At 50.5% G+C, this 131,234-nt stretch overlaps 7 protein-coding genes across 12 annotated transcripts in view; 4 read left to right on the forward strand and 3 right to left on the reverse strand.

The window, feature by feature from the left end:
* Window positions 1–1,311: 1,311 nt before the first annotated feature.
* On the forward strand, window positions 1,312–21,290 carry CPD (carboxypeptidase D; the record flags this gene model as incomplete). Its single annotated transcript, XM_079545166.1, has 21 exons — window positions 1,312–1,976; window positions 2,701–2,948; window positions 8,780–8,922; window positions 9,539–9,708; window positions 10,297–10,664; window positions 11,070–11,261; window positions 12,107–12,274; window positions 13,423–13,532; window positions 13,690–13,792; window positions 14,219–14,361; window positions 14,920–15,089; window positions 15,633–15,944; window positions 17,127–17,322; window positions 17,604–17,739; window positions 18,525–18,671; window positions 19,030–19,125; window positions 19,219–19,283; window positions 19,420–19,551; window positions 19,818–20,003; window positions 20,319–20,418; window positions 21,064–21,290. The coding sequence occupies 21 exons, from the start codon at window positions 1,312–1,314 to the stop codon at window positions 21,288–21,290; spliced, it is 4,077 nt and encodes a 1,358-aa protein (XP_079401292.1).
* Window positions 21,291–23,747: 2,457 nt separating this feature from the next.
* GOSR1 (golgi SNAP receptor complex member 1) lies at window positions 23,748–45,181 on the forward strand (the record flags this gene model as incomplete). Of its 2 annotated transcripts, none has more annotated exons than XM_079545349.1 (9): window positions 23,748–23,778; window positions 24,092–24,197; window positions 25,681–25,768; window positions 25,991–26,098; window positions 26,487–26,578; window positions 26,966–27,040; window positions 38,315–38,344; window positions 44,081–44,163; window positions 45,057–45,181. In XM_079545349.1, the coding sequence occupies 9 exons, from the start codon at window positions 23,748–23,750 to the stop codon at window positions 45,179–45,181; spliced, it is 738 nt and encodes a 245-aa protein (XP_079401475.1). The 2 variants fall into 2 exon arrangements, with proteins under 2 accessions (XP_079401475.1, XP_079401476.1); XM_079545350.1 differs by having other exon boundaries at window positions 24,092–24,191.
* A 9,516-nt stretch (window positions 45,182–54,697) lies between these two features.
* Window positions 54,698–59,210, reverse strand: TRARG1 (trafficking regulator of GLUT4 (SLC2A4) 1; the record flags this gene model as incomplete). Its single annotated transcript, XM_079545308.1, has 4 exons — window positions 54,698–54,772; window positions 54,823–54,944; window positions 55,558–55,690; window positions 58,821–59,210. The coding sequence occupies 4 exons, from the start codon at window positions 59,208–59,210 to the stop codon at window positions 54,698–54,700; spliced, it is 720 nt and encodes a 239-aa protein (XP_079401434.1).
* A 1,626-nt stretch (window positions 59,211–60,836) lies between these two features.
* Window positions 60,837–61,478, reverse strand: BHLHA9 (basic helix-loop-helix family member a9; the record flags this gene model as incomplete). Its single annotated transcript, XM_079545323.1, has 1 exon — window positions 60,837–61,478. The coding sequence occupies one exon, from the start codon at window positions 61,476–61,478 to the stop codon at window positions 60,837–60,839; it is 642 nt and encodes a 213-aa protein (XP_079401449.1).
* Window positions 61,479–70,144: 8,666 nt separating this feature from the next.
* ABR (ABR activator of RhoGEF and GTPase) lies at window positions 70,145–92,509 on the forward strand (the record flags this gene model as incomplete). Of its 4 annotated transcripts, XM_079545184.1 has the most annotated exons (23): window positions 70,145–70,205; window positions 74,148–74,336; window positions 78,645–78,739; window positions 79,082–79,267; window positions 79,410–79,517; window positions 79,938–79,998; window positions 81,390–81,442; window positions 81,602–81,742; window positions 81,931–82,052; window positions 82,159–82,324; window positions 82,467–82,589; window positions 82,676–82,751; window positions 82,903–83,007; window positions 83,385–83,459; window positions 83,580–83,677; window positions 83,786–83,917; window positions 89,757–89,816; window positions 89,936–90,045; window positions 90,154–90,293; window positions 90,818–90,952; window positions 91,059–91,164; window positions 92,140–92,287; window positions 92,420–92,509. In XM_079545184.1, 23 exons carry the CDS (start codon window positions 70,145–70,147, stop codon window positions 92,507–92,509), a joined length of 2,580 nt encoding a protein of 859 aa, XP_079401310.1. The 4 variants fall into 4 exon arrangements, with proteins under 4 accessions (XP_079401310.1, XP_079401311.1, XP_079401312.1 ...); XM_079545185.1 differs by lacking the exons at window positions 70,145–70,205; window positions 74,148–74,336 and adding an exon at window positions 76,927–77,040 and having other exon boundaries at window positions 78,641–78,739; XM_079545186.1 differs by lacking the exons at window positions 70,145–70,205; window positions 74,148–74,336; window positions 78,645–78,739; ... (1 more) ...; window positions 79,410–79,517; window positions 79,938–79,998 and adding an exon at window positions 80,290–80,335.
* Window positions 92,510–95,981: 3,472 nt separating this feature from the next.
* On the reverse strand, window positions 95,982–99,148 carry TIMM22 (translocase of inner mitochondrial membrane 22; the record flags this gene model as incomplete). Its single annotated transcript, XM_079545045.1, has 4 exons — window positions 95,982–96,058; window positions 97,170–97,242; window positions 98,216–98,412; window positions 98,728–99,148. 4 exons carry the CDS (start codon window positions 99,146–99,148, stop codon window positions 95,982–95,984), a joined length of 768 nt encoding a protein of 255 aa, XP_079401171.1.
* Window positions 99,149–117,589: 18,441 nt separating this feature from the next.
* SPECC1 (sperm antigen with calponin homology and coiled-coil domains 1) overlaps window positions 117,590–131,234 on the forward strand; it is a gene marked incomplete at both ends in the record, with an annotated part of 56,592 nt that continues 42,947 nt past the window's right edge. For both annotated transcript variants that reach the window (XM_079545114.1, XM_079545115.1), the window contains 2 exons: window positions 117,590–117,736; window positions 119,723–119,858. In XM_079545114.1, the coding sequence (XP_079401240.1) occupies window positions 117,590–117,736; window positions 119,723–119,858 (283 nt within the window). The remainder of the gene's footprint in view (window positions 117,737–119,722; window positions 119,859–131,234) is intronic.

Consider the following 131,234-nt stretch of genomic DNA (forward strand, 5'->3'; position numbering starts at 1 on the left):
TGAGGAGCAGGAGGCGTTGTGCAGGTCAGTCCCTAACCTGCAGTCTCACCCTGCCTGCAGGCAGAGCTCTCAGGCTGGCTGGTGGGAGCTTTATTTGTGCTAGCTGATGAGAAATGACGAGAGCTCAGGCCTCTGCCACATGCTGCTTTTACAGTTGGTTTGTTGAAATTCCAGACAACTGGGCCTTTATCAGCTAGCAAGGGAAATGAGCTCAGTTATTCTGTGTAAATCCGAAGCAATTTATTTGTAGACTGAGGATGTAACCTATGTAACTGGGACCATTTCTGAGATTGCCGAGTTCCCCAATGATTTTCCTTCTCCCTTTCAGTTTTAAATGCCCTGATGGCCCAGGTCTTTCAGCTTTCCCGGGAACCTCTTTGATAAATAATCCCTGTTCCCTGCTCATCTCCCTCCCAGTGACCACACAGCGTGGATCAACCCTGAGAAGGAGGAGCTGATTTGCTCTTCTTTTCCTCGGAGCCCTTTGGATGCTGTGCCTGCTGTGATCTGTGGTGCAGCAGATGGCAAAGATCTGCACAAGGGATGGATGTTCCCCAAAGGTTGCAGGTTTATGGGCCACACTCAGCTCATGTATCCAACAGGAAACGCTGGAGCTGGGAAGTAGATGTGTGTGGGAGATAGCATTGGGGATTTAAACAGGAATTGCTGAGACCCGGTGTTGGAGGTGACCCCTTTTTTATATGGGCTGCAGTGTGTTTTTTGCAAAGTTCTCATTGTTATTCCTGATCATTCCACCTGCCTGAAAAAAAAAAAAAGGGAGCAGCAAAGATCTGATCAGAGGAACCCCGCAAGTATTATTGTCTGTCTCTTCAGACGCTGTCCTGCAGCGGCACCCAGCACGGCTGTGATTCACATCTAACTGCACTTGATGCCCTCAGTGCTCCGGGCCGGCCGGTTCCCCGCAGTAAGCCGGGGCCCCGGGGCGATGCTCAGCCCCTTGTGCACCGGGGCTGTCGGTCCCCAGAGCACGCCCGTTTGCTGCTCCCCTGCCTCGCCTTTCCCTTTCGGGTAGCACCGCGCTGCAGCCTCGCCGTTCCGTCCCGCGGCGAGAGGCGCTCCGCACGAGGCCGGGAGCGGCGCGGCCAATAGGGGGCGCCACATCGCTCCGTCTCGCCCCGCCCGCGGTGACGCAGCGCCGCCCTCCGCTTCCCATTGGCCGCTCTCCGTCTCGCCCCGGCCGCTTCACCCTGGGGCCGGCGCTCATTGGCCGGCGGCCGGAGCGGCGCGCCCGCCCCCTCCCGGTGCCCGGCGGCTCCGCGGCGCGGCGGGGTCGGGGCGCGCGGCGGGGTCATGGCGAGCGCGGCGCTGGGGCCGCGTGTGCTGCTGCCGCTCTGCGCGCTGCTGGCGCTGCTGGCGCTGCTGGGCCCGGCGCGCGGCACGCACATCAAGAAGGCGGAGGCGGCGGAGCCCGGCGAGGAGCTGCGGTACCTGCACGCGGCCGAGCTGGGCGAGGCGCTGCGGGAGCTGGCGGCCTCGGCCCCGCCGGGCCTGGCGCGGCTCTTCAGCATCGGCGAATCGGTGGAGGGGCGGCCGCTGTGGGTGCTGCGACTGACGGCGGGGCAGGAAGCGCCCCGGGCAGGCGAGGAGCCCGGCGGGCCGCCCATACCCGGGCGGCCGCAGGTGAAGCTGGTGGGCAACATGCACGGCGACGAGCCCCTGGCGCGGCCGCTGCTGCTGCGGCTGGCCCGGGAGCTGGTGCGGGGCTGGGCCGGCGGCGACGCGCGGATCGGCCGCCTGCTGAACGCCACCGACCTCTACCTGCTGCCCAGCCTCAACCCCGACGGCTTCGAGCGCGCCCGGGAGGGAGACTGCGGCGGCGGCGGGGCGAGCGGCCGGGAGAACAGCCGCGGCCGGGACCTCAACCGCAGCTTCCCCGACCAATTCGAGGCCTCCGAGCCCGACCTGGGCCCCGTGCCCGAGGTGCGAGCCCTCATCGCCTGGATGCGGCGCAACAAGTGAGTGCGGGGCGGCCCTGCGCCGTCCGGGCTGCTTTCCTACCGGCGCCCGACCTTCGGCGCTGCCCTCTGAGGCGCAGGCCGCTCTCCGCTCTCTCCCGTTCAGCTTTGGGGAGCGAGGTTTAGTTCGAGGGCTCTCCTTGTTAACGCTCGGCGTGTGGCTGCCCATCGGGAGCCGTGCTTGGGGAGGCCCTGCAGGCTGCACCGTGACTGGTGTGTCCTGCTCAGACGGCTCGGTTATCCAGGAGCCTCCTGGTTTGGTGCAGTTCACATTTAGCTGCAAGAGAAACCTTTGCGTGTTCTTAATATCATTTTGGAAATTACTTTTTGCTTTCCGTTTGTTAATTTGATGGTTTTGCAAAGGTGAGGTGAGGTTTTCATTTAAACCAGGCTGGAATAGAAAGAATGCCATCCTTTGTGCACCAGCTGGGGCTGCTGCGCTCACTGCACCAACATAGTGCTGGTACAGGAGGGAACGGGTAAACAGAACTGCTTGACTTGATAAACTGCTTGATAATAAAACAAACAAAAAGAAATAGATAGCAGGTGTAACCCAATTCACGTGAGCTGTCCGATGCAAGGATGCAGGTATTGGTCGTGGTACCTCTGCTCAGAAATGTGGTGAACTTCAATTCTCTTTCTGGTGGAGGCGGCTGTTGCTGGCTTCTTATTTGCAGCATTCCGATGCGACTCTTAGTTCTTTCCTTCTCCTTCCCAACTCCAGGTTTCTGCTCTCTGGCAACCTGCACGGTGGCTCAGTGGTTGCAAGCTATCCCTATGATGACTCGCCCACACATAAGCCCACAGGAGTCTACAGTAAATCAGCTGATGATGAAGTGTTCAAATATTTGGCAAAAGCTTATGCATCACATCACCCCATAATGAAGACTGGCAAGCCAAATTGCCCTGGTGAGGAGGGAGAGACCTTCCCAGAGGGCATCACCAATGGTGCCCAGTGGTATGATGTGGAAGGTAAGCTGTGCTGCTGAGCCACTCTCGCTGCTACTTTGGGTCACATGATGGTGTATAGAAATGATTTCTTGGTCCTGCTGAGAAGCAGTAGTGATGGCCACCAAGGGAAGGATGGTAGGTAAGCGATGTTTTTAGCTTGGGATGTGTTCTAGCAGCTTGAAATGGTTTCATGGTCACATTGGCTAGTGCTTGGTGAATCTCAGCATGGGAGGGTCTTGTAGGAAACAGATCACAGCACACTGGAGGGCTCTTCTGCCCTCATTAAGTTGCCAGAGAGTCATCCTGCACACAGTTGGCTTCATCTGCCAAAGGGACTATTGTAAGATCTTGAGACAGTTACCAAGTTTTAACGATGCTACAGGAAGGTGAACTTGTGTTAATGTACTGAAGACCCAAGCAGCATTGATCTGAAACCAGTGCCAGTATTCTGCAAGGGTTTTTAACCCTTTTTTTAAGGGTTCTAAACTTGTGGGTTTGTAAATGGTTACAAGGTGGTCAGGTGTGAAGGTGTAGAATGTTGTGAGTGCACGGTGTGAGCTAACCCAGCTGCTCTCCCTGAGGTGGGGTGGTTTGGACACATGATGGGCTGTGCTGCGTGTGTCACTTCTGCTGCTGAGACTTAAGTGTCACTTTGTGGTGAGGTGCTCTTGTGCGAAGGAGTCCTTGAGTAGCGCGAAGAGAAATCTTGGTTGTGCCCTTAGAGAGAATTACACCATTTCCACACCCCCTCTGCGGAAGTTGTACAACCACAGGCTCACCAGTCAGCACGGTGACTTCTGTGGTGAGGACAAAGCACCAATCTGGCAGAACTCGTCTGAAGAAGTTGCACTGCTTTGCTGTGTCTGGACTGCTCTGCTTTCCCTCGCACTAGGCCTGATGCAGAAGGCAGGAGTGCAATGAGATCAGGCATAGTGGATCCCAAATAGCTTGCAGCTTAACAAATTCTGAACATACGGTGTCTCTCCAAAACACGGATTTCAGAGCTGAATCATATGCTTAACCCGATGTCCACATTTCTGGGGAAGCAAGGAGGGTGATCCATTATTAGACCTGCTTACGTCACCGCCGTGCTGGAGAAGGAAGTCCTTACTGCAGCGGTTGGATGGATCATTCCTGAAGATTTCACTGTTCTGATAAGCTGCGGTGTTCAAACAAGATGTGGCTCTGCCATGTTTGCTAACAGCTGTCTCCTGTCCTCCGCCCTGCCGAGCACAGCACTGTGTTTACTGGCCTCAGGGTTCACTCTGGAAAGCAGAAAGTTCAGCACAGGGAAGGTTTGTGTAATCTTGTGCATCTGCTCGTGACGGAACAGGATATCCTGGATGATCTGTGCTGCCTTGTTCTGGTGGTGGTTGTTATCAGCAACCGTTGAGATCAATAGGTTTCTTTGCTGCAGCCCCAGGGCTTTTGGCTTCTTCCTGAACTGGGATGGGTGTGCTCTGGAAGGAGGCTGCTTTGAGCTTTCAGTTTCCCTGCTCCTGGAGCAGGAAATGCTTCTCACCACAGCGTTAACTTTATCCTCCTGCTGGGACAGGGAATGCCCCATCAGTGCCAGCCAGCCCGTAGAAGGTTTGCTAGCAGCTGTTGCACAGGTGTGAACCTTTCAGGCTGCCTTTGTGTTGGAAGCTACTGAAGCTGGGGTTTGCCTGCTTTCTTCATGTAGGAAATGGCAAGGTGTGAGCTAGACCACAGCACTGTGGTTTATAACTTGATGGCCTCCAACTTTCAGCCTCTGCGGAAACAAACCCTTGAGCTGTGACAAGCCACAACCCCGGGCTCTGTGCTGATGGCTGCAGGCAGTGATTATAGGCAGTGTGCTGACAACACCAGCTCAGAATGAAGTGCTGCTAGGCTGGCACCTGTGCCATCTCAGCCACACCATAACTTCCATCTGGCTGCTGCTGATCAGGAGGGCGATGGCAGCCCTTGGAGCACATCCCACACTGGTGTGCAACCCACCATTGAGGGAAGAGTGCAGATGAGCTAACAGATAACACGGGGGGCAGCCTGCACATTTTGGAGTTGTGTCAAGTTTCAGTATTGCTTTGTGGTTTTGGGTGTTAACGCTGATTTTCAGTAGTGGATGGAGAGTCGGTGGTATGCTGCTATACTCAGACTGAGAGGCTTTTCCCAGTAACTGCAGAACTGGAATGCATGGGGGAGGGAGGATGGGAGCTTCCTGGCTGGGCTGAGCTCTGGTGAGAAGCATATGACATGCCTGAGGTGCAGAGCAAGTGCTGGTGGCCTGCAGAGCAGGTTGTGCTGGGAAAGGCCGCAGCCTCCAAGTGAACTTAAGCCAGGAAAAACAAAGAATTGAGAACAAAATGTTTCAACAGGTGGAAATTTTCCTATCACGTTTTATTGTGTGAAATCAAACGTGCTGGAAAGCCAATTGCTGTGGGATTCTTTGCTACCAGTTAGGCTTACGCTGGTGCCAGACCCCATTAACTTTGTTTTCAGTATCCTCTTATGTGTATCAAGCTAAGGTGGCAAGTGCAAACCATCCGAGTAATTCTTAAGGTCAAGCGTGAGCAGAGTATGGCTCCTTGCCATGCAGCTCAACGTGGCTGCTGCGTTCCAGCTGCTATAGATAAGCATGTCTGGCACTGCTCGGGCTATCTCTGCTGTACATGTGCTTAGTCTTCCTTCCCTTGTAACCTCTAGGGCTTTTAACTACTGAATGGCCAGTTCAGAGCAAGAAAATGATTGGAAATGTGGGCTGTTTTCTGATGCGGCTTAGTGCAGTCTGAGTCGAGAAGGGCAGCTGTTCTGGAGAGTCCATGAACGTGAGGAACTTCTGTCTGTGGGATGGATGTGTTTGCCTTCAGGTGGTAAAGGCCCTGACTCAGAAATGGACTTAATTGTGACATTGATTGGGGTGTTTTATGGGCTGCCTCGGGAGGCTTTTTCTTTATTTGTAGCCTGTCTGTAAAAGATGCTTTCCTCGCTGCTTTCAATCTGTGCTGTGAAGGTGCTGGAGGTCCCTACCAGGTGTTGGGGCAGGGAGGGGTTTGGTGGGGGTTAGGTGTGTGTTTGCCAACTTCTGAGCAGCTTGTGGTGACACTGAACTCGGAGCAGTTGAAAGGAGCCCTGAGAGCAGCAGCTGCTTATGAGATCTCTGCTTCCTGGGCATGGAACTGCAAGGAACTGCACAGTGTGAGCTCTGATGGAAGGTCTCACCCATGGCTTCCTGGGTTATACAGTTAGCTGTCGTTGTGTTTACATACAAGTCCTTAATGTAAATCTTTAATGTAATTTTTTTTTTTTTCCTTGAGAAAACTGTTGGCTTGGTTGCTAGAGGCTCTGATGCCTCTTTTCACACCTAACGTGAGCAGCACAGTGCATGTGAAGATGCTGCTCTGCTCCTCAGGGCCCTGGAAGGCTGCAGGGTGCACTGCTCTGGGCTGGATTGTGAGCTGCTGGAGCTGGAGGCTGAAACCTCACCTCCTCTGAGTTTTAATGACTGCAGACTAATGGACCAAAACATTCCTCTGCCTTTTTGGGGCTGCTGCTGGTCTCACGCTGTGAGGCAATCAGCCCTGTCCACAGAGGAAGCAACTTGTGCAGTGTATTTAATCACGTTTCTTGCCTTGCGCCATCTGCTCTCCCTGCAGAGCAGGCAGGAGCCTTTCTCTGCTGTGGCTGAGCTGCAGCTCTCCATCTCCAAATGTCTGCCCCGCTGAGAGCTGGAATTAGAGAGCTTTCTCCATCGTGAAGTTTGAAAATTGAGTCTTTCCAAGCTGGCCTAAAAGGCTTCTCTGGCATCTGGTGCATTTATAGTGTTGGGAGCTCCGGGCATGACTCGAGTGCTGCATTCTGCTGCCTGGTGTGGAGCTTGGCAGGGAGCAAAAGCATGCTGTAGGGTGAGAGGTCTGAGCCTGCTGCCTGAAGGGCAGCCCTGATGCTCAAGGGATGGGACAGAGCAGGGGGAGGTTCTGCTGGGCAGGGCTGCTTCTGCATTGGAAAGCGAGGGCTCAGCTCCAGCCATTGTGGTACAGTCTGTACACCTGTACATCTCCTGCCTGCCCCTGCGAGGTTGTGCAGATGGCATATGGAAAAATATGTGATTCCACATGCTGTAAAAATAGCTGTCCTGCTCTGCAGTGGGTCTGTGAGAAAGCCAAATATGTTCAGTACATACAATCCAAATTTTCAAGCATGCAGTGGACTATTTCTTGAAGAGACTCTCACCAAAATCGATGTACCACGCTCCAATTTAGTCCGTTACTGCTCTATTATGGGTGAGCATCTGTCCTAAATTTACTTGAATGGCAGATGAAGCACTAAATATGCTTCATAATGGCTCTGGTTTATGTATGGATGTTTTCAAATGCATTAGTATCCCACTATGAACAGATGGTTCCAGGCTGGCAAATCATTCCGCTCTGCACAGAGTTTACATCCTGCTGTGGGCTGCTTCTCTGAGCCTGGTAACAGGAGCTGTGTAAAACCAGAGTCACAGGCCTGGCACCTCCAACCTCCTGAGCTGAGCTTTACAGGTGGGTTGTTTTGTTTTGGTTTTTTTTTTAGGTCCTCAAACATTTTTTTGGGCCAGAAAAACCTCTTTCCTGTTTTAATCTCATCCTGCACACAGGCTGCAGTGCTCTCTGTCTAGTGGGAAGTGCCAGTTGATTTGCTACGAGGGCTGCCTGTTCCCTTGGTAGCAGGCTCCCAGGAGAACCAGGAAGAACTGGGACATCTCTGATCCAGCCCCCGTCCCTCCTGTCTTCCCAGAGGTCTGTGCTGTCAGTCCATCTGTTTCACCAGGCTGCCATGGGGCTCTTTGATTCAGGACAGCAGTCCCTGTTTTGGACAGTGAGTGCTCACAGCTGCCATGCTCACTGGAAGACTGCTGTGCTTGGAGCAGTGCTGATACCTTTCCAGGCCGTGCCTTGTCACAGCCTCTGCCAGTGCCAGGCTGTGTCTTTGCACTATGGCTACCCATCTTTTCCAGCTAGTTAGCCATCCAGCTATCTATTTGGATCTTGCTGTTTGACAGGCTTGTGGTGTTGTGGGGTCATGCTGCTTACTATTGAAAGCTCCCATGAGTGTTCAGAGCATTGTGTTTACAGCCCTGAGCTCTGGACCATTGAGGCGGTACCCAGCAGCCTCACGTCTCACTGGTAATTCATTTGTCCCTGTTTGAGAAACAGATCTGCACGTTGAAGGTTGATCTTAACTTCAGCAAATGGGATCAGGGTGCTTGCTAGAACAAGGTGACCTTTTTCACTCGTAGCAGTGCCTGTGGTTTCTCTGAAAGGAAAGAATGAACAGATAAACTTCATGCTGGGAAACAGCTCTCACGCACTCCTGTTTTCCGGTGCTCATGGGCTGGTTGGTTTCACACTGAACTGTTGAACTTCCCCAGGTTGGCACTCTGATGTTGGCATTTTTTTGTGTCAAGCCTGAAGCTTGTTTTGGATGAAACTGCTTCTCCTACAGGCAGGCCTTACAAGTCTGAGGCTAGTTTGCAACACGCATGAAGGACTGCAGCAGCAACATTCCAGCTCTGTGTGCCTGCCATGCTGTCTGGGCTCTGTAGCATTTGGCAGAGAGCTTCCCAGTGATATGAACCCAGAGGTGTTGCCAAGTGCTGGAAGTTCAGCTGACAGAGCAGCAGGCAGTCCCTTTGGCCTCGCAGCTTAATGCCCAGTGTGCTTGTTACTGGGAGAGGAGAGCTCTGTCTCCCCCAGGACAGGTTTTCACAGTGATCCCATCTGACTTTTCTGCTGAGGTTCATCCTGGTGAGATGCCACAGGGGGCTGAAGGACGGAGGGGAGTGTGCATCCTGTGTACTGTTGTCGTGACACATCTCTGCCTTGTTTTCTCAGGTGGGATGCAGGATTACAACTACGTGTGGGCTGACTGCTTTGAGATCACACTGGAGCTGTCCTGCTGCAAATACCCGCTGACCTCTGAGCTCCAGCAGGAGTGGGAGAACAATCATGAATCCCTCCTTTCTTTCATTGAGAAGGTAGTGTGAGCTGGTGTTGGGCCTGGGGACAACACCTGAGAAACCCCTGTGCCCTTGCTGGGCTGGGAGCACTGCATCAGCTGCTCTCACGGGCTGCGTGTGGTAACACAGCTGCTGCAGAGGTTGCGCAGAGGTTGGGGACTACAAAGCTTCTGTGCATCTCTGTGGTTCTGCCACAGTTCCCACATCCTCGGTGATAGTGAGCTCCTCCGAGAGGCCTCATGGGGTACAGTGTTACGCAGAAGGACTGTGAGTTGCAGATCTCACTACCCACGTACGCCCTGAGTAGGGGACAGTTTAGCTTGAGGAGGGAGGCAGCTGTGTTCTGTCCCTTGATATGGCCTGTAACCCTGCTCTGTTCATTGTGTTGCGTGCCCACGTTGACAAATGGGAGGATTAGCTAGGCAGGATCAGTTTTGAGAAGCTGCTGCATGCTGAATTTCCTGTCCTTGCTCCCAGGCCAAGCACTGTCTAAATCATGGGCCCTTGTTTGTCTTTGCCTGGCAGCTGTCCTGCTCTGTGCACGTGGGAACAGGAGGGGATGGTGTCGCTGGTGAGGACACTGTTGACCTGCTGTTACCTATCTTCAGCCGGAGCCTTGTGTTGTTTTCCTCAGGTCCACATTGGAGTGAAAGGTTTTGTCAGGGATGCAGTCACCAAGGTTGGTTTGGAGAACGCAACCATTGTTGTTGCTGGCATTGCCCATAACATCACAGCAGGCAAATACGGCGACTACCACCGGCTGCTGGTGCCTGGGACCTACAACGTGACCGCCGTTGTGATGGGGTAATGTCACCATGGTGCTGCCTACTGCTCGTGTTACTTTACTTCATTTCTTACCCCTGAGCACGTTGTGTGTTTAAGGGGCTTGGCTGGAAGCTGCAGCAGGAAAGGTCTCCTGCAATGGATTAGAGCTGCAGCTGTGTTTGTTCACCCCTGCCCTGCTGTGGTGGGGAGCTGCTGGATGCACAGCACTTCTTCCTTTATTTGTTTGTGTCAACCTGTATCTTACTTATGGGCAAAAGGAGAAAGTGCAGCAGGTCATCTCAGTAAGGGTTTGCCTCACATATGGGGGTAAATGTGTTGCTTGCTGCTAGCTAGCCCTGTGCTGCACCTGCAGCTTCTTCCCTGGAGAGTCCATAAACAGGAACTGACGCCTCTGACACAGCAAGGGGCAGCAGCATGGTTGGATTTGGAGGAGGGGGATGAGCCCCATCAGCTTGTTTTGCTGGTGAATCTCTCACATAATTGTTAACATCTGAATGTGCTCAGACTGGGAGGAGGAGGATGGGGAAACGTGCAAAGGTTTTGGCCTTTGTTCTGCAGAGCCTCCTTGCTGAAGCCTGCTCTTTTTTTTTTTTTTTTTTCTTACAGTTACACACCACTGACCAGAGAAAACATTGAGGTGAAGGAGGGAGATGCAACAGAAGTGGATTTCTTCTTGCAACCGGCTGTGATGGCACCAGCTCCCAACCTCACGCAGCTCACGACAACGCCCGCTCCTGCTTCTACCGTTGCCTCCACCGTGGTGCAGCCCGAAGCCCCGAGCCCAACCTCCCTCCATCAGCCCATCCAACCTGTGGACTTCCGCCACCACCACTTCTCAGATATGGAGATCTTTCTGCGGCGCTACGCCAACGAGTTCCCCAACATCACCCGGCTGTACTCCGCGGGCAAGTCGGTGGAGCTGCGGGAGCTCTACGTGATGGAGATCTCAGACAACCCTGGTGTCCACGAAGCAGGTAATGAGGGAGATTCTTTCTAGCCAAACACCAGTGCGAGTGGTAGACCCTTAGATTTGGGAGACTGTGGGCAGAGCGAAAAGGAAATGCAGAGCTGGCATCTGAAGAGAGGCTGAGCTCCTCCTCTTTAGAAAGACCAGGTGCAGTGGATGATGCTTGGGTGAGTTAAAGAGCATTGCTAGGGAAATATACCTGAGTGGGTGGGACTCTGGGGTCAGAAAGACCAAGCACCCTCCTTGCACTAATATTCATCCTCTTGGTGTTGTGAGAGCAGAAGGATACATATTAGGTAAATGCCCTCTGACCTGGAGGAAGGTCTGAACGCAGTGCTCATGGTGGTGAGATGTCTCCAAGCTTCAGTATAGCAATCATAATTACCTCTTTGGCATGGCTGTGTGTCTGCAGGTGAGCCAGAGTTCAAGTATATTGGTAACATGCACGGGAATGAAGTTGTGGGGCGAGAGCTGCTGCTGAACCTCATCGAGTACCTCTGCAAGAACTTCGGCACAGATCCTGAAGTGACTGACTTGGTCCAGAGCACACGGATCCACATCATGCCATCCATGAACCCAGACGGCTATGAGAAGTCCCAGGAAGGTAATGCTGCCCGTGCTGTGGGATTTCTGGCTCTGAGAATGAGACCTGTGGTTTGTCATACCTCTGGGAAGTCTGGAAGCATTCTGCTGGGACTGAAGTGCTGTCGGTGCAGGGGGGATGGGAAGGGACTGGTGTGTGCAATGGAATGAGTGGGTGGACCCAGCACTGCAGGAAGTGGGTGGCTGACTGATGCCTGAAGTGGTTGGAAAGAGCTCTTATGCTTCGGCAGTGCTGTATATGCTGCCCCTGTTTGGGTCCCCTTATGGTTTGTGGCTATCCCAAGGCTTATTTAAAAACAAAAAAAGACATTCCTTTTACACAGCTCATACTTGCTATGCTTTGGTCCATGCTTTTAGTAACATGTGATGTGGGAGCCAGGCAGTCTGCGGAGCACTAGTCCAAGGGTAATATAGGCTTTTATTGTGGTGTTGAAATTGGCAAAAACATTCAGGGAAGTCCTTCAAACTGCGTGGCTTTTGCAGATTGGCCCAACAAAGCTTGTCCAGAACAATTTTCTGGAAGTAGACCTCTTGTGTTTGACACAGAACTTGTCCAGCTGGTTTGAGAAGGTCTGAGATTCTGTGGTCATGACAGCAGCTGCTGGGATTATCCATGGTTCAGTGTCTTTCTGCCAGCTGAGGCCTGACTGGCACTGGCAGGGCCCCCAGACAGCTCTATGCACTCCTGCTGGAGGAAGGTGGATGTCCCGTCGTTCTGGGGTGCAGGGAGCCCGCATTGTTGCGTTCCTTGCTGTTTTCCACTGATCAACAGTATGAGGACACGGCTTCCACAGCAAAATGGGGAGTTGCATAGGGTTCAAACCTGAACTTGTGTTCATTTTTCAGGAGACAGAGGAGGAACCGTTGGCAGAAACAACAGCAACAACTACGACCTGAACCGGAACTTCCCAGATCAGTTCTTCCAGGTGGCAGACCCTCCACAGCCCGAAACTCTGGCTGTCATGAGCTGGCTGAAGACTTATCCATTCGTGCTTTCAGCAAACCTGCATGGAGGTACGTCAGCTACACCAGGCTCCTTTCTCACCACTGAGGTTTGAGAATGCAGGAATATCTCTGCTGTGTTTATGGCATGGAGTGAGGAACGCTGCTGTGAAACAGCAGGAGCAGAAGCAGCCAGGTTCCTGTATGGGGGATGGTGCCTGTAGAAAAAGGGGAAACCAAACCTACTGTTACTTGGTTGGAGGTTGTGCTTCTGAAAGGTGGATCAGATTCTGAAAGCCCTGTCCCCCAAGCACGCTTGCAGGCAGTTGAAGAGGCTGCTGGGAGGAGCACAGCCACTTTTCTGAAGGGAGCACATGCACAGGACAGCAGCTGGCATGTTGCCTGTGAGGTGATGGGGCAATTGGGATGGACTGCCCTGTCAGCAGCTGCTCAGTGGCTGCTTCTGTGATGTGGCAGTGCCTTGGCCGTCAGAGGCTTCGCAGTATTTATAAATTGAGGGGAAAACAATGTAATCCTGAGGGTTCCCTGCCTCAAATTGCACGGCAGAATGATGAAATTTGCTGCAATTTAATTATCATTTTAGAATGATCTAAATGAAGTCTTTGCATTGCAGCTTATTCCCTAGACACTTTATCTGCTGGCTTGGAGCTGTGGTGACCTGCAGGTGTTGCTCTGTGCTAGCATGTTTAATTCTGTAGTGCAGAAATACAGTGTGTGGGTGAGAGGGAGCTGGCTGTTCTCCAGCAGCAGCACTGTCTGTGTCCCACAGTGCCATTAACACAGCTTCCTTAAGGAAAGTTTCAGCCAGCCAGAGCTGTCATAGTCTGCCTGCCCTTGCAGTAAGCTCCAGAAGGCTGACAAGCTGCAGCAGTTGGGTCAGGGGCACCAGGAGTGTTTCAGAAAATTTCCTTTGTGTTCACTCCTCTGGGAAAATGATTATTAGCAGGCTGTGCCCATCCCTCCAGAATGTTAGGGCACAGCTTTGGCGTGTCGTGGTTGGGGTTTGCGTTCCTTATTGTATGCAGTCTCATCTTTTCCTGTGCTTTTGTTGTCTCTTCTGTTCACTGTGCCTAATGCTATGTTTATAGCCAAGTCTTGAGAGCTTGGTCCTTGCCTTCTTAAAGAAAAGCTTCTTCTGTTAGGCTGAGGACTCCATTGAAAAGCTTGCAAGTCTGAGTTGAATCTCACTTTCCCTGCAGGTTCTCTGGTGGTTAATTACCCCTATGATGACGATGAACAAGGAGTGGCCATATACAGCAAATCCCCAGACGATGCTGTGTTTCAGCAGCTGGCGCTTTCCTACTCCAAGGTAAAGCTCTAAAATGGGAAATCCTATCTGCCAGGGTAGTTCCTGATGCTATCATGAGCTCTCTGAGTGTCTGGTAGGGGAGCCAGTCTGTTAGAACAGAAGTGCCAGTGGCTATAGAGAGCAGACTCAGCTTCACATGTTGCATCTTGTTTTTCAGGAAAATAAACAGATGTATCAGGGAAGCCCGTGTAAGGATATGTACCCCAACGAGTACTTCCCACATGGCATCACAAACGGGGCCCAGTGGTACAATGTTCCAGGTGAAGTCATCCTGAAGTCTCTTGCAGTGTTTCTTTCCAAGTTAATGCATGTGCAGCTGAAAGAATTTAGTCTGATCAGTCACAGGCTTTGCATCTCTCAGCCCAGATTCCTCTTCAGTAATGTACCCAGGTTAAGTCATTCTGGAGGGGAGGAATTTATGGTGTGGTGTTTCTGGTTACCAGCAGTATAATGGACATGAAAGGCATTTACGAGGAGGGTGGATGTCTGCAGTGTTGACAACCCCCTGAAGCTTGAATCTTGCCTCATGTTAAAAGCCTTTTACTTTGGTATTAATTGCATGTGGTAGTTAGAATTTAATCGTTCTCTAGTATCTGATTTACTTTTTTTAAATCTTTTTTCTATGAGCTGTGTTACTGCTTCCTTCAGGAGATCATATCAAAACTTCTTTTACATTCCTCTTGTAGGTGGGATGCAAGACTGGAATTACTTGAACACAAACTGCTTTGAAGTGACCATTGAGTTGGGCTGTGTGAAATACCCAAACGCAGAGGAGCTCCCAAAGTACTGGGAGCAGAACCGCAGGTCCCTCCTGCAGTTCATGAAACAGGTGAGACACCTGGACTCCAAAAGATGGTGAGAGCTGCCTCTTAGGCCTGGATTAGAGGTGCTGGAATAAGCAGGCTGATCTGCACACTGCAGTGAGTGCTGCTTCCTGCCCAGTCCAGATCCCTGCTCCACAGCAATCCTTCCATCTGAACATGCATTGATTTCTTCTTCTCCCCTCCTTAACATGCCAAAAATCTGTATGGAAACAGCAGCCAGGTGATGCAGGTGGGGGCATTTCATTTCCCAGTAGCTCAGTTTTCCCTTGGCTAGAGTATCCCTTCTGTGCTGTTTCCATCTGACTCACGGCTGCTGGCAGCACGGTGCAGCTGGGGCATGCAAACAGAGGTGTGGGGCAGAGCGTACGTGCCGTCATGGCATCGTGAGCCAAACAATTGCCCATTCATTGTGCTCGTGTGACCTTTGTCCACTCCAGCTTCACCTGAGCCCTTTTGGAACGCGTTGCTCCTCCAGGAGCGCTGGGAGCTCTGCATGTCAGCACTCCCATAGCGCTGTGTGTTGGAGGGCTGGTGCTGAGTGGGGCTCTCTGGGTCTGTTCCAGGTTCACCGTGGGGTCTGGGGCTTCGTGCTGGATGCCACGGATGGAAGGGGCATCCTCAATGCCACCATCAGCGTCGCTGAGATCAACCACCCAGTGACCACCTACAAGGATGGAGACTACTGGCGCCTCTTGGTGCAGGGGACGTACAAAATCACAGCATCTGCACGAGGGTGAGCAAGCTGTGGTGCACGGGATGGGCGCTGCACAGCTGCCACAGTGCTCTCCTGGCTTCTTAGTCAAGAGCTGACAAAGCTGTGCTGCCCTGATGTCGGGACGTGTTCCTTTGGTGACAGTGTAGGGTCCAGATCTTCCCTTGCTTGGAGGTGGTTTGGGCAAGCAACTGGGTGTCTTTAGGGGAAATTCTCACACAGGCAGCTGCCCGCAGAAATGATTTCAACGGCTCCCAAAACCTTGTTGTTCTTTGGGTTAAAGCTGCCTGACCTGTCATCCTCCCTGCCTGCCACGTAACCCTGCAACACTTGTGCCAGAAGCAGCTCAAGGCTGTGCTGGGTCCTGAGCTGCTCCCTGCCCTGCCTTTCCCATGTCCCTTTTGAAGAGTTTTTTTTTTTTGCTGTTTGTATTTGTGCCTCTTGCTTCCTTTGGCTGCAGAGCAGCAGCAGTCTCGTGCTGAGTATCTGGGCAGGAGGGGGGATGGCTCGGTGTGCGAGGCCTCAACCCCTGATGTTTTCTTATCCCTTCTCCTCCCTGGGCAGGTACAATCCTGTCACTAAGACGGTGGCAGTTGACAGCGAAGGTGCTGTGCAAGTCAACTTCACTCTTAAACGGACAGATGCCAAAGTGGAGGAGGGGAAAGCGCCAGTCCTGAATACCCCAGACACCAGCGACCCCAATGAGAAGGAGTTTGAGACTCTGATCAAGGATCTCTCTGCTGAGAATGGTGTGGAACACCTCCTGCTTTCCTCCTCGGGGAAAGTCTCTCCTTATCGGTACCGCCCTTACAAGGACCTCTCCGAGTTCCTCCGAGGCCTCTACCTGAACTACCCACACATCACAAATCTCTCCAGGTGAAAACTCCGAGCAGCAGTGCTCAGCTCCTCCATGAGCAGCGACCTGTGGCAGAGAAATAGTGCAATGATGAGCTGTGAATGTGATACAGAGATAGGGGAGCTTGTTCCTGTCCTACCCTGTGGTGCATGAGCTCAGAGGAGCCCCAGATGTAAGGGCACGGTGGCAGAGCGTTGGCTGCAGGGACCCACAGACACATCCACGTGCTTTTTCCTGAGACCTCATTTTACTGACTGAAACCTGGGGTGCAGTTAGCTGCCCTGGGTGCCTTGCACTGATATTCCCAGCATTGAGATGCCAGGTTTCTGCAGACACACTCTATTCCCTCTATTTTCCAAACCCTGTCTGACATCTAAGCTGCACAAGTGGACAAATATGGCTTTGGAATCTTAGAATTGTAGAATATTCTGGGTCAGAAGAGACCCATGAGGATCATAAATCCGATGGCATTTTTTTTCAATGCTTTCCTTTCAGCTTTTAATTTAACACTGTGAGATGTATTTGAGGTAATGCCCTGAGCCAAGCTCTCTGCCCTCCTGCAGGAGCTGCCTTGTGGTTCTCTGCTCTCCCTTGTGACCTGTAGCTATTACCCTCTGTCAACTTCAGAAGGCACAAATCCGGCCTCTTTGTCCCAGGCCCCTGGTTACTTGTTGTCACCAGGCACAGTGTGCTCATGTGCTGTCCGTGCTGGTGCCAAGGCTGCCCTTCTGATCTGTAGCCTCTATTGTCCTTCCAGTTGCATCAGCCTTGATTGTGCTCCCTGCTTTGCTTGCATTCACTTCGCTAACTTAATGGCACGGCTGTAGAAACAAGTTCTGCACTGCTGGAAATAGGCCTGCTTTTGTCCTCTGAACTGGGTGCTTTATGAATTAGTTTGATGTATGGATGTATCCTGCTCTGATTAAAGAGGAGAAAAAAGTCCAAAGCAAACAAACCCACTTTGGAAGCGTGGAGGCATGTAGCCATTCCTTCCACACGTGGTGTTATAGGCTACATAGAGATGCATGGAGCATTGAGTGTTCTGTGCATCTCTGCCTGGATGCTTGCGATGTGGCTGTGTGTTCTGTGCCACTTGTCTCAGTAACCTGCTTGGGGAAGGAGGCAGCATTCCCTTGACACCAGGGTTTCTCCACAAGGCCAAGCTCTGTTCCTGAGCTCACGCTCTGCTTTCTTCTCGGCAGCCTGGGTCAGAGCGTTGAGTTCCGTCAGATTTGGTCCCTTGAAATCTCCAACAAGCCCAACCAGTCTGAGCCTGAGGAGCCCAAGATCCGCTTTGTTGCTGGGATTCATGGGAACGCTCCTGTTGGTACCGAGCTGCTCCTGACACTGGCAGAATTTCTTTGCATGAACTACAAGAAGAACGCTGCTGTTACAAAGGTGAGGAGCTCTGCTGCGAGGGACGGGCTTGGAGCCCTCCAGTTGTATCCTGAGAAGACAGCACTCGTCAGGAGAGACTGGTCTTGTTTTAGCCTGTGGGTCCTGTGCATGCAGGGAGGATGTTAGGAAATCTGTGGGGCCGGTGGGAACCTGTGACTCATGAAATCAATGGAAGCAGCTATTTCTAGGAAAAGATTGAGACAAAGGAGATGTACAGAGATGTACAGAGAACAAACCCTATTAATTGTACTGATGTGTTGTTTCTTTCCTGCTTTGTTCAGCTGATTGACCGAACACGGATTGTGATTGTGCCATCCCTGAACCCAGATGGACGGGAGATAGCACAGGAGAGGGGCTGCACCTCCAAGATAGGCCAGACTAATGCCCACGGCAGAGATCTGGACACAGACTTCACAGGTAAAGCTAACTGATGCAAACTGATGTGTGGTGCCCCATAAAAATGCGGGCTGCAGTACAAGTCTCCTGCTGGCTGGCCTCTCTAGGGTTGGAGGTACTTACCTGATTGTGGGGTCTTTCTGTAAAGAGGGCAGTGCTCCTGCCTCAGAGCTGAAGTAGCACAGCTGCTGGGAAACGTCCAAAGCTTGAATTCCCCTTAGAGACTGTAATTTGCAGACCTTTGTACAGAAAGGAGAAGATAAAGAGAGCTCTTTAGGAACAGTCCAGAGATCATACAGTATTTTTTCCTGTTAATTGATTTCTTTCAGTGCTACGTTTCTGAAAAGCATTCTCTATTCTTGCTCCTTGGAAACAGTTTCCTTTTTTCATGCTTTTAACTGCCTGTTACATCCAGCTCTGTACCACTGCTGTGCCCACCTTTCCTGGAGAGGAAGTGTTTTCTCTGGCCACCTTTGGCTGGAATCATCCCAAGTGCTTTCTTAGGTGTCAGTTCAGGGACAATGAAGAAAGCAAACACACATGAAATACCCTCTGTATCACAAAAGTAAATAGATTGGGAAACCAGTCATTTTTCACATTTGTTAAGCTTTGCAGATGAGTTCCACCCATGAGCAGTGTGGATGAGGTGCTTTACTTAATCTTTCAGAAGCAATTTGCTGAGATCTGGCAAATGTATTTTCAGGCAGATAATTTCAGCCATAAAGAAGAAACATTTCTGCAAGCCTGTCAAATAGCAGAGAAAGCTGTCATCAATCCCTTTTCCTATTTGTTGTTCTCACTTACAGGCAATTACTCCAGGTATTCAGGAACACAAGAGCCCGAAACCAAAGCCATGGAGAACTTGATATTGAAGCAAGACTTCAGCCTCTCTGTTGCTCTAGATGGTGGATCTTTGCTTGTCACTTATCCCTATGATAAGCCAGTGCAGACAGGTATGACTGACTCCTCCAGGGTCTTCAGTGCAGTTAGGCTCTGGCCAGTCATGTGGCTGCATGGTGTAAGAGCTTGTCCTTTTTTTGTGCTGATGGTGTGCTGTAGCCTCCTGTTGGCTTTAACCCCTTGGTTCTGGAGAACTGCTGGCAGTCTGTAAAGCAAAGCTCAGCACCCTGACAGGATTCAGCTTGGAGTCAGAACATTTACTGTTTCTGTTTTCGGAACAATATTTCAGTCTGAAATCCCTCTGAAGCAACATGTGTGACTGTTGTATATCGGATCATGGGGTTAGAATAGGAATATCTTCTCCCACTCAATAGGACCTGCATTCCTAATGTCTCACCTTTCTGTTTGTAGTGGAGAACAAGGAAACACTGAAGCATTTGGCATCTGTATATGCAAACAACCATCCGTCGATGCATTTAGGCCAGCCAGGATGTCCAAATAAGTCCGGTAGGTTTGGTTCAATCCTTTGAACCCCTGACCACTTGTGCTGGGTTCTGCTAGGAGCAGATCAGTCTGATTGCTGTGTTCTTACTCTCACAGATGAGAATATTCCTGGGGGTGTGATCCGTGGCTCTGAATGGCACAGCCACCTGGGAAGTATGAAGGTACTTCATCTCATCACAACGCTTTCCTTCCTTGCAGATATGTCTTTAAATTTGGGCAAAACCTCAACCATCTTCAGCTGCACTCTGGGAAACCTTTTAAATGCTGTCTCTTGTAACTGTGGTGGTTTTGTTTCAGGATTTCAGCGTTACATTTGGTCACTGTCCTGAGATCACTGTTTATACCAGCTGCTGCTACTTCCCCAGTGCAGGGCAGCTCCCTGGCCTGTGGGCAGAACACAGGAGGTCTCTCCTTAGCATGCTTGTGGAGGTGAGCAGTGGTCTGGGGGCAGAAATCCTTGTTGGGAGTGAAGGTGTTGGGATGGGTGCCTTTCTTTCTAGTGGGCTGAGCAGCCCTTGCAGTATTATATAATCTTATTTCTGAAGGGAGAAGGGGAATGTCACTGTGGGATGATGGCTAAGGTTGCTGAAGAGCATGCTATATTTTAAGGGGAGGCTAGATCCTGTTTTAGTTCAAAATATGCCTTACACGTGGACTGGAACATGAGGCATTTGAAATGCTTTGTTTTGTTTCAGGTTCACAAGGGAGTCCATGGATTTGTCCAAGACAAGAGTGGCAAGGCAATTTCTAAAGCTGTCATTGTTCTTAATGAAGGCTTGAGGGTTTGTACTAAAGAAGGTGGCTATTTCCACGTGCTCTTGGCTCCTGGTTTGCATAACATCAATGCTATAGCTGACGGGTACCAACAGAAGCATATGCAGGTATGTGAACATCTATTGGAGCTCTCCTCCCTTGCTTTCATATGAAGGCATCCATCCCTAACTGCTCTTACCTGGGCTGTATCTTGTTGGCTGTGTTTACCTTCTGGCTACAATAGTTGTCTTCTGCCTTGTGGTAATGGAGAAGAATTTCTGAACAAGGCAGAGTTTTTCTGGGCAATAGTTTTTCCCTACACTGCATTTATCTTCAGTATCTGCCTGGTTCTGCCCTGGGCAGCAGATGTCTTTTTTTTTTCTTTAGATACCTACCAGATGTGTAAACATTGAGACAGACTGAGTCCTTGTATCTTTCCATAGGTCTTGGTACGTCATGATGCACCCAGCTCTGTGTTCATTGTATTTGACATGGAAAACAAGATATTTGGTCTGCCACGGGAGCTGGTTGTAACAGTTGCAGGTAAAGTGATAGCTTCATTCAAAGCTTTGAGCCTCATTTTCTGGGCTGGTTCATTCTGACAGTAACCCTTATTTTTTTATTTTTATTTTTTTAAACTGGATTCTGGAAGAGTAGCCTGCAGCATTGAGTTTCCTCCTCCTGTTTTCCCTTCTGAACACATGCTTGGCCCTGCAGACTGGTCCAAAAGCCTTTGGCTCTAGTGATGCTGGGCTAGCAGATAAAGACAGAGGAAGTGGAGAATGTTGCAGGGATCTGAAGGGTCCTGAATGGACCTTGAGGTGGCTAGAAGGGGGAGAGCCTGTATGTGCATAGGGCTGGGACCTAGCAGATCTTACATTTTCCCTAGGTCTCTTTGCATGGTCTGGCACAGGGCAAGCACTAAGGAATTTATATGTTTCTGTCATTGTGGCTGCTGCTGGGGAAGCTGGGGTTTGTTCCCAGTGTACTGCAGAAGCTCAGCGATGTTATCTTAAATTGCTAGCCCAGAAAATGTAGTGCTTCTCTACTGTGACTGAGCTCCTTCCTCCTGGGGCACAGAAGTGAGGAAAGCAGCTGTGATTGTGTGAGGGAGGAATGATACTGGAGAATGTAGAAGCCTCTGAGGTGAGGAATATAGAATTAAATTCAGTGTCTTCTCTCTGGCAGGTGCAAGTATGTCAGCTCTGATCCTCACTGCCTGTATCATCTGGTGTGTCTGCTCAATTAAGTCCAACAGACACAAGGATGGCTTCCACCGCCTGCGGCAGCACCACGACGATTACGAGGATGAAATCCGCATGATGTCCACCGGCTCCAAGAAATCCCTCTTGAGCCACGAATTCCAGGATGAAACAGACACTGAAGAAGAAACATTGTACTCCAGCAAACACTGACACCTCCCTGAGAGGAAAGGAAGTTTCCCTGGACTAGCCCCAGCGGGAGGGAGGGGTGATCCCTCTGGATCAGTTTTGAGACATTAACTTGCAGGACTGTGTTTGGGTGGCAGCTCCTGACTTCCTTCTGCTGTTTGCTCTGTTCCTATGTACATGCAAATCAGTGGGTGTTAGAGGCTGTGTTTGGGTTAAGGGCATGGCTTATGTTTTTAGGGCAAGGTCTGGAGGTTCACATGACGCTGACTGAAAGGTGATTAAGCAGGTTGGCCAGCAGAGTTCCTAACACTTCCCCAGCATCTCAACACTGTGAGCAGATGGTGGGGAAGTGTCCCAAGACCTGTGTAGGGTCGTAGTCACGACACTCTGAAGTGGTATCTACCTGTTTTGATTTCATTTTTCTTACTGTGTGTGGTGGAAGCCTTGATCCATCACCAGCTCCACGTTCTGCAGAGCAGCCCTTGGAAACAGCCTGTACTTGCTTCTCAGCTGCTCCCTTGGAGCTTTTCCCTACCTTGAGATGCTGTGCTCAGCCACACTGCAGTGGTTGTGGAGCACCTCTAATGTGTTGCTAGTTCCAAGCGGTGATATGGCATCCTGAAGGCTGGGGGCGATGACGTCAAGTCTTGGTGTGAACTGGAGAAAGGAGCAGATGTCAGAGCTTCTGCGAATTCTGACCAAGTTCAGCAGCTTGTCAGCTCTGCAGAACTGCTGTTCCTGGTTCTGGGGAAGAAAATTTTGTCCCCATCATACCTGGTTGCATCTCATTTATGTGGGCTTGGCTTTTGGACATGATGGTGTTTCAGCAGTGCAGTGTCTGAAAGCACGACTGGAGGTTGTTCTGAGCATTATTGGAGTAGCAGAGAGAAAGGGTATCCATGGCCTGACTTTGGTCTTGACTTTTGAAGAGCAGCTGCACCCTTTGCTGTTGTGCATTTAATACCATTTAGTGGTCAGAGCACTTGGAAAACAATCTCTCATCAAGCTCTGGTGATGCTAGGCACCAAATTAGCCTGCTGGCCTAACTTAGTTCTGCTACTACAGTGTCCCTGAAGTACGTAGCAAGAGCTCCACCTGCTTGTATGTCTGCAGCGTGCTGTGGAGGCCTGAGTGCAAGGTGTGAGGAAGGGCTGAGTCGCTGTGCTGGAGGGAAAAGCAGCCAAATTCTCTTCTGGAGCACTGAAGTAATTGGAAAGAGGAGCTGCAGTGTGCATCTTTCAGCTGCATTGAGTTTGTGGGGCAATGAAGGGTGCCCAGAAGGGCAGGATGCCCAAGACATTTGATTTCCAAAGCCTTCATATATTTCTGAAGTTCTCGTGCTTTCTGGGCAGAAGTCTGGGGTTAGAATTAGGCACTTATTTCCTTGCTGCTCATTCTTTTTTGTTTATTTCTTTTTCTCAACGGACTGAACTCTACAGTGCCTGGAGCACTCACTGCCTTGGATATCCCGCGTACCCTGAGCTGATCTGCCTCCAGCAGGCCAGGGAGATCTGCTCCTGAGATCTGCATGGGGCAGTGCTGGAGTGTTTGCACCCAAATGTGTGATGAGGGCTCTGGAGGAACAGCGCAGTAAATTCCCTGTCCCAGGCTGCTGGTCCCTATCTTGCAAGGAACCCCACGGGTGGTAGATGCCTCTCCAGAGCCATGGAGCTGTGGCTGTGCTGAAGGTCTCGGCAGCTGCCTGGAAGGTTGAAGGTGACCCTTGGGTGGCTGCAGACCTTCTTCCCTCATCTGTGGTGTTGGTATAGGGCAAGAAGCACGCAGTAAGATCCGGCTGGAGCAGTGCTCTGGGAACAGGGAGGTGATCGTCCACACTGCTGTCCTGCATCGCTGTGGTGTGAATGAGCCCCTCGGTGTCTCTGCCCTGCAGAGCCCACGCGGGGTCCCAGCTCCATGCTGGGTTTGGTGCTGGACTGTGACTTAAGCAGCTCCTGGAGCGCCGCGTGGGCAGAGCTGTCCCCAGCAATAAGTCCTTGGGAATCGACACACGGGAGGTGAGCGGGGCTGATAGGGCTGATGGTTTTGTAGCCGTGTGAGACTTCTCTGTGCCGCAGTGGTGCTCAGCGTGCCGAGGAGCCCATCCGTCTTTCTGTCCATCCGTCCGTCTGTCCGTGGAAGCGTCTGCCCCACGCGCACTGTGCCTTCGCTGTACGTTTCCACGAGGGCTCGAAGCGCCCTTCCCGGGGAGGCAAGGGCCGGCGTTGCCCCGTGCTGGGCCCTCGGGTCGTTTTTTACCTGTATACCAATAACCTGTATAAAACTATTTTGATGTCCGCCCGCCTTCTCTCGTTCTTCGCCCTCTCGACGTCGCGGCGACGTGGGCGTGCGGTGCTCCGCGCCTCCCGTTCGCTGGGGGGCGCTACTTTGGGAGGTCCGGCCGTCCCGTCGGGCACCGCGCTCGGAGGGAGGCACTCTAGCCAGGAGTTCTCGGCAGGCGGCGGCTGACGTTGGACAACAAAGATGGCGGCGGGGAGCAGCAACTACTGGGAAGGCGAGTGGGGCCGGGGCGGCGCGGGGCGCTCCCGGGACACGAGGCAGGCAGGGCTAGGCCTCCGCCGGGTCTCCTCTGCTCGCTCGCAGCCGGAGGGTGCGGTGTTCTTGTCGGCCGTTCAGCCGTGAGGCGCCGGTGCCCGGCTGAGCCCCGCGGCGGGGAGGCCTCGGGCCGTGTGGGGCGCGGCCTGCGGGCTCTCAGCCCCCGTCCTCCTCATCCGTCCCTTGGGGCCGCCTCTGTGTGAGGGCTCCGCGGGGCTCCCCGGGCGGTCTGGGGCTGTGTGTGACTCCCCCCTGCACCCCCTTCCGTGCAGATCTCAGGAAGCAGGCGAGGCAGCTGGAGAACGAGCTGGACCTGAAGCTGGTCTCCTTCAGCAAGCTGTGCACCAGCAGCCGGGACGGGCGGCGCGACAGGTATAGGTACTAACACGTTTCTTTACGTTTTACTTTGCTCTTTGCAGCATTTGGTTCGTGTCAGTGGTTTAATGCTGGTCCCCAGTACCACCTGTGGTGTTGATGCACAGTTGCTTAAGAAGCTTACTTTGTGGTGCTGGAGTTGGGCTCTGGGAAATGTCTCTTTCAGGTGCCAGATGGACAGGTGTGTGTTTGTGTTCCGCCTGTGAGAGCACACAGGGCAATGGGAGAAGCTGTATTTAAACTTCAGTTTGTAATTCATGGGATCAGCACAGCTTGGGTCAGAAGGGTCCTTAAAGATCGAGTTCCAGCCTTCCTGCTGTGAACGAGGCTGCCACTCAATTGTGGGGGAAGTGTGTGAGGGAAGGATGCGGCTTCCTTAGTGCACAGTACAGCTGCCTGCATTGTTTCCCACTTCTCCCTGCATTACAGTTCTCAGGGACTTCAGTAAATGCTTTGTGCTCGGGCAGCTCAGCCTCACACCTCGCCGGTGGGTGGCCGTGGTGCTGGTGGTCCTGTGCAGGGATGAGGGAATTGTGGCACGGGGCTGCAGTGACCAGCCCAGGGAGGATACCAACAAAGTGGGGAAGTGAAGCAGTCAGTCTGTGGCTGTCCCTTCCCCAGGGGTGGCTGTTATTTCTGATTTCCTTTAAGGTAAGTCGTAGTAGGGACTGGGACGGGGAGAGCTGTATGTACAGTGTTTGTGTGTATGCATAACAGAGTTTGTTTGAAGAAATTGTTTATTTAGGCAGATTTGTATTTGACTGAGGATTAATATGATAAAACTCACCAATTCTTTCTAGCTTAAGGACTCGATCTGAGGCCTTTCTGCAGTTCCACAGCACCTGGCTATCAGCTTCTTTGTCCCCATGTGCAACCTTTAAAAAGTGCCATTTTTTGCCTGCTAATCCTGGATCCCCACATTGCATCTCGGTTATGAGAGTGATTACTGCTTGTATGTGTGTTGATTTCAATTCTTTTTCAAATCAGTATTTACTTTCTATCCTTCTTAGGTTATGTCTTGATATGTACAAACCTGTGTATCCTACAGCCTTGTGTGCTTTTTGTCTTTTGACTGAAAGTTGCTTTCATTACCAAATTCATTGCCCATTCCTTTGAATTTTAAGAGTGTTTCTTGGTTTTCTACCGTGGTGGGTTGGGTATAAAGTTTCTGGAGGGTGAAATGATTTTTTTGAATCTTTCACTGAATTTCTGTCCTGGAAACCTGAGAGCAACTCAGGAATAATCATATTGCTCTTGAGTCAGATTCTTTCTCTCTCTTAGCTCTGGGATATATAACTTGCTGTTTGTTCTAATTATCTTACTTAGTTTTGCCCTCCCACACAAGATGTTCTGATCTTGTTCTGGTTGTGGAGATAATCATTTGTTTGGTGTCATTTCTTTGGTGTATCTTCCAAGGGGAGGTGCTGTTGTCCCCAGGTGATGCAGGTTGTTGTATGTTTTGATAACTTGCCTTCTTTTTCCTTAGCTCTGACACCACTCCTCTCTTAAATGGGTCGAGCCAGGACAGAATGTTTGAGACCATGGCTGTGGAGATTGAACAGCTTCTGGGAAAGGTAATACACAAACCACTGGTTTTTAAATCAGCATTTTGAAGCATCACAGTACAGGTTCCTGTGATGAGTGTTTAGAAGGTAATAGCATGGGTGGTAAAGAAGTGTTTCTGATGGTGTGCATCTGATATAAGGGGAAGCTCTTTCACCTTATACACTGTACATTTCCTACAATAATAAACAGTTTCAGGTTTTTGTGTTGGTTTGTTTGTTTTTCCCCTACAGCTTACTGGAATAAATGACAAAATGGCAGAATATACAAACAGTGCAGGAGTCCCATCCCTGAATGCTGCACTGATGCACACATTGCAGCGTCATAGAGACATCCTGCAGGTAACAAGCACGTGTTCCTCTTGTGTTTCATTTCTTTGGAGTAGTTATTAGTGTTAATAGCAGCTTGCTCAGACGCACTCCAGATTTCTGTTGGCTGGGAGGAAGCTCTGTGAGAGCCCAGTATGAAAGAAACAACAAATCTGATTGATTGAAAAACATCTCCCCTCACATGTGCTGCAGGCACAGGGTCTGAAAGCATTCTTACAAACAAACTTCTCCAAATGAGGTCGGGGTTTCAACAGCCTCACGTGTGCTTGGAACGTGATGTGAATTTAATAAGGTGGTCTTTGCTGAGGGCTAACGTTTGACAGAGATGGCAAGATTTGTGTGTCTTGCTTTGGAAACTTGATCTCAGGGCTCTAACTTTGGAGTGATTGTTTTATTGCAGGATTACACTCACGAATTCCACAAAACCAAAGCGAATTTCCTGGCAATAAGAGAAAGGGAGAATCTGTTGGGATCAGTACAAAAAGATATTGAGTAAGTTGCGTTGTGTATTGCAGCAGTGCTGTGGGAGTGTGCCAGAAGGGGGAAGGCAGCACCTCCTGTAGGAGTGTGCTTGCCTCGGGTTAATCTTCTGCACTCTGAGCAAAATGAGAGCGGTTGCTTGAGTTCACAACTCTTCATGAGCTTCTGATAGAAGTATTTGATGGTTTTGTTTGCTAATTTTAACTGTGAAAATGAAAAAATCGTGTTTGTAGAAGTAAAACTGTGAAGCACAGATCACTTAAAAAATGTTTGAGCGTGACCGAAGCTTTTCTGGTTGGTCATCTCAGAGCAACACAGCACGATGTGTACAGGAATCAGTAATGTCTACTGAAAAGCCTCTGCAGAAATTGTTTTTCAATGTTTGTTTTTTGCATTTAGATCATATAAAAGTGGGTCTGGCGTGAATAACAGAAGAACAGAGCTGTTCCTGAAGGAACACGAGCACCTTCGGAAGTAGGTGTTACTTTTATTTCTGGATAACTTGCACATTTCCTTATGGTGAAGGTTGCAAGTTTTTCTGGGGGGTAAAACATTCCGAATTCCAAGTGTGGGTGAGAACTTTGTGATTTTTCCTTACCTCTAACAAATGTGTGCAGAAGACAATGGAAGAGACTAATTCCCCAGTATCTGTGAGTTGTCTGCACTTCATTGGACGAGGGAAATGAGGTGCTGCCTTTTGATTCTTGCTGCAGAGCACATGAGCTTGGGAGAGGTTTTATTTGTGCATTCCCCACACAGCAGTAGCAGAGCACTGCTGGTGTTCTGTGGACCACTGGGATGCATAGTCAAGAAGTAGCACTGATGTTTCTGTCTGTTCTTGGCTGTAGTCATGCTAAGCTGCAGGCTCACACCAGAGGGCAGGCTTTCATTTAAAAGAAGGAACGACCTCAGCCTTTCTTTGGGTTGAATCTGTCACTAGGCGTGAATGATCAGAGCATGTAAAGTTTCCACACACACACACACACACACACACACACATAAAAAAAGGAGGCTTCATATTTTGGGGTTGAACATCACCTGGAACGTCATGCTTAAATTATCTGACATTGATTCCTTAAGGTAAACTGGGTTCCTTCCCGATGTTGGGATTTCTATTTTGAATAATTTTTTTGGAGTGAATACTTCATTAAGTAGTTTAGATAAAGCTACAAATGAAATATTTCTGGAGTTGTAAAATCCACTTCTGAAAAGCTGAGGATCCTCTGAGTGCTCTGTTTTGAAGAGAGGAAAGCTTGAAGTTCTGCAAACATTACCTGAAAGATGTTTTCAAGCACTGAAACTGGAGCTCTGTGAGGCGTCCATTGCTTTGATCTCTTCAAACATACCAAGCTCTCTGTATGCTTCAAGGATAAAAACACGTGAAAAATAAGCAATTTCAGAAACATTTCAACCATCTTCTAGGTGATAATATGAAGGTATCAATCAAGGCTAAAAGAAAAACAGAAAACAGTTTAATATGAGTTGGGGATGTTTAGGAAACAGAGCTCAAACTAATCATGGAGCAGTACTGCACAGCAGAGATAACTCGAAGGTGTGTGAAGAAGTCTGGAGTAGAAGGAGAAGGCAGCTTTGGCAGGAAATCAAAGCCTGCAAGATGCACAGAACTCCTGAATTGAGGCTCTGTAAGCTTAGATATACGTGCTGGCAGGGGAAGTGACTGAAGGCTGTGTGTGTTTTGAGGTGTTTGCAGTGCAGTGAATGGTGGTGCTTGGCTAACTGGTAGAAATAGGCACTGCATGTAGATTGTCATGAAGGGGCAGCAGTGAGAGTTCAGATGTATTTTTGGTGTAGTTGTGAAACTTGGGAAAAGAGCTGGAAAATGGAGATGGGAACACACAGTGTGCAAGGTATTATTGTGAGCTGCAGAGTGGTGACAGTGCCACAGCAGTGATGTATTCCTATTGAGTAGTGGAGTACAGACTTGGTTGTGACCCTGCTTAATGTCTGATCTCAAGTAGTATGGGGGTCAGAAGTGCCAAAAGCTCTTCTTTGCGTGAGCCTCAGGGCAGATGTTGGATCTCTGCTTTGTGCCTAAATCTGCCTTTTGACTTTTCAGCCCCATATCAAACATCATCCTTTCTGGAAAGACTGAGAACGAAGGAGAAGTCTGCCTTCTCCGTATGTAGATAATAAGAGGGGAAGTAAAAAAATAATAATCAGTGAGTACAAAAGTCTGATGAGTAAAAGGATCCAACGTACATTAAGCAGCAAGGGAATGACAGCAGCAGAAGCACTCTGGGCCCTTGGTGTAGCACACAAACTGCTCTCCATTAAGCTGTGGGCATTGGGCATCCATTTGGATTCCCTTCCCCAGGCTGGTGCTGCTGCTGTGTCAGTGCTGCTGGCACGGGCACTGCGCTGCTGGTTCCTCCCATAGCTCTGGGTTTAGCAGGGAGGTGGGTTTGTCTCAGTGTTCCTTCCTGGGGGGAAGAGGCATAAAGAGTGTTTTCACCTTGCAATTTGAGTTCTGTACCCATGGTTTGTGGGTTGGTTTTCCTACCTGTGGAGAAAGAAGCAACAGTGCTGGAAACTATAATAAAAATTGTAATAAAGATTTTAACACCTGTTAATTAAAAAGAGGCAGGAAGGCAGTTCTTGTTGTGTACTGATGTCCTGCTACTATTTTTTACTTCGTACCTTGGCTCTTTTGGCAAGGCAGCTGCTTAAAGAAACATCAAATCTCACAGCATCTCTAGTTGATTTTTCCAATATTGGTTTCCTTGGGACTGTGCAGTGCAGTAAATGTGTCTGTATGCTTTTGGCAAGGAAGTAAACAAGTCATTCTTTTTCTTGTAATGTTTTCCATCTAAAGGAAACAAGAGTTTTGATGAATAGACGTAGCTGAGCAGTTTATAAACTGCTCTGAAAAGTGCTGCCTCAGTGGATGGAGTCCTGTGGGCTCGATGTGCGCCCTGAGAAGTTCTGCAGTTATTGATGAGCTGTGCCCAAAGTCAGCAAAGAAGGGAGTAATGCGTTTGATTAAATTTGCAGTGCTGCGTGTGTATGCAAGTGAGAACGTTTGCCCTGTTAGTGCTGAGTTGTCGGGGAAGGAAATTGTGCTCATCAGCTCTTGCTGGAGCTTGGTCCTGCCGTCGTTGGGTTGCTGTGATTACTGCCTTGCTGCTTAGCTCAAAAATCAGGCATTTGCCCATTTCCAAGAGGAGCGCTGCTGGTGGCTGTGCTGGTGCAGATGGCTCGGGCTGATTTCATCACCAGCTGGCTCTGTTTGTGGTGAGCGCTGCCCTGCAGGCCCTCAGCCTAGCCAGGAAGGAGGTGTGCAGCTTGCTGGGGTACGGGGTGAGCTGAGGGGCTGTGCCAGGGGCACAGAGCTGTGCTGTGTGAACACAGCGAGGGTGGGTGGCACGGTGGGAGGAGAGTGAGCAAATCACAGCAGGGCGTTTGCATTCTGCATGCAGAAGAGGAACGGGAGAAGCGAGCAGTAGGAATAGGGGGATTTGCAGCAGTTGTGTCATTGTGCTATAAATAATGCATACCTGGCTGGTGGAGATGTTGGGGTAAATCAGTGTTCATGGGGGACTTTCATAGAACCATAGAATGGCCTGGGTTGAAAAGGACCACAGTGATCATCTAGTTTCAAACCCCCTGCTGTGTGCAGGGTCACCAGCCACCAGACCAGGCTGCTCAGAGCCACATCCAGCCTGGCCTTGAGTGACTCCAGGGACTTCATCCATGTAAAGCACTCTGAGGTATTAAATGTCTCTATTGCTACTATTGCATTTCATTTTTCTACCGAACTATATCAAATTTCCTGTGTTTTATGGGGGCAGAAACGGCCACATTCTGTAGAGAATAATCACCAGGAAACCGCCTTCAAACTTTGTTGGTAGCACAGTTGAACAGTTGAACTCTTAACAGAGGGAGTGACTTCTTCACCATTTCTCCCTCTTCCTACTGATGTTGTTCACGAGTGCTCAGCACTGCTGTGTGCAAGCAGTCAGCTTAATGAGATGCTGAGGCACATTACAGGGATCTTCCTTAAAGTGTTTTGTGAGAGAAGCTCCCAGCATTCTACCTGGCTGTAGTTTCCCGTTCTTTGTTACATCCTGCTCTGCCCTGTGGACCATCTATGCTCTGTGTTGTGCTGCTCGTGTCACTGGGGGGTTTTGGAGCATCTCCAGCGTTGGCTCAGACCCAGAGTGCTGCCATGGCCACCCCTTCCACCCCTCCTTCACCTCCCATTGCAGGGGGATGCACAGATGCTTGGGAGCGGCTGCTCCAGCTGTTCTCCGCATTTCCATCACACAGAGCAAAGAAAGAGACCGTAAGAGAAACAGCTAATTCGCCAATTCCTTCCTCCTTCCCAGGGAGGCTGGGCACAGCAGGAGGGAGCCGTGCTCAGCCTCCATGCCTGGTGCCTCAGAACTGCTGAGCTCTGCTGTAGTTGGGCCCAGTAAGGACTTTCTTAATTGCTCCACTCACCTCTAAATTGAACTTATTTTGTCTCCATGTCAAAGCAGAATGCTCTGTTCTTGTTGCTTTATTTTCTTAATTTTAATACAGATTTTAGCTGAAGCAGAGCTTGGTAATGAATAACTTTCTTTGCTTTGTAGCAGTTCTGGAAAAAGCCACATAGATCTGCTATGAAAAGCAAATCCACACTAACCATCAGCTTGGTTTGGGCTGTTTGGCTAGAAGCACTGAAAAAGGTGCAGTTTGGCTGCATACTTGCTGTGCAGTAGTAATAGAAGGCTGCAGTGCTTTGTCTATTGAAGTGGAAGATATAATGCAAGGCAGGAGTGAGGAATCTAGGTTAAAACGTTTCCACGCTGTGATTAACTGAAAGAGCTCGAGCAGCATTGTGTCACCAGTTTCCCAAATGCAGTTAAATATCATTGGCTTCTTTGTTTCTGGAGCAGGGAAAGTTGGGCAATGATTGCATTAGAAGTGCTGGTGCAAGCCAATTGGGATGCTCACTGTAATTACCCTGCAGTAAACTGACTTGTCTGGTGCAGCTTTGAGCCTCCCTAACGCTGAGTTTTTGGGTAGGGCTGTACGTGCCATCCTAGAGGCAGCACAAATAAGCTGGTTTTTAAGGAAGATATTTGAACAAAGGAGCTTTTTGCTGTCCCAGAGCAGCACGACAGCTTCCACTCAAGTTTCCAAACCCAGTTCTGTGCTCTCATTCTGTTCTGTCTCCTGTTGCAGCAGATTTGTCTCAATGCAGTTGCACGTCAGTGACTCTTCCTTCAGCCTGGTCCCTGTGTGGGGCTGAGTGGGCTCCATTTGTGAGCCTGCTGGCAGAACCTCATGGCAGAATGACACGAGGCTGTGTGACAGCAGCTGCATCACCTTCCTCTGTAGCATTCCCAGCCTGAACACAGGATTCATGCACCTATCACCACACTTATCCACAAAGCTGGACTGAGCGCAGCGCATCTGTTTTCATATCTTAATGATAAATGTTTCTCAATAAGTGGAGGCAGTTCTGGAAAAAAACTGGGGAAAAAAAAGACTGGAAAAAAAAGCATTTCACCATTTATTAGGAGTGTAATATGACTGCATGAGCGAGTTATTGAAGTAGTTTAATGAGAATTTGGGGAGGTTCAAAGGCTGCAGGCAGCGAAGGAAGATGCTCTCCTGGGTGTTGTTACTATTTATAAATAATTTTCTAAAAGAATGTGAAAATCAGCCTGTAGCATTTCAGGATTTGAAAGAGGTTTTCCCTTTAAAAATAGTTTGAGCTTCGTTAGAGTAAAATCAAGTGGTGCTTTTCATCTTCCTGTGCTATATTTAAGGCTTAAAACGAACAGAACAACCACTAAACTAAAGATTGTGTTAGCTTCACAAGGTTTATTTGCAAGCTTTCTTTACAGTTAGATTTCATTTAAAAGGCAGTGAGGATAAATTCCCTGATGCCTGTGGCTGTGGTGAGTTGGTAACGCCTCAGTGTGTTTGTTCCAGCAAGGAGGGGAGGTGCCTGCACGCTCTGGGGGCTTCCTTTGGAGATTCCAGCACAGAGCTACACCAGGTTGTGCAGGTAATCAAGGACACAACCAGGCAGCAGCGTTGAGAACCTCAGAACTCATGGTTGGTACAAAGTGTAGAGGTTCTGTGTTCATTTCCACGTGCCCCCTAGGAAAAGCCCATGAAATCCACCCCAGGCCTTTATAGACATCTGCAGAAACTCAAGGGCAAACCCTCACAGTGCAGTTGGGAAAAATGACCTGAGTGCATCACGAACAAAGGAAACTAAAGATTGAAGCTCTGCTCTGGTTTGTGGTTCTGGGCTTTACCTTAATGGCAGCGGCTGCCCTTGGTGTGGGGAGGCAGGGCCATAAAGCCACCCTTCAGACTTCACAGCTCCACGGGCACTTCTGAAGCAAGTTGCTCGTTTCAGAAATAAACAAGTCAGCCACGTTTGCTGATCTGCTTTTCGTTTTCCTTCAGACACCGCTTCTTAACTAGGACAGCTTTCCTTCCACAAGGGCTGCATTGAAGTTGGGACTTTGACAGGTACCGAAACTCATCTCCCATGAGTAGGTTCTGAAAAGTAGGTGTGTTGTTTGAACAGATCCGACAGTGGTGGAGTTCTGTCGAGGTTCTTTTGTGCAGCTTATTTAACATGAGCAAATTAGCTCTTACTTCAGAGGAGCTGCCTCTGGTGATTGCAGAGCTCTATTTATCCTCAGCGAGCGCTCAGTTCACGTATAATCACAACAGTGATGCATGTAGTATAATTTTCCAGCTACAGAACATGTTAATATCCCCATTTATGAGAAGGAAACGGTTTTAAAATTAAGACAAGTTTACTGCTGATGCTTACAGCATTCTAGAAAGCATTCTAATGCAGATATTCCCTATAGAAATGTTTTATGAAGCAAACATCTTCCAGAGAAATGGACCCCTCCTGCTGTTGTGATTACCAGAAGATATGTTGGTTTGCATAGATGTGTGTGTATGGATACATTAAGCAGTGATTATTTCTGTTTTTTCAGAAATAGATATTATATCTCTTGGAAAATTACATTACTGTGTGAATGTCATTATTGAGTTTATTATTTGAACCTCTGTACCACTGCTTCACAATGAGGTGCTCGTCATCCTTGCTGCTGTGCAGAAGGCACTGCAGGTGTCCTAGCACCTGGGGTTACTGGACATCAAGCATTGCCTCCCACCTGCTGAGCTTTAAAATGCATTATTTAGTTCACTGTACAATTGCAGGAATCCTTTCCTGAAGCATAAGAAGCAGGTAAGTAGTTCTAACTTCAGGTGCTCTGATCAGGTCCTAAATGGAGGCTGTGTGTCTTCCTACACCTACCAAAAAAACCTCAAAACCACAGCAGAGTTAGGAGGCAGAAACCCAATGTGTATTTTAGGCTTCGTACTAAAATAAAACTGGGTTGTCATCTCGGGGATAATTCTCACTTTGTTTCTGTGCTAGCTTCACTAGAAATTAAGAAGACACTTGAGGTATTAAATACCAAGGAGTGTGACCAGGCTCCTCTGGAAGGCGTTCTCCTTGGCTTTCCTTTTTTGCCATCATGGGTGTGTGAGTAGTAGGACAGTTTTTCCAGTCTTAGGAAGAGAGGTTGAGGTGGAGAAGTGGCACAGCCTTTTTTGTTACAGTACTGGGTTTCATGGTGCATCGATCTCCTCGTTGTGCCCAACACACCACTGCTGACAGGCTATCTTGGTGTCCTCTCTTCTGTCACCTTGGTGGTGGACTCTGAAGGCTGTGTGCTCTTACAGGTGCTGCTTGGTTTTGAGGGGTTTTTTTCCCCCTTGATTAAAGGTATAATTTACACTGTATCTTATAAACCAGAGGAAATAGTGCAAACTGCACTACTACTGATGCTGGGTCCAAGGAGATGCCGATAGAGCCCATTAGTAAGTTACTGGAATTGTTCTGACAGCTGTGGTTACTGATAATGACTTACAGTAAGGCCTGCCCTCTCTGTTCATTTAACTTTGTTCCTATGGGTAATAGGGAGCAATTACACAGGAGGGTCAATCTATCCAGGAACTTTCCCAACCGTGGACAGAGAGCCTCTAGAAACTTCGTGATGTGGCTCTTGGTGCCATCCCGGCTTTGGTTTTATGCTTACTAATAGGCAACCAGCTGCTGCACTTCATTTAGATGATAGGAGCTGTTTTCATTTTAAGTTTTTAACTGCGTTCTTTGGGTAAACTGGATAGTGCAGATTATTGAGAAGCCTCTTATTTCCTTATAGATCTGCTTTAAAGGAAGGAGTATTGCTGTTACTCACCCTCCTGGGACTCTCAGACATCAGGCACTCACAGTAGTCCTTCTGTGTGCCAAAGAGCTTTCTTGGCTAACTCCTCTTTTTGCAGAAACATTTATTTTACTCTGCTGATAGTTCTCAGACAAATACATGGAGTGCAGGGGAGGTGTGGGCTGTGCCCTTTAGAGATCCCAGACAAACAGCGTGCTCTGGCTTCTGAATGGAGCTCCACCCCAAAGCCATGGCATCCCTTGCATCATTTTCTAAACAGCCTTAGAGAAAAATCTTGTTATTATTTGCAGTCCTGGTGTAGGCAGAATTACAGATGTTAGATAGCTGCAGAGCTGTGTTAGCTTAGCTTTAGTTCAGATCCGAAACGCTCTCCTCGCTGTAACCAACGCGCTGTTGAGGTATTTACTTAATGATGTCGTTAGGAGTCTGATTTTAATGAGTTCTTTATCACAGGACTGCAGATTGGTTGTTGTGCTGTCTCTAACCTCTTACGTGCTGTTCGCACGTGTACAAGGTAGATGTGAAGCATCTGGAAGGAAACCCAACACCATTACGTTGGTGCCTCCTGCCTGGAGCAGTGGTTTCTGTTCATTTAGACTAACAAACTGCTTGCATTGACTTAAGAGCAACATGATGATGTGCTGTCATGATTTCTCTTCTCCTTTCCAATGTTGCAGCTCTTCCTCTTTCTTTTTGAACACGATTGCTGAGTGTCACACAGTGATCCACAGGAATAAGATTGCTTACATGCGTAGAGCTTGAAGGCACAGTGACATTCACACTGTTAACAGTTTGTTCCTTTGGGGCAAATCTATACATGAACATAATGCTCGTACTTGTGCTGGTATTTGTTGTGTTGTTGTAGGCTGTTATTTCATTTTGGCTACTGCAAGTGGAAGTGTGGAAGCCTTGCATCTCCTTAGCACCCGGCTTGGTGCTGCTTTAACGAACCAAGGGAGCCCACTGGTTGTGTGGGTGTTGGAACCTTTCTGCTTTCGGAATGTTTGTCCCTAGCAATGCCCATTCACCCCAAGTCTTTGTTTTTGGCCAACCTGCTCTTCTCTCACTGGCAATTTAAGATGAGTATTAGTAGGCAAACGGACTCTTTTTCCTCTCTGCTGTGTATTCATAGCAGGTGCTACTTCTGCTCTTCGCTACCAACACAGGAGTCAGTTTTTTGTTGTTTGCACAGACCTCTGCTGTACGTTTTCATAGAATCATAGAATGGTTTGGGTTGGAAGGGACCTTTGAATCATCTAGTTCCAATCCCCCTGCAATAGGCAGGAATACCTCCCTAAAGCCCAGGTTGCTCAGCAGCCTGGCCTTGAGTGCTTCTCTTTTTCTCTCCTCAGGTCTCATATCCCCTCGGTGTGTTTGACTCCATGCTCTTGTGTTGGCCCCAGTCAGTGAGGCTTCTGCAGCAGTTTTTGTCTTCCCTAGCATCTGTGTCTGTACTAGCTATGCACCTCCAGCACAATTCTTTCTTTCTTTGGCGTTGAAGTGAATCAAGCTTGATACGAGTCTGGTAAAATCTGGAATATCTAATTATTATCACAGGGAAGACTAAATTCCACTTCACCTTTTTCTAGTTAAGTTCTTACAGAGCTTAATATTTACAACTTCAGTGCTTTGGAATCTCGATGGCACTGAAGCATTGCTGTTTTTTGGGGGGTTCTTGTGGTGTTTCATTTGTGAGATAGGAACGGCTATGATGGGAATATCTGTGTAAGTATGATTTGCTTCATCATAACCTGCAGAGTTGTATTAGAGTATCAAGTATGCTCTGCAACATTTGCATTCCTTAAAGCTCCACGTTGCCTGGTGATTCAGGACTGTGAAAATAGAAAAGATTTGGTGCGAGCAGCTTGGGGGAGCGAAGGCTATTGCTGAATCTTACAGTCAGAGCAAAGTAAAATTGGTGCTTCTATAAAGAAAGAAACAAGAAAAGAGAAGGAAAAATAATTTTAAAAGCTAGGTGTAATGGGCACACAGCTCTTCTATCCCAGAAGCCTATTTTACTGAAGTTAACCCAGAGGAAAAATTACCTGTCCACGTATTTAAATGATGAACTGCATGCCCAGTCTTTTCTGAAGATAACAGTTGCACAGAAGCCTGATTATTTCATGTGCATGACTGCTGCTGCTGGATCTGTGCCCCTTATTGCGGTAGGTGATGACCTCAGCATCTTTTAGCATTCCTTTGCATAGTATTTTTAAATGACTTGGTCAAAGTGCCATCTGTCTCGACAGGTGAAAGTGCCCAGCTTACTGAAACATATGGCAGGGCAGATTAATGTTGCCCAGAGCGATCTCTTGCTTGGATGCTCGTAAGGCAATGTCCACTGGAATTGTTGTCTTTGCTTGGAAAGCAGAAGAATAAAGTGGAGATTTTCCGAGGAGCTCCATAATGTTTTGGATGTGTAAGATGCACAGGGTTACCTTTTTCAGTGTTTTGCCTTTTGATTCTGTCAAGTAGTTAAAATTTGACCTTATAATTGTGAGATCGGTGTGAAACAGAATATTGATAGTCTGACATCTGTAAGCATCCCCTCCACTCACCCTCCCTCGGTCAGGCTTTGGTTCTCTGCTCCCCACTGTGCTTTTGGGCTTCCTTAAACCTGGCTGGTTGGTTTTTTTTGTAACTGTGAGGTTGTGCAGTGCTGGAGGTGCTCTCAGAGCCTTCAGAAGAGGCAATAGGAATGACATACTGGAAGATGTGTTCAGCGAACCCGTGTGTTTTGCAGCTATTTATTGAATGAGAATGTATGAGTTAGCTCAGTCTGCCCTTCCTGCACATCAGTCGTTCAGAACACAATTCATATGCAGCTCATCCTTTTCAATAGTCAGGAGGACTGCCTTGTAAGTTGAGAACCATTCATCTCGTGACTTCCAGCACCAATTAAATGCTTTGGGTTGTCGTTTGAGTTCTCTGTGCCCCTGGTAATAAATACCCCACAGTGGGTGAAAACAGCTTTACTTCATTAAACCAATCAACTCACAGCTGATCTGGCTCTTTGGAGCATGGCTTTGTTTTGGGAGCAGAATGAAGTGTTCCAGTTCCAATGTTCTCAGTGTTTGACCCCAGTTGGGTCCCCAACTCCAGCTTGGGCAAAATATTTGTAGCGCTCTGTGTGCTGTCTCCGTGTTTCAAGGGCCAGAAGTAGCAGCTCTGGTGGAGTCTCCATCCCTGGAGGTGTTCAGGAGCCATGGAAACGTGCTGGGATCATGGTAGTGAGCATGGTGGGGTTTTGGGTTGGACGTGGGGTCTCAGAGGTCCTACCTTGCTTATAGTTGGTGGGTGCTGCTCTAGGGGACGCTCTGTGTCTCTTCTCCAGAACTCTCACTGAATGTGTGCCAGATCTGTGTTGTAGTGAGCAGCAGCTGTGCTCTGAAACAAGGCTTACTGGGGTACATTTGTGAAGGATTATGCCATGGAAATCACTGGTGTAACCATCAGAAGTACTGAGTGCTTGTTCCTTTTTTTAACCTTGTTTTTTCTTCTTGGCTTTCAGCTCAGATCGGCTGATAGAAGAAACAATAAGGTAGGGATGAATTTACTAATTTTCATTATTTTCTGTACAATCAGTATTTGCGCTGCACTGTGCCCAGAAGTCTCAGTCACTTTCTTTACACAATAACTGTATTGTTCACAACTTGTATTACAGTGAAGTGGGGTTTTATTTTTACTATTCAACATTGACATAATGGTGTTACCGGAATATTTTATTCAGCCTAATTTGGAGAATTTGGGTTTCTGTTCAAAGATGAATACCCTCTATGGCAACAACGAGGATGGCTGAGCAAAGGGAATCTCAGGTTGAGTTGCTGAGGGCCATTCCAGTAGTGGGGCTGTTTCTTCTTAGGGTTACTCTCCTGCAGCACGATTTTCTGTAGTCCTTGGACGTGTTCAGCATCCCAGTATGCAGCTGAGATTGGTAGGCCCTTGGACCTTATGGGCTGGAGTGACTGTTGCTGCTGCATAGTTACTTATTCCTTGGTTTTCGTGTGGTTTGAATATTGAAGTGCTGCCTTTCTAACTGATCTAGAAATCTTAGAATCGTAGCATTACAAATTATTTTTATCATCTGTGCCCTTCCCAATCTTTCATTGAACTCTGAGATTTTGAAAACCAATAATTCAGAGTGCCTGACTTAATGGTTTTAAGTCTCAGATTATTGCCTTAAAAAAAAGAAAGAAGAAAGCAAGCAAGATATGGTTTCAGATAATGCATGTACTGGCATAAGTGATGAAGAGGAGTAATTAGAGGCTCTGTGTCCATTAAAGGCTGGCTAGCTTAAGTACATTCAGTGGGCTCAGTATAATTAACATGGTGGAAGAATGTGTTAAACCACCACGTTAATGTGCTGTGACAAACCAGAAGTGGTCACTGCCGTAATGTCTGAGAACGTGGATGAAGTCTCTCCTCAGGCTCATAAAGATATTGCCAGTCTGAGCACGGATGCTGTGAGTCTTCACTTTGCTTTGGTTCTCATCTTCTCCTGATTAAACATCCTCTCCTTTATTGCCATATTTGTAGCCCTGCTTTTCCACCTCATAAGCGCACTCAGTGTTTGTCAGATCTCTTCCTTGCTCTCCTTGCTCAAACATTCTCATAACTAAAGCATTATAAAGCCAGTGATGACTTATTAAGCTTGATATCCTGCAAAATGACTCGTATTATTTGAGCTCTTCCCCTGGCCTCCTGATTACGTGTCACTGAGGAGCATGAGAGTACAAGATAAGTGAAGTCCTGAGTGGATTGCCTTGCAAGCTGGGGCTCAAACAGGGCACCTACCTGTGTGTGGCCTGGGTTCCTTGATGAGCTGTGAGCCAGCCCCGTGGTGTCCCAGCCACAGCATCATCAGGAGGTGACCTGCCTGCTGTGAAATGGCTTGGAGTTCCATTTGGGTGAGCTGCAGACCTGCGGTTGACTGTGGATCAACCAGGGGTGGCTTCTCATGCAATAGACCCAACTGCCTGGCTCAGCTCAGAGCTCCTTGCTGCTGGGTGCAGAAAGCTTTCCTTCTGCCAGCAGGTGAGCTGTGATTTTAGGAGGCTGGATCTCAGCTCCTTGTTGCACCATTTGTTACCTGTAGTAAACAGACTTCTTGTAGCCGTTGCCAAAAATGTTCTACTTTTCTTTTTGTAGAGAAAGAGTTGGGTAACGACACACGTCACACACTGCTGTTAATTTAGATCCCCTTAATTCAGTTCTGTCTCTGATGAAGCCAGGGTGATTTTTTTGTCACCCCCAGTAGCTGGAGGTGTCCAGGTGTGATATTCCTGCTCTGACTTGCAGTGCACTGAAGAGGGGCATTGTGTGTGGTTCTTCTTTGGAGCAAGCAGACCTGCAAGAGGATGCATAGGTGCTGCAGCTGTCATTCCAGATGTTGTGTTAGCATGAACCTTATAATGAGATTTTTAAATGAATTATGTGACATGGCTGTTAACTGCAGCATATTTCTTTCCAGAAAGGAGTGGGAAGTGATAGTTTGTACTGCAGTTCCTTTGGAACTGTGTTCACTTGTCTTGGATATATTTAAATATAAGCATAGATTCTGCTTAATATGTTTGGTGTTCTCAGGTTTTCATTTTCAAACATGATCGCTTTCTCAGAATAGCAAATGATTTATTTCTTGTTTTCCAACAGCTTATATTTTTAGGTTGGTTCACTTTGACAATTTGCTACAGTTTGGCATGCACAGTGTGACCAGCTGCTAGGAATTCATTGTAATATTCCTTCTGGTGCCTGATTCAGGCTCACTCGTCAGGCTTTGTCTATTGGTAGGCTGGACTCGAGCATTTTTGCTTTGACCAAACCCATAGATTGAATAACTAAGTAGAAAATGTCTGTGTATATACGGGGGGCATTCCTCTGGGTAACAATTAGGATTTAATAAAAGGGCAAAATTGTCTAGTGTTAAGTCCTGGCTTCACAGGGTGGGTAGGTAGGAGTTGGATTTTGAGTCGTAGCTCTGCTCAGGGGAGCCTGCAGGATCTGGGTGAAGTCGCACTCATTTCTGGGGGAGCATTTCCTAGGTTTTCTCTGAGCCTTCAGCAGAAGACACGATGATGTGTAGTGAAGTTGGAAAGGCTGTGTGTGTGTATGGATATGCCTGTATGTGTGTGTATATGTGTACACAAAGAACAAGCAATGTAGTCATAATTGTTATCGATTTAAAAGCAGAGCTTGCATTTCTATGCACAGTCACTGAGTCCATTCCCTCAGTCACAGATGTTGTCATGCATTTCAGTAAGCAAGCATGATTCATGAAGCACAAAGTGAAGCAGAACTTCCCGTAGCACATGAGTTATTTTATTTTTAAAAGCGTGTCTTGTTCCTTGAGAGCTTTGTCTTAGTTCTGCACTCATACAGATGGGACTGAGCTGTGTGAATAAGTGAAACAAGGAGCTGATTTTTGGAAGATCTGGTTGGCTGATACACTGCATCTGAATGGCTGCTACGTGGGGTAAAGGTACCCAGCCATCCCTGCTGCCTCAGTCCAGTGCTGCACTCAGAAAAGGCCGTGCTGCAGTGAGCACTGTGGCATGGGGAGATGTTTGAAGTAGTGCAATCCTGATATTAATTCTTAGTTTTCATCAATGCTGCCACTCCTGTAACGTGGGCTTAGCAGAGATGTCTTATCATTGGTAATCAGCAGTCAGGAACAATTGAGAACCAAACTTCCTGTGGGAGCTTGGGAAAGCTGGAGGATCAACGTTCATCATCTCCAAGAATGCCCTGAGAAATGATCAGCGTTTTGTTGGGAAGCAAAGTGCACTTTTAAGCCTTAATTCTGTGTTGTTCTGCTGAGTGAGTTTGAAAATTGGATCTACCAGGGAGCAGGTGGATTCCTGAAGGAAGGATTCAATCTTATGACATAAACGTTGGCTAGAAGTCTCAAAATGGAAGAAAAAGTAATTCTTCATCTGGAGAGATTGCTGTGTCGAGTGACCAAACGGGACCAGTGCTATGAACAGGAAGAGGATTCGTTTTTTTTAATTAAAAAAAAAAAGACATTTGTCAGTAAACAAATGATAACAGTGAGTTAACGAGCATATGCTGGGGGCGGGAATGGAAGCAGAGCTGTTTAATGAGGAGTATGAGGATGCCTACATGCTTGAGAGTGCAGAAACAGAAGGACTGGTTCCCAGAGGCTGTGCATTGCCATTGTGGTGGGGCTTAAATGCAGTAGTCTGAGGTTCACAAGCACAAAGGCTCAGGCAATATTTTGGGTGATCGGTGCATGAAGAACAGTGCTTTCTGTCTGAATTTTAATTTGAGTCCTGAAATGACTCCTCCATGTAATCACACAGATCAGTTGTGTCAACAGAGCAGGTGAGTTGGTGGATCCACAGCAACAAACAGGCTTTGCTTAATGCCTGTACAAAGCAAGAGGAGCTGCTTTGGTCAGTTCTGCTTGCACAGAAGAGCAGCACAGGTTGATGGATGGGCACCTCCTCCTGAACCCCAAGGAGGCCCTGCTGCTTCCACACAGCTCCAGTTTCACCTTGTGCTGATCAGACACTGCATGAAACAACTCAAAGCCATCAAGTGCATGAAGGTCGATCTTAGTATGCCCAGGAGCATCCATTGTGTCAGAGTTCTGTTTGTTTGTTCTGTTTTGTTTTGAAATACATCTCAAACTGCAGAAAGGGGGCTGGAAAAGGCATCCTCCACCTAAAGAGAGGGATGCAGATTTTTTCCTTTTATGTTTTTGGGCTGTTTGTTTTTTCCCAGTTTTGGCTGGCACACAGTGGGAAGGCAAGAGATGCTGCCTGAAGGTCTCCTGGAGGTGGAGTTGGCAGATACAATGGAAGGGAGCCCGAATGAACTTAGTGCTGCAGACATACTTAGGGCTCATTGATCCAGGCTGTTTCCTTAAGGTGTCTCTCAGCTGTGGCAGTGATCTTGTGCTGTAGGTCTGAAAGGGCCACTGTTGGCCTCAGCTCTGCTGGATTTGCCAGATGTTGTGGTTGGCTGCAGTGCCCTGGTGAAGGCAGTGGTACGTGGGATGATTCAGGCACTGAGAGTGAGCAAGCAGAAGATGCTCCTGTAAGTTTGGATGTCTGTCTTTGGTAAAGGATACTTTCTCCTATCTGTTCACTTTCCTATCGCATTGCAGCCTTAGCTCCCTCCTATTTCCCTGTTTATCACGATGTTCCAGTTAACTTTCATTCTCCCAGAACAGTTTCCCTCCATATTTAATGCTTAGAAACTTATCCAGGAACTCCTTTTAATCATTGTTAATCACACACGTGTCGTCAGTAGCAAATGTCATCTTCTGAGTTGTAACCCCACAGCATCTATGGATGTTCTACTTCTTTTTGCAGTTCACACCAGCCAAGGAGAGCAGCATTCCTCAAACTTTTCCTTCTTAAGTGCTGCAGCTCCTGACTCTAAACTCTTACCTGAACTCTGTGTGTCAATGAGTGCTTGTCAAGACAGAGCTCTTGCATTCAGTGTGGCTACATGGGGCATCACTGGCACTGCACGTAGCAGCCGGCCCTTCCGCTGCCTGTGGTAGAGCTCTTGGTTTTATGGGCTGAGGAGATGCTTCAGGTTCAAAAAAAAGAAAAATTATCAGCTGAGTATTTCTCCAAAATCTTCTTTTACATGCTTGATTATTTAAAGAGAATAGTTGCTGCTCTCCAACTTGCAGAATGTTTTGTACTTGGAATTGATTTTATATTCACTTGTATTGTGCTCTGATATTTGAACCGAGTGTGTCTGGGTTGACCAAGTCTTACTGAAGCAGCAGGATGGAAACTGTATTTCCTAGTGTGACATTAATTAGGAGAGAGGGTCAAAAATGTGATTTTTTTACTGCTGCGATGGCAGTGTCATTTGGTACAGTTCAGTGATACACCAGCTTGTAGAAAACAGCAACGTTGGACTTTGTGGGACACGAATCAGAAGAACCCAAGCTTTGTGTGCTCAGCTGGAGCTGGGATCTGTTTGATTCAGCAAGCTTCCCAGTTTACAGTGTAGTCTGGCAGGGCACCTTTAGGCTGCTGGGAATGGAACTCATTTCTTACTGGGGGTGGAGGTGCACCAAATCCTTGTTCAAAGAGTCGTCTTCAGTTGTTAATGGCTTCTACAAGAAGAAATCATGTAAGGGTAAAAGAGAGATTAATGGAACCAAATGTTGCTTCATTCACATTGCTTCACCTCATTCATTGTTCTGCAGAGAGGTGTTGCCTGCTCGCTTTCCTGTTGTTTTAACTGTGGATTATTCTTAGCACCAGCAACTCGATCCACTCTTTTCTTTTTCCAGCATTGCCATGGCAACGAAAGAAAATATGACTTCGCAGAGGGGGATGTTGAAGTCAATACAGAGCAAGATGAATACCTTGGCTAGTATCCTTCCTTAAGAAAACTGTGCTGCCAATGCTTAGGAAAGAGGCACAGTAACTTCTTTTCGGGATGCCATTGATTCAGGGATCAAAATGCTTTGGGATGCCAACAGCTGCATAACCTACGGTGTCTTGTTGGGTTGTGGTTGTTTTTTTTAATCTAACTAGCAGATGTGATGAGCAAATTGGTTTTATTCAACTCTGAACCCTGCCTATAGACCCATGTCTACATTTTTCACGTGGGGACCTATAAAAGCATTTATTACCTTTCCAACTCTGTGTGTTGGTTTTGGCTTTCAAGGTTGGAGCACCTGCTGCTGTTTGGTATCATTTATAGCTTGTTATTCATCACCTGAGGATCCTTCTGTCTGTCACAGGCGTGCAGATGTTAAGATTTTGGTTTCTTAGCTTAGGATAGATTGACATTAGTATGATTTGACAGTAGGAGTTCTTCATGTGCTGTGCAGGGATTAGTGCATATTCATGCAACGTGCATGCTTCTCTGTCAATTGCCTTTGCTTGTTCCCTTAGCCAGTAACTATTCCATTAAATAACATCACCAAAATTTCGCCCTCCTCATAGTGGAGATGACACCAAGCACTGGTGTTCACACTTAGATCACACTTAGGTGATCAACTACTGAGTTCTGTGTACATGTGAACTCTAACCTGTTCCATTCACTCTTTCCTCTGATTATTAGATCACAGTTTCTCTGCCTTATTAGCAAAGTACAGTTGTAATCCTGCTCATCTTGTTGGCTTTCTGATTGCATCTTCTTTCTCCAGCTTGGGGGTAGTTCTGTACCTTGTGGCATTGCTGACTTGCACGTACAGCATTTGGGGCTGGTTCAATAAGTGGCTGTGTTTTTGGTGTGACCTTGACTCACCCTGCTTAAAGACCGGTTCCCAGCAGTGAACAGCCTGATCCAGAGGATCAACCTTCGGAAACGACGGGATTCGTTCATCTTGGGCAGCATCATTGGCATCTGCACCATCCTACTGCTGCTCTTTGCCTTCCATTGATGGATGTTCCCCCGTGGACTCTGCTAAACTCATCACCACCATCCCTCCCCCCAGCCAAGGAAAAGCGAGCGGGGGAAGAGATGGACTTCCATCAGCCTGCTCCCCCTGCCTGGGACCGTCAGCATGATGTCTAGAGTTGATGATGATAGACTGCAACACTGGTTTGGGGTTGAAGCTGCAGTGTTTCTCCTTCCCTGCCATACATCTTCCTTTGGTTAAATTTGGTGGGGGTTTTTTTTGTTTTGTTTTGTTTTTAATTTTTTTCCTCCTTTAGCCCCTTTCTCATTGCAAGGTAAGTAAATACAGCCACTTAACAACAGCAGTAGAGCAGCTCCTGTGCCCAGTGGTGCTGGGAGGTGCATTGCTGGCCAGCAGGTGGGAACTGCAGGAACCCTGCTTTGCCTGCAGGCACTTCTGGGCACCGTTGTCCTACCAGAAGAATATTGCAGCTTTAAGCCATCAGGTTGCTTCACTACTAGATACACGTTCTGTAATTCTTTTTAACTCATGGTTGAGGTAATAGTTATTTCTACATCGTTTGTGCTGTGAAAACTGTGCTTCACACAAACTCCTCAAAGAAGACAAGGATTGCTCCATTCGCTTTTTGCACAGAAAATGAATAAACTGCCCTCTGAGGAACAGTGATAAGGTTTCTTGTGGCTTTAAAGGGACGGACAGGTCCTCTTCTGTAAAAAGGGAGCACAGTGCCCTCAGAGCTCCTTACCATAGTGTTCAGTGATCTGAAAAGTGACCAAACGTGAGTTCACCTAAGAGCAGCCTTTGGGTGTCAGTACTTGGATTTTGGCTGACATCATAGAGGTCTTTATAAAGACAACGACTGAGAAGTGTATATTGTAATTTACATAAAGTTATTCTAATAGCATTAATATTTTTACACTGTAAGTAAGATATAATCTACACTGTCAATTGGAAGTGAAAATGATGATGGTTCTACCTGAGGCAAATGCATCTGAGTGCAGAAGTTTTGGACACACCTCCTCCTGGTGAAGAGTTGAATGTAAAATAGCAAACCGAGTTTTATTTACTGTTATCTGGGGAAGTTCTCCTCATCCAGGCACACAAACCCTGGTGTTTTGCATTGATGACTGGTGGCAGGAAGGGCTTTGATGTTGCAGAACCACAAACGATGGTTTTTTTCTTTCTGCTCTTTCAACTGCTTTTTCTCCATCCGTTGTGTGATAACCCAGCGAATCCCAGCTGAAGCACTGGAATGCCTTAGGAGCTCCATCAGCTCTCTGACAGCATTCCTGAGAGATTCCACGTGTGCCACGGATGTCAGGTAGTCTCCAGGTTGTCCTCTATGGAACAAAGCCTCGTGGGGCAGTCGCAGTGCTGTAGTGCTGCTCTTGTGTCTGGCTGGGGTTGGGGTTTGTGCCTGTGTGGTGTGCAGCCCACGCTGCTGCCCCTGAAACGTTTGTATGGGTTGGAAGGCTTGTTTGCAGGGTAATGACTCTGTGCTAAAAGGTCTGCAAGGGCTTCTGATCGGCCTTCGAAAGCATTTGGAATTAATACATGCAAATAAATTTGGTTGATCTGGGAATGTTCCTGGTTTGATATGAAGCGTTTCTTAAAGGGGTTTATGAAAAACCTTGATGGATAAAGGGAGGTCATTAATGAAGCTGTGTGCTGGGAGATCAGCCCTTATCTCCCCCATCCCACCCCAGGCAGGACCCCAGCTGGCAGCCGTGCACCTGCTTAGGATCTGTAGGATTTGGCTGCTCTATAGAGGGCACTCAGATCCGCAGTAACAGAAATAAATTCATTTCCTTAATCTGGTAACCCGTCTTTTACTGGACTTAATTGATGATTTGGTGCATATATTTAATCTTATTGTGTGAAAAAGCTGCTATGGAAAGTATGTAATTATAACAAATGTGTCAACAGGATTGATTTTTTTTTTTCATGTTATGAAGATGCTTCGGAGGAATGGTTTATTTTAGTACGAGACAAATATGCTGAATTATCTCTGATAAAGCTTGACTGGAAATGCTGGCTATGGTCCTTCCATGCAGTTCTTCTTAATCTTTAGGAAAATATGGTGTTAAACAGTTTTTATTCCTGGAATTCCCAGCAGAGTTGCAATGTAGGAACTTGGCCAGGTCCTGCTGGTAACTTCTGGTCCCTCATGCTGACCCCAGCGCTCGTGTCCGTGCCGTTTCTGATCCTCCTGCTCCGTTTGCTGGAGCGCTGGCTGTGTGTTTGCTCAGCACTGAGCATTGCTGTGGCAGAACCGAGGACGTGGGGGTTTCTGCTGCTGTGGGAAGGCACAGTGGGTGCTTGTGGTCAATGCTGAGCTCATGAGCTTTGGGTATCAGCGTGCTGTAAGCTCCTGCTGGGTTCGTTACACTGATCAAGCAGAGCCTTTTGTAGTTCGGAAAGTTCTCTCTTTTGAAGGTCTTAAGGCTGCTGTGAGAAGAACCAGTTCCTCACAGGGCACTGAAAATAAAAGAGCAGAAGTGTTTGTACGTGCTGTAAAAGTTCCAGGTCTGTGCTGACCCTTCCAGGAGCCACATTCCCAAAACTGCTCTGCCATTCCCAGCTGGGGAACTCCTGTTCAGTTGGGTTCATCGGGTCTCCCCGCATCCAGCAGCTTGTTTGCCGAGATCATTCCATGCGTAACTTTTTCTTAGGGTTTTGGTTTTTTGTTTTTTTTCCAAAAACCTTTCATGTGAAGCAGACAGGAGGGGCGACAGGAAAAAATCATTCTGAAACTCCTTCTAAGAGTGCTGGATTACAGCAGCCCTCGGAACGGCGGGCCTCTTTGGCAATGCACAGCCAAGGGGAGCACAGCGGGACAGAACTGAGCCCTTTTCTGGGTGACATCAGGAATCCTGGGATCTGTGTGTGCTGATGCACGAACCCAGCGCTGTGCTCAGCTCTTGGTTGTCCTCTGCGCCCTGCAGAGTGAGGAAAGTGGTTTAAATCAACATTCCCTCAAAACGAAACCACCGTCACCAACAAAACCTTTCTGCCAAAACATCCCAGGCCGGACTTCAGTAAGTTCATTTCTGATTGCACTTTCTGATTCTTTTTGCTTTTCACAGAGCTGCTTGAAACTTACTGTATCTGTAATTACTTTTCACCTATTGTGCATTCTCTGGATGTAATTACGGAGCTTTGATATGTAATTTAATAATAAATGAGAACTCTAAGCAGGGTGCTTGGTTCTTTCCCTGGGGCAACTTCTCCCTCCCCGGCTCCAGTGAAGATGCAGACATTGCAGAGCTCATCTCTGCAGATTGGGGTTGACCCTAGATGTACACACGGGTTTGTTCTCTGCTTTTGTGCCGCTATGGGCTTCTCTCAAGCTGAGCTCTATGAAGGTTTGTGATTATCCATAGTTTAAAACACGGATTCCCAAATGCATGCCCAAACTGGGGCCAGTGTGCAGCTGACAGACTATAGGAGGTGTTGCTCTTTCCTTTTTTTAATCCACTTCTCTGTGGTTTGGTTCCTTTGCTCCCACCTCACAGCACACCAGGTGTGAAGCTGCACTTGGAGCTCAGTGCGAGCGGTGTGGAAACCCACAGCCACAGACCAGTGCATCTCAACAGCACCCACAGACAAGGCGAGCTGCCCCTGCGTGGGGGGCCGTGCAGTAATGATGAATCCCTGCATCCCTCGTGTGCCCCCAGGCTGCTGGGGGTGAGCAGTTCTTCCTTCAGGGCAGCTCTGGGTGTTCCTGGCTGGAGAGCCGACTCCGGGATCGTTCTGGATGCACAGAGGCTGTTCTGCCTGCAGACGGGAAGCGCCATTCATTTTCCCAGTTGCTGCACTGGTAATAAGTGGTGCATAAAATTCCATCTTCGTTTGGATTAGGAGGTAAATTATTAATGGGGTTGAATCCTTTTTTCCAGCTCCCTGTACAGTCAATAATTTATAGTGGCACAAGCTCCAGATACATTTTTAACCATCCAGCTCCCAGCACACTGCGTGGTGTGTGCGCTCAGCTCCTCCATTTCCTGCTGCCATTCCTTGCTCCTAATGGGACCCTGAGGCTTTGCTAACCCGCTTTTGGTAGCGCTGCTTGTAAAGGAGGAGAGCTCTGGCTGCAGTCAGAGTCCCTCCACCATTTGAAGCAGCATCTGTGGTCCTCTCACTGTTTTCTTCTCCAGAACTGCCGCTGAGGTCTGTATGAATCCTCACCCCCTGATGCACAGTGCAGCGTCTGCTCAGCAGTGCTGGAAGGCAGATTGCAACCTCTTCGGGTGCTGTTTCTCACCCTCCTTGCCCACCCCCATCCCATGCAGTGCTTTTGGAAGAAGAATCGGAATCCTTCAGCTTGCGTCTTGCTGAAGATGCACCGGGAGGAGCTGGTGGCCTCTTGCTGCACGTTGCAGACCCCACAGGTCCCATTTTGCTGCTGTTTGTGCAGTGGAAACTTCCTTCCAGCACTGCCCAGGCACCCGAGCTGCTCCCCAACCCTGTGCTGAGCTGGCTGTGTTGGTGCCATGCTGCTGAGCCATCACATTCGTACGGCCGCCTTCGCTCGGAGCTCTGCAGGAACAGCGCAGGTGGAAAAAAAGGAACTGCGAGGAGCCCCAAAAAAGGGCTGAGCGGCGACAGCACGAAAATTAATTCCATTCCAGGGTAACTGTGCAGCATCAGGCCGTGTCATCAGCGCAGGTGTGAGGTGGGGCGGTGCGTCCCCGTGCTCCGGTGGCACAGCGCTGGGACGCGGGCGGTTTCCCTCTGTGCTATAAGAGGAGTTCCCTCTGGGTCAGGCGTGTGTCACCAGAGCTAAATTTACCCACAGCCATCACTGAGGTGCAGTGGTGAGTCAGTCTATGACAACCTTATGTCAAGGGGTGGAGGGGGCTGCCAGCCCCCAGCGATGCCTGTCCCAAATCAGCATTCAGCCCATGGTGCACCTGAAGCAGGGCAAAGGGACAGCGGGATGCTATTCCTGGGTTTCCCCATGTTTGGGGGGAATTTGAAGACTTTCCAACCTCTATTCTGGCTTGGAAATGTAAAAAGGAAAAACAAAGCTCACATTTGGGGGATGAATGAGTTCATCTGTTCTCATCCAGGAATACTTCAGCTCTTCATTGCTGTGGGAGGAGAGGGAGGAATGGGAAGGAGGGATGCTGCCGCGTGGGTTTGGGTGTTCAGAGCTGGGAAAGGTATAACAAATGGGCTCTGAGGAATGGCACCTGAGACCAAATAATGGGAGAAATTCTTTAGGACCCACAGGCTGTAGCCAGCCACCCCTACGAGCTCGGCAGGAGGAGGTGTTTTGCTGGGAAGGCTCTGTTCCCCCCTCTGTTGCAGCTTCGTAAGGTAAGGAGTCCTTCGGTGGCTCCAGCCACCCTGCAGAGTGGAGGCAATGAGGGTACTGGTCGTCACATCTCTGTGCTCAGCTCAGGGAGAATCCCCACAGCTCTATTTTAGGAAACGTGGAGATTCGGCAGCAGCCAGCAGAAGGAAAGGGCTGAGTGTGGAGTTACGGGTGCCAGAGCAAATCCCGATGTCTCCCCATGTTCCGCTGGGAGCTCCCATGGGAAGCGGCTGGGGAAGTGGTGACCGACTTTGTGACCTTCACCCAAACCCCCAAATATCACACAAACTTATTAGAGGTGAATGGAGAGCCTTTGGTGCTCAGCAAGAACCATATCCACAAGGAAATGGGATGTAAACCTTTCGCTGTTCCTTCTCCTATCTATTATACATGAGCCATCAGAGCAGAGTATTAATAAAACAGGAGCGAAAGCACTTGGCGCTGCCCTCCCCTTAGCAAAACAGCGGAGCAGAGGCCATCAGCTCCCACCTCTGAGGTCTGGAGCTCCATCTGCCCACTGCTCCAGGACTGCGCCTGGCACAGGGAGCACTCTGTGCTGTGGGTGATAGGATTCACACTGGGGAAATTCTGGATGTGGCAAAGAAAGAGGGTTCAAAATGTCTTAGCATGGTGCAGAGCCCAGTGGGAGATGGTGTTGTGATAAAGGGGAAGGGCATGGAGAAGGCTGGGCTGGTCTGAGTGCTGCCTGAGTGTTCATGTGGGTGATGGGTCCCCAAACCACAACTGTAGCTTTTGTCTTTTGAGAAAGAAAAGGAGGTTTTGGTCCTACCCCTGCCTACCGACAGCCTAAAGCTTTGTCGGGCTCCTTCCTTCAGCCACCATTTGGGAGAGGAATGAGGAGATGGAGGAGGCTGCTCAGGGCGGTTGCCATTCAGGAGATCTGTGGTTTTGATCAATAATTTGAGGATTTGGGTTTGGAATGTGTCTGCGCTCTCTCCTCATTGGCTGTGCAGAATGCAGAGCTGCAGAGGTGAGGTCTGGTGGCAGTGCCACCACAGCCAAAATGCTGCATTGCTTTCGGAATGGGGAGCAATAATTAAATGAGCAGTTTGAATTTGATATATTGTTCTCATTTAGACAGAAGAAGCAAGTCTGGCTTTGACCATGCATGTTACATTTTAATTCTTTTCTCATGCCAAGAAATACAAAGGAAGTATATAAGGTACACCATATCATCCCGCAGAAAAAGAAACATCGACCAGCAAGGAGATTCCTGGAGTGTCCATGGCATCGCTGAGCGCTCCTCCAGCTGGGCTCTGAGGATTGGGGCTGTGCCCTGGGACACCCCTTGCTTTGAAAAGGCTGCTCCCCTCCCTCCCTCCCTTCCTCCCTCCCTTCCTCCCTCACCCCCTGGGCTTGTCCCCAAGCATGGGAGATTTTAGCTTTGCCAAATTTGGCTTTGCCAAAATGAAAGAGTGCAAGTGGAAAGAAAATAATTGGCATTCAATCTGCAATCAGTTCATGTTGGGCAGCGATGAGCAGCCAAGTGCTGGGATGGGGCTGGGGGCACCGGGGACGGGAGCAGCTCATAGGGGTGGCTCAGCCCCATCCTGGGCTTGGACTGAACAGGAGTGGGGTTGGTGTTTAATTGGCAGCAACTGGAAAGGAGGGAAATAATGATTAGAAAAAGGGAAATCATCACCAATGCAGCAAACTGGGAAAGACCTTCTGTTGTTTTCTTCCCTTTGTGCTAAAACCCTCGTGGTCCTCTCCACCAGCAGTCATCAGTTGGACACTGAGTGCAGTGCATCCCTTCTGCCCCACGGTCGCTGCATCCCACAAAGAGCCTGGCTGAAACCACAGTGCTGCAGAGATCAGCTCCTGCAGAGTCCTGTGTGCAGGATCGGGCTGCAGAATGCACCGGGAGCTCAATGGAGAGTGGGGAAAGGGTCTGGTGGGTCCTGGGAGCCTTCTGGTACAGTACAGGAGGTGGGTTGCAAGGAAGGCAAACATTTCGTCTGGCTGTAGAGATGTTCCACTGTGTCTAAGCGTGGGATGAGGAGCACAGAGATGTACTGAAGAGTGCAGGGCAGCGCAGTTGTATCCAGCCAGAAAGGAGATGAAAAAAGAGGAAGGAGTTGAGGGGTCTTTGTATTTTATGGTTTTGGGTTTTTTTTTTATTGGGAAGTTGTTGCTCTCTCCTGCACTCAGATGGCTTCTGGTGCCTCTGCTGCCCCTCCGGTCCTGCTCTGTATATCCTCAAGGTGGTCCTGGCTTGCAAAGAGCCCTCCGGAAGCATCAGATTCAAAGGACGGATGCATTCCCTCCTACTTATGTTGAGGAGGAGAAAGAACTGTTTTCTTTTCTGAGCTGCTGGCACACGTGACTTGTAGCAACTTTGCCATCTGTGCGATGAGAATAGCGCAGCCCTCGCCGCGGGGCTGCAGCCGTGGCAAAGCACTTCAGGCCGTGAGCTGGAAGGCTTTGTGTAATGCCAGGGCAGCGTTCCATCCTCCATTTGGTGCTCTCAAGTGCTGCAGTTTCCCCCACACGCTGACCCATCTCATCCTCGGGGATCCCCCCTCCAAGAGGGACAGGGGATCAAGTGTCAGTGGGCTCTGCACACGGCCAAGCACAGAGCTTCTCCAGCCCTGAGTGTGCAAGGAATGAGTTGCAAACACAGGAGTTGAATTTGGTCCGTTTTCAGAAGCTCACAGTTTGAAATAAAACACAGGCAAAGGGACGGGTGGGGAGGCAGCCCAGGAAAGTGCTGTAGTACCGTGCTATTGCTCTGAGTCCCTGCACCCCTTTTGGATGTAAAGAAAAACATAACGGTGGGCGCAGGAATTTGGCTCTCCTATCCCGTGGGTTCAGATTACCTCTACCCAAAGGAAACCGTGTAACAAAGAGCAGCTAAACAAGTGACAAGAGAACAATCCCATCTACATCCCTATGTTTCAAGGATTTATGGCACAGCAGCTCTCCCCACTGCCTTCCCACGTGCCCCATGCTCACCAGTTTGGGAAGGATGCAAGCACAGGGATGCTCAGGGGCTCCTCTTGGTGCACCACAGTGTACAACAGCTCCCAGATGGACAGAGCTCTTGGACATGTTGGGTTTGGTTTGTGCATCTTCCAGGTAGGGTGCCCCCAAAACACCCCACCGTCCCAGGGCAGGCTGTGGGTGCAGCTCCCACGTCTGTAATTTGGAATTGCACCAGCAAAGTTTTGCTAAAAGAAAGGCTTGGCCAATGCAAAGCCAATGGGCACAGCCAGGAGCCATCTGCAAAAGTGCAGCAACGGGAACCTTGCTCAGTCTGCACAGCCAAATGAAATGCCAGCACCAGCATCAGCCCACAGTGGGAACAGAGAGGTCGGATGGGGCTGCATGGCGTGGAAGACTTGGCTGGGAGCAGCGGGGCTTGGGACAATCATGGGGAGCAAAAAGTCAGCATTCTTTACATGTTTTTAAATACAAAATGTTAAAAAATAATAATACTCATGGACCCGAGCCCAGCAAACTCCAGTGGTGCTGGAGGTGTCCAAGGAGCAGAAGATGGGTAATGACAAGAGCACGACTCTGGACTCCTCCATCCCTCTAAAGGTCCCCTGGAGCCCTCAGTTGGAGCCAAAGAGGCGAGGGGAGATGAGCACGGCCATAGGGCCGGATCTTGCTGCAGCTCTTGTGTGATGAACACGACCCAGCAGGCAGGAGGGCTCTGCTCCTCAGTGCCGCCGCTGTGGGTTAACCAGGAGCTGTGCTCAGTGCCAGTGGCATTAACCTCGCTTTGGGTGCATGGAGAAGGAAACGTGTGGTTGCACAGAGAAAGCGTGATCCCTTCCGTTAGCGCTGCGCTCCCATGCAGCAGCGCCCTGCTCCGCCAGCCCTGACATCTGCGAGCGATGGAGGGGCGTGGATGGACGAGCAGACAGGGAGAACATTCCCAAAGGCATGCAAATGGTCAATGTCTCTTTTTTGTTTGTCTTTTTTTGTTTGTTTTCCTCATCAAAAATACAAAAGCACCCACCGCATCTCCGAGCACCGCCGCGCTCTGCAGCTTGCCCTCCTCATGCATGGAACACCGCTCCGCTCCTGGTGGCAGTTTGAGCTTTTGGGTGTTTTTTTTTCTGTTGTTTGTTTGTTTTTGCAGAGACAGAATTTGATGATTTAAAAAGCAACAAACCCCCCCAAAACGACAGTGCCAAGGTCCTTAGGAGGATTCCTCAAAATGCCGCGGTCCACCCTTAGGTTTTCCTTCAAACAAGCTTCGGTCTGGAATCTCCCTCCTCCTCCTCCTCCTCCTGTCCATCCCCCAGCGTGGTCTCCCCGCCCTGTTGGAGGGGAATGAGGTAGTGGATTTCCCCTTCTCCTCTCTGCTCACATCCAGTTCTTGTCCCTCGTCCCCTTGCCGTGTGTCCATCCCCTCTTGTCCCCAGAAGGCGGTGGAGCAGCCACGCACGTTCCTCCAGATGGGCTCCGCTGTCACAAGTTTTTGTTGCAAGGCTGAAAGTAAAAAAAACCCCAAAAGGAGCGCTGTCTTCCTCCTCTTCGAGGTATTTGCATGCTACGTCTTCTAGGAAACTGGAAAACAGAAAGAGGGTTTCAGGGCAACTTCCAGCAGAGGTGCCCCCGATGCCTTTGGGGTTCGGGCCATGGAATGGGTGAGATGTGACATTCCCATGTCCCCAGATGCTCTGAGAAGGTGGTTTTGTGGTTGGGAAGATCCCCACACACCCAGGGATGGCACCACTGGGCAGGCTGACTTGTGGCCTCAGTCCCTTTGCTTTTATCCTATCAGAGAAACCCACCTCAGCCTCACTAAGGTAAGTCCTTGGGTTATAGCCAAAATACTTTTTGCCTGCGGGATCTTCTATGGGATAGCAGAGGAGGACCTCAAATTCTGGTCCTATTCCTGCTGCAAGCATTCCCTTCTCTGGGACATATTGCATGTGGTGGACATATCAGCACAGCATAGCAGTGCTCAGTGCCTCGTGCTGGGTGGGAATGATGCATCCTAGGGGCAGGAGTGTCCCATAAACTGCCCACGGAGCCCCACAGACAGGGGAAAAAAGGAGAGGTCACTGCTTGAGCAGGGGAAATGAGAAGGAGGTGTTACCTCGAACGCTGAGCGAGACGTAGAGCACGATGATGATGGTCCCCAGCACGATGGAGACGATGCTGAGCAGGCGGGCCATGCGGCCCAGGCGCCGGGCTCCATCCACATCCCCCTGCTGCCCGCTGTTCCGTGACTGGGGGGAAGCATAGAGAGAGGCTCCTGAGAAGCAGCCCCAAAATTCAGCAGCTGTGCCACCAAGGGACATGGATTGGATCTCGGCCGATTGGTTGTCCCCTGTCCCCCCAAGGGTAGGATGGCGATGAATGGGTTCAGGTCTGCATTTGGGTGAGAGGTCCCTGGCCTGGGATGAGAGGCATTGACCAGCAACAACCACCCCTCTCTGGAGCTTTTATGGAAAAATAAACAACTGGGATTTGGGACTTGGGTCCCCGAAGTGATTCATTAACTGGGGGGTGGGATGGGGAAGGCAGTCACTGGTGGCCTGGGGTCCATAGGGGATGGAGGGAGCCCTGAGAGCTGGAGCTGGATCCTTCAGCAGAACCAGCTGAGAAAGGTTTGGGAGGGAGAAAAATAGGATAAGGAGCTGTAAGGCCCGTTGGTAGTGATCTCAGCTGTTTGGGGTGGGCTTGGAGTGGGGAAAAGGCATAGGGGAGAGAAGCAACATGGGCAAAGAAGAATTAAGAATCAAGGATGAAAAAGTATCAAACAATTGCACTTTCCTTTCCAAAAATGTGCATCTCAGATGCACTGTGCCATGTGTGAGCTTTCTTGTATTGAAAACAAAAGAAAACGAGCAGCTGGGAGAGCCAGCACAGCTCCAACTCCATGCAACTCCATTACCTACAATGCCCTCAGCTTGCATCACCCCATAAACGGCGATCTGGCATCACATGGCCAAACCATTGCACTGGTGTTGAGCTCAAGACTTCACTCCCTTTGGTTCCCTACAGCCCACCTGGCAGACAACCCCAAAAATCAGCGGTACACAGCCAAGAGCTTGTTTGCATTGCTGAGCAGGAGGGGAGGAAATGAAGCCCCACGGGATGGTGCAGAGGGACAGGGGAGAACACAGCCATGCAGGAATAAATGGGGTCCCTGAGCTGCTCGCTGACAGCTCCCGGCATTTGGGATTTTTATAGGCTCAGATGTTTGTAACCAAGTGTAATGTTTCTGCAGGGTGTGGGTTAGATTGCGGTGAAACATATTTGCAGCTCTAGCTGTCTTCCAAGGAAAATATATGGGCTAACAGATTCGACATATTTATCACTACAGCTTCTGGAAGTGTTCAGTGATCATTTATCCTGAACAATTCTGAAAAATACATCAGCATCAGCGTGGCGTGTTTAGCAAGCATTTGGTCCTGCACATATATTATTCATTGGAACGGTTTGATTATAGCTGCTTCCTATCAGCCACCCTGTGATTTTCATTCTCCATAAAACCATGACCATTTTCTTTATTAATCGAGACGCAGAGGAGCCCCAAAGGGCAACGTGCCAGCATTGCGCTAAGGGACTCGGTGTCACGGGGAACCTTTTAGGGAACACAACCCAACACAGAGCTGGGGCTGGAAGGGACCCACAGCAAAATGCATGGAGCCAGGTGAGTGCCATCAGGAGAGCCACCCTGTGCCAGTCCCAGGGACAGAAAGACGAATGGTTGCAGCCTCTCTCCATCTATGAATTGGCTTTGGATGTGCTCTGCTGAGTGCCACCCGTTACTCAGAAATCAGTCATTAATCCTCCACACTTGCATTTGGTTGAAGAAAACATTCCACGGGAGGTATAAATCATCACCAGACTGAGATGGATGAATGCACCATTTACATGGATAACACACAGTTTGACTTCTCCCACACCGCTCTGTAGCAGCAGTGTGGGTTTGGGGCACACTGTTTTTACTCGGTGTGGGTTCTCACTCTGTGTTTCACTCCCCTTGGTCTGCTCCTGCTGTTGGGTGCTGTTGGGTGAGCTCTGCACTCCCATGGGACTCTGGCTCTTCTCCAAGCAGATGCACCCCAGGAGCAGTGGAAAAGCCACCAAGTGCTCATTTCCCCACGACCACCAGGAGCAGGAAAGGCCCAGGGGCTGGAGCTTATTCGTTTCCCCAGCCCTGGCCCCTATTGGAATCTGAGTGCAGCGTTTGGAAAAAAAATAATGATTTATGAGACACTAACTCCACAAAGCATTCATTTGCTTCCCTCTCTGCTTGCCGCTTATCGCCCAGCAAAGCTTTCATGTGCAAAAAAAAAGCATTGACTTAGGAAAAGAAAAAACACAATTGCAGAGCTAGAGGGAAGTCGGCACACCGCAGGGAGGCTGCCCACCCCCCAGCATGAAGGGTACCCGGGTGCCACGCAGGTTTGCAGGCAGCTGCACATCTCTGGTTCTGTGCTGTGGGGGAATGACGCCTCTGTATTTTGGGTGGAGAGCAGGAGATGGCTTTCCCTGAGCGTTTTCAAAGATGAGATTTGCCTCCGTTGCAAACGCCTGGTGGGGAGGCTGGCCGGGGGCTGTGCAGCAGCAGGGGAAGGGGGTGGCCGTGCTCGCGAGGCTCTGCTGAGACAAGTGGGAGGCGGCTGCCTTTCTTCTCTCCTGCTCTGATGTCGGTGTGTTTGCTGAGGTGTGGGGGATATTTAATGGAGAAAATTGCTTTTTCGGGACAAATGTGGGAGCTGCAGGTGCAGCCTTCTTCCCTTTGAAGTGTCTAAGGGCAGAAGCGACCCCCCGGCCGGGTCCCCCCGGTGCTGCAGGGTTGGGTTGGGCTGCTAAGGGGCGGAGAGAGGGAGAGACCTCGTCCGTGCCTCGCTGCTCCATCCCAGCTGGGAATTGGGCTGCTCATGGCCACCAGGAGAGGAGAGGGCATGGAGTCAGGGCAGGGCGTGCCTCAAACCGCATCCCAAATCCCGCATCCTGAATGAACCCACGTCCCAAATTCCAAACCACACATTCCGAATTCCAAATCCCGTATTTCCAAATCCCACATTGCGCACCCCAAATCCCGTATCCTGAATCCCGGATCCAACAGCCCGGGCTGTCCCACTCCATTCGTCCGTGAGCCATCCCAGAGAACCCCAGTCGAGGTATGGAAGCAGCAGCACAACCCTTCCGAGCTCCGAGCCCCGAGATCCGATCACTGAGCCCCGAAATTCGAGCCCTGAGCCCCAGGAACCGATCTGTGAGCCCGAGCTCCGAGCTCCGAGCTCCGAGCCCCGAGCCCCGCCCGGTCGCTCCCCGCCCCGAGCCGCCGCAGCACCGCGGACAGCGCCGCAGCCCGGTGCCGCCCGTCGGGGCCGCACTCACCATGATGGAGAAGACGAGGGCCACCACGTTGATGGGCCAAACGGGGCAGAAGCAGGAGAAGATGGCGAGCACCAGGTAGTCCCGCGGGCGGCCCTGGTCGGCAGCCGCCGTGCTGGTGGCGGTGGAGGAGGCTCTGCCCAGGCTGAGCCGGGACGGCGACAGCGGGGCCGCCTCCAGGTGCCCGACCGACACCGACTTGTAGGAGAGCCCGTGCCCGTTGCGCTCCGCCTCGCCGGCCAACGCGGCCGTGAAGGATTTGGAGCCCCGGAGGCCCTCCCGGCCCTCGGTGGCGGCCAGCAGCTTCTCGGTCTCCTGGAGGCGGCTGGGCAGCACCGTGCCCGAGCCCGAGCCGGAGCCCGAGCCCGCGGGCGCGGCGTCGCCGCTCGCCATGGCCCGGCGGAGCGGGCTCGGAGCTCGCCCCGCCACCGCCGCTCTGCGCTCGGGGCTCGGCGCCCCGCGGGAGGCCGTGCCGGAGGAGGGGCCAACGGGGCTCTGCCCGCGGGGCAGGAGCGGGGCAGCGCACCGCCCCCGGGTTGGCTCGGTTCCTCCTGAGGAGGGGATGCTCGCCGGGATGCGGAGGGCCGAGGCGGGAGGGAAACCCCCCGTGGGATCCTCCCACCACCCACCCACCCTCCGCGCGGTTCCGTCCCGCCCCGCGGAGCCCCCCGCGCTCGGATCCCCGGACACAGCAGCGGGTGCGAGGGGCGGGAGGGAGGGTGGTGGCAGCCCACCAAGCGGCGGTTCTTCGCCACCGGCTCCGAATTCTCCCTCCCCGCTTTGCCGGGGGATTCCCGGGCGCGGAGTGCCACCTGTGTGCCCGCCCCGCTCCGGCTGTCACTCCGTGGGGACCCGAAGAGCCGCTGTCCACCGGCAACCCCACACCCCGCAGCCTCCGGACAGAAAAGGGATCCGCATTTATAACCGTGAAGCTGGGAGCCTCGATGGTCTCAAGTGTTTTGTCTTTCCTGTTCTCTCATCTCTCCGAACATTTATTTCCATCCGTTTTGCTTTAACACCAAAATGTGGGGTAAAAACTGAAAATAGAATTGTGATGGAGAGGGATTAGTGCTAGGGTGGGCGCGGGTTTGGTTTGCCTTTCACATCTCTGGATCCTGGTGTTCCTGAGCTCACACCACGGTGTATGAGCGCTGGACACAGGCAGAGCCTCGCCGTGTAGCAGGGGATGCTGATGGGAGACTTAGGATTCCTCCAGCAGCCATGGCTGCAGCCCTCCTGGAAAGGGGAACATCTGCCGGAGATGAAAGCCAAGATGTCTCACACCGGCAGCGCTTGGAGGAGGATCCTTTGCTGAGCAGAGAGCTCTCTCTCCTGGCTGCTACGGGCTTTCCTCTGCCAGGCTCATTTCCCAGCTCCCCCACCCCACCCTGGGTCTAAAGGAGGAAGGCTGGCACACGAGAAACTGAGGGCTGAGCCCTCCCTTGTCCCAGCCAGGAGCTCGGTACCAGATCATCCCAGAGATCCACTTTGCAGTCACCAGGAGGAAGCACGGGTTTTCCAAAGGCAGACATCTGTCTCTCTTCCCTCCTGGTCCAGGCTTACAAATCTGTCTGCGTACCAATATGTGCACCAATGGGCTTAGCATTAAAAGTACAACCGAGTTAACCTTTCCCAGCCCCTGCTCCCTTAATTCATCAGCTGGAACCAGAGCCAGGGGCTTTAGTGTGATCCACACACACCATCTGTCCACCTCACACACAGTAACAGCCAGTGCCCCGATGCTGGGTTTTTAAGTCATGTTTTCTCACAAAGCAAGCAAAAGAGAATAAATAACGGTCACAATTTCCAGCAGAGAAACCTCACAAGAAAAGAAACTGCAGAGCTGGCCCTTCCTCCAGCACAAAGCAACCTCCTCCACGCTTCCCAGCTGAGCTTCCAGGCTTCGCTGGGCTCACGGCACCTCAGCTGAGCTCCACGTCCCACTGCTCGCACACAGTCCCATCCCACTCCCCGCTTTGTTACCTTCCCGGCACCGCTTCGCCCTCCCCGCTCTGTGGCTCAGTGGATGGGGAAGCATTGGAAGCCAGAGCTCTGCAGCCCCCCCAGCTGCCAGGGGAGCGGTGCAAGAGGGAGGGCTTGAGGGTTGCTTGCGTGCTTCTGCTGACTCCCCACGGGGTAAAACACAGGGCTGGCTGCTGGGCGATCCTCCCGCGGGCTCTCATAGCACTGGAGTTGGCTCTCGGGAGGATAGCAGCCGTAACCCACAGCACTGGGGGGCACGAGGCGGCCGTCCCGCACGCCCTGCCTGCGGCACTCGGAGTGGGTGCAGGGCCAGCAGTGCAAGGACAGGGACAGAGCGGCGATGCGGTGGATGGCTCTCCGGAGGGTGGCGATTTTGGAGAGCCTCTTGCCTCCGAGGTCGTGCTTGAGAGCCAGGCGCAGGGCGTTGAAGGCTTGGTTGTAGTCCAGGATCCTCTTGCGCTCCCGCACGTTGGCTGCCATCCTCCTGGCCTTGGAGCGTGCCGGCCTGCTCCTCTTCCTCACCTTCATCTCCTCGGTGTCCCCCAGGCAGGCGGTTGCATTCCTCCCCTTAGGAATCCACATCTTCTGCCTGCAGCATGCTCGCGGTGCTGCCCCCACTTCCAGCTCCTCTTCTGAGCCATCAGGCTCTCCCAGCCGTGCTGCAGCTGCTCGGGACATGGCTGTGGTGAGCAGGACGGGGCGAGGTGCTCTTGTGGTCCTGCCTTCCCCAGGGCTGCCACACACTGCTCTGGGGTCAGGCAGCCAGCCCTAAAAACCCCACCGCTGTCACGTGGCTCCATCCCAGCCCCCAGGTGCCGGCCCTGCCCAGAGGATGCTCCCATTCAGAGACCTCTCAGATTGCCAAGTCCAGCCTCAGACCACCCCCACCATGCCCACTACCCTCGTCCCTCAGTGCCACATCACTGGGCAGGTGGCAAAGGAGCTGTCTGCCTCCTGCCTTCCTGCTGCTGGGAGCACTGCTGGGCCTGCCCGTATTTGCCCTTGTTGGTGGAGATGACGAGGCTCCTTTTGCCCCAGATCTCCTTGTTTCCCACTGCTTGTTTCCTAAATCTCCTTAATCCCCATGGGTCTCCCAGCCATGGGATGGAAGTCAACAGGAGGGCCGGGCTGCTTGCAGTTTCATTCCCTGCCCTTTTGCCCACCTTTTCATTAGAGAGCAGCTGCTAAATGCCCTCCTGCACAACGGGGTAACAATGTTTTGAAAAATGGCTCTGGAGAGTCATTGTGACAAATTGTTGGGGCTACTGGTGCAGAAGCCAAGCCCTGGGAGAACATGGTCCCCTTTATCCATCCCTTCTTATCTGATCATCCCGCAGTGGGGTTGATCAATGGCTACAATTAGCGGGGCTATTTGTCTATTGCCCTTCTCCTCTCTTGGCTCTTTGAAGTGGGAGCTAATTTAGGTGCCTCTGCTTCAGAAACCCCATAAATCAGGAGCCAGGGCCTGGGGGAGCGGGGAGGATGAGGCAGTGGGACTTCAAAGAGAAATGAAGCTTGCAAATAGCTCTGAGCACCCACCTGTGCTCACCATGACCCTCTTGTTCTCTCGGTGGCCTTCTGGTCCCCCAGTCCCTGCAAGCTGCAGGCCCAGCTCAGGAACAAAAAGCAATTTAGTTTTCTGGGGGGTGATTTCATGCCATAGTCTTAAGGAAATGCTACTCTGCGATACCATGGGGATGCTTTGTTGGTGCAGGAAGTTGAACCGACACAGGGCTGAGCATAGATGTACCCATGGCTCCTGTCGTACCCTCATCCCACCCAGAGCCCCAGGAACAGCCATGAAGCTTTGCTGGCCCCCAGCCCTGCAGGGACTCAGCCCCAGCTCTCGGAAGGACCAGATCATAAATCACAGCTCGTCGGATGCCACCTGCTGCCTGTAATTAGCACAGCCCGCCAGGTGTCCCCACCTCGTCCTGGACATTTCCTACCTACCTGCCCATTACTGGTGGGCAGGTGGGGAGGGACACCTGCCTGGGGCTGCTCCCTCAGCCCCCCTGATTTATCGCTTTGCATTGGGGAGATTTATGGGTTGGGATGGGCAGCCAGAAATGCAATGTAAAGCTCTGCTGGGCCGTCTGCATGACAGGTGATGGAAGGGCTGTAATTATCTGTCGCCACACATAAATCAGTCGCTCACAACACCCCCTCCATCTCCCCCTCCACCTCCTGAGGGGGTCTCAGCACTGGGGATGGGCTGTCTTTCCAGCATGGAACAGGGCATTATATTTGGGCACTGTCCTCACCTGGGCTCCAGTGTCACTTCTGTCACTGGCCCCAACACCCAAATCCCAAGATGGGTGTTTTGTGAGTCTCTGCCCCACCATCCCCAAGGGGAGGCTGTGCCAAGAGGAGCCCCAGACGTGCTCCCCATGGGAGCAACCACTGTGGGGACAGGAGCAGCCACTCTGGGGATGGAGGAGGTGGCTGTTGCGACGCTTCCTGGGATCATACGTAAATGAATAGGGTGCTTTCTTCCTGCTGGGCCACAGCCAGGTAGCAACAAGGGACACAGGCTGTGAATCACCACCCTGAGTCACCCACACTTCCCTCCTCTGGCGAAAGGGAAACACCATTCCTGTGTGAGGCGTGGGGAGCAAAGCACTGTGCATCAAGCCAGGTGTCACTGTCACTGATAAGAAGCCAGGTGTCACTATCAGAGTGCCATCGTGCCAGGTGTTATCATCAGAGCACCACCAGCCTGGGGATGCTGATAGCCATAAGCCTGGCACGTGCGCTGGGATAGGGCAGCTTCCACTACTCAGTACCACTGAGGCTCACTTCTTGCTGGCTGAGAAGCAGCTCCTTGCAGTGTGTGGGATGGTTTGTGCCACTTGGTTCGCTGCTCTGATGCTGCTGGCAGCAGGCACATCCTCATCTCAGCTCTCAGCATCCTCCTGGCACATGTCAGGAGCTCCAAGGTGGACCCTCACCAGGAAGGGCTCGGACCAGCTGCAGGTACACGACCCTCTCAGCATCCTCCTAACACAGCAGGAAAGGCTGCTGGTACAAGAGTGCTACGCTGGCACCGCTACCTCAGAGAGGTTCCTTTAACCTGGGGGTGGCTTCCTCCCGTGTTCCAGGAATGGACGCCGAGATCCGGCTGCAGAGAGTCGGGCCGGGAGCTGCAGGAGGGAGGTGGTAGCGGTGCCCCCGCCCCGTCGGGGCCGTGCCGAGGAGGAGCGGCCGGGGGCGGGCCGGAGGGGCCGGGCGGGAGCCGACGTCAGGGCCCGCGGCGGTGGTGGGGGGCGGAAGGAGGAGGAGGAGGAGGAGGAAGGCGGCGGGGAAGCCCGGGGATGGCAGCGGGCGAGGAGGCGACGGCGGCGGCTCGGGCGGACTTTGCCCGACATTGGCAGGAGGAATTCCCGGGGGAACCGGCGCCCCGCATGGAGCTGGGCTCGGTGCGGGCCATGGAGCGGGAGCTGGAGCGATGCCGCCGGCACCTGCGGCGCCTGCAGCGGGCTCTGGCCGAGGAGCGCTTCAAGGTGCTGTACCTGGAGGCGGCCCTGGCCCGCGCCCCCCCGCGCCCCCCGGCCCCGCCCCGCCGCCGCCCGCCCCCCGCCGCCCCCCGCGGCAGTTCCCCGGAGGGAGGCAGCGACGGCAGCTCCGGAGCGGAGGACGCTTCCTCGGCAGGTGGGTGGCGGGGGACAACGGCCCTGCGGGTCGGTGCCCGACAGCGGGGTTGGCCCCTCCGGTACGGCAGAAGGGTCGTGCTGCCCCGCGGCCCCCGCGCCGGCTCCTCGCCGGGCTGTCCCCGTTCGCACGGTCAGGGGGTTTCTCGTGCTGTCCTCCCGGGCCACCCTCACGTGCCAAATCCGAGGACGTCGTGCTCCTGTCCCCCCACCCTGTGCCATCCCCGCACGTGGTCACGGCTCGGCAGCGGATCTGAAAGTCTCCCCAGGAGGTCCCCATCACACCGCCAGGAGCCACTCGTGCCTCAGTTAACGTCACCCCCGGCCTCGTGCTGTCCTGCTCTCAAGGGCATCCCGTGCCAAGGCCCTGTCCTTGGGCCGATCCCATGCAGCCACTTCTTGGAAGTGCCACCACCACAGCAGCCACCTCCAGGCCTTCGGATGCTGCACAAAAGCCACTTTCTCCAGGTGCCTTAGCTCAGGGCTGTGAAGTCCTGCAGCCTCTAAGGCAGACGTGTGAGGTGTCCGAGCATCCTGAGGACACATTATTTTGCGAGCTGCTGCATGCTTCGTGGCACTGAGGGCGCAAGCAGCCAGCACTGTCACATTGTCCTACTTCCAGCGGCCTGGAAGTTGTTATTGCATCATCCCGTGTGCTTTCATCCCAATTCAGACACAGCCCTGACAGCCAGGAGATGGCACTTACGTCGCTGACTCTGCAACTGACTTGCAGTAGTTTTGCTCTTTCTCAGTCTGTTGGGGTTGATTTGTTCCCTGCCCCAAACAAACTGAGCCCAAACAATCGGCTCCCAGAGCTGGGGGCTGTGTGGGTGATGGTGATGGTGACAGTGGTGGGCTCTTCCCAGCACGTCCCATGCAATCCCTTGGCATCAGCACTGCTTTGTTGTGCATTATAAGGGGCTCAGTGTGTGCTGACATTTCACAGCAGAGTCTGAGCGTACAATAAGCAGCGTGTGGCTGATGACTGGATCCCCCTTTTAGTTATGTGCGGCTCATTGATTGCTCTTGCCTTTTCTTCTCACTTCTCTTTATTGTTCAGCTGTAGCTACCAATTCCTGGTTGCAGTGCTGCTTGCCAGCTGGGCTGTGATGTTGTTGGTAATTTGGTGCCTGCTGTCTGGTTTGGGGTCCCCCAGTATTTTCATGAAGTTTTGGGCTCTCCTTCTGTAGGCGGCTGAGCTCACGGTAACGTAATGCAGCAGTGCTGGGTATCGCCTTTATGGGAATTACCATGGGGAACACAGTGGTTTCCGTTAAGTAGCTTGTGATTAATCTGATTTAAAGCGAGGATATCTACAAGATGCCTCCGTCTGCAGCTATTGCATGAGAGGAGGGCATGTGACAGCCGGATATGTGATGCTGGCATTGGAGATAACGCCCTTGCCAGCTCTCTCAGGACCGACCCCATCGGAGCGTCAGCGAGCAGATGGCTGAAAGGAAGTGTGCAAAGGGCTGGCATTCCCTTCATCTGGCCATCACCTGTCCCTGTGCTGGGGATTGAGAAGAGGACTGGGGGGATGCATGTTGGGGGGACGCCCTGAGCTCAGTGTTTGGGTTGCAATCAGAGGAAGAGTACCTCCATGCTCGGTTTCATTGCTGGGAAGTTTAGGAAGAGGCCTGCTTGGTGTGAAGCTGCTTTGCTGCGTGAACTTTTCTTGTGGACACACTGCAGCCCAGCGGGATGAGGGCAGAATGTTTGGTGTCTGATACAGCACAGCAGGATGCTGTGAGTGAAACCCCCTGCCCTCCATTAGCTGGAATCGCATCTTGTGGTCTCTTCCATGAATGCAATCACCCCATGTTTGCTGTGACCTTGGGAAGTGTGACCTGAGTCCTAGGGGCAGCAGTGGGATCCCCATGGCACAGGAATAGTGAGCACAGCCCCAATGGAGCTGAGGGGGTGAGATCCCAAAAGCCCCAACAGAAAAGAGAACAGAAAACAGCACGCAGTCCGAGGTTTGTCTCCATGCATCTCTTTTTGTCCGGAGCAGCTCATGGTGTGCAGGAGGTGATGGAAACTGAAATGTTTTGCTGTCACTTTGTAGATCTCTGTACATCCGTTTCCTTCCCTTTACAGCAAGGAGGGGCTTCAGGCAGGAGCTGAAGCTGTAGGTGTGTGGGTGGCCCCGAGCCTGGCCACGACATCTGTGTCCTCTTTATTTTTTAATGTTAACTTCATAGTGTCTTCCACTGTTGAAAGAGTGTTTGTTTGGGTTTGAGCGCGCTGCGAGTTCCTCTTCTGGTCTGGGAAGGACATGCAGAGTGGCAGTGTTTAATTTTATCTTCTTGGGAGGGAACAAAACCCCAGCATGTGTGTGTGCGAGCCCTGCCTGGGACCTTTGAACCATCCCCATCTGCTGTGGGGCCCAGCACTGTGCTGGGAGGTGCAGGACGGGGTGCTTTTCCAAGCTCCGAGCTGCCTGGGGATGGGGAGGGGGGTCTGGGGAGGTGACACTGGGGCAGGTTGGCACCATTAATGAAAACTGTAAAGAAGTGCCCTAGGGGGCCTGAATACATTTGCATTGTAAGTCCTACCAGGGCCGTGAAATCTGTTTTGCTTTTCTTTTTTTTTTTTTTTTCCCTTCTTGTTTTTTGGCTGGAAGGACACTTCTGTGCAGTGAGGTCTTTGCTGGTGAGATTCCCCCTCCACCAGCTGCAGGAAAACTCATTTTCCCATTTTCTGCTGGTGGGGGATGTGTTCCCTTGGGTCAGAACAGGGTGCCCAGGTTAGCTAAGGGCTAAAATGTGCATCTGTCCAGGAAAAATGGTACGTTTACCCCCAGCATCTCTGGGTTCCTCCCGCAGACCTTGTGACAATGTCCACAGGAGCAGCAGCCTCTGGACGTGGTGCTGTGTCGGGGTGCACTCCTCGCCTCTAAAAAACATCTTAAAATAGTCTTGGCTCTTCCATCCCTCCTCTCTTTATCAGTGTTTGCTAAGCAGGAGGATTTGCATATGTAGATGAGCAGCAGCGACGCCTCTCGGCTCCCTTGGATGTGTTTCAGGAGCAGAGCCTGGCCTGGGGCTGGGCCGGTCTGCCTTGCACTGAGCCACAGCCGCGAGCTTTGGGATGGAGCAGAGCTCTGGCAGATGGAGACCTTTGTGCTCGGGGCAGATGCTTTCTTCCCGACTTGCCGACCACCATCTCTTCCTTTTCCTCTGCAGCCCCCCGGGTTGGTGCTGGGGCTCCTCCAGCCCCTCTCATCCTGCTTTTGGCTGTGTGTTCTCCACTGATTCCTTCTTCCCCTCTCTTTCCCCTCACTGTCCATCCCCAGCACCCCAGGGCCGCGTGGCTGTGGTCAGAGCATCCTCTTGTGCAAGAGCCCAGAAATAGCAGTGCATGGGCTGCCCGGCTGCGGCCAGCAGATGCCAGGCAGGCGGTGAGAAACCCAACAGGGCACGGGGCTGCAGCGTGGGGGCAGCAGGCCTGGGCTCTGTCCTAAGAATGCACCCAGTTCTACGAGCTGTTGTGCCCAGAGCCATGGGCAGAGGCTGTTGAGGTGTGTTGGAGTGTGTGGTTCCCACTGTGGGAGCCAGCAGCTGCTGGGTGTCCATTCTGTTTCACTGCTACTGAGAGCTGGGTGTGCTCCATGTGCAGGAGTAGGATTGTGTTTTTTGTTTTGATTTGGGTGTTTGTTTGTTTGCAAAGGCAAATGGGGTGGAGTAACCAAAATAAAGCACAGGTGTCTGGCACAGCTGGTTGGCCCACAGGATATGTGTTTGCTGCATGAAGCTATCAGTGATGGCATGGGGATGGTTCCGCCTTGGGCATCTTGGTGCATACCGAGCATTTCTTCACTCCAAATCCACAGGATGTTTCCACGTGGCTCCAAATGGCTCCTACCTCCATGGAGCAAAGTTGGGCTTTGCCCTTCGCACCCTTCCTGAGCATATCTTGGCTGCATCACTTGCTGTTGTCACTGCTGGCTATTTGTGGGGTGTTTGCACTTTGGGGAGATTCCCTCAGTTCCTCACCCTCGTGCTGATAACAAGGGGAGTGATGTAGGCATACTGTGCACAGACAATCAGCTGCACAGGAGATGCTGAGAGCTGCCTGCCCCTATTCTGTGCAGGGCTATGCTGGTGCTGCACCCCCACAGTGGTGCTGCTGCTCCTGCACTCAGCATCTTCCTCTCTTGTGGAGGATATGTGTGCTCAGCCCTGTACCTTGCCATTGTGGGGGCCTGTTTCTGCTGTGCCTATGCATGCATGCCTGCTCACTGCTGCAGCCCGAGCAGCTGCTGCCACCTCCTCCTCCTCCTCCACCTCCTCCATCCCTATCCTCAGCCCTGGCTTATGCTGCATGGGCTCAGAGAGTGCTGCCCAAGCACAGGAGTTGAGAGGACGGAAGTGGCTTTGCATCAGGGCTGGTTGTGCCTTGCAGTCATTCAGATGGGGGCTGCTGGGGATAGGAGAGCAGTGGATGCACTCATTGTGTGGGGCAGTGTGTCACCCCACTGCCTCCCCTGGGCACCATATGTGCCAATGGCTCGGGGAGGGGAGCTGTGGCACCAAGCAGTGCCGGGGTGCAGGGGTCCCCAGGATATCCAGAAGCATGAGGGCTGGGAAATGGCAGCACCTTCAACACTGACTCAGCATGTGGTGACTCAGCCCGTGGAGGCTGGATGCGGCCCTCTGGGGACGTAAGGCTGCGCCTGGGCAGCACCGTGTGCTGTTGGCTGTGCCAAACTGTGCTCCCCAAAATGCATCCACCACCTCTGAGGGCTGTAGCATCCCTGGGAGCTGGAACCGGGCAGTGGCAGTGTTCCCCCACATTGAGTTTTCCATGTGTGATTGCCAATGCCTCCCATGTCCTGGCACCTCACACCCTGGTGTTGTGCCTTCCCCACATGTCCCACACAGCATCGTCCTTCCTGCACAGCTCCCAGCTGTCCCCATCACCTGGGCTGAGCCCATCCCCATGCAGGGCAGGATGTGGGTGAGGACAGTGGCTTGGGATGCTGCCGTACCAGCAGGACCAGGGCAGTGGTGCGGGTGCGGGCAGGAGGAGGGCAGGCTGAACGCTTGGCTGGTGTGCTGACATATTGGGGTTGATGACTCTGGCACTTTGTATTTCCTTTGGCTATACGCAGATGGGGAGGGCAGTTTAACCCCTGCCTGCCCATTCCAAGCTGCGTCAGCCCTTTCTGGGGGTAGCGGGGGAGGCTCCCTAGGTGCTGACTTCTCCTAAGGAGAGATATCAGCAGCGGTCTGGGAGCTGGGCATCCTTCAGCTGTTGAGGTTTGGCTGGACTGGGGCATCCCTGGAGCATGGGGAGGAGAGTGAGGTTGTGGCAGAGGTGGGTGTTCCCGTGTCCCCCCATTGGCTCCGGGGTTGCCTGAGGCTCTGCATGGAGCCTCGCACCCCTGTGCCCATAAAGCCACCATCCCCACCTCCCCTCCCCAGGCACCGCGGGGAGCTGGCGTGGCTGCGTGCGGGGGACGCAGGGCTCGGCTCCCCCCGGCGAGGCAGAGGCGGGAGGCGGGACGCACTGCCATCGCCAGCCAGCACCTCCTTCCCTGGGCTCCCCTGGCAGAAGAAGAACCGCTGCGCGGCCGGGCAGGCGGTATCGCCCTGCTCCCAGCCAGCCCCCGCCTGGGCCTGCAGCCCCCCGCCTCCCCCTCGCTGCCTTTGTTGTGAGATGAGAGCCGGCTGGCGGGGCTGAACGCAGAGCATGGAGCCGCTGAGCCACCGCGGCCTGCCGCGACTGTCCTGGATCGACACCCTCTACAGCAGTACGTGCTCGGGGCGGGGGAGGGGGGGCGGGAGGGCTCGGGGGGCCGGGTACCCCCACTATCTGTTGGGTGATGGATGGATGCTGCGCTGGTGATGCTGAGCTGAGGGCGGGCAGGGGGCAGGTGATGCCGGTGGGGGCTGCGCTCCCCCACCCCTGAGCATCCCTCATGTCCCGGTGGGGCACTCCGGGGTTGGAAGTGGGGACCTGTGTCCGTTGCAAGGGGTGGCAGTGCTACTGGTGTGGTGCAGGTCACTGGTGCCGGAGCAATGTGACAGTGCCCATGGGGGCCTGGGGATAGGGGTGCTGCTTCAGTCCCTGTCTCTCAGTGGCTTTGGGTTGTCTCCTCTCCCCCAGCAGTGATTTTAGCAGAAGGATGTGGTGAAAACGCAGTCCTGTGGTAGTGGAACCTAAAGGCTGGCAGCAGGGAGTCCCCTGCAGCAGCACTGGGGCTGTGAATCCTTCCTGGCCCCATGGATGGGCAGCCAGGATCTGGTGTGGAAATAAGCCGGTCCTGAGACACCCAGTGCAGGCATCATTATCCCAGGAGCCTGGGATAGAGCTGAGAGAGGGGGGGGCTTGGGTCTCTGCCATTCCTTCTGGGGAGCACTGAACCTGCATACACTGCTGTGTGGTTTTGGGGATATGAAATCTGTGGATATTAGCTAGGAAGTGGCTGAGCATGGAGCCTGGCTCTTGTGGTGCAGGTTTGGGTGGGGAGGCAGGATGGGGTTCAGGGGTAATTGCAGACTTGAATTTGCAATTCAGTGTGGCAAGAACCCAGAGTTGATCACGGGGTACAATGCATGGGGCTGAGTCCCCCAAAGTTTTCCATCCCAAATCCCCCAAGGCAGACCCTTGCAGTCAAAAGCATCCCTCTGTGCCAGCTTGTGCAGTCCTCCAGACCCAGCTTCCCTGCAGCTGCCTCCCTGCAGAGCCCACGGTGCCAGGGACTATCAGGATGCCCAGGGATGGTAGCACTTGGGAGCAGTGAGCGCTCAGCACTTGGGCTTGTGAGCATCCTGGGATGATGTGCTGGCTGGGAGGATGCCGCGTGGGTGAGGAGATGCTGTTTGTGTCGAGGAGGCCTGTGGAGGCAGGTCTGAGGCCAGCTCACGCATCCCTGTTGTCATGGTGAATTTTCACCCAGTAAAAATGTGGCATTTTCCCAAACCTTGCAATCTGGGAATGGCAAAGTATGTTCTCCCCCACCATAAGGATGTTGAACTGTGGGAATGGGATAGGGTAGGTGAGCGTTGAGGTGTGCAGAGCCTTGGATGTGGTATGTGCCCATCTGGGAAAGCAAAGGAAATGCCACACTGTGCTGCTGTGACAGTGCTGTCACCTGCCCATGTTGGGAGGAGCCAGTGGCCGCCCTTGGCCACGCTCATTCTCGAGCATCATTTCACTGGTATCAGCTTCTGGATGGCAGAGCTGAGATGTGATTTTCCATGTGGGGATGTATTTCTGACCCCACCATGCTGTGGGACCCCAATGGTGCCAGTGTCCCTCAGGCACAAGCCTGGGGTACTGGGGGCTAGGAGCTGCAGCACAGCTAAGGGAGCCCAGGCCATGGCTGATTTGGGTGAGGGGGCTGTAGAGTGGGTTCTGATTCCTCTGTCCCCACATCTTGGGTGGAGTAGGAGGGTTTCCACTGCTGCTGGAGCAAAAATAGCTCTGGGTTTGGCACGGGCACAAGAACAGGCTGCAGGGGCAATGCAGCTGCGGGAAGAAGAGGGAGCAGTGTGATTTGGGCTTGCTGGGCTCTGCAGGCAGGGCTGTGAAGAGGATAGGCCTTCAGTGTCCCTTATGCATGGGCAAGGTCCCTTTCCCAAGGTGGCATTAGGCACTGATCTGTGTACTGAGTGATGGCACGTCCCTTTGGATCCCTGTTTGCAGCACATCCTGACTTGTGTCCATCTGTCCTCATAGTGAGTTCACTGATGGAGCCACTTGTGCTCTATGGACATGGGGGGATTACATCAGAGAGCCTGTGAAAAGGTTGGGATGCTGCCAAGAGACACTTCCTGGCGTCCTGCAGTCCTGGAGCACGTGGAGACATGGCACTGGCGGTGTCCCCTGGGTGCCCAGGCACCCTGCCTTCCATGTGTTCTGGGCTCCTGAGCAGGTACAGGACTCTGCCAAGGGTCCCTCTCCTTTCATGTTTCTTTGGACACTGCAGCTTGTCTCCAGGTCAAACCTGGGGCTGAAATCTGCTCAGGCTGGAGGCAAGCAATGGGTGCTTGAGGTCTGGGGCCATTCCTGCGTCTCCATGGGCTGATCCCTTCCCCTTCTGTGCCTCTGTGCCTTTGTCACTACCTCCACTGCCGGAGGCAGTTGGCAAGGTCCCCAGCTGCCTCATTAAAACGGTGTTCCTCGTTACCCGAGCTGCTCCCAAGGCTGGCAGTGGGGTGGGGAGGTGGCCAGGTCCCAGCTCTGCTGCTGGGCTCAGCGTGGGCTCCTGCTGCTGCCAGCTGCTGCTGTGGCCCTGGTATAGAGGCGATGGCTTTGGCAAGGCTGGCATAGCCTTAGCTGTACCCATGTCACCATTTCTGGGTGTTGGGATGGGGTGGGCTCAGGGCTGGGGTGTTGTGCTTCAATCTGAAGCTACAGAGCTTGGCCAACAGGAGCGTGGGGTTGAAGATTTTCAGGAGGGAACCTTCAGCTTTGCCCTCTCCCAGCTCCCCTCGTTAGACCCTAGCCAGTGAAGGGTCTGTGTGAGGGGTTTTGGGCTTCCACAGGGTGGGTGGTGTGAGGTGGGTGGTGTCAGGCCTCTAGAGGTTGCTCGTTAGCAGCTAATTGCTAATAAAGAGAGATCTGAGAATGGCTGGTCTGCCCTGCCCTGGCAAAATGAGGATGTCCTGTGCTGGGCTCCCTGTCCTGTTCTGGGATGTAGGACAGTTCTGGTCCCTCCCTGCCAGCACTGCACGGCTTCTGGCCCTGTGTTCTTCGATTTAAAGATTTATTCACTTTAAATATTGAGCTGAATGCAATATTAATGGGACAAGCAACGCTGGCGGGAGCCGGGGGACTCCCCAGTTGAGGCTGTGGGGCGGTGAAGAGACAACAGTGCAGGGTTTGGCTTGGGATGGATGTAGCCCAGCGCCCTTCTGAGCGGGGATCTCAGCCATGGGGACACCCCAAGGGCTCGGGGTGAGGTCCTCATCCTCTTTGCAAGGTACTTGGGGGGTTCCTGTGCCGCAGCCGGGCTCCCTTCCCCCTCCCCTTTGTCAGCATCTCGGGGCTGCTGCAGCCGCCTCTTCCCGCCGAGTGCTGCCGTTGCCATGGGAACCGGTTCGGCTGTACCCCGGCCCCCGCTGCGCCCTGGGCCCTCCCTGCAGCCCCCAGGCCTCGCACTGCTGCTCGGCCATTCTCAGCTCCCACCCAGGGCTGAGGCTCCCCGGAATGGCTCTGTGTGTGTGTGGAGAAAGGGGGAGCGTGGCTTGGTGGCAACGTGAAGGGTGAGCAGAGTCCTTCTGCCGTGTCCCAAGTCGCTGTGTTGGCATCGCTCCCGCGTGCCCCAGGTTGCCGTTGTCCCCATTCTTCCAGGCGGGGTGGCCGTGTCCCCCACACCGGTATGCGGTGAGGATGAGGAGGATTGGATGCCAGCCCGCTTCCATCGCTCGCCGGCGCTGAGGGCAGGGCTGCTGGCGCAGGGCCGGGCTGTCTGGAGCAGCAGCTGCCCCCACACAGACGCGGCCTGCGGCTTCCCGGCAGCATGAATTATGTAAATGTAGGGAAAAGAGCTGCTGGTCGGCAGGTGGGCAGTGGCAGCTGTGTGGAGCGGGTGTCCTTGTCCCTGCGTGGCCTCGAGGGTTGGGAGCGGGGTTGTGAGCCCCTGAGTCGTTGTGGGGTGGGACGGAGACCAGGAATGCTTGGTGTCCCTGTCCCCACATCGCCCATCTCCTTCCTGGATGCTCACCGCCATCTTTTCTTCTGGCAGATTTCAACTATGGTGCAGAAGATTACGATGCCGAGGGCAACGAGGAGCCCAAAGCACTGCCAGAAGGCTCGGAAACCATGCCCTACATCGACGAGTCGCCCACCATGTCCCCCCAGCTCAGCGCTCGAGGCCAGGAGAGCGGAGATGGCGTCTCACCCACACCCACCGATGGGCTCAACACAGGGGTAGGTGGCTGGGCACTGAGCTTGGCAGTAGGACCTGTGAAAATTGGGGCTGGGATGTGCCTTCTTTCCTGATGATGTTCTGGTGCTGCTGTGATGCACGTGACTGCTCGGCTTCCCAACCCCAGGGCTGGGAATGGTGCGGTGTCCATGGGTCACGTTGGTGACACTGCCCCTGACAGCAGGGGCTGGGTGCTGGAGCCCAACTGGGAAGGTGTTGGGATGGACTGCTGTGCCCCTGCCCCTCTGCGAGGGGACAAAGAGCCGTGCTGCAGGCTCCATCTAGTGGCGCTTGGGGACAGCCTGCCAGCTGCAGTGGGACACCGTGTCCACCCCTTTCTCTTTAAAAGGAAACACAGATTTAACTCCTTGAGCTCTTGAGCATCCTTGCAGATCTGCTGGGTTTTTATCCGTCGCCTTTCTCAGAAGGGAAATTTGGAAAGCTTTGGAGTGGGAATTTGAAAATAGAGGGTGTTTTTTTTTCCAGAATTAGGGTTTCTCTATAACCCAAGGGGTGCAGTGCTGTCCCAGGGGCCTGGGAGCTGCTGTCCCCTTGGCATGGCACTGGCTACCTCTGCTCCCTATGCATAGCGACTGCTTTCTGGAGGACGGTGGAGACAGGGACATGGGAGGAAGCAGTGTGGAAAATGTGGAGGTTTTTGTCATGGAAGGAGTTAAAGCCCTAACCCGGATGTTGAGGCGGAGGAGCACAGAGGTGTGGCTTCCTCCCCAGGGTACGGGTGCTGTGCAGCATCCTCTGTGTCCAGTCCCACATGGATCCCACAGGTCCCATCATCCCTTGTTGAGCTGCTGTGTTCCCAGGCATGGTCCCCTGGCTCACCAACATGGGAGTGAGTCAGCCCCCACCCTGGTACCCACTGCAAGGGAGCCTCATGCCCTGGCAGGGTGGTCCTGGGGAAGCAGTGGGGCTTTGGGTAGTCCAGAGTGTGTTGCCTTCTGCTCTCAGGCAGTGATGCCACCTCAGTGGCCATCTCAGCTCAGTGTTGGTCCAGCACTAACAGGATTGGGGGCTTTAGAGCTCAGTGCCAGCTCTGCCTCTGATCCCTTTATCTGCAGCTGCTTGGGCTGGGGCTTAGGGAGAGTGCCTTTGGGTGCCAGCAGCTGTGGTCTTGGAGTGCCTCTAGGTGGGTACATGTGTGTAAGCTGAAGCCTATTGTCTGGGTGGTATAGGGTGCCTGGCTCAACCTGACATCCCATATCCACCTGGTGTTGGAGGTGGCATCTCCAGCTTGGCAGGTTTCTGGCAGGGTCTCATCTTGTGAAACAGCAACTGATCCCAGAACTCCCCCAGCTGCATGGGGACCAGCCCATCCCACCTGCAGCCACGAGCATCCTGGCAGAGGCTGTGGCCACAGCACAGGGTGCTGCTGGTTTGGTGCTGAAGATGGATTTCCCTACCCTGGTGATCCAATTGCTGTGTTCTGGGGTCCTGGGAAAGAGCTCTCTTACCAAATGTGAAAAGCCTGAGGTGCAGTGTGGATGCAGAGCAGGGCTCCAGAAAGTTCTTCCTCCATTTTTTCATGCACCAGTGCTTTGTTTCAGGTTTTGAAAGGAGTAGGGAGGCGAGAAGCTTGTGGGGGCTGAGCATCCGCAACTACTGGTTCCCCTTTTTTTTTTTCTTTTTTTTTTTTTTTTTTGCAGAGGAGAGTGGGAAAACAGCTGAAATGGCTCTTGCATTACCTCCTCCAGATATCTGCATCTCCAGTCCCTTCTTGCCTCACTCACCAGGGCCAGCGAGGCCCTGCAGAATTGCTAGATGTAGACCAGGTGCTCTGAGAAGTACTGTGCATCAGCACCATTTCCCTGCTGAGGTTTCCTCTGGAGCAGGGAGGGGCCCAGGAGCCTTCATCTGTGGGGTTCAGAGTGGGGGGTCAGATGTCGTAATGGGACATGATCCCTTCTGCTGCCCTCAGGGGTCACTGGAGAATCCCGTGGTCCAGCTCTCCCCCTTCATGGGGATACTCATGGGTGATAGCAGGCAGAATGGTGCTCTGTTGCTTGCTGCTCTGGCTGGCAAGTCCGGGGAGGGCGTGGGGGTGTGGATGGAGGGCTGGGGACCTCTCTCCATGGAGTTCCCCCTTGATCTCTGGCTTCCCCAGTGCTGTAACTCCAAAAAAGCATTTGGCGAGCTGTCTTGACCATAGTGTGAGCAGCCCCACCTCCACACCAGACGTGCATTTCCTGTAGCGAGAGCGCAGGGCGGAGCGGCAGCGCTGGCTGCAAAGCAGAGCGGAGCGGCACGGCGGGCAGCGGCCCTATGCTGCTGGCGGAGCAGCCGGGGAAAGCGTTGGCCAAGGCAGAGCCAAGCAGCTCCTCCGTCTCCGCTCGGGTGACCTCGCCGTCCCCGCTGCCGTCACGCGCGGGTGGCTGTGCTGTTGTGTGGGGGGAGCCCCGCAGCGGGGCCGACGGCCTGAGCTGGGGCAGGCGGGAGCACCGGGGATCCCATAATGGCTCCTTTCATCCAGAGGCTGTGGCCGGCATCCAGGGCTGAGTCAGGCCCGGCTGGCTCGGCTGCGTAAGTCCTCACGTCCGAAGCCTTGTGGGGTCCCCGCAGCCCCCCTGGTGCCCAGCAGGCCATGGAGGAGGAAGAGGAAGCCATAGGGTACCTGGATAAAGTCCTGGAGGATGAAGATGACTCTGAGCCAGGAACCCCCACCAGTCCCGGGTCTCCATTCTCGGCCAGTGAGAAGGTGGGCACCCATGGGACACCGTGCTTCAGTGCTGGATGGGGTGGGGATGGAAATGGGCTCCTTGCTGCTGCTGGCATGGGCCTAGGGGGCTTGGGTGTGAGGTTTCCCAGGGCAGGGGTGGGGGGGGAATTGAGTGCCAAGAGCTCAGCCTGCGCTTGTGTGTACCTGCTGGGGTGGGCTGCTGTGCTGGCAGAGCTGGGATGCTCGAGATGAGGCTGGACCACTCTTTGCCACTGACTCACTGCACAGCCATGAGCAAGCTCCCAGCCCTGGTACTTTGGCCAGGGAGGTGTCTGGGTGTCTCTAGCTACAGCCCTTTGCCTTCTAGCCCACCTAGCATGGTTGCTTCATGGGGGGGTGGAGGAGGAGGTCTCCATCTCTGTTCTCCTTGGGGTCTCCTTCACGGGATGGCTTCTGGACCCTGTGTGAGGGTGGACTTTCTGCCCCTTGGGGCCATGGGGGTCCCACTGACACTGTCCCCAGGGGCATCACGGGCTCTGGGTGCAAATGTGCCCCCCTTATCTCCTCAGCTCTCACGCAGGGCCCAGCCTCAGGGGAAGCAGGAAGAGCCCGTGACTAATGGTGGCAACGAGCCTGCCAGCACCAAGCAGGCTCCCTGTGCTCCCCCCACAGAGCTCCCTGCAGCCTGGCCTTAATGGTACTGCTGGGCAGGGAGCACTGAGCTCTGAGTTGGCTGATGGGACGGGACTGAGCGGTGCCCACATGGGGTGAGACAGGAGAATTGTGTGCTTCCTGGCTGTGCTTCCATCCGGGTGGGGGCTGCTCATGCTGCTTATGGCATCCGAGCGAGGCTGCTGTTGCTGTACCTTTGGTGTGGTGCCCAGGGCTGGCAGAGAGAGAGGACCGTGGTCCTGCTTAGCCATCCCAAATTGCTTGGAGGAACAAGCTGGTAGTTGTGATTCTCGCTCTCCAAATTAGGTTGTAACAGCTGGGTTAAGGCAGGGCTGTGTCTCTGCCTGGTGCTGCTCTGGTTGGCAAAGCCCAGCTCCTGAGAGTGAGCTTTAGTGCTGGGATGGGAATTTGGAGCACGGCGTGGGTTTGAGGCAGTCTAAAGCCCGAGAGAAGCGTTCAGGGTTGTGCCTGTGCCTGATGTCACGGCTAGGTGCATCTCTTCTGAGCAGAGCAGAAGCTTCTGGTGTGCATGGATGGGTGCTGTGCCCTGGCACTGGGCCTGCCCTGATGCCACCAAGCAGTGACGCAGAGGCCACTGGTGACCGCAGGGGTGGCACTTTCCCAGAGAAAACCCAGCTGGGAAGAGGGTGGTGCTGGCTTACAAAGCCAGCCTTAAGGCATGGTTTTCTTTGGGCGCCTGTGGACTCTGCCCTGGGAGGGTTTTGCCTCACTGTGCCGCCCTGGAGCACTGCCTGCAGTGCTGGGCTCAAGGCCAAGCAAAGTCGGTGCCGCCCCAGCTTCCCAGCCTGGCCGTGCTGTCCTGCAGGCACGTACCCGGCCCTTGCTGCGGTGTCTCTATGCTGGAAGGGATGTGTCCTCGTGAGATGCTGGGGCTGGGGGATGAAGGGCTCTGAGCCATGCTGACTGCTGGCTGAGCCGGACTCCTTGCTGTGTTGCACAGGGCGAGCGAGATGCAGGCAAAGGGCTGGAGATGCGGAAGCTGGTGCTCTCCGGCTTCCTGGCCAGCGAGGAGATCTACATCAACCAGCTGGAGGCACTCCTGTTGGTGAGCACAGCCGGGCCCCCTCCCCAAGGGGGTCACCAGAAGGGATGGGGGGTGGGGACCCTCCTTCCTGGGCAGCCCTTGCCAGCCTGCCCAGCACAGAAGTGTCTGTAGCCCTGCTTCCTCCCATGGCCACATTGGCCCTCGCAATGGAGATGCAGTTGTATAACATGAGGATCACCGCTGCTGGGATGGGCAAGTCTGAGGATGCAGGAACAGGGAGCAGACCCTGCAGTTACTGCCCCTCTTGCTTGGGGCCAGGGCTGTCCCAGAGCTGCCCCCATTGTTGGGCTGGAGGAGTCCTTGGGGCCCAGCTCTCAGACGCTCTCCCTTCTCCTTCGGCAGCCCATGAAGCCGCTGAAGGCCACAGCCACTACATCACAGCCCGTCCTCACCCTGCAGCAGATTGAAACCATTTTCTACAAGATCCAGGACATCTACGAAATCCACAAGGAGTTCTATGATAACCTGTGCCCCAAGGTGCAGCAGTGGGACAGCAACATCACCATGGGCCACCTCTTCCAGAAGCTGGTATGCTCCTTGCTCGGCTGGGTCATCCACATCCCCTTCTGCTTGAGGGACAGACTGAGGTGGTTTATGGCCCTGCCTGGCTTCTGGGGGTGCAAGGGGCACTGTGGGCACCTGGCTGACCCCACTCCCCCCCTGCTCACAGGCCAGCCAGCTCGGGGTGTACAAGGCCTTTGTGGATAACTACAAAATTGCTCTGGAAACAGCTGAGAAGTGCAGCCATAGCAATAACCAGTTCCAGAAGATCTCTGAGGTGAGTGGGGCTGGGGTCATGCTATGGGGTTGGAGTGTGTGTCATGGGGTGGGGAAGGGAACTTTGTTCCCACAGCTGTGCTGACCACATGTACCCTATAGAGAGTTTCCCCCTGCCCTGGGGACTTTTGGGTACTATGTGTAAAGCAGAACCACCTCTTGCTGCGTGGGGTGGTGGTGCTCACTGGGTGTTGTTGTGAATCCTGCAGGCTTTGCCCCCCAGTTTGGGACCCCTCAGTGGGACCAGCACTATGATACTGCTTTGGGGAAACCTGGGAGAATGGCTGGATCCAGCCCTAGCTAGTAGCACCCCGTGCTTATGACAAGGCCCCATGGGGCTGGGGGAGAGTCTTGGTGCAGAGCCTCCCAACCTTGACGAATCCCTGCCCCAGCCCCGCTTTGCTGCCCTTTCCCTCCCTAGGAACTGAAGGTGAAAGGCCCCAAGGACTCGAAGGAGAGCCACACGTCCGTCACCATGGAGGGTATGGCATGCGAGGGGCGGGCGTGGGGAGGGGGCTGCAGCCTTTTGTCTGCGGGTGCATTACCAAGCAGCTCCCGGCAGCGGAGCCCTTTTGCGTTCCCATGCGCAGCGCTGGCACTGAGCAGGGGGGGACGCCCCTCGCGAGGACGTTGGGGGCGTGCAGCAGCCCCCCACCCCCTGCCCACCCCCTCCTCCTGCGCTGGGAGCTGTGCTGAGGGCCGATGCCGTGGCGCAGCAGCTGGGCTGAGCTGCTGAGGGGAGGCAGGGATGGCTGCGCAGACAAGGGGCTGTCATGGAAATCCTCGTTATCATCCGGCTTTGCTGTAACTGCACCTACGGTGAGGGCTGGTGGGGGCTGTGGTGCGGGGGGAGCGTTTCACCTGCTGAGGGGCCGACGTCTTTGCGGGACGGTGGTGGCTTTGTGCTCTGCAACCTGGAGTTGGGCTCTTCTTTGTTCTGGGCTCTGTCGAACCGCCTGGCTCTGGCAGCGTGGCCACGCGCTCACCTGGCCCATGGGGCTCGTGTTGGTTGTGGGGATGGGGAGAGAGCTGCTCAACGGGGCTCTGCGCAGAGGTTGCGATGGGGAAGGGTCCTCTTTTTGCTCGCTGGATGCTGTGAGCGTCTTGAGGCTGTGACGCCCTTCTTGGCTCTGTGCCTCTCTGCCTGCTGTCATCCAGCCCCTGGGGACCGCGGTGATAGGGACGGTGCTGGAGAGGGGGTTGGTGCTGTGCCGGATCAGCCCCTCCTGGGGACGCGTTGGGCTCCCAGGTGCTTTGTGTGTTTCCCGTAGCGATGGCAGCAGGAGGCTGCGTCCTCCCTGTGTGCAAGGCGGGGCGACACGCTGAGCGTCCCCTCCCTCCTGGCTCTCACTGAGCGCTGCGGGAACTCCAGCTTTCCGAGGTGTGCGAAGTGGCTGCCGTGGGGGACAGTCCCGTGTCCTCTCTCAGACACAGGGGCCCTTCCCTTGTCTCCTGGGGCTGTCAGACAGCACCCTCCTCCAGGCTCCTTGGGAGCTTCTCCGTGACTCACAGTGCGGTGTGGGGTCAGCACGTTTCCCTCTTCCTCTCCCGGTTGAAGCGCTTCCCCACTGGGGCTCTGCAATTTGAGGAAGTGATCCAAGTCACCGGGAAAATCCAGATGCCTCAATCTGGGTATAAATAGCCCAGAGGGATGTGCAAGCAACCAGCTGTGGGGTGCTGGGACCCAGCACCACAAGGGGATGATGAGAAGGAAGGTCCTGCTGCTGGGGCTGAAGGGAGCCACAGAGCATCTCATTGGGTGGGTGCTGCATGGGACCCAGCATGGAGCAAAAAGGGAAACTGAGAAAGATTCTGGCTGTGAGGAGCTGAGCTCCCTCAGGCAGTGCCAACTGACACCTTGTGTCTCCCACAGCACTGCTGTACAAACCCATTGACCGTGTCACCCGGAGCACCCTTGTTCTGCACGTGAGTGTGATGCCAGTACTGGGGCGGGAAGGGATGAGGTGACCTGTGATGGCTGTGTCCCCCGGCTGGACCAGCCATGTCCTGCTGCTGCTGGGGTCCCACAGCCTGGGGAGCACTGTGGGGGGCACCCCAAGCTTACTCCATCCTCACCCCATCCAGGACCTCCTCAAGCACACCCCGTCTGACCACCCTGACTACCCACTGCTGCAGGACGCCCTCCGCATCTCACAGAACTTCCTCTCCAGCATCAATGAGGACATCGATCCCCGGAGGACAGCAGTCACCACTCCCAAGGGGGAGGTGAGACAGGCAGGGGGTGGTCGAGCCCTGGCCCTTGCTGCTTGTTGGCACCCTACTGACATTCAGGGAGACAGAATGGTACCCAGGGGACGTGGACCTATGGGATGAGACATGGGGAGGGACAGGGGTGTCTGTGTGTGCCACCCTGCGCTCTTTTCCCTCTCTGACACCCACCCTGCTCCCTGCAGACCCGGCAGCTCATCAAGGACGGCTTCTTGGTGGAGCTGTCAGAGGGCTCGCGGAAGCTGCGGCACGTCTTCCTCTTCACCGACGTGCTGCTCTGCGCCAAGCTGAAGAAGACAGCCGTGGGGTAAGAAGGGCACTGGGGTTTGGAGGGAGATGGGCTGGATGCTTCAGCCTCCTGTAGGATCCAGTAGGGCTGGGTGGATCTCTCAGTGCTCACACCTCGGCTGCAGGAAGCACCAGCAGTACGACTGTAAGTGGTACGTGCCCCTGGCCGACCTGGTGTTCCCCTCGCCGGAGGAGTCGGAGCACTGCCCTCAGGTGCACGTCATCCCCGACCACGAGCTGGAGGACATGAAAATGAAGATCTCAGCCATCAAGAGTGAGGTGCAGAAGGAGGTGAGAGGAGAGCATGGGATGCCTATGAAGTGCCAGGATATCCCCATCCTGGGGTGGGACACTGAGGTTCTGGGGACACTGATGAAATCTTGCCTGCCTGTCCTTGACCGGCTCAGCCTCTGTGTCCTCTCCCTGCCTGCAGAAAGCCAACAAAGGGCAGAGCCGTGCCATTGAGCGCCTCAAGAAGAAGATGTTTGAGAATGAGTTCTGGCTGCTCCTCAACTCGCCAGCCATTCCCTTCCGCATCCACAACCGCAACGGAAAGGTAAGCAGGGCTGCAGGTGAGAGGACAGGGCTGTACTGGCCAAGGAGGGACAAGTCAGCCCTGCAGCATTGCCTTCTATCTTCCAGAGCTACTTGTTCCTGCTGTCCTCTGACTACGAGAGGTCCGAATGGAGGGAGGCCATTCAGAAACTGCAGAAAAAAGGTAATTCTTGTCCTGTTGAGGCCCCCATGGGTCGTCTTTTCTCCAGAATGCTGGGATGGGTTGGTCCCATGGGATTACAGCCACTGCCATCCAGTCCCTGGGGCCAGTGCTGGCCATGTCCCTCTGAAGCTCCTCTGCTGTCCTCTTGCAGACCTCCAGGCCTTTGTGCTGAGCTCGGTGGAGCTGCAGGTGCTGACAGGGTCCTGCTTCAAGCTACGCACTGTCCACAACATCCCGGTCACCAGCAATAAGGATGGTGAGTGACGACCGGGCTGGTGGCCCCTCTTTGCACGGTGGTGTCAGTGGGGTGGACATGCTGTGTCCCTGGCCTGGTGTGGGGTCCCTGCTGCAGTGGTCCTGGCTGTGCATGGGGACATGTCCCCAGCAGGTGGCACTGCGGGAGCACAGCTGGGCTCCTGGATGCAGCACTCCCAGTTGTGACATGGGGCTGGCTTTGGGGTGGGAGCATCCCCCCAGCATCGGGATGCCCAGTGGGGCTATTGAGGGGGAGGGTCAATGCTTGGCTTTCCCCAGACCTCTGAGACAGCCCTGCAGAGGACTGGGGACACTGGAGTGTCACCCGGGGGCTGGATGGTAAAAAACAGAGCCCTAACGCATCCCCCTGTCTTGCAGACGATGAGTCCCCTGGGCTCTATGGGTTCCTGCACGTCATCGTCCACTCTGCCAAGGGCTTCAAGCAGTCAGCCAGTAAGTGTGGGCACCTGTCCTCGTGTGCAGGGAGCTCGTGGCCCTGCTCTGTCCCAGTGTGCCATGGTTTGGCAGTGAGTACACGCATTTCTGGATGCTCAGCCTTCTCTCTTCCCCCAGACCTGTACTGCACATTGGAGGTGGATTCCTTCGGCTATTTTGTCAGCAAAGCCAAGACCAGGGTTTTCCGGGACACAACAGAGCCGCAGTGGAATGAGGTGAGAGTAGGTTGTGGGATGTGGGGAAAAGACCATGCTCACCTTCCAGCCCAGGCTTTGAAGCTGATATGAGTGCTGGTTCTGAGCCATCCTCTCTCCTCTCCCCAGGAGTTTGAGATTGAACTGGAAGGCTCCCAGTCCCTGCGCATCCTCTGCTATGAGAAATGTTACGACAAGACCAAGCTCAACAAGGACAACAATGAAATCGTGGACAAGATTATGGGCAAAGGGCAGATCCAGGTATGTGCTGGGGCATTCTGGCGTCTTCTCACCCTCTTGGGGCTGGTCTGCTGGTGTGTATCTGGCCTTTGGGTGATGATCCCTGCATGCAATAGCCTTAGCAGAGGCACAAAGGGATCCTGGGGAGGTAGCAAAGCCCATGACTGCCCTGAAGGTTGCATCCAACTCTTCCCCGGTGGCAGAGGGCTGCAGGAATGGGGCTGCTCTGTCCAAGATGGGGCTGTGAGCTGGGTGCCTGCTTGCCCCAAGGAGGGCTCTGAGCGTGCTGCCCCACATCTCCCACGCCAGCACAGCCGTCCCACTCCGCCGGCCGCGGCTGTCCCCCTCTGCCACCATCTGCCTCGCCTGCGCCTCCATCAGCTGCTGTTATGGCAACGGGTGTTTCCAAGGCAACAGCTGAGCTGCCTCTGATTGGAGGTTACCAGGCAGGGAGGATGGAGGCCTTGGATACCCTGAGATGCTCCCAGGTGAGCAGTAGCAGGACAACAGGGAATGCTCACCTTGTTTCGTGGCAGGAGCCCTGCTCTGACTGCCTTCCCTGCTATGCTGGGGACAGCGTCATTCTGGGGGCACGTCTCTTCAACCTGTGCTTCTAAGTGCCCGTCATGGCTGTCTGCTCCATGGGAAAGTAGCTGAGGGCAGGTCCCTGGGGAGGGAGGAAGGAGCACGGAAACGTTGCTGAGATGGAGGCACCAAGTGGGGTCAGCACCAGACTGGGTGCAAGATGGGAGATGGGGCCTGGCTGGGCTCATTCATACCCAAAATTGCCCATCTGTTGCCCTCCTTGGCACAGGGCAGGGGTGATGTGGGGTCAAGCAGTGTGCAAGAGGCCGGGGAAGGGGCTCAGCGCCTCGCAGGGCTCAGCCCAGCTGCACTCTCTGAAATAGCCCGTGTCAACAAACATGAGTCACGCTGAGAGACGCGGGGATCAAGATGGGGACAGCACAGCTTGTCTCTGCTATGCAAAAGTCCTGGAGGAAGAAAGGGAGAGATAACAGGCCTCAGGGCTGCTTGTCCTAAGGAAGAATTGGCTGGATGCAGTGGTGTCTCTGACACTGGGACAGGGGTGTCCAACCATCACCCGGCCCCATTGCTCTGGGCAGGGCTGGCTGCAACAGGACCAGCACGGTTACAGACTGGGAATGGAATGGAGCAGGTATGGGCAGGACAGGCACTGCTGTTTGCGGGTACCTGCATTGTTGCATCCTTACTCTGTGCTCTGAGCTGCTAAGGCAGGGGTGCTGCCTAGGATGGCTCTTATTTGATCTCTGAGATGGTGTTGGTTCTAGTTGGCAGTGAGGAGCAGAAGGCACTGGGCTGTGGTTGGCAAGGGGCTGGGCAGTGGGAGCATCAGGAGGGGTCAGAGCCTTGGGGGGCAGCCAGGGGTCATGGAGCAGGAGGGAGCAGCCCCTTCTTGGCTGTATGGCTGCATTTTGGGGCAGGGGGAAGAGATGCAGCTTTGGAAGCGGAGGCTGTGTTGTCATGGGCACAGTGCCTGCAGTTCTTGCAGTTCACCCCCTGGCTAGCCCCCCTGGTGCAGAGCTGGCAGAGGCTCCACAGGGGGAGATCTGTGATGTTGGGGCTCTACTGGGTCTGCAGGGACTCACGGGATGCTCCATGCAGGCCTGGGGGCTGGATCCTTCCTGGTGCTGAGCCCCATGGGGACAAGGGACTGTGCAAGTCCCCACACTATCACTGTGCTCTGTCCCTGTGTGCCACGAGGAGCAGTGGTGATGCTCCAGGGCAGCACACCCCATCTCCATTCTCTGCCCCACTCTGTCCCCTCCTCACTCCCCCAGCAGTGGAGGTGACGAGGTCCAGGAAGGGATGGGGCGGTGCAGAGGGATCCCTGTTCCCCAGAGCTTGGCAGGGCAATCCTCAAAGCACCAACCCCGTGCCTCTTGCCAGGCCCAGCCCGGCTGCTCAGGGAGCTGGGAATGCTCCGGCGCTGTGTCCCCAGCCATGTCAGGCAAGGCTGCGCAACCCTCCTGAGCAGCACGGCGGGCGGCAGGGCGGGAGTTAACGCGTGGGGGACGCCGGGGGGGCTGCTTTGAGTCACTTCCTCGCAGTGGGAGGGAGGCTTTGGGGCTGCCGAGCCGCTTCTCGCCAGCCTGGCTCACACCCTGAAGATGAGCCCAGCCTGCTGCTGCCTGAGCTGGGCTGTCCCCGGCCATCGCTGAGCTCCGTGCCCCAGCAGCGGGAATGCCAGTGCTATCCTAACCCCCACCCGGGCCATCCTCGGGTCCTCCAACCTCTCCTCTCGCGTCCGCGGAGCCGAAGCGGTGGTGATGACCGACGTGTTGGTGCAGCCGGACAGTGGCCCCAATCCTGGGGGGGAGCACCTGGAGCTGGGTGCAGAGGAGCCTGATGGCAAACGGCCCCCCACCACTGGCGCCCGCCTCTGGGGCCGGGTGCGCAGCAAGCTGCTGCGACAGAAGGTGCGGGGGGACCGGGAGGAGGTGAGGGGCACCCGGATGGCTTTGCCATGCTGTGGCTTTTGGCTGAGGGGGGTTGTGGCTGTGGGGGTGCCTCGCTACCCGCTTGCTTTGGGGAGATGGTTCTGCATGCTCTGTTTGGATGCTTTGGGAGCTTTTAGAAGTAGCTGCCTTCTCAGTGTTTGTTTTCTTCTTTTCCTTCTTCCCTGGGGGATGCTGAGCTGCTTTGTGCTGCGCTGGTTGGGATGTGCTTGGGGTGTAACACCCCACGAGTGGCCGGGAAGAAACACAGCACCTCAGTGTGCTGCACTCCCCCATGGGTGGTAGGTGCTGCCTGGCTTGCAGCCCCCCTACCCTAACCCTCGCTCTGATGCTGCGTTGCAGCTGCATTGCCCCCCCATCAGTGCTGTCTGTCTTTGGGATATGATGATGTACAGGGGGGACAGCACCATCTCAGGCTGTCCTGTGTGACACCAGGGGCTTTCTTCTTGTGCTGGCTCGGAGCGTAGGTGGACAGGAGCTGCCATAGCACGTGTGGGTTCAGTTTGTCAACAGCACAGGGGGCTCAGTGGCAGCAGGGCTGGCTGTGACGCAGCAGCATTAACCTCGATTTTGTGCAGCCGCCACTCCCGGGGATTAAGGGGCGGCAGGGCTGTGCAGGAGGCTGCCGGGGGCTGTTGCTGGGTCAAAAGCCGAGCGGTTGTGCTTCCCATTGCTGCGGGGCAGACGGGAAAGCGGAGGCTGTGTCACCATGAGCTGTCCTGCTAAGGAGTTCGGCTACAGCAAGTCTGTGTGCAGGGTCCTGGTGTGCAGAGAGCACGTCCTGCATCCTCCTGGATGGGGCTGTGAATTGCTGCTTTGGACTGTGCTTTGCTTTGGGCTAGCATAGGGGCTGCTGTGCTGCAATGGCACAGCTCTGGCACTGCCAGCTGTGTGGGTAAGGAGTTGGTTGGGGAACCTAGAGCAACTTCTGCTCACTGGGCTGCTCCTGGAGGCCAGGCTGGGTGCCCTCAGATACCAAAATGATGTGGAATGGCCCCAACTGCAGCAACTCTGCTGGGATTTCACTTCCAGAGTGACACAGGGTGACGCCACGTTGGTGAGTCACTGCAATGCTCAGAATGGCTTCATCCCAGGCTGAGGCATCGAGTGACCTCATGGATGAGGCACAAGAAGGGATGTGCCCAGCAGCATCTCAGCTCCTGGGGCCACTGCACGGGTCTCCCTGCCACCAGCAGTGAACGCGGCCTCTGTGCTGGCCTCAGCATGGACTTGTCACAGCCCTGTCCTTGTGGGCAGGAGGGACTTGTCCCACTGAGACACCTGTGACCCATTTGCCTGGCTGCAGGGCGATGCATGCATCCAGCTCAGCACAAAGCTTGTGCACAGCACCTGGCATCTGGGACTGCAGTGTATCACCTGCACCATCCTCTCTGTCAGCTTGGGGACGTTACTGGGTTGTGCTGGAGTGAGGCAGCTCCCTTTGGTGCAGGAGAAGGAGTTGGTGATGGTGACAGTTGCTGAGGCTGGGTGTTTGCCAGCGTTGCATGGGCAGATGCTCACATTCATCCCATGTGTGGGGACTAGGCTGGCCAAGACACTGCCCTGTGGGGATGTGGGTAGGCTTTGGGGAGCACAGGGGCCAGTCCTGAGCCCACAGGGGCCAGCCCCAGCTGCAGGGCAGCTTGGTGACTCCAACTGAGCCATCTCCATTGTGGGGCAGTGATGGAAGCAGGGGGCTGTAGTGTGGCAGGCGGCCTCAGGAACGTGACATGCTCAGGGTAAGGTCTGCAGCACTAGCAGCATCCAACCTGGCTTTTATTATGGCTCTGTTCAGAGCCTGCTAAAGCCCTTCCAGATGTGCACTGCCAGGGCCATCAGAGCCAGGGGGACCCATGGGATGGGGCTGGGGCAGATGTGTGTGTTGTTTTCAATTAATCTCGTGCTGCAGAGTGCGGAGGCCCATGGCTTCTGACCTGGCTGGGCAGTGAATGGCTTCACTTGTCACTGTTGGGGCTGCAGTGACAAGCCAGCCCCTGTGCTGTTGCCATACAAGAGATGTGGGAAAGGGGTGAAAGCCCCTTGCATCTGTCCAAGGGTACCTGGCCAGAACTGTGGTGCTACTGTGCAGGGGGCTGTGGCAGGCACGTTGTGGCACTGTGGTGGAGGGGACATACGGGAGATGGAGCTGCAGGGCTGGGGCTGGCCACGGTCCAGCTGAAGTCTCATGATCTTTGTGTCCAAACTTACTGTAGAGCCCCATGGGAGCCCAGAGTAGCTGCAGCCTTTTTTCTCCTTCTCCTCCTCCTCACTGTTCCCAGCAGCCACAGTACTGGGTCTGAGCAGGGAGCCAGGGCAACTTAGTGTCTTGGTGTGCAAGAGGGGACACGAGGGACCCCAGCATCGCACAGCACAACATGCAATGGCTTCATGAGCAGCCAGAAGATGTGGCAGGGGAATGACAGCTCAGTGGCTGGAGCTCTGGCCATCTTGATACTTGCCTCGAGCATCTCCCAAGCCATCAGCTGCCAGAGGAAACTCCAACGTCCTTGAGGAGTGACCTCACGCGTGTGGCATGAGCCTCGCCTGGCAGCTGCACACACATGGCTCTGGGACCCCCGCCAGGTCCACGTCCCGTCCCCTTCCCCGAGGGGACATTAGTGCCGGGCGCTGCCCTGCTGCCTGCCCTGTACATTACAGGGATCGATGGGGATAGATCGATGCTACCAGCTGGGGACCAAAAAGCCCCAAAAGGCCATTGGAGTGAGAGCTGGCTGCTGTGGCAGAGCCCCATGCCCTCAAGTGGGAGCAGCTCCCCCGATCCCAGTCCCCATCCCTGTGGGAAGGCGAGCTGGTGGCGGCCTTCTTCACCCCTGCTGTCATGTCTCCAGGGATGAGATCCCTGATCTCCATTCTTTTGGGTCCAGAGTCAGCACTGTCACCTCTGCCCCAGTCCCGCATCACTGGGGATTGGGGACACCTCTGTGCCACCTCGCTGCCACCCGTGTCGGGGCCTTGGGAACACCAGAACCTCACTGCGGCCCAGGGGAGGCATCACCGAGTCCCCTGCTAGCCCGAAAGCCTGAAATAGCAGAGCCTGTCATTCCCAGGGGTTATAAATAGCCCTGGCTATTGGGAGATGTTGTTTTTTTCTGCATGGAAAATGCTGCCCTAGTTCTGTTCCGTCAATCTGCTTCCAGAAATAGTCCCAATTCTTGGAAATTTCTTGCCTCTGGGGTGTGTGTTCAGCTGGGGGCTCAGGGGGGACTGATCCCACATGGGCTCAGCACCCAACCCAAGGGACCCCGGATTGTCCCCTTTTTGTCCAACACCACCTGCGGTTGGGGGGGGTGGTGGCAGCAGGTGGGGACTCAAGGACCCTCCTGTGCTGTTTCTCCCCACAGCTGGACCCGCAGGCTGTGCAGACCAAGAACTGGCACATGGATGTGATTGAGATGAATGGGGTAAGCAGGACCCAAACCCCCTTCCTTGGGGTGGGATCGTTGGTTCCTCCCCAAGGGGAGCTGCCAGCTGGGATCCAGGCTGTGGGATACAGAGATGACAACCGGGGCATCTCCTGCAGATCAAGGTGGAGTTCTCCATGAAGTTCACGAGCAGAGACATGAGCCTCAAAAGGACCCCATCTAAAAAGCAGACCGGAGTCTTCGGGGTCAAAATCAGCGTTGTGACAAAGTGTGTGTGGGGCTGTGGGTGGCTGCTGTCCCGCTCCCTGTGGGATCTGGGAACGTGGGGCTGGTGGAGTCCAGCAATTACTGCTTACACCTCTCCTTTCTGAGCCAGGCGCGAGCGCTCCAAGGTGCCTTACATTGTGCGCCAGTGCATCGAGGAGGTGGAGAAGAGAGGCATTGAGGAGGTCGGCATCTACAGGATCTCCGGTGTCGCCACGGACATCCAGGCACTGAAGGCTGTCTTTGATGCGAGTGAGTGACTGCTGTGTCCATCTGCAGGCGTCAGGCACCCTTCCAGCCCTCAGTCCTGCAGGCTCAGGGTCTGCGAATTGTGTGGGTGGGTGCATGGGGTCTGAGCCCCCAGAAGGGAGCCCTGCAACGCCTGACCTATTTTTGGTAGTGCTTATGTTATGGCTGTGCTCTGCCTCCATGCCTGGCCGGCTCCCAGGGAGACACTGAGTCAGGGTAAGGTTGCAGATGGATTTGCAAAATTGTTCCGCGTTCCATTGCCCAGCAGGCGGGGACCGCTCAGCTGTGCCCAGCCCTGGCGTGGCCAAACAATCCATTCCCAACAGCAGCAGGAGGTCAAAAGTTGGATTAATGCTCACACTGGTGCACGTCCTCCCTGTGGGGTGGTCACATCCATAGGGACTCATGCTGTCTCTTGGAGTGCCATGGGGCTGGGGACCCAGCTGTGCTGCCCCCTTATTGGGCACTGGGGAGATACAGGTGTTGGCAAACAGGAAGCATCACATGTGGCTCTGCTCTGTGGCCAGATAACAAGGACATCCTGGTGATGCTGAGTGACATGGACATCAACGCCATCGCCGGCACACTCAAGCTGTATTTCCGGGAGCTGCCTGAGCCCCTCCTCACTGACAGACTGTACCCTGCCTTTATGGAGGGCATTGGTAAGGCCTCGGGGATGAGAAGGGGTCTGGCCACGCTGCTTTTCCCCACCATCCCGCTCATGCAAGGCTGGATGCCCTGTCCTGAGCTCTCTCTCCTTGCCCCCAGCCCTCTCGGATCCTGCTGCCAAGGAGAACTGCATGATGCACCTTCTCCGCTCACTGCCTGACCCCAACCTCATCACTTTCCTCTTCCTGCTGGAGCACTTGAAAAGGTAACAGCTTGGCGGTGCGGGGCAGGGAGGGCAGCTCAGCCTTTGGCAACTCAGCCTCAGCTCTTGGCTGCCTCAACCTGTGTGCAGCTGCTGGGATGAGATCTCTGTGGCCTCAGCAGAGGGCGGGGAATCAATTTGGAACCATGCAGTGCCCTCTTAGAAAACAGCACTGCATCCCTTCCCATCAATCCAGGAGCAAAGCATATTGTGCTAATCCCCATAACGTGTCTGCAGGGGTCTTCAGCTCCGCAGAGCCATCCTGAAGCTGCATGCAGCACCTTATGCTGCTGTAGTTGCATCCCAGCATGGCAGAGGCTGGAGCTCCTGCACCGGCTCCATCTGGGGCAGGGAGAGCCCTTCTGAGACTGGGGAAGGGCAGCAATGGTGGACACGCAGCTGTCAGCAGAGCCCGGACACAGTGTGCTGTGAGCTTGGGAATGGGACTGGCAGCTCGTGTTACTCACATCAGGAACTGTTTTTCTCTGGTTTGGCTAAAAGCAAACAGAAAAAGTGATTGCTGCTGGGGGTGGGGAAGGAAAATCCATTTCCATCCCAAGAATTGGGCACAAGCAGTTCCTACATCTGCTGTCCTGGCTGGGGCTCAGCCGAGGAGTGTGGCTACCTGCTGACATGGCAGTGCAGTCCCCCAATGTGGTGTAGCTGGGGCCAGGGGCCGGTGTGCATCCCCCATGCCCTGCAGGGGCTGGGGCAGGGCGGAGGCTCTGTAGATCAGAAGCAGGCCAGGCTACACCGCTGCCACATCATACTTGGGGCTCCCAGCCAGGCCTGGCGGCTCCCGCAGAGGCCATGAAGGGGGCTGAGCTCTCTGCCCTGCCCCTGGGTCTGAACAGCCAATGCTGGGGCTGAAGGGTGGGGAGGAAGGCTTGGTGTTTGTTCCCTCACATTGCCCCATGGCTGTGCTGCTCTGGGGGTGAAGCTTTGGGGGCTCACATTTGTGCTCTCCCCATCCTACAGGGTAGCGGAAAAGGAGCCCATCAACAAAATGTCCCTCCACAATCTGGCCACAGTCTTTGGGCCAACACTGCTGAGACCTTCAGAGGGGGAGAGCAAAGGACACCTCACCCTGGCATCGGACATCTGGTCCCACGATGTGATGGCCCAGGTAAGAGCCGAGTTGGCAGTGCAGGGGCCCCTAAAGGGCTTCCCCTGTCTGTCCTCACTGGGGATTGCTGCAACAGGGCATGCTGGCAGCACTCTCCTTTTTAGCCTAACACCCCCTGTTTGCCCACCGTAGGTCCAGGTCCTTCTCTACTACCTGCAGCATCCTCCCATCTCCTTCACGGAGCTGAAACGCAACACACTTTACTTCTCCACGGACGTGTAGCCCGCAGGGAGGAGGCACTGGCTGCAAACACTCCCAGCTCCCTGCCAGGGCCATGGACCGGATCGCGGCCCCTGAGGACATCAGCCTGGACCCGAGATGTGCTGCCTGCAGCTCCTGTACAATCGTGTACTGATGGCCTGGTGCCGCCCCAGCGCCGTGCCGCTCTGTAAAGTAGTCGTGTCTTATGTCCCTTCTTGTGTTCAAGAATTGTTTTTATGTATATTTGTTCAACGGATGAGGTAGTGACTGACAAGGGCTGTGGACACAGGCTCCTCCTTTGGCTTACTTTCTCCTGGATTCCTTCCCACCCGCTGACTCCTGCCCAGCAGCCCTCATCTCACCCTGCTCAAAGCCTGCAGCGCCCACCAGTGCCCAGCTGCTGCTTGGCTCCAGTTCTGCTCTGCCTCGCTGCCTGCGCCGTTGGACCCCACGCCTGGATCTGGCTCTGCATCCATGAGAGCACAAAGCAGAGCACTGCTGCCTCCCCACCACATCCCTGCTGGGTGCTTCAGGCCAGTCTCCTTGCTCCCCGTGCTCCACCTGCAGGGGTGCAGCATGGTGGTTACCTCCTTTGGTGTTCTGCAAGTCTCACAATTTCCCCCTCACAGGGTCTAGGGTCTAGGCCTTGTTCTTGCCAAGCAAGAGTATTTCCCTGCCATTTCTGTATCCCTGCCTTAGCTCTGCACGTGCCCCTTCCAGCCAAGCACTGCCACTGGGTTACCAACCCCTGGGCTGCAATGCACTGCAGCTCCATCTGCGTTCCACAACAAAGCTGGCCGAAGCCCCAGTGAGGAAGGGGAGGTTTTGTTCCCCTCCGTGGCCCAGGGAAAGGAGGAGGAAAGCCCCTGTGGGCTCCGTTGGCTCTCACTCTGGAGGCAGCAGTGCTTCTCACAAAGCTGCATTAATGGCTGTGTCCCTGCCCTTACAGGTGGGTGCTGGTGCCTGCTGGGACACAAAGCCTCTGTTCTGTGAGCCCACTCTGTGTTATCATGGGGAAAGCCCCCTCCTCGATTGCGGTGGCCCCACGCACTCCTGTGCCAAAGGAGATGGATGAGAGGTGACCAAGCATGTCCCCACTACCAGCCTTGCCTTTACCCACCTGACTATCAGACTGTTCCAGGTAGAGCCTGGCTGATGCTCCAGGTATGTCCCAAGCCCACCTCCCTGGGGAAGACAGCACCTGCCGGCCCCCCACCAGCAAAGCAACTACAGGAGGGGAGGTCTTTTGGTCTCCCTCTAAAGGGCTCCCACTCCAGCCCCTGCTCCTCTTGACTACCAGCTAAACAGAAGGGAAACAGCATAGCAGAAAATAACCAGGCGTCTGTCTTGGCCCAGGACCCAGGAAGGAGGCCGAGCATTAGATGTGACTGCACAACGGATCCCTGTGCGTGTCTGATTTGTTACATATGTCCAAGTCTCTGTCCACCATAGTGTCATTCCAGATGGAGGCTGTGTACAGCCAAATCCCCCTGTGTGATGGTGGCCGGGGACCACTCTGCACAGCCCCGGCACAGCAGGTGGCAGCTGTCCCTGTGATGGGCTTTGTTTGTCCCCACAGGAGGGGAAGGCAGGGGGGTGAACTTTTGCAGCTACAGGTAGAATAGAACTGTTAATTAATATTTGACTTTCAGAAGTTGTTAAGGATATATTTTTGTTTGTGTTCTGTTTCAATTTCTGTAGATTATAAACTTTAAATGGCTGTAAACCATGTGAAGAGGAAAAAAAAAACCTGTTAATAAAAACGCAAAGCCCCAACATTTGCACAAAAGGAGCCCTGTGGTGTTGCTGCTTGCACGAGCTGATCACCTTGGCTCCATAACTGCTCCTCTTTCAGTCATGGAAATCTCGCTGGTTGTGTTTCAAGGCAGTGGTACAAGCGCAGGCATCGTGCCAGGCAATCTTTTAGGAGACATCTTATGGTTTGGGCTACATCCTTGCATTTCAGTACATTCTGGAGGAAAAAACCTGGACTGTCTGGAGCCAGCTTGTTTAATCAGCCCAGAATTACTCAAGCTTCAAATTCAGCTGACTTGCACAGCTTCTGGCCTGAGGATACTGAACAGGCACAGTGAGGGAGATCAGGCGATAGGAAACCTCAGCTGATAGATCACATGGAGCTGTCTCCCCACTTCTTTCCACGTAGGCATGGGAGACAGCACGCCTCCAAAGTGACCACTAAATACCCAGCTGGTGTTGCTCTTCCAGGTAAGCAAATGCTGTGCTGTCCTGGGATGTCAAACCCTGAATGCAGAGGGGAAGCAGGTGGGAGAACCCCCATTAGATGTTCACACTGCACTTTAAATCCTGCTGTTTCATTGCAAGGGTGGGTGTTTGCCCTTGCACCGTGGCTCAAAGAAGGTTAAAACAGCGTCTGAACTATTTTGAATATAAAAATTATCCCCGGAGGTCCAAAAACACAATTTGGTTAGAAAAACAAGACAGCTAATAAGAATGCAAATCCAAAGAGGAGCAGCCAGCCAAGCTCATGAGCAGGTGCTCTGACTTCAGTACCGGCGTTCTGCAGAAGTGATGTTTCACTTTCTCCCAGTTGAACACTGGGGAGCTCAGAGGAGGTGTAGGAAAAGGATGGGAAGCAGACAGTGTGCTAAGTGAACGCCTTGTTATCTGTCTTTATTCTCACAACTCTGCTTTAAAGCCCAGCCATCAAACTGCTGGAACTCAGGGTGTGAGCCTATGGCAGTATAAAGCAGTAGCAAAACTGCTTGTACTCCCAGGGCGAGGTTAAATCAGGCGAGCCAAATGGCTACAGAGAATTATACATCTGCAACAACCTCTTTTTTACCCTTCAACTGTTTTGTTCATCTGCCAGGAACCACATGGTTCTAAGGCACAGGATTCCTTCTTGCTTTTCCCCTTTAAGAAATGGTAAAGAAATCTGGCATTCGTTCTGTACTTGAAATAAGACAAGTTGTACAGATGGTGGTTTGTCTTCGGTTGGTATTTTAAGAAAAGCCTGGAACAAACTATTTCTCCACAGGATCTTACCTCTCCCCACCAGAGCAGCAAGCTGCAAACCAGGAGCTGCTAAACACTTGCAGCGTATTCAAACACAATAACATAAACCACTGCATTTCTTTATGAAGATTGTCCTCCTGCCTCTTTTGATGCTAGCAACAGACTTAATCAAAATCAGACCCAAAGGATCCAGAAAGCTCGGAGTCCAGGCTTGTTTCCTGGAAACTGACAGTCAGCTGATCCGTACTGGTGATACTGCTCCCTGCGCCTGGCTCCATCCTTGCACATTCCTGCAGGCCTGCCTGAAGCAGCATGCCAAGGCTCGCAGCCAGATTATTGTTAGTCATTCAGGAAAAGCAGCCAGCATCATCCAGCTTGCACTGATCAGGACTCCAAGGCAGTGGAAAGGTAGGCCTGATGGTTCTTCTGCCGTGATGCAGGCTCTGAGCAGCAGCACTGGAACGCAAGGAAAACTTGCTCCCGAGGGATGCTGCCGTTACCGCAGATAGTAATCAATTGCTGCGGAAAAAGCAGCAAATCCACCGCAGCCGATCACCCCTGCCTTCATACCAGCTGCAATGCAAAAGGGTGGGAAAGAATGAGACGAAACAGGGAAAAAAAGATTCCTCGCAGCAATTAGCCGACAATGCATTGGCTTGAGAAGCTGACACCTGCAGGAACCTGGCGGTCCTCCACCAGAGAATGCTGCCACTGCCCAAGGGAAGGGGGTAACCTGGCACAGATGGGATTGCAGCTCCCACATCTGGATTAGCATAACACAGTGACTGTGTGCCGTGTTGCTAAGTCTCCCTGTGCAGGCTAGGACAGAAAACAGCAGTGGCCACTGCCGATTTCAGGTGCTCTGATTCAAAGCAAGCGACTTTATTGTTGGGCAAGCATGGACAGCAAAAGCAGCTGTTACTTTGAATGCTCTAAGAGGATTAGGTCCAGGACAGACACAACTTAACAAGCTCAATTAGAAGCTCTTTTGAGAGCATTTCCATTTCTTCTATGCTCTGTAAACTGTTTTTGTCTGTTTGATTTTGTTTTCTTAACGATAAGTAAGTGAAGTTTGATATTTCTGCTGAGCAGCAGCACAGCTCTCTTCCTGCCTGGGGCTCTTCTCCAGATGTTAACAGTCAAAGCTTCCCAAGAAGTCCCCACTAGGTCCTGCTGGACGAAAATCTCAGTGCTCCTGCTCTTGTGCAGCTAAATAGAATTGCCTGTTTGATTTGAGATGGGAGAAAGGAGGGAAGCATTGTACAAGCTGTGCAAGTTAACAGAGTTCCTGCCACTGAAACAATATATATGAGTAGAGCTCTATTAACACAAGACCTGTAACTTCAGCGAGTTGCTCAGAACATATTTTTGGCTCCCTCTCCATGACACCCCAGAAGCATGTGGATAGTTAGCACCATTTCCTGATTTGCTTTCAAGTCACTTCTGTTCATTTTTCTCCGATCTCCCTGTCCTGTACAACCAGCCTTCCCTACCCACACATATCTTTCAAGATGACAGGAAAACGACAGAAATGGCAATTCTGCCAACTTCAAGCACATTCTCATGCTGACATCTACACAACCCCATACAAAGAGATTTGCAATGTGTGCTGCCTTAAAAATGCTGCTTGTTACCATACCAAACTGCTGCCTTATCACAGTAGTTGCTAGCAGGCATCACCAACCTCTGAAGCCGATTGCTCCTCCCGTGATGCAGCCACTAATAACACTGTTCCTCCAGTCTGACTTTCCACGATACTGTGGAATTAAAAAACAGAGACAACAAGTAAATATGGAATAACAGCTCGACATCTGTGCTAATACCAAGGGAGATGAAGCGACCTTCCAGCCCTGTTTCAGATGAGGATGTTTTTCCCTCTGCTCTCAGCAGATGGCCCCCCTGCACCGTAAAAGGTTTTGCACGGCCAGGAGAAGGGAAAGGAGCAGGTCAGCAGGAGAGGTGAGACACATCCGCATGGTGCAATGCAGTGCTACAGCAGACTCTCAGCCCCCAGAAGGCAGCACTGTCCACTGGAAGTAGCTCACAGACTTTAAAGGCGCTGTGAGCACAGCCTGGTCTTGCAGCCTGCTGCTCAGCACAAGGAGAGGATCAGCACCCTGCGGGCAAACATTAGCTATGGAAATAGCATGAGCACGCTAGTTTTTCACCAGTGCAACATCTGTTTGTTCTGCTTCATTGTGCAAACAGATACACTTTTACATAAGAACTAATTGTGTTTTTCAATTAAAGGACAGTAGTGACATTCATAACAGACTCATCTTCCTACTTAAGAAAATGGATGATAGCTTTAATGCCGAGCTGCATGAGGTCATTTCTTGCTGTAGGGGCAAGATGAAAACAGGTCTATTATTTCAGAACTTTCATCAAAGGATCCCTTTCTGCACATACAATTTTTAGAGGCTCAGATGGCCATGTTGCAACTCCCAGTTTGATCCTTTAACGCAACAACAAGTTGTTTGGAGCCCGGGTTTCAAAAAGTAATGCCAAATTCCAGGACTTGAATGGGAAAGGTCTTCACTATTGCACGCAGGTCTGCTTATTCCATCAGAGAACAGCTCTGAAAACCTTTAGAACTGAAAAGCTTAAATGAGCAAGAAACAAAAGGAAACGAGCCAATCCCTCATCACAGTGCAAGGGGGCTTGGACTCATGAAAGGTGATCACTAGTGTATAATAAAACCTTATGTAATGTTTGAGAGTCATTACTCACTGATTCCACCACGCACTCAGTGCAGGAGAACATGGCGCCCACGATGGCAAAGTTCTTGGCATAGGAAATGCCGCGCTGCCCCATGTCCTTCAGCACCTCCTTGGCAGTCGGGGTGCGATAGGGGTCCTTGGGGTCGAAGCCCACATTGGTGTCGATGCCAGCAGTGAAGATCCCAAACGCTCCTCCGAGGACGAACCCTGGGAAAGATGATGGCTATGAAAAGAACCTCTGGATTGGAGCAGAGCTCTCCTCACAGGATCAGAGCTGCCCCGGTCCTATGGGCAGCACAAGGGGCTGTCCCTCTGAGTGGTGGGCACTGATGCTGACCCTCCTTTACTGCAGGCACACAGCACGGAGCACTCTTCCTTCAACTGGGGAGGGAAGGAAGGAGACCCCTCCCCGGGCCCACGGGCCAGAAAGGGCCCTGAGAGCTGAGGGGGCCGCAGCCTCTGTCTCAGCCCCAACCCCTCCCAGTACCGCGGGACCCCCCGTCTCTCCCAGCCCCGCCGCACCCCCCACGCAGGCCAACGCCGCTTTGAAGGCGCAGCTCTCCATGGCCCTCTCCACCATCTTCTGCTCCTTGCTCTTGGGCGGGCTGGGAATGCCCCCGAAGGTGTTGGGGTCCCACACTCGGGGACGCCGCTGCTCTCCCACCAGGTGCTGCAGCAGAGCGCTGTACTGCAGAGGCGGCGGCGGCTGCGAACCGCCCGGCGTGGAAGGCGGCGGTGCGCCCGCCATCGCTGTCCTCGGCGCCGCGACCCGCTCCAGCCGCCGGCAGCGCGGCTTCCGTAGCGCGGAGGGAGCGGCGCGCGGGTGCCTATGGGTATCGTAGTTTCGCTGAGGGAGACGCCCGCGGTGCGGCGCGATGCCGCGACTCCATCTCCCAGCGTGCGCCGCGACCGCGCCAGAGCGGGAAACTACAGCTCCCGGCATGCTTCGCGCCGAGAAACGCGATTGGCCGCGCTGAGGGCGGGGAGCTCCGTTACCCGGCGTGCCGCAGCCCCCTGGCGGCCGTTGGGGCCGGTGCAGCTGAGGTGAGCGCTCCGGCTGCCCGAGCATCCTCCAGGGCGGCAGCGGAGGTAGGCGGCGGCAGAGGAGGCGGCAGCAGGTGAGAGCGGCTTTGAGTGGGATGGAGAAGGGCTGGGAGCGGGCTGGGGGCAGCCGCGGGCTGCGGGAGGGCTGAGGAGCCGCAGTGCGGGGCCTCTCTGCCTCAGGTGCGCGGGGAGGCGGGAAGCTCTGAGGCGCCGTGAGGCTCTGAGGCGCCGTTCCTGCCCACCGCTCCGTCTGAGTGACTTCTGGGCGCAGCAGGTCAGCCTCGCCATGGGAGCTGCGGGTCCTGCGGTGGTATTCTTGCACTGCACCGGGCCGAGCCCTGAGGATGTCCCAGCGGTGGCGAGGCTTCATCCCGTGGCCCTCAGGGCTCTCCTGAGGTGTGTGAAGGTGCGAGGTGCCGGGGATCTCCTGCGGCCATCCGAGCAGCCCCTGGTGCAGGGAGGCACGGAGAGGGCAGCTTTACTTCAAAGGTGCTTAGAGAGCAAATGAAAGTCTGCCTTTCTGTCACAGAATGCAAACTGAGCTCACAGCAAGTCATATAGAAACCTCAGTCCTTCCATGCTTGCTCTGTTTGGTAACGGGGTGGGAAACTCTTCTTCAGTGCCCCCCTCAGCGAACGAGGTGCTGCCAAGGTTAAAAGCCTTCACCCACACACGTGTATTCCATCTCATTTTGCTGTTCTGTGGAGCACAGGCAGTGCTCTGCTCAGCCCAGCAGACTGCAGATGGGTTCACTTGGAGGAAATAGCCTTGGTGACTTCAACATTGGCTTGGTTTAACTTTGTTACCCATACGTAAGAAAATAGCTGAGAAATAGCTGCGATAGTTTCAGCAGGATGCTTCAGATCCACGTGCTTCAAGAATTGAAAACGATGTAAAAAATTTGCTCCGTGTTCTTAAGCAGTGAGTTAAGTATGAAATCTTCCTGATGCCATGCGGTGCTCTGAAAGGTGACTGCTTAGAAATCCGACAGATCCAAAATAATTTTTTCTTATTTCTTCTTTCTTTTCATTTTCTTAAACTTCTTGCCCTGTGTCTTGTTTGCGCTGGATATACAGGTTCAAATAACAACCTGGATTGACTGAGTACCTCTTCAAGTGAAGTGATGAAGTTATTTTCATCAACTTTCCTCTTTTCCTCTTAAATTCCACTGCCCTCTGCTGGCTGGACCATCAGACCTGCCCAGAGCTCTTCCCTTGTTATTCTTTTACTCTTCAAGGCTTTTTGTATTTTAAGGTCAGGAACTGTTGCAAAGTGTGCTGTTAATATCTACTACAATGGGATCTTCATACAAGAGGGGAGGTTGGTGGCAGGTTGAGCTCCCTAGGGAGCCCTGAACTGTAGATCTCAATCTTCTCTTTGATCCACACTAACCTAGTTGAGCTGATCTGCAAAGCCTATTTTCCAAAGACATAAAGGGAAGAAAATATGTTGGAGCTGGCATTTGATGCTGTGAGTTTACACGTGAAGCTGGAATACTGCTTTTACTTTCTTTTCTGTGTTTCCAAACCCAAAATCATGAGTTTATGTTAGCTTGTGAATATAACAATATTTCACAAGTTTTTTCACCTGCGTTTATATGAAACAACTATGTTTATTTATGAATATGTATATTGAATTAAACATTTCTATTTCCCCTTTAGGTATTTACCCTTTTCTCCTTCATGCTGTTCTCTGTTCCACCTTTGAACAAATATATGTGCTTGAAAAGTCCTGATGGGATTATCCAAATAGTCACATGAGGGAAGTCAGATGGAACATCAAGGCTTGGAGAGGGAATCTGAGAGTCTGAGACATCTCTGATGAGTTGTTCATGTGAAATTTTAAGTTGTTTCTTCCTTGCCCCAGGTGAAACCTCTTCATTCTGTGTGTGTCCTCCCAGTGTGATGACAGGATGAGGTGCAGCTGATGGTTGCTTTGCTCGGGCTTGCGATGGACCCACTGTTGCTCAGCACTTCAGCAGAGGGCAGCACACAGGAATGTTACACGACTGTATTTCACTTGGCCTGTGCAGTGACTCGGTTGTTATCCCGCATTGCAATGTTCTCCAGACAGGGTTCTGAAAGGCAGATTGTTCAAACCTTGGAAGTAATGGTTTTGCTTGAAATCCTGGTTTTGTGTGTCCCTCCAAGATTTTGAATAGGCTTCAGCTGTCATTTTTGGCAGTGCTGATTGAAAACAAAAGCCAAAGGTTTTTGTAGCTCAACTTTATTTTGTAACACGTTGTCAGTCCCTGAGTCCTTTCTGAAGCAGGAAGTGGCTGAAGATGGAAGCTGAAAATAGTGAGTTTAATCCATTCTTTTTCACTCTTACACCTACCTGCCAGCCCCTTTTCCTTTCCCAGAACTGCAGCAGCCCAAGAGACAGAGAGGAAGAGAGGACAGGTTCACTGATCTCACGGAAGAGGGAAAACCTTTCCATTGTACCACAAGCAGAAGAAAGCACGGCAGGTTTGCAGTGCTGGTAGCTGGCTGCTCTGCAGTCCTTGCCTCTCCTGGAGCCCATAGGCTCTCCATGGCTACAGAGGGCTGTGCTGGGCTCCATTCCAGCAGTACCACCTAACGTTCTCACTCTGTAGTTCTCATATCCATGAACTGAGGCTGCAGCTTTCCTACCTTTCATCCAGGTTCTAAATGTAATGATTTCTTACCTATGAGATTTTAAGTTGTTGGCTTTGAAAGGACGTTACAGCAATAAATTGCTTTGTGAAATATGCCTAAATCCAGTGGATTTAGTTGCTTTAACATCTATGCTTCCCTTGGCTTATGAATTTAACCAATTTTATGTTTGATAGTGCAGTGATTTTTTTTCTTCTAATACTAAAAAAGAAAAAAGGCTTTCTATGCTGGAGAATCTGTCACTATGATGGCAGACAGCTGAAGTATTAATAACAGGTCACATTCTGGAGATGGCAGCAGGTATATGGGAGGTAAAATGGGAAAGTCAGCCAGCCTGACTCGCTGGTTTTTCTTCAGGTCAGGTAGACTGCAGTGATATAGACACAGACTTACAGAAGATCTCCTTTTAGGATCAGCAGGCCTGTTCCTTGCTGCTCTGATTTGTAGCTCAGGGAAAAGGAGCAGGATGTGTGGTTTTTGAGCTGTTTGATCCTCTCTTCCTTCTCTTTAACATTTTATATCTCAAAGTGAACATCCTTTTTGACCACAGTTCCTTCAGTTTTGTCCCACTTCAGTGAGCTGCCACTTTCCTTCTTCCCAGTTTCCCCAATACTAGGCGAACTTTTGCTTTGATCTAAGAAATCTAAAATGCACTCATGTTGTGGGCTAAAAAAAGATCTGCGTAAAGTTTCAGACATCATCGTCTCCCAGGGATTTCAGCCGTTGCTATAGGAGCCCAAACTCTCATTTGAGAGACCTTTCCAATGTGAAGAAGTTGATACTGGGGAAAGTTGTCATGGAAATATGCAGCAGAAAGGGAATCTCAAGGTGATAATTGTTAGCTGGCTTAGCCAGCTCGCAGTGACTTGGTGGCTGGAGATCTGGTCCTGCAGATTCTTTGTTGCAGTCCTCCGGTCTGGAAGGCTACGGATTCAAACCTCAAGAAATGCATTGTTTGACATTCATAGCTCTAGTTCTCCCAGGAGAGCTCTTCATCAAAATGAGCTTCTTACGTACCTGCATGCACATAGCAGTGTGACACTGGGGCTGCCCCACTACTGTTACGGGGTGCTGCACTGCTCAGACCTGCAGTGCCACCGATGTCCCCTGCAGGAAGGAAGGCCCTCTGAGTGCCATGGGCAGCAATACGTCCCACTGCCTGGCCCTGCTGCGGTAGTGAGCCACAGCACAGCCCCTGTTGCACTTCTGGAGGGGTTCATAGAGCTATTGCTGCTGAAATGTGGCGGTGGAACAAATTTTTAAATGACTAAAAGTAGCTTTTTGTGCCAACTTCAGTGCTGCCTCAGGTTTGAATGGAACGAGCGCTTTGTGTGCAGCCCGGAGGTGTAAGAGCAGATCTCTGGATGCTCCCTGTCCACTTACTCCGTTACCAGACCCAGGTCTCTGGTTTCAAGCTTTTTCTGCTTTTTCTTAATAAAGCTTCTTGATCCCTAATAGAAGTGATTATGGGAGAGCTGCCTTTGAATGTCTCATACTGGTGTTACCATGGTAACTGCTGCAGGGGTTTCTTGCTGGGAGAAGGCTTCCAGCTCCCTGAGATACAGTGGGGCAGCTCAGGCTGTTTGCACGCTCTGAATGAGATTACCCACAACATCAAAGAGGAATACATTAGTTCTTCACTTTGATAGTGAATGTTAATGGGAATGGAAGGCTGTAAGATTGATGTTTCTCACATTAGATGTTCTCAGGTGAGAGAACTGAGGTCGGTTATGTGGGCAGTGAGAGCCCAAACTTTTTGCTAGGAGCATGGCTTTCCCAGCAGCTCCTACAGCAGTAGGGAAGCGTGGCTTTCCTTGATCAATCCCGTGCTTGACCTTTCCATTGATACTGCCAACAAGTGAACTAATTAATCTTAATGAAGGATATGGAATTGTGGTACTCAGTACAGGAACAGACGTTCCTATTCAGGTTTATTCAGTCTGTAGTAGAAAAAAATGATCTGCCTTCTATGTTCTCTTTTCTCTGTATTCCCAAACTGTGGCTGGGCACCACGCTAGCACTACTAGTTGGGCACTACCAGAGCAACTTTGCTGTCCTGAACTTCCTAATCTTCCCCTCTTTCCCACACAGCAGCTTTCTTTGCCAAGTTCCTTGGTTGTTCTTGGCCAATCAGTCCTCATTTGCTCTCTACCAGCAGTAGTTCCTTTTGCCTTCCCCAAGTGATGGGTTCCCAGGTGTCCCTCGTGTTCCCTCCTGCAGGTTTCTTAACAGTTATGCTGTATCACAGCCATTAATGCTGGAGGAGATGAATCTCTGTGTTTGAGAGCTTCAGCTTTCAGGCAGCAGCGAGTGCAGTCGTTCAAACAAGTTGGCTGGAAGCAATCAGTTGCTGAATGTTAATTTAGATTCCCCCTTTTTCCTGCATTTGATTAGGCCACCAAAGCCAAATCTTTATGCTGCAGTTCTGGGTGCCTGTCAGTAACAGCAGGCCCAGCTTCTGCAAAGCTGCTGACTTCCTATTGGCTGGGGGCTGAAATCAATGAGTGCTGTAGATCCTTACCAGCTCTTGATGCATTGTCAATAAATTAGGTGCCTTTTGTTTCACTGTCTTTAAAACAGATAAGGGTTACCAAGCTGCTGGTGCTGTTTAAACTATCTATAAAAAAAGAAATAATAAATGCAGAGTAAGAACAAGAATGGAACTTCAGGATATTGTTGTATAGAGAACCAAATCTTGCAAACAGCTTTTTTTTTTTCTTTTTTTCTGAAATCCTGATTTTCATTAGAGGGCATGTTAGTCTTCTGGGGTTTGAGCTCCTTGTGCTTCATCACTTTTCTCAGTTAATTTGTCCTAGTTCTTGTGGCTGCTGGGCTCCCTGTGATGCACACTTTGTATCAGGCATGCCCTGCAGTTCTGGTTCCATTCAGGGTCTGTCAGCACTTCCAAATCCTTCCAAAACAAAGCTGGCACCTTGGCTCTTTTATTTCTATCTCCCTGAAATGCATCAAGAAGTTCAAAGCAGTGGAATGGGGCGTTCCTACACCATCCCATTGGGGTTTCTGCTTCGAAGGCAGCCTCCAGCACACATCATCTTTGATCCATAATTTTCCTGCACAGCTCTCCATTGTCAGTGATCAGCAAAAACTTAAAGAAGTGATTTTTCTGTTCATCTTTCTAATGGATACCTGTTCTGATTCCTCTCCTGTAAGGTGATCAAATGCTGGCTTCTCCAACATGAAGTCTGTCCCGGCCAATAAGGAGAGAGAGCAAATCGGGTTGTGCAGTACTTTGCCTGTGTAGGTAGTAGGAACTTGCTGTGCAACTTGAATATGGTAATTCTGTGTTGTTAATGCTGTGTTAGAGCCTATGCATCAGAAAACTAACAGTGAAGAGCAATAAAGACCAGGGGTGTTGTTCTTCTAAGTCTTTTAAATTTCATTACTGGAATAAAACAGTTAAGTGAGAAAGAACACTGGAAGTCTTATCTCCCCTTTCAGGGAAGAGAGCTGAGCATTGCGTTTTTCACACACTGAGATGTATCTGCATTGTGAACAGAGGAGCAGCTGTAGTAACACTGCCTTTGGTTTGCTGCTGTGCCTCTTATGGCTGAGAATTTTTCTCTGCAATTTTCAGATGTCCCTACGCCAACTTCTCTAGATACGTGTGTGAAAAAAGCAACAAGAGGCTTTTATTTTATATGTATGTATTGCAGAGAGCTTGTGAATATTTCTTTGCCATGTAGATTTCCTTCCTCATTCTGTCATGTTCTGTGGGTTGGATTTTTTTGGTGGATAGATGTCTATTAACTCTTCAGTGATTTGGATGGAGATGACAGAAATGCTGCAAGATGCTGGCTCCTCTCACAGACTCTTACATTTGAATCAGGCAGTTTCCTAATTCTATTTTTGACGTACTTTGTGGCTGTTCCCTTGGAAATTTTCAAGTTGTTGTCTGGTCTTCTGAAATTTTGGCAATAGGCAACAAAGGAAGCTGCTTTCAAGCTGCTTTTTCTGTCTCTTGTAGCACTCCATGTTCCATAAATTATATCTGCTTTCTTCCAGCTTTAATGATTCTAGCTTCTTCCAGCAGAAATGTTTGCTCTGGTTGCAGGTCAAAGCTGGTAGCTGTGCCACAGGGTACGTGCTGCAGGTGTACACATGGGGAAGTGTCACTGCAGGAGAAAATCTGAGTTCCCCAATTGAGTGTATGAGTGTACGCAGTATTTCTTGTGCTAGTGGAGCCTTCCTGGCAGCAGTTCCAGGACTTTGCTTTTTCTGTCCGCCCATTCGATCGGCAGCAGCATCTTGTTAGCCGAACAGCGGTTGTTTTTGTCGGGATGGAAAGCGGTGCCCCATGATTCATTCTGCACATGTCTGCTGGCTGCTTGAACTTCCTGACATCTGTAGTGGAACTGAGAAAATAAAGAAGTTTGTATCAGTTACGGAGGAGGAGGAGGAAAGGGGAGTAAATAGTGACCAAAGCCACGGCCTCAATCCACTTACACCCGCTGTCTGGTGCAGACTTTCCCTTGTAATTACTCTTGGCACATTACTGTCTGGAGTTATAAAACCAAGTCTTATAGCTGAATTACAGACTTGCTTTATAAAAGATGTTGTTATTGACATAATAGCCTTGCTTACGGAATCTCTGTCTCTGTAATTAAGGTTGTTGCATGCACAAAAGCAGTTAAAAATAGTATAAATGTCTGTAAATGCAAAGATACTTTTCATTTGTTCCTCCTATGAGCCTTTTTTTTTTTTTTTTTTCCATGCAGCATGTACTCTTGAATCTCAAATGAGCTGTGCCACTGGAAGTTCTGCCCTTTGCCCATTCCTTTAAGTTATGTGCTATCCTATTTGTTCCTGTGAAACTACACCAGTGATGCAGGTTGCACCATAAAGCACCTGCAGTCCTCACATGCAGGGTTATGAAGGTGCACTGGTGAGTGAGATTCAGTCTAACTCTTGTCCCTTGTTAGAAGAGCTAGTGGGTTTGACCAGCATGCAACCAGTGTGCCATCTGTTCATGTGTTTGTCTGCTGACCAGACTTACTGGTTGGGTGAGAAACTGGCAGTTTGTTTTTATTTTTTTTTTTTTAACAAAGAAATAAAGAAATTCATATTGCTGCTGAAATTTTCTCATCCTGGCTGTGTGAAAGTAATTATGGTTAATGCCCTGGACAGGCCACAGGCTTTCTTTATGACCTCAGCCAACTCATTTTAGCTGTCTGTTTCTGGGCTCTTTGTTCATTAAACAGAAATGTAGTTTTTCAGTTCAGAAGGTTTTGTGTTGAATAATTCTTTGGTCTAAGTGAAGAGATCAGATGAATGTAAGTGCTACTGAAAAACCCAATAAACAAATGTATGTCTGGTCTTGCTGGGCCTGGGGAAATTGTGTGGCACTATTCTAGCAAAACTGAAGTATGTAAATGCTGTCAGTACTTTTCATTTCTATTCAGCTCTGAAGGTTGTCCAGCGCCAGAGCAGAGCTTCTTGCAGCCTGCCTTACTGTCTATGCATGTGTCACTGAAAGCAGTGTTGCGTCCTTAGGAGGAGAAACGCCATTTGTGTAGATGGCAACACCTGCCATGGCTTGGTTAATATGAATGACAGAAAGTACTGCTCTCTTATCTGAGCTGTGAATAATCTCAGACTTTAAATATCAGATGTATAGAAATACGGCATTGATAAATTCTTCTGCCTGTGATGACCCAGTCCGTCCTCAGGTACTGAAGAAACTGGCAAAGCAGGCTGGGTCAGGTTGGTACTGCAGGTATCTGAGCTCCCAGTGTCAGCTGTCCTGGTTGGGTGAGTGTTTAGGGGATTACAGCTGATCGTGGGTGCCTGGCACCCACCAGACACTGACCAGTGATGCTCTCAGTGCCTGATCTGTCACAGCCTCTGACACTTTCCTTCCTGTTTTCAGAGACTACATTTTTTTCCGAAAGATTAAGCAAGTGGGTTGTCCCCCTCATTCTAGACCCTAAATAGAGACCAGACTTCTTGGTCAGCTCAAGAAAAGTCACTCAGGACTGACTCCAGCTATTTCTGCTAGTGTGTCTGCCCAGAGTTCCAGATCTGCTTTTAAGGATGGTGAGATATTGAAAGAAAACTTTGGTCTGCTTTAATCCGTGAAGCATCTTTGTGCTTTTGAAATGGCTTTCTTGAATAAATCTGCCTTGCTTTGATGAAAATATAATATTTCTCTTTCCCCTGAGTAAGCAAGTGTGCATATATGTGTGCGTGTGTGTGCTGAATGCCAAAGTGCTGGTGAAGCCAGCTTGCTTCCGTATGTGAATCATTTCTCAAGCAGCTCTCTGTCTCGCTGCAATGTGGTTTTCCTCTCAGGGAAGCGCTCAAGCCCTGTATTTTCAGTCTGGCTTGCACATGCTGTCAGAAGCTAGTGGGAGACAGTTTTCTTCTTAATGCAGAAAAGAGGACAAGCTTTCACTGTAAGTATTTTACTTTTTAAGCTGGGAATATCTGTATCAGGATTGTAGGAATGTCGGCATGTCTTAGAGTGAATGAGCCTGTAATGCTCAGCAGTACTTTTCTTGTATTTACTCTAATTAAACTTAAATTGCATGAAACGCAAATATGTAGAGTGCAAACAATTCTGTGTTACAGAAAATAGGCTGGGGGTGATCTAGAAGTCATTACAACTACCAAAAAGTGAATCTGGAGAGCTGGCTACTGTGTTTTCTCCTGTGTGGCTTCAGAGAACTGGGTGACAGAAGGGCTGAAGCCATTTCTGTGCCTGCATCTCCTTTCTTCTCTGGGAGCCGTGTTGCGTTCCAGCAGTTAAACCAAGCAGGAGCACAAGCAGGCTTTCCTCTGCTACTGCGTGTTCACGCAGCCCATTGAGGAAAGGGCAGAAAGGAACAAGCTGCTAAACAAATAGCTTTGGCAGCTCGCTTCTCCGCAGGGGACCAGTGACAGCAGTGCAGAGCCTGCCAGACAGTCCCATCCCGTAACACCAAAGCATGCAGCTGCTCTGGGTTTTGCAGGGCCCTTGAGCTGTACCACTTTGACAGGTGGCCTTAAAAGTATACTCTGGGCTGAAGCATGTTTGTAATAATAGCAGTGTTTATATAGCATGTAACATAGCTTTGCAAAGTTGTGGAGATGTTAATTACCGTTCTGTATAAGTAGCAGTAGAGGATTACTGGTAGAACTGGTTTGAAAACAGGGATTCTCTACCACCTTCTCTTGTGTGCTGTCTTAAGTTCTTATGAGTGTCCCCTACTAGTTCTTTGTTTCACCTCCAGGATGCTGGTCCTCTTCTACCCTTTCTAAACTGTGAAGCACTTTCTGTCCCTGTAAGCTTAGCTGTGGAGAGGATGTCTGATTTGCAGAAATATGCTGGGTTTTTTCACAGTGTGGCAGATGACTAACACAGGGATACCTCATCCTAACATGCACACATGTGCTACCTCTTCACTTTCCTCTGTTTTAAAACAATTTCATTTCGTTATGCAGCACACCACAGTGGGTCCTTTAGTCCCTCAATGGTCCAGTAACTCATAGTCACAAACCCCTGATACTGTTATTTAAATCTGTTCAGTTCCTGTTTTTTAAATTCAGAAGTCTTCTAGCTTCTCCTTCAGGTTTAGAATTTACTACTGTTGCCTTCCCGAAGTAGCCTTTCAGCTTGAAGTTTACAACATCACTCGTAAAAGTTCAGAAGTTCCCCATTTCCTAATTTTAATAAATGGCCTTCTCAGCACCTTGACAGAGGATAAATATCTCCTTAAGGAATGGCTTCCAGATCTCAATTATTTCCCCCTGTTGTGATGGGTGGAAAAGGGGAATCAGGGAAACATCCCAACATGTGGCAATATTTTGGAGCTGAGGGCAGAATCAGGAGGAATCCTGAGGCAGTGCACTGACTGTGGTGTCACCCAGCTGTGCATCACACACACAGGAAACTTGCCAGTCTGTGTTTATGTACCAGTTAGTTGTACTGTGCAATGACCTGCTGTGCATCTGTGCCATCCAAAAAATGGGCTCATTCCTTCCCTTTCTTGTACCTCTATCTATCCTCCTATGCTGCAGAAAAACATAATTGCAGGTAATTACCCAGAAAACCACTTATAATTATTCTTCATTTCTCTAGCAATTATATAGCTCTTGCTCTATATAAAATGAAACCTTTTCCTTCTCCTTATGAGTTGACAAAACATAAGTGTTAATCGTATGTGTCACTCTCTTTGTGCTGTATTCACTGGGGCAGCAGTTCAAAGAACCTGGGTTAATGGGCAGTAGCTACTTTGAAATGGTTCGAAAATATTTTGTTCTCAATGTGCAATATACTGAACATAAATTAAACCCTTGTATTCAAGGCAGGGACGTGGTGGGGAAAGCCCCGAGTGACCTAATTCTCTGTGGTGATGGCGATTGCAATTCCAGAAGCTAGGAAATTCAGGATCATGGCATCGTTTTCTCCCTTCTGGGGAAGATTGTCATTTATTGTGCAACCTGTACATAGGCCTTCCATGCTTTATGTGCTTTCCCAGCTGGAGAACATGCTGCCTGTGCCCACTTCCCTTCTTTCAGTGTTTCCATCCTACCCTGCACAGTTTTTTTTTTTCCTGATGTGCAATAATCAGTAGCACGGTGCATATGGGTTCAGAGTTGCCACATTCAAGTTCATATCTCTGTCCTGCAGTTAGTGGAAGACCCTACCTGCCTTTTGGATGAGACAGCATCCACTGCAACCAGAGAAGCACAGCAAACTGCTTCCTGCAGGCCAGCACATGGCTGTGCTTCATCAGTTCAGGTCTCGTGCCATCCAGCTGGTAGCTGCTGCTGTTGTCTGGAGGACATGCGAGCAAAACGCTGACAAATCAGCTGATATCTTTGTTTCCCTATCCCTGTATTTTCTGTATGATGGAAGGTCACGGGGAGGTAGCACAGCTTCTCTTCTGAGATGCGTGGTGGTGGCTGGTTAGATAATCAGCGTGAGGAAGGAGGGGGTGGAGAAGATTGAATATCCATGGACAAACAGAAGATGGTTCTCAGCTGTTTCAGAGCACAGCGTTAGCTTGGTGGGTTTCTTGTATGATTTTTGGTCCTGTTTTATAAATGATCAGGAATGTAGAACAAGGAGAAAAGAAATACAGCTAAATATCTCCTCTGTCCATACACGCACTTGAGGGTTTTACTGTAATTTCTGTGTTCTCTATGGGATCTAATTAAGCAAAAAAAAGTCACAAATCACAAACTCCAGGGAGAATGTGTGTAGGGATGAGCAGCAGGCCGTGTGCTGCTCTGTCTGTGCCTGGAAAAATCATCAGTGACACCAATGGCTGGTGTGGGAAGAGAGCATTTTGTTCTGAGCAGCGCTGAGAAGCGGAGCTGTGAGGTTGCTGACCTGGAGCCTGTCAGCAACGTTGGGATGGGTCAGGAGGTGGAGTTGCTGACCAGTAAATTGTCCTTTGTGGCTACCTGGAACTGTCATCACTTGGACCATTCCTGCTGTTATTTACATGTCTTCATAACCATCTGGTGTATTTATACACTGATGAATACATATCTATTTTAGAGAATTACGAATGCTGAGAAATAAGCAGGAAACGCTTTAAACAACACAAACACCAGAGATTGTCCTACCTCAGTAACCAGTGGTGCAGGAACTGTCTCTGAGAGATAAAGGGGGGGTGTCCATAGGCTGTGAGCTTCTAACTGGTGCTGTGAAGGGAAGGGAGAGGAACTGGCTCTGCTGTAGTTCCTCATGCTGTGGAGGAAGGGAGCCCTGTGCTCTACTAAGAACGTTCTTATCTGAGGCTGTATTGAAGGCTTTCTTCTGAGATTTTTAGGAATCCTGCAGAAGAACGGATTTTGTTCTGTTAGTTGCTTGTTCTATCCTTGAAAAATGCCTCAAAAAGCAAACAATTTTCAGATAACAGCAGAGATGTTGGAGGTGTGACCCTCCAGCTGTATCAGAACTACTGACGGTTAAATTCTTGGAGTGCTGCTTTGTTTTGTATTCTTCCAGTGATGAGTTAGGTGACCTTGGGCATGCTTTTCCATTTGTGCGTGTTTTCTATCTAAAATCAGTCTAAGATTTTAACTCCTTGCAAAACTGTTTGGATTCTTTCACTGCCTGGCTGTGTTACTGCACTTTTTTTTTTTTTTTTTGAGCTACTGAAATTAAAAAAAACAAAAACACAAAAACATCTTTGCTCAAGGCATGCATATAATCAACCTTTTTTTCCCTGCTGTAGCAGTCTGGACATGAAAATCTCAAGGTGTTGTCTTGTTGTCTTGTTCTTTACCATCAAAACATGAAAATGCAACCCCAAATGCAATGGGAAAGTATGTCTACTGAGATAGACCAGAGGAATCAGCTGCCTGAATGATTGGGGTCAGGTTTAAAATTGATTCTCTGTTTTTTATGGCCAGCAAGAGTGTCAGGTGTGAGGTGCTGGCACACTTTACCTATTACCTATTCCTCTGGGTTGATTTTTGGGTGGAAGAGGGTGATCTGACTGGTGGTTTTGAGGGATTTTTAATGCAACTGCAAGGAAAATTAAGCTTTGCACTGGAAAAAGTTCCAGCAAGTCTGTTTGGATGAGTAACAGAGGATTGGTGCTCTGAGATAGTGTGCTTTCAGTAAGTTTGATGCTAATGGAAACTAAATGAAAAGAGGATGTTGAGTAAAGAAAGATTACACACAGAGCTGAAAGGAACTGATACCTAAGGAAAGTTGCTAATGATGACCACGAGGGAGTAACAGATTGTTTCTGATTGTTAGTCTGGTCTTCCTTGCAGATAGCACATAAAAAAGCAACCCCCACCCTGGCAATTCCTGTGTCAGACTGTGGGCTTCCCTGGTGTTGACCTGGCTGGGTTCCAGGTATCAGCCCGAAAACCAAACATGACTCATATGGAAGCATCTGTCAAGCCTGAAAATTGTTGTTCAAAATGAATTTGTGTGAAAGGCAGAAAATCATTCTGCTTTAGCATAAAAGGCTGTCCTGCTGTACAGCTTTCTGCAGGCCAGAAGGGAAGGTCTTGCGCTTTTTGGAACTCGCTGTCCATCTCTGTGTTCCAGCTGATAGTTTGATAATAGAGTTCGGTTAGGCTAGGAGGACAGCATGAGCATGATGCAAATTTTGCATGCCAAAACCAACAACAGCAAACAAGAGAATTGTTTTGCTTTCATGAAAGTTTGTACTGAAGGTCCTGGAATAGTCTGACATCTTGATACAATAAAAGTAACTGAATGGGAAAATGGCACTGGGCTGGGGCTCTCAACCAACCTGACTAACAGACAGCTGTCCTTTGAGAGTCTTCTCTCCAAAGGTGGTCCTTTTGGCCTCATTTTTCAGAAATGGGCGTTCATGGGTCTCAATGAACCTGCCAACTCATACATTACTCATTACAGGTGAGTGTTATAAAGAATGTTGACAATTATTCTTCTCATTTGTTTGGCCAAAGCAACTTGAATGATTCTGCTTTATAGCTGGGCTGCTCTATAGAGTAGGCAGCATTGCACACAGAGATGAGCACTGAAACCTAAATCATGTGAAATGCAGGGGTACAGAACTCTGCATGTCCTCCTTTCTTCTCTGGGACTTTCTTATGGAAATTAATTTCTGCAAACGTTACTGAGATCTGTGTACTTAGCAGTGGAACTGCTGGGTTTCCTGGTTATAGAATATTTCTGTTGCCATTCAGTTCAATCTAATCTTATTTAGTTATTCAGAGGAAAACAGCCTTTGACAGCCAGAATGTTTCCTAGAAGTTTGTTCATCAAGATGGGTGGATTCCTCCTTTGATGGATAGCCAAGCCTTGAGATCCAAGGGACCTGCTGTTGTTTCTGCTGATGCTGACTGCCTGTGGAGTTGGAATAAATTCTGTATCCAGTTTTTCTAGCCATAAAATGGGAACCTTTCTAGGCTGGTTTTGAAAACTTTTATTAATAAGTGCATGCAGACTGACTGATGAAGAATCGTCTAGGTTTTCCATCTTTAATAAAACAATAGCACTGTAAGTAACATGGACCATTTTACTCTAAAGCTCTATCTGGCACCTTCCAAGATAGTCCACACCGAGATTTTCCAAATCCCCTTAAAAAAACCAGTGAGTTAGGCTGTACTGTACAGTATGGCCTGAACTGTTAGAGACTGATGCCTGCAGGGAATCCTGAGGATTACTGCGAGGAAAAGCTCCATCAGGACCAGCTTTCCATTTTTATAAGCCCTCCTGTTATTTCATTTGCAGCGCCCATTTCTGACAGGAAGGGCACTCAGACCCCAATGTCCTTTGAGTAGGAAATAATTATTGAAAATATGTTTTTTGAAAAACACCTTGAGTCTAATTCTGGAAGTTACTGGTAACAGAATTGATTTTTGCTGCTCTTAAGCAATACGTTCTTGGCATGAGCCCCCACTTACTTCAGCATGGAGTTGCTCCTTGTCTTCGGTTCGTATGCATTTTCAGAGCACAGCTCCAAGCAGAGCATTCTGCTGGGCTGTAATTGCAGCCCGCTCATGAGCTGCTCTGGCTGACAGCAGAGAGAGGCAGGGCTGGGATCTGTTTCCTTCCTAAGGAAAGCTCCTGTAAAATGTGAAGAAAGAAATGAAAATTGTAGAAATCTGGACATTGCTTATAAAGTCGTCATCTGGGAGAGCGAGCAGAAGTGTGCCTCATCTGAATGTGTGAGACATGAGGGATGCAAGAGCAGTGATTTTTGTCATTGCGTTTGTGACAGCAGCTTGACTGCATCTCTTGTGTAAAGCAACTTTTATTTTTATTATTATTTGCTTTTTATTTACTTTTATTTATTATTTTCCAGATTTCCCTCTGTGGGGAGCCTAGAGATCAAGTCAAAATCTCTCTGGGGTTCTTCTGAAAGGAAACGCTGATATTTATTTCAAATATAGCAGGCTTCTCTCAAAGCATTGTACACTAACTGGGAGCCATTACCCACTGGTGCACAAACACAGGTTCTGTTTCATGCATGCTAACTGTCTGCAGCCACAGGAGATACCCAAGTTAACGTTTTCTTGGCAGTTCATTGCTGCCTGCCTAACTCTGTCCATGAGCCAGTACTTGATACTAAACTTTTCTTGGTTTATTTTCTTGTAATGCAATAAATTGTATTTTGAGGCAGAGAGAAGCAGATGCAAACTCTTGGGATGTATTTCCTGTTCCCATCAAAGCACAGAACCGTTTTATTTGATTTCTGAAGTAGTTTTATTTGGCACTTCTCTCGAAGCAGTGCTTCTAATACTGCGTGTCGCCTGCCTGAGAGCGAAACCTGCATAAGAGGTGTGAAACTTGTCTTTATTCTTTGAAGAATGAAGGCTTGTGGAAAATACTGGGGTTCCACTTCACAGATGGAAACCTTTTTATCTGCAGTAGAGGTTCAGGTTAGTCAATTGCATCAGAAGCATCAACTTCACATTTCACAAATGCTGATTCCCATATAAATTTGTGAAAACTAAACGCTGAACAAATCCAAACATCCTCTTCTCCGTGTTAGCTTCATCTCTTTGATGTGGTACATTATTATTAAATCCAGATGGCACAACTCAGCTATCACCACTCGATAAAGCTGCTTTGCTGCAGGCTACTGGCTGCATATGGCTTCAGGTTTGTTTTGTTTTTTGGTACCTCCTCCTTTGGCTTCCAGCATTGTATCCTCATGAGCATCTCTCTCCACTGCAACTTCAAAATGCCACGGGTGACTCAGAATTAAATTCTTTTGGGCACCAAGAAAGCATCTGTGCATCTTAAGGCAGGAAAGTATGAGGTAATTATGAGGAAATCCAGCGGGTATGTGCAACCACTGACTGTACAAAAACCCAGATCTGCATAATTTGGAGATTAATCAGGAAGATAGCTTGCATCTGTAATTGCTTGTTCACCCATATAAATACAGTGAATGTATACTCATTATAAAGCAGTTTATTACAAACATGCAAGCACTGAAGCTCCTTAAGGTAGATCACAGAGTCTGGAGATGCTAAATATTTTTTATTGTAATATGGTTTACGTGTCTGTCCAGGCTTCAAAAAAGCAGCCAACTGATCAGCATGATTATCAACAGAAATGGTACTGCTTTCTTCTCTGTGAGATCAGTTGATGGCTCTGTGCTGTGTATGTGTTAAGAATTTTAATGGAGGAATATCTGTAGTTGGTAATAATGCTAGCCAGTAATGTTGTAATTTCTTTATTGAGCAGCTGACAGGTTAGAGCTGCAGGGAAAGCAGGCAAACCTTGCAGGAAGCACTGAGGATAAACAGCAAGTGCCACTTGCTGGCTGTGGTCTGTCAGACAGCAGCACAGCACCTGATGTTCCCTTTGCCTCTGTGCTGCACAGCACTCCTTGAACAGACCGTGGTGGCACACGGAAGCTGCTGTGAGTGCTGACTGTGTCTTGTCCCTTAAGTGATTTGCTTTCCATGTGCTCAGTGAGTGCTATTTGTGAATGTGAAATCATGCAGAAAGTAAGCTGTGGGATAAAAAAGTGACCTAAGCCCTTCTACTGACTCAGCCAGGAGGAAATTGTTTTGGCACCTCTGTCACAGGGTTGCCATCCAAGGTCGTACCTGCCCAGCTGGACTTCTGCGTGATAAACAGCAGGCACTTACTGCTTGCTTCGTGCATTCCCCTTGATGAGACTTTGATCTCTTTGTAGATCTTTGGATATTACCTGTTTAACGTAGGAACAAGTTGGCTTCTGTCAACACAGGACTGATATGTAACTGCATCCTGTGTCTATTTTAGAACTGAAGCTGAAGAAGAGAGATGTTGCTCGTACTGAAGTGTGGAGGAGATAGCAGGCAGTCTCCTCTCCCTCCCACTCCCAGCCCTGCAGGCTCGTGGGACTTCAGGAATATAGATATAATTATTTTATTCTGCTCCTGGTTTGGATTGGGGAAATGGAGGGTTGAAAATGTATGGATTTAGGTCCACAGGAGTTGAGCTACTGAATTCTCAGCAGCCTGCTTACTGAGAGAGGCAGAGTAGTTGTTCTTGCTGGCAACTTAGCTATAATTAAAAATAAATAAATAAATAAAAATCTATTTCCTGATCCTGGCAGGATTTCTCTCTTGCATAAGCATATCTCTGAGGAATAGTGGATCTGCTTTTTGTTTTATTTGCAAGAAGTTGTTATTTTTACCATGGTTTGTAGATCTTGGTATTGTGAAACACATCTTCATCACTGTGGCAACATCAGCTGCTTCTGTAGAAGACTGATAAGTTAAAGATATAATATTCTCTGTAAGATTGAGGAAATTTGCTTCTCATGTGGCTTTTTTAAAAGAGTAGTATTTCAGTTGAAGATGTTCTAGATCTAACAGTGAGAAAGAGTTTTCTTTTTATGCCAACGCTGTCTCGGTTGCTGTAGGTTTTCTCACACATGTCCTCAGTTGCTCTTTTGTTGAGCTTTGGCATTCGTGGGTTTTCTGCTGTGGTTGACAGAGGTTTCTGACTTGCAGAGTCCCAACAGAAATCCTTGTTCTGTCTGTGTTGTTTCATGTTTCCAGACATTGTTAAAAGTATGAATGGCTGCAGCCTGTATACTAAAGAACACTATAGGCTGAGGTCTTATGTTTATAAAAGAAGGAACAAAATTTGACCAATCCTTTTCAGCTCTTTAAACTCATGCCAGGTATCTCAGCTTTGCTCTCTCAGATGAAAAGACACTTTTTAACACTTTTTTTTTTTTTTTTTTTTTTTTTTTTTTTTTAGGGTCTGTAGACTGAGTTACTGGGGGGGAGAAAAAATGAAGAGTACTGCCAGGCCTTGGAGTGCAGTGTCAAAGCAAGGAAGTCATGGGGTTGACAGAGGAAAGTCACTTTCCACCGCTTCATCAGGGATGAAGACATCCAAGTCCTCGACTTCACTCGCCTTTGAATCTCGGCTCAGCAAGGTACTAAATCCAGTCGGGGCTGTGCAAGCATTTCTGCCTTGTTTTTTGCACCTCACAGGGATGCTGCTGAAGAGACTAGTCCAGAAATTTGATATGATTGATTTGCATATATGTTAAATGCAGAGGATTTTCTTCCTAATTACAGCTGATATTTTCACATTGTTGAACACCTGCAAATGCAGGATCATCAGTTTACATAGGTCACTCCAAAAGTAATGCCTCCGATTTATTTCCATGGAAACTGGAAGGTACGAAGCACAATAGCACTACTTGATAGAGCAAATTCTCAGCTACAAAATACAATTTGTCAGCATAGTCACCACCATTAGCTATGAACCAGTGAAGAACGTGAATCTGAATGCCACGCTTGTTTAAAAACAGAAATAAAAAAATCTGCTCCAGTGAAGGGGATCCATTGGCCATGTCATCACTGCTGAAATGCCTCAGTGTTCTCACATCTACTGTTTGGTCTCCATCATCATTCAGCAAGCACTGATGAATGCCACAGATGCAATTTTTTCTGCATGGAGGTATTGGGCACCTTTGCCTCATGTGCACTGCATGTCAGTGTTTTGTCAGACTGCCTCTCTGCTGCCATCTGTTGCACGGCAACAAAGTTCAGTCAGTCCTGGTGGAAAAGTTCAGCCTCTACTGCTATGCCACCAACATCTGCTGTGAACATCGTGGTCCAACATCATAAAATAGGAGGCATTGCTTTCAGAGCATCCCTCTAGTATATTTGAAAAAAGAGAGTTAGGAAAAGCTAACAGTTGCTGCTGTAAAGGAGGATTCATTGACTAAGTTATGTAGAGAGGTTGCTGAGGTCTCTAAATTGTCAGAAAGTTCAAATTATTCCTTTCTGCTTCTAAGGGGGAGCTGAAAAAACTTCTGGCAGAAGGTGAAACATTGTTTGGTTTCCGGAAGCAGATCAGCAGCAGCTTCTGAAACTTGCATGCTCATGGGGTCCAGGAAGCCACAGACTGAGTCAGAGACAAAAAGGAGAAAAAATTGGAGTTGAGAGAGATCTTATTTTGCTTTAAGATTTCATGTTTAGAAACTGTTAACTAGATGAACGTACATCATCATGTGCATTCTTTTTCAACCTGAGCAGTGGTTTTCAGCCTGTGGCTTGTGGACCCCCCTTGTGTCACTAAAAAACCTCTAAGAATTTGGTTTTGATTTGTGAAAACAGCTTAGGTGTCCACAAACTGTGAAGGATAGGAAAATACCCTTCTGAGGAGTCTCTAGCTTTGGTCTTTTAGAATGCTTTACTTTCAAGAGAAATGCATTCAGGTTTTTATCAGAAGTACATAAGCTGTGAGAGGTACAGAAATGGGGAAGCAGCTGACCAAAAGTTCTGAGATGATTTGGTACTTCAGTGTTCTGCTTTAGAGTAAACTTAAAAGCAAATTCCCGTCCCAAGAAAGGCAGCACAGCAACAACAGTTCCTTGCTTTCTCTTGTACAATAAGGCATGTGAATAATATATAGTGATATCATATACCATTTTTAAAAAATATACTGTAAAGTAGCATGTAAGGCAAATAGTTCTTCTTTCATGACATGGAATGTGTCAGCTGGCACTGAAATGCAGAGACCTAAATATTTCAATAACTGTAAACCAGTGAGGAAATCCAATGGTTGCTGTTCAGGGCAGCATCTGAGAAGCTGGCAATACCCAGTACTCTACTACTGTAGAATTTTTCTCCCATCATCTTAGTTACTTGCTAATTTAAACACTTGTTCCTGTTTTTCATCTTTGGTCTTGAAATGGTATAGTCCCTTAACCCACTTCTCAAAAATCTAGAACGCAATACAAGTAATATAAAAAATAAATTGAAAATAAGATAGGATTTTTAGCAATATTTCTGCTGGGTTACTTAATGAAAATGGTCCTTTTCTCCCATGAACCTGGCTTTTGAAACGGCTTCATGGGAATAGTCAATTTCTGATTCTTCTGGTTGCTCACAGAATCTCTTTATTATAGCTGAAGAGGGCGTGCAGCGATGATATGCTTACAAAACCGGGAGTGACAGCAGCTTCTGGAGTTTCTAGACTGAAGAAAACCATTACAACTGGAGCGATTTCTGAGCTTGCGGAGAGTCGGCTGAAGCCCAGCACAGGTTGGTACAAAGTGTACTTGATGTGAAATGCGCTTGGTTTGCTGAGAACCTGTTTGAGTTTTCCCTCTTTTCACCTTGTAGCACAGTTATAACTTACCTGCTGTAATATTCAGCATACTGAACAGGAACCTGTTGTGCCTTACGGGCTCATGTTTTGGTGTATCCTGCTTGGTCAGTAACGTAGGGGAAGAAGAAACTGAGCGCCGAGTGGCCACGCGGTGGCACTGGCTGCCTTCTGGTAATTCGGGCTGCCAGGGGAGATGCGCAGCTCGCAGAAGGACGCGGCCATTTGAAAGCTTGTTCTTTACTTACTTAATTTTCACCCTATGTGTATACAGCAATCACTTTTCCTTTAATTGATTGAGCAGAGAAGTTATCAATCTGTCCCTGGGAAACAGCAGAAATGCAGGAACAAAGAGCCAGCGCTACCATCTTGTGTGGAGGTTGTCCTCCTAAGCTACATTGCAGCATGTTCCCTCCCTCTGTGCCATCCCCACCAGCTTGTTCCTATTGACTTCAGATCTAAGCCCATTTCTAAAGGCAGCGACACCATCTGCATACCAAGGCCTTCTGAGCAAATACTTTGTTTTCCCCTAGGAGCTCAGCAAATGCTTTCTTTTGTCTGCTCCCTGGTAGCATTTCCAGGGGAATGTGAGATGTTATTAAATTTGATCATGACCTCGCAATTTGTCACAGCCTCTGCAGGGTTTGGCTGTGAAACAGAACAATGAAAGTAACCAGAAAGAGAATTCTCATTCAAGCCTTTGTTGCTTTTTTTTTTTTTTTTTTTTTAATATATGCAACCCTGTAGCCCCTAATGGAAATGATGCATCTTAACAACCCAAACACAGATCTTGTTCTGCAGTTAATTGGTGTGTAAATCCTCAGCTTTAAATGTTTAGTTGTATCCACAGCCATTTGAGATTTTCCAGCCAATAAAGAGGCATGATGCTAGCTAAAGATGCTTGAGAGAGGAATAACAAGGAGAGTAGAGAACCTGCACAGAGAATGCAATACAGGATCCTGGGAATACAGCCAGGAAAACAGCACTGCAGGGAGTTCAGAATGAAATACATGTGTCAGATACAAAAATACTAGCACTGGAATAGAGAGCCTCCTTCTGCATTTGTGTGTAATAACTGGATGGAGGGGAGGGGAACTGAGATTTATGATGATGACTGCTTTAAATACATGATAAAAAGGTTTCAGATAAACGCTAAGAATATGTTATCCCTCAAAATTTTCTTTGAGCCTAGAGAGAAAAGCTCAGGTCTTACAGGAGCTACGCACAGCAGTGTGGATGTTGTATGTCTTAATTTTCACAGTGGTTTCATAGTCCAAAAGATTGTTTAGAAATCTGCCTAGATTCTGAGAATATTTGTCACTATCATGGCCACTAAAAGACTAGATATTAGTAAGCAAGGTTACAAGATGTAATTCTAGATGGTTGCACTGTGGAAAAAATACCAGAAGCATTATTATAATACAATGTATCATTGCTTAGAGGGGAAAAAAAATAAAATCAGTTATGACAGAGGACAGAACATGTTGCTGAGAACATTAAGTAGAAAGAATGCTAAGTTTCAGCTGCTGTCCTTCATTGAAATAGCATCACAAATAACCTCTGATTGTGATCAAGATGACTCTGAAATTCTAGCTGACTGTGGAGCTAAGCCAAGAAATAACGTTCCTGTAGTTGAGAAATGCAGATGTTTGTGTACACAGCCAGCTGCATAAATCTTGAAATTCTGTTCTGAAACCCCTTTCTTTGGCTCCCCTGATTTCCTTCTTCAGTTCTGTGTTTTCCTTTCATTTCTTAAATGCAGACATTATTTCTTTTCCCTGCCTTGTTTGTGCTTTTTATGTTGGGTTTCCTTTGTTATTCAAGGGAGTGCTTTGATTATTTTACAGAAAGGAAATGTATATTAGTTCCAGGTACATTCGGGTGATGCTCATTTGGTATTTCAGTATTTTGTAGCAGCAAAAAATGTTTCTTTTTGGGGTGTGACTGCCTGGTATTTGTGTCTTAACCTTGAGCAACAGCACATGTTCCAAATGCTGCAGATAATAAATAATTGACACCAAGATTGCGTGTTTAAGTAGGGTTATTTGTATGCTGCCCTTGGTGTGGTTTAGGTTATTCATTCTTGCCTTTTGCTGACGTACACTCCCCTTGCCTTCCTTGTTGGAAGCTAACGCAGTAAATTGTAAGTGGCTTAAAGGAAGATGAAGCCAATTGCATGTCTCCAATCTTGCCAAGTGGAGCTGAGCAAATGGAACTGGAGAGGAATTCTGGCTGGGAGTTCTCTGCCGTGATGTTTGGCTTTGCCTCTGCTTGGCAGTTTTAAAACCCCCAAGTAATGGGAAACGACACACGGAGAAAAGTCTTGGATTCTGCTTCCTCATCCGGTGCTCTGGCTGTCCATGTTCTGTCCTGAGGTAGCTATTTGCTGTTATGTTAAAAACCAAATTTACAGAGGTCTTGCATTGCTTTTAGTGCTTCAGAAGAAATAGAGCTGGAAAAAAACTGCAGAACAGGAAGAAGAAAATGGGGAGATCACTAATCTTGGAAAATGCTTACTGAAATGAATGCACTTGGAAAGCTATCCAACCTGTAAAGCCGTAAAGTAAATAAATTCTTGTAAAATGTTTAAATATAGAAAATTATTTCGTCTTCAGTTTCAGGATTATAGGAAACTAGTGATTGTTCAGATGCTGAACCTTCAAGGTTTATAAAAGAAATAGCCTTGAACTCTGCCATTTCACAGTCGAAGAATTCCAAAGCTGCTTGCATGGCCATTTGCTTTTTGTGAAGAGCTTTGCATGGTAACATTGACATGCAAATAGAGAGTTTGAGGTTCAGAAAGGTGAAGTTGCCTGCTCAGTGGATCCTGGAAGTCATTCCAAATCCTGTTTCTGTTCTCCTACTCCCTACGCATTCTCAATTCGAACACTTTCTGAACATTTCCCTCAAGGCTCCCTACTTTAATCACATTCATATGCTTCCTTGCTGTTATTTCAGTGCCGGCAGTTATTATCTGTCAGGTTCAACAACAGAAAAAAAAAAGTCTTGTGCTTTACAATTTGGACACTGGAAAAGAGAGCCGGGGTGTGCGACTCGGCTGTGCTGTGCACATGTAATCTGAAAGCATTCCCATTTCTCACAGATACATTGATTTCTGTATAAAGCTCTGCCAGCTGGAGTATGAAGTATTGGTTATCCCTGAAATGTGAAGAACAGCTAGCTGTTCTTGTTTTCCCTGTCTGCTTCATTAGCTTATTTCTTTAAACCTAAGTGAAGTCTAAAATTATATAGAGAGCTATTGAATTTTACATAGAAACGTAGGAAGTCATCAATACCAGTGTTATAATTGTCCAACTTATTATTTCTAGATATCTTGGATGTTTTACAGCCAGAACAAGAAAAGTGTGTTGCTTTCTGTGTAGGCCTTCAGAGTTGATGAACATCGATAGCTGAAGGCAGTGACAATGCAGAAATATAGGAGAGGAAAACTCAAAAGAAATGAAGAGTTAAAATGATCTCCTAAGCTTCTTGTGTTGGGAATTGAACTGCAGGTTACCTGTTCAAAGCCCCCTAATCCTAAAAAAGAACGTTACCAGCACTAGAAATGAAGCTGTACAAAGCATGCTGTTTTAATAATGCCAGCAATTTAAATAGTGAAAGAAAAAGACAAAGAATTTTGGCCTAATTGGTAAAGGCTACGAAAGGAGACAGATCATGGAACAGTTTATTTGGTTTGAGCAATGTACAGCTCCCATAAGGGAGGCCTCAGCTTTTGAGTTTTCTGTCATCCATATTCGTGTGGGGTTGGCAGAGCTCATGTCCCAGTGGCTGGATATGGTGCCTGTATATCTTCAATTCCTTCCTAGTTCCAGCTGAGCACTTGCTGTCCTTTTGTCCAACTTAATCTGTTTGCTCATCACTTTCATTTAGTCATGTAAAAAGGGAAAGTCCTGATTTCTCTCACAGGCTTGTTGTGTGTAGCTTTTCTCTGTTGATGATGATGATGCTTAGTTAATGAGGATAACTCTTTTCTGAATGAGGATAACTCTTAATAAAAGCTTTAAAAAAAAATCACTGCAAAATCTGGCAGTTTAATTCTTCTTAAGATGCTAATAGACCCCAATTAAAATAGAAAAAAAGGAAAATGATACCTTTGAAGGACAGCGTTCTGACCTTGGGGTCTTTCTCCTTCCCTGTACATCCACTTTTGACAGCGTCTGCTTTTTGTGATCTGTCACATCAAACACTACTGCAGGTTTGCAGAGGGTTGCTGTGCTTTGCATTCAGCTTGGTTACTGTCTCGTTTTTGTGAAAGATACAGGCAGGTGTGAGAGGCACTAATGAGATTGGTGTGCTCTGTTCCACGAGACTCCACTAGAAACCAAATGACTGAACTCATCTGGGCTTTCCCAAGAATAATAAATATGCTTTAAATTTTCATCTGGAAGGCTGGTTGCATTTTGCTACCCTTTCCATGTACAAGAGACAGCTCTTGTGTGATGCTTCTTATCAAGAAAAAGAGGTTTATTTGTTTTTACTTTGGAAATGATATAGAAAGAAAAGAGTCAAAAAACAAATGATTGTATTTGAGTGACACCTTGACAAAGAGACAAGAAATACTGCAGAAATTTAGCACACAAAGCAACAAAAATGCTCATCTGCATTTGCACCACAGCTCCACATGTAGCTGGATGTATATATTGACACCCACGTGCACTCAAACATCTGCAGGTAATGTGTTTGTGCGAATGTGAATGAATCTGAACCTTCACATCTCTGACTTAACAAAATGATTTCCCTGGGAATGAAGTAATTCAACTAAATTTCAGCACCATTGAAGATTTTAGCCTTTTTTCTTTTTGTTCAGAGCTGACGTATGATGGTTGACCAGCATCATTATTCTTTTGTTCTGTTGCTGGATGTTTTACATGAGCCTCCTTCTATAGCCAGGAATGGAATGAGAGCAATTCATTACAGTGGCTGTCTGTTGGGATTTCTGTTACCTGATTCTGTTATGGATAACAACTTCTCTGAGAGGCATTCACAGACTGGCTGCAGTCATCTTGCATTATTAAACAAGTAGAAATTAACTTCTGCTGACAACGCTGTCTGCAGGATGTGCCCTTCTCATTTTTGCTGCCATCTTAATGCACTGCACAGCTTGCCTCTGCTGCACTGGGTCTCTATTAAAGCATTCTAATGTTTTGCGTGCAGCTTTCTGTTAGGACAACCTGTGAAACACAGAAGACCCTTTTGTCTCATGTATATTCCTGAGAATGACTTTGTTGGCACATGCTTACAGCCCTGGGAGCTGAGCCAGCTAAGAGGATTTGGTGTGTGCTAGGGATACCGAAATGCAGAATCTTAGATGTAATTACTTGACTCATTAAACTGTTGACAGTTAATTGGCTCAAGCTGGCACATATAGGGAAGTTCCATTACAGTTATAAGCAAACTGTGAAGATCAGAAAAGGTTTGCTAGGGATACCTAAACAGATAGGGGGGCTTGCTTGGATAGTCTCAGAACAGTGCACTAAACAGACATCTGTGATCTCTGTTTGTTTTCGTTTTCAGTCTTTTTTACTAAAGTTGTCCAGCAAAGTCAACGCAACTTTGTGTTGCCTACCTACTGTAGGTTAATTATCAGCTTTCCTTCAGCTAGTTTGAAGAGAAATGATCCCTAACAGTCTCAGGGCCTAAATGTATCACAGCCAGAATGCTTTGGCAGAATGCCATTCTCTTTGCACTTTGAGAATGAGAGGGAGGGAAAGAAAGGAATGCGAAGCGGGCCTGGTCTGACAAGTATGCATATCAGGAGAGGGCTTGGCATTCCTTTTATTATTATTTTTCCACTGTTTGGTTGTTTTTTGTGTTTTTTTTTCCAGCATCTGTGGCTTGCATTAGACTTCGATACTATAAGGTAAGAGGGAGGGGTTGACAGCTACATGCTGAATGGGTTCATAAGTAGCACTTAGTGCTCAGAAAATGTTCAGCATGAATAGAATAAGCAGAGGACGGTGGTGTGAACACTGGTATTGATGGTCAGCATCTACATGTAGAACTTGTTCGGTTCAGTCTTGGCCAGCAGGTCCACTCTCTGGAGGTCGTGCTCAGCAGTGTCTTCTCTAGACCTTCTCTTTCCGAAGAGAGTGCCAGTTATCCAGCTGGAAATCTGAGAGCATTCTGCAGCACTTGCAACCTTCTTTTGACCGTGGATTGTAATTTAAGATTTCAAAAGTTATGCTAATTAATCTGCTGTGCAGTGAGAGCAGGACAGAAGGAGGGCTGTGCCTGGCAGATAAGTCCTTTCACTTGCTATTTGAAAAAGTTGTCTGCTTCACACCTTGTGTAACTCATTCTCATTCTTATTACTTAGAAAAGGGTGTCTGTGGACTATTGTCTTTTTAGGCAGTCCCACAAGTGAATAGTGCAAAGGGATGAGTCAGGCAGTCTTCGTGCCTATGGAGAAACCAGCTAGTCTACTTTAGAATGATGAAATGGTTTAGTCATTCACCTTTATTACTGAGGAGGAAGGCAAAAAATGTAAAGTATTCAGAAAATAAATAGTAGCCTATGGATTTAGCCAAGAATCTGTCATAATTTCATAGCACTGTACTGTTCTAGAAGTCTTGTGCCAGATCCTTTCTTCCTCTGTTTGAGCTTCATGCTCCATGAATGCTAATCTCGATATCCATAGGCTCTTCTCAGGCTTAGCTGTTTTTAAAACTTGAATTCTACCTTTTGCTGTGGGTTTGGTCTTGTAGTCTTATGCCTGACTCGCCCTATTGTGGTGGTAGAATTTCTGACTTGTGTTTCACGCTGCTGTCAAAAATAGCAGATTGGTTCTTCCAGTAGTGATACCTGCACAGTGTTCAGATCTTAAGCGTGTTTGCTCTGGCTCTGTGGTTACATTCTGTAGTTACTTCAAGCTCTACCCTCACACTGTACTGGGATTCTGATACCCCTTTCATATTACTGAAGTAGAGAGCTGGTGTTGAGATGATGAATAGTTAGTGTCAGAATGTATCAGCCCAAGAGATTGTATTGGCTAATGCAGTTCCTCTGAATTCTGTTGATGAAAAGCAGGCGTTGCTCTTTAATCTATAATACAAGAAAATCTCTTTGTGTCAGAGATGTTTCAAGAGCAGTTGGAGGACATTTGTATCTTCTCTTCTGAGGAAACTGATGGACATGTTGAATACCAAAGCTCAAGAGACCATGAGATGGCTTCTAGGAAAAGCATCATTGATAATGTGTTATTTTTTATAGAACTTACATTGTTTATTCATTAAAGCATTTCATACTCGTCAAGTCATAAAATAGACAGGGGTTTTGTTTATTGTCTTCCAAACCAAACAGATGTATATAAGCTTTTAGCTTCATCCATGGAGTGAACAATGACAAATTACAGTTGACGACTAACTCCCTGTTACGCTGAAGTCTTAGAAAGAGTTTTTCTGTCTTATGGAACAATCTCTTTTAATTTGAATCAATAGATTCACAATTGGCTATCTTAATTGCTGCGTGTTTTATTTTCAGCCTGTTTTGATCTGAAATAACCTTTCAGTGTGTTACTGTATTAATTTGTTTATAACCTCCTTGTTGGAGACTTGAAGAAGGTAACTGTGTTAATTGTCCATGCAGAGAATGCAGATTGCTGGAGCTGTTCAGGGTTCTTGTTTCCAATGTGTGTCATGACTCCATTAGTGAGAAGCATCTTGATTTATTTCAAAGGAAGATCAGCCATCAGCCAGTCTGTGAACTGCCACACGCAGCTCTTCTTGCACTACAAGGTGTGGTCAAAAAAAATGTTGATGATAGAGATATGGTACGCAGATCATATTTGTAATCAAATTTACTGGTGTATGACAGAGCTCTGGGGCCAGTCACCCCCTGCTGCCACGGCTCCACATCAGATGTGGCTCCACCGGGACGCAGAAGTCCTGCTTAAGTTTCCAGGGTGATTTCTTGTCTGTGGTGGAGCTGGTTTCAGGCTTCAGGGGGCTTAATCACAATCGGTGCCTCTCAGCTGCCTGCAATTCGCTGCTACCGCCTCTGAGTGGCCTCCACTGCTCGTTGAGTCGCTCTTTCTTTCTCTGCGAGCTCTCTTTTTTTCTGCCTCTCTTTCTCCCCTCCTTTTATTCCAGCAGTCAGGCAGCTAATTAACTGCACAGGCCGGCCTTCAGTGCATAATATTGTAATGAGGTAGGAGGGAGAGCCACAGCTGCTCCAGCATGAGCAGCAGGCTCTGTTCCTGGTGCCAGGAACTAGGAAGGAGCTGACTTTTTTTTCCTTTGTAAGTTGACCGGAGCGCAGACGTTACCAGCAGATAAAGGCAGGTCTGTCTCTGAGAGCATGGGGTCCTAGAGGAGCCTGGGGAAGAGCTGGCGGTGACTGAAGATGGGCAACCAGCCTGGGCGAGCGGAGGAGCACGACCAAGGTCTGTACGGCCGGGCGGCTGCCTGCCCAGCCCTGCGCAACGCCGGGGCTGCTGCCTGCAGCTTGCAGGGCTGTAACTGCAGGGGTTGGGGTTTTGTTCTCGGGAGCTTACCTGCAGCGTCCTGCCGATGGAAAAAGAGGCTGTTGGCATAGGTAATGCTGACAGCTTTGGGCCAGTGGAATTAAGGCTGTTTACCTCGTAACTTGTAAATGGTATTCATTACAGTTCCATACCTGAGCTCTCAGCATCATCCTCGGGGGAATTTCTGAAAGAAATCCTTTGGTCAGAACAGAATGCTGACAAAGGAGGGACCTGGGGTGCCTGATGGGTGTTATTTTGTTTAGTCTGCATGATGCAGCTAAAAAGTTACAGAGCTAATCTAATGATGTACATACAATTTCTTAGAATCTGCAGCCTGGTGTCTTAGCTTTTACTATTGTTTGTGGCCTCCAGCCTGATATTTTCCAGGCCTTAGAATTTAAAATGATGCCTCTGTGGACGGTCTTCCCACCATTGTCTTTCAGAAGTGTAATGCTTTGCATGTTAATCAGTAGCAGCTTTTATAGAAAGCCAGGAGTCAGGTATATCTACTTCCCTTTGTGCCAGATGTCTCTACCGTAAGCTTGGAGATAATAATGATTTGTTCCTGATGCTGAAGTACTGCCCTTTGATTCATTTTGTTTGCTGCCCTAATACCGAATGAGGAAAAACAGTAGGCCCACAGATTTCTGCTGCTAGTTCCTGTTCAGGCTCAGACTGCTCCGACGTACAGAAACCAGCATCAGTTGGATTTCCTGGCGCTGTGTGCCTTATTGTTGTGTGGGATTTCCATTCACAAAATTTAGTTGAAGCTGTTATTGAGTGATCAGTGTTTCTTCGTTGCTTTTGTCTAGATGTGTAGCTATTGTTTTACAAGTGAACCTGTATAGCTGAGCTCTGGGGTTGTGCAGAAGGTGTTGCATTGCTGCTCTAGAATCGATCACAGTAGATCAGCTAGTGAGTGCTAGAACAGCAGTGAGGTGTAGTGGAGAACTCTCTAGCAGTATGTTAATCAGCAGGCTAATGAGGAACACAAAAGCTGCCAGTACCCAGTCACCAGAAGAAATGCTGCCCTAAGGGGAACTTCAGCTTTGGGCTGGAAAGTACTGCTGCTCCAAACGTGGTCTCTGAAATCATCCCACTGCAAGCTATGGAGGTGTTGCTGAAACCAACCCTGTTACTGTCATTTGAGGAGGGCTGATAAACTGTGGGGCGATGGATAATGGCACGGGTAGCACTGCTAAATTCTGGTCAGAGTTTGGGAAGGTTGGCTATGATTTTTTAGGGCCGGTGGCAGAATTTGAACAGCTTATTACTATTAATTTAAATGACAAATGAATGCAGACTCCCTGTGGGTTTAGAAAACCTCTTTCAACCTTTGTTTAATCTTGTCCTGCGATTTATTTATTTGAAGGGGGAAGGGTTATATTTCTGTAGCATCTATAAATTTTTAAAGCTTTTTAGTTTTTAAATGTAGACCACACTAAGTCTTGTTTTAGTTTGATCTCCTGGTTCATAACATATAAACATGACTAAAACCCAGATTTTATACTGAACTGTGTGCTCAAAACGTAGTTTAATTACGAAAAAAACTTTCAGGAACACCAAAGCAGATGATGAATTGTGAGTACATATTCCATGTGTGAGATCTCACATGCTGAAAGTCAGAGGATAACGTAAAGACATCAGCAGTATTTGTGTCCCTTTTAGACAGGGCTCTTTATTGATGTAGTTCATGTTCCAGATTTAACTACAGAAATCAGTTCTTCTGTTGTCCTTGCAATATCCAGTGTCATCTGGTTTGTTTTTCTTCTCAGGAAATCTTGTAGACACTGCATGTTTCATCTTCAGTCTTTCATCCCAGCACTTACTGTGCTGGGTTGCCACAGACAGGTCTTTAAAACTCTTCTTCCTTCTATCGATGCCATCGGACATCATTTTAAAAGACAGATTTTTAAAGAAAACAGAAGTCTTTAAAAATCTGGCTCTGAATGCCTCTGTTATGATGTATATTGTAACCTGGATTAAATGCTTATTTCCAGATGCTTAAGAGAGTAAAAGTGCTTTGGTAGGTTTTCTGTTGAGCGTGGGTACAAGAAGCAGGACATGGGCGTGCACAGCTTTTGGCCTGATGTAGCTACCGTTTTACTACAAAGATCAACCTTAGTTTAAAACCTATGAATAAAATAATACAGGGCAGAAGCAACGTTCTGGGGGCCTGACTCTGCCTGCTAACAGTCAGGATGCAAGATATACGGGCACAGCAGTGGTAACCCCAAGTTCAAGGTCAGTGCTATTGAGAACAGGAAGTAAATTGTTGGGCCCAAGCACAGCGGTTTGAAGTAGGCACCTTACTTTGTTGGACTCTGAAAGAAATTTAGCTAGAAAATGTCAGAGAGGTGAAGACAGAGAAAGTGGACGTTAGATACATTGCATGCTTTTTTGAAGTAACCCCCTGCTGATGTCTAATGGGTGTATTGGAACCAAAGGTTTACAGGATTGCAACAGTCAAGTATCAATTCAGATGACTCTACACGTTGCTAAGAGTGCAAGAGTGTTTCAACAGGAACCAGGGACAATATACAATCTACGGGTCTTTCCTGACTTCAAACTTTAAACCTACTTTAAACCATTTTAAAAATAATTTGTAAGAACTTTGTTTTGTGGTGTTGTGACCAAAGTTTGCACCATCTTTGCCAAAACTCTCCTGCTTGCAAAGTGGGTAAGTAATAACTATCTCCAAGTGCTCTGAATACTTGAATGTAATGAGCATGTTGAGTTTTTAGAAGGAAAACACCTGTGAAGTAGTACCAAAAATAAGTTGTAAAAACAGTAGTGAATATTGCTGCAGTTCATCAGTAGAATTAGTTTT

The sequence above is a fragment of the Tetrao urogallus genome, assembly GCF_951394365.1.
Source record: "Tetrao urogallus genome assembly, chromosome: 20".
In the NCBI taxonomy this organism is placed as follows: Eukaryota; Metazoa; Chordata; class Aves; order Galliformes; family Phasianidae; genus Tetrao; species Tetrao urogallus.